The sequence below is a fragment of the Rissa tridactyla genome, chromosome 21, assembly GCF_028500815.1.
Source record: "Rissa tridactyla isolate bRisTri1 chromosome 21, bRisTri1.patW.cur.20221130, whole genome shotgun sequence".
Taxonomy (NCBI): Eukaryota; Metazoa; Chordata; class Aves; order Charadriiformes; family Laridae; genus Rissa; species Rissa tridactyla.
In genome coordinates, this window is record NC_071486.1 from 3,323,376 (window position 1) to 3,459,977 (window position 136,602).

The window sequence follows — 136,602 nt, forward strand, 5'->3', positions numbered from 1 at the left end:
CGTGCCTACAGATGACTATAAAAAAGGCCACAAACACTCTGCTTCAGCAGCGAATGGCCTGAGTCACCAATTGTCTTGGCTCACACACGTGCAGCAGGGTCCTGTGATCAGTGCTAATTGTGGCTGTTGCCAGCTCTGCTGATGGGGTTTATACAGACCCACCTCAGCGTCTGCATCCCTGCCGGGCCTCTTGCTGGCTGCGTGCACCGGGAAGCCAGGTCTGGAAGTGGGGAAGGGTGGAGAAGGGTCTGAGCACGACACCAGCAACCAGAGCCCCTCGTCAGCAGAGCAAAACACCCCCTTGGCTGCACACCTCATCTGCCTGGGATGAAAACAGCAACCTGCTGCTTGAACAGTGAGTGACAGAAGGCATCCCGCTCCCTCCCTTTTCACCCCTTATACAGGAGCACACAATTATCAAGTATTTAACCATTTGCCTGCTGAGGAGCTCTGAGCCAGCATACAACCTTAGGTACTGCACGTGCAGAAAGGGAAAACCAGGCAAGCCTTTCTAGGTTTTAAAACGGCCTGAAGGCAAGCGCGAAAGTAGCTATTACATGCTGTGCTGCTGGCTGCCCGGCCCGGCTATTAGCAGCACCGCAGGAGCAAGACCCCTTTGCCAGCCGCACAAAGCAGGCCGCTTGGAGCGTAGGCAGCAACCGAGCAAATGAATGGGAAAAGCCAGGCTACTCTCATCAGCTGTCTTTTATAAACACAGGGCAGGCCGTGAGACCACTGGGGGTGGCCCTCGCTGCTCCCCAGGCCCCGACCCCCGCCACTGCAGCGGCCTGGGCCTGCGCGGGCAGCAGCGGCCTGAGGGCCCGGCCTGGAAGTTCGGCCCGGCCTCACCGAAAGCACTCCCAGGAACGGGTGGGAGATGGATGGGGCGGCGCCTCGGGAGCCCCCCCAGCGCTGCTTTGCGGTGCTGCCCCCCGGGAGGAACCGCTGAGGGGCTGCGCCGTCCCCCTCTCGCCCCCGCCGCCATCTCCCTCCCGCCGGGCCCGCCCCGTACTGCGCACGCGCCGCCCGGCCTGACCCCTCTCGCCTGCCGTAGGTCACGTGATTCCCCCCGTGGCCGGCGCCGCCGGCAGCGATGGCGGCCACCAGGTACCGGCGGTTCCTGAAGCTCTGCGAGGAGTGGCCGGTGGAGGAGACCAAGCGGCAGCGGGACCTGGGCGTCTTCCTGCGGCAGCGAGTGGCCCAGGCCTTCCGCGAAGGGGAGAACACGCAGGTGAGGGCGGGGAGGGGGGAAGGTGGCACCCCCGCGGCGGCCGCGGCCTGCGAGGTGTGGGGGGGGCGAGGCGGGGCCTGGGCCGCGCAGGCGCCTCCTCCCTCACGGTAGTTTAACGGTCGGTGTGAGGAGGCTGTGGCGGTTTTTGGGCGTAAACCCTGGGATCTTGGTGCTGACGCGGGGTTTTTTTTCGGAGCTTTCGCGGTTACGGTTGAGAAGGTTGTGCCTGGGTGGCTCCGCTGTGAAACGGGCCTCCCTCGAGTCTCCTCAGGGCCCCCCGCAGTCTCCCTCCGTTCTCCTCAGGGCCCAGGACAGGCCTTTAAAACACAGGCCCCAGCAGCCATGCTGTGTTTCTCGCACAGGACAAGCTGCGGTGTATGCCACGTTCTTCCGCCATTTACACTGCGTGCTTTGGGGAGCGCTATTCCCGTGATTATGGAAGTGGGATACAAAGCACTGTGAATTTGTCAACAGCGTGCTGGAATCCAGTTAGTTAGTGTCTTTTGCTTACCGTGATGGTAGGATGATAGTGCAATGCAGTCTGTAGTGCATGTGCATTGTTAGGGTGTAGCGATTATAAAATTGGATTCCAGCTGCAGTTGTAATTGTGTTGGAGTTCAGGCTTTGGTGCTGAAATAAATCAAAGAAGCTAATGCTTGACTTGGGCTGCAGACCTTTACAGGCTTGGAGGTGGTGCTGTGGAATGGAAATGTACCCTTTCTTAGCATAAAAACACTGTTCCAGATATGCATTTTCTACTTCAAGGGGCCATTATAGGCACCTAATTCTATATTGGTCACCGGAATAGTCTGCAGCAGACATTTCGGAAAGTGCTTATTGCTTTTTTGTATGCTTAGGACAGCTGAATTTGCTGCACCAATTGGCTGCAAGACCCCAAAGCTGCCACTCATCTTGAAAATCTAAATTGATGCCTGCAGCACTGATGTCAATTTGTATGTATAAAGGCTTCATACGGCAAAGGGAAATGTACTGGCAGACAGCAGAAGGAATGTGAGAAAAGAACTAGAACCATAAAGGATACTTTATCAGTCTAATGTCTGTTTTATTCATGTGGAATAAGACTTGCTGATTTTATGGGGGGAAGATACTGTTTCTGCTACCCATTTAATAGCTATTTCTGCTATCACTACTAAAACACTAGCGGGGTCATTTGAAATGTGACTGCAGAATGTGTTAAGCTGAAGATCACCTGCAGTGTGATGGTGCTTACTCTTGACAGTCTGTCTGTCCCTATATCCTCTCTCCTGCAGCAGCCATTTCCTACTGAATAAGCAGAGCTTTTCCTTAGTTTTCCTAGTTTGCATAGAGGAGGCTGAACCTGTGCCAATGTCCCAAGGACAGATAAGCTGTGTCATTTTATCCTGACGTGTTTCTGTTGATACTATTCTTATCTGTGTATCCATTTTAATCATTTATGTTTGATGTCATCGAGCAGCAATGCAGAGTTCTGGTCGAGTTGGCCCCCATTGTAAAATAGAAAAACGAGATGACGTGCCATCACGCTGCTAAATAGATGTCCCTGCAAGGCAGATGCACCTGTCTGAGGCACCTAGCAGAGGTTTAGGTATTAGCAAAATCTTTCCAACTTACTCGACCAAAATAGAAATCCATTTACCCTTCACAAGCTGTTCAGTGTCTTTCATGTTGCTTTTGCCTAACCAATTATAAACTATTTTTAGCCAGCACCGGGATTTTCTAAATTCCGTCCTAGTGCATGATCCTATTTGATGCTTTAGAATAAAACAGACGGCAAAACTGGCCTGTGAGCAAGAAGTCTCACAGATTTCACAGCAGTGGCCAATAAACGTGAGAAGAAAACTGTCCAGCAATGATCTCATTAACTGTGTATTCACAGTTGATCTGTCAAATCTTTTCGAGCAGAGTTTAAGGTCCATTCTGGAAATCACATGCCTTGTTATTCTTGTAGGGCAAAGTGGTGAGAAGTGGAGGGGAAAGAAATTGATCTGCATTCTGGAGCGGCATATTAGGGGTCACCAGCATCCTTCATTGCACTGAGAAGTCACCTAAGCTGCTCCCTGACTGTCCTTCTCACTAGCCTTGAAATAAGGTGGTCTCATTTAAGGCTTGTGTGCTACTTTTATCCGTTTCCAGATCGCTGACCCGGAAACCTGTGACCGAATGTATGAGAGCTTAGTCAGAATCCACACCAACTACTACAAAAACAAGGTGAGCTTGGGCATTAGCCATCACCCCTCTTTTAGGGGGTGAGTCACCATCTACTGCAGTTGGGTGCCTCGTCCCAGCAGGGTTTCTGGGAACATCTAACGGACAAACGAGCAGTGAGGTGGATGCAGCACTACCTGGTGCCTTTGGTCACTCTGGGAAAGCTGCAGACACCTTGGCCTCTGGGACATGTCTGAACAATGCAGATGATAGTTCTTGGTATGAGCGAACAAAATTTTTAGAGTTTGACTGAAAATAAGCTCACTGTATGGTGACGTTTTTACCTTCTTTAATGCACTACAAGTAACATCTTTTTCTCTCTCTCCTTCTCTCACCTACTTGGTCATTTACGAAGTATCCACGCCTGAAAGACACAAGCTTCACCGGAGTGACAGTAGAAGATTGCAAGATGATACTAGCAACAGGTACTAATACTGTGCTTGATTTCAGAATAAGTCAGTGCAGGAGATAAAGTACATTCTCGTCTTTGTGGTCTTTCTGCAACATTTCTACTAAACACCAGTGACTAAAGGACAGAATGGTACTGCCAAGCAAGTGTATTAGGGTGTTTAATGAGGAGCACAGGAATAATTGAGGAGATCTTCACTAATCTATCAGGGCGAAAAGTCGATTGTATTTTGCACTGGGCAGGAACAGCAGAGGGTTTGCAAGGGCTCTTTGAGATCAGATAGTAGGAGCTACGTGAAAGGAATGCATGTTTGCTACATCATTCGAAAAATTCTCAGCTTCTGTTTCACCACAGTCAAATTCCCTTTAGTGTTTCTCCTTTTGTATTAGACTTTGAGAAAAAAGAGGGTACCATGATAGAGAAATACTCTCAGCCAGATCATTTATTAAGTGCCATGTAGGAAGCTAGTGCAGTTTGTTCTGCTCCAGTTCCTAACTTTGATTGCAGTGCGTGGAAACTGAATATTAGTTGTTAGCGATAAGGGACTCCCCGCACAATTGATTGGAAGGGAAAACAAACTGGCCTCAGGCCCTGAAATAGAAATTCATTAAGATGTAAAGTCAAAAAAGGAAAATATATGTAAGGCAAAGCTTTTATAAGAGGGCTTTCATTCCTTTGCTTTTCTGCTTTTCTTCCTCTTTCCCCATCTCTCTCTCTCTCCTTCTTTTGCAGACATTCTGAAACAGATGGAAGACATGAAAAAAGGGACATGGAAAAAACTGCGAGAAAAGTTTTATGCCAAGAAACCTGAGGAGGACTCAAAGTGATAGGCTAACTCCCAGATTCTCCACTGTATATATTCCTAAAGCACTGTATGTTGCCATGATGAATAAAACCATTTATTCCTCTTAGCAACAGCATTTTTGTTCAGACCTACACCTTACACCCTTCATTTTTAGTGCCCCCTCTTTTTTTCATGCAAATCTAGGACATAACACACCTGTGCTGAAATCAGTGTAGTGTAGAGGAAAGAACTTTGTGGTGTTAGACCAGATCCTTTGTGGTATGAAAAGTAGAACAACCAGGAGATGCACAGAGCAAGTGGGTGCAACCATGTTAGCTTTAAATTTGCTTGTGACGATAACAACGGTGATGATGTGAAAACGTAGCTATGCTTGTGTTTCTGTCTGTTGGCACTGGTAACGCTGAAATTGAGGGGGGGATAATTTTAATTGTCACATTTATTTTCCTTTTGAGAAGACACAGGAGAGGACTGAGGGTGACTGTTTACCATGGTGACAGTGGAGCAGTGTAAGAGTTTAACTGAGATTTCAATCAAGTGCTGCATCGGTGTGTTGCTGGTTGAGCTACCTATATGCACATTTCCCTCAGCGGGAAGAGGCGGTTCCGTATGGCTTGCTGCGTATCTGAGGGACAAAGATAGGTTGGTATATAGGGCCATAAGCAAATTTCAGGTATGATTAGTCCATTGCTGTGGCCTATTTTTATTCCTTTTTAAAGCTTTAATGCTTGCATCAGTGTCTATTCTGGGGAGGCAGAGGACCGTAGTTGGGGTGGCTACAGCACTGCTTGGCTTGGGAAGGATGAGTGTCTAGAGCACAGCTATGCCAGGACGCTGCTTGGCTCCCGGCAGCACCAACAGCTGCTCCTTTTTATGTATTTGAACAGTGTTTTCCTGGCAAGTAGTGAAAGAATTTGAAACTTTGCAGCAGGCTCTAATCCAAACCTTCAGAAAACAAGGCTGGTGTTCAAGGTAGTTTTCATGGTAGCGTTTTTCTTCAACTCCTGACTGGAGCATCGTACTATATTTTAATGTTTAGCAGCTGGAGCAGTGAGCATTGGGTTGTGGAGCACCTTGGGTCTTTGGATTGTTCAGTATTTCTATTTGTAACAACCCCATTACATACCGGAGTACACAGGAAGGGCACTTTCTTTACCATGTTTAAGTTTTTATTGTAACATGATTTTGTATTTAATTTAGTTAAGGCAATTTACATTTTAGTTCTTAAGTAACAACAATAACAAAAAAAAATTAATAATAAAACATTACACCAGAGATGAAACTAAAACACAGGACACCCCTTCACAGTGAACTCCTGTAAACCTGCAGTCTCCTACTCTACTGCCCAGATATCCTTGGTCCACAGAAGGCAAAAGACTAGTTCACACTAGTACAAGCTTGGATACTCATCCTCGTCTGGTGAGTTAAATTAACAAATCCACCTCCTTGAGTTTAGCTCCTCTTTCCTGCACCACAGTGATGAACGGAATTCTTTCAATGGAGAAGGATCAGCATGGGGCAGGTACGGTAAATACGATGGCTGGTTTGCAAAGATCCACATGTACTAGTGCCACTCTTGGAATAAGTTAAATACTGCAGCCCTACAGCTAGTTACACTACACCTGAGGCCACCAGAATGTAGTGCATGGAGATAAAGATACAACCCTCCACATTTGCAAAATAAAGAGTTATTGCAATGAGGAATAGAAGTCCTGTATAATTTATCTTCCTACAAGGGCGTTAGAGTAACGTGTGGGTCCAGGTATCGTGAGGAATCCTGGCCAGTCCCTGGTTCCGGAATTGCTTACAAGCGCTCTAGGGAAAATGTTGACTGTGAAGCTCTTCCGCGTGGTCTGTCTTTTCTCTGACAGTGACGTCCATGCGTGGAACCCAGGAATAAGCAGCCTCGTTAGCTGACACATATGTGTAGTCCCTCGGTGGGTGAAGCCGATGCTTCTTCTCCATCTTAGTGGTTCATGGTGTTCTGGACATCCACAAACCCCATCCTTTGTCTGCGCTTCCGTTGCTCTGTCATCTAGAGTTCAAACAAGGCCACGAGTGAGGTAGGAAACCAGGTCGCCTTTAAATTCACTAACATGCTCCCCACCGGTGTCTGACTGACCAGCCTGCTTTTAGCATCTGCCAGTCAACCCTGCGAGGTTGACTCTAGCTGATGAGGAAGTAAAGCATCGAAAAGCACTTGGCCCAAGTGGCCCAGACCCCCCAAAAAGAGCTGCAGGAGCCCTTTGCTTCGTGTCTGAAGTTGTGCTGGCCTGGGCTGGTTCTGCCTCCTGTTCCTTGGAACAGGTGTCTATTTTGGAAAGGACAGCGGGTTTCTATAGTCAGGCGTTCCTCAAGTGTTCCTATTTTTAAAAAATGTTAAGTACCTGTTCCTTCAGCTCATTCAGCTGGGAGGTGAGATGCGACACCAGCTTCATCGTGGTGTTGAGCTTGTCTTGAAGATTGCGGATCTCATTCTGCTCCCCTTCCCCTTCATTGCTGACCAGCGACATGGCTCGCATCCGGGGGAACCAGTCAAGGTTCTTATTCTGGAAAGGCGACCATGGAAAATGGGAGTTGGAGAGGGGGTGAGGAGGAGGGAAGAGACTGGTAGGATTTAACAGGACACCTGCTGCTGCTGCTTAGGGATTAAAGAAAGTCTCAAAGGCTCGTTTTGTCTGTATATTTGCGAGTTTTCAACAAATAGTCCATTTCCAGCTTTTTTTTTCCTTACAGCCTTCTGGGCTCAAGTTCAGAAGTTTTTCTTTTCTAAGTTTCCTTTCCCTCCCTTCTTGCCTTGAAATCACCTTGAAGTAAGTCCCACTCTCTACTCTTGGTTCTGCCCTTGGTTCAAACGCGCAGCACAAAACACCCAACAGACAACGTGCTGCTGGCTGAGACGGCGAAGTGGAAATAACCAGCTAAGAACGAACTAAGGCACAACAACGTTACTAAATATTTTCCAAAAGCTCCTTCTCAAAACTGGTTTTTTCTTTGGCGAGCCCCTTGTTCTCAGCTATTTCCCCGGGGCAGGCAGGTTGCAAGAGTGGAAGAGCTTCCCCGAGAGGACGCGTACCTTTATCATCTGCGCCACGTAACTCTCCGGCCCTGTGTAGTCTGTCTTGTTCTTCACTCGCACCAGCACTATGAAGTACAAGTAGTTCCACATGTTGTGCTCGTATTTAATATGCTCTTCAAAGGACACCGTCTTGTTGTCAAACTTGTCCCTTTCGAGTCCTGGGAAAGGCAGCGGAGAGCGGAGAAGGTGGAGGGAGGAGGCGAGGAGAAGGGAAGGAGCGAGCAAGCAAACACATGCGAAAGGAAGTACAGATAATTGCATCCTCTCCCAGGTGTGACTTTCAAAAAGTGCTTGTAATAATTAGTTGGCATTTAGCACACAACAAGCATCCCGAACAGGGGGAAAATAACCCAGTTGTGTGTTCAGGAGGCTTCTATTTGAAGAACTACTAGCTCTGCTCCCTGCCTATGTATCTAAAAGCATAAAATGCACCCAGTGGATCTTTTAAGAAAAAAGCAGTTAGGTTTATCAGGTTTTTCCTTTTTTTTTTTTTTGTGGTGGTTTTTTTTTTTTGGTTGCTTTCCGATGACTGAAAGCATTCCAGAACATTTTCTGTATTTTATTTCATTAGTAATATGGTGCTTTTTTTTTCCCCCCTCCCCAAGAACTCCACGGTGTGGCGTTCAGTGTAACGCCTCATTAGCGGAAAGCCAGGACCAATACAGATAATTTCCCCTCTCGGTTTGGGTCCTTGGTTAAGCCTCCTCACACTGCAGTGACCCATCAGTGAACAGATTTAAGTTTTTGCTGTGAACCAAATGAAAAGCAGAAACCAGCTGAAACCCCTCTCCCCCCCCTCAACCTAAAAAAGTTTTGGGGCAATTCCTCGACAGCGAGGTCCCAGCGCTCACCACAGATGAAACACGTCGTCTTCAGTATCTCTTCCTTCTTTTGCTTCTCGCTTCTCAGATCAGCAAAGGTGTCAATAATGACCCCAAAGATGAGGTTCAGGACGATAATGATGACAATGAAGAAGAAGAGGAGGTCATAGACAACCCGGGCGGGAAACAAGGACTCCTGTAATGGATGGAAGGGATAAACGTGGGTCTCTTGCACACCTCTCCCCGAGCCACGCTAACCGTGCTGCCTCGTTACACAGGCCATGGCTGAGGGGCCCAGGTGAGGAGGAATCAAGGGTGTGATGGGGAAAGCGAGGAGAAAAGCACTGGGGGAGAGTATGGGGGATAGAGCTGGAAGTGTCACAGTCTCCAGGGAGGGAGGGCAGCTGCGCAGCGGTAAACGCAGCGGGACTTGGCAGAAGAAAGGGGTCCCGCATGCTGCCCAAACTCACATCCTTCGACGGCTTCCGCAGAATGTCACCCACGCCCCCTCCGTTCCTCAGGCCGTGGTTCAGGACAGTGACGATGCACATGAGCAGCGTGTCGCAGGCGCGCTCCCACTGGTCAGCCTCTGTTTCTAGAGGGAAATAAAAGGGAAAACCCAGAGCATAGACAGGGAGGAAGTACCAGGGCATTCCAAAGAACCTAGAGCTGCGGGGATGACTCCTGCTGCAGTGGCAAATCCCCTGGGAGCAGATGCTCTTTGTGCATCTCCCAACCAGCAACTTCCCAGCAGCTCCTCCAGCTTGATTCCTGCTGTGGAGGTGTTTGGCTGAGCTCTCCCTGAAGCTCCCGCTTCCTTTGTGACTAAACTGAATCTACTTCAACATATTTTTTATGCCATGGTCAGTGCAAAATTTGCAGGCCTCTTGCCAGAAAGTGAGTTGTTTGTTTCCAGCTTTGAAAAGCTAGGATTTTTCTGAGCTCGCTGACAAACCAGGCAGCCAACCGACTGTGCTGCTCCCAGTCAACCTTTCTAATGAGCTCACTTACCTTCCAAGGCAGTGGGCACAGCAGAGCAGCTAATTTTGTCACTGCTGCATGACTCCATGAAGGTCTCCATGTTCCTTTGCATCCCCAAGGGGTCACCTGCAAGTAAAAGAGACCGCAGCCGTGCCAGAGCATCAGCTGGCTTTACTAAAGCTCTTCATTGCTGTCGCGGGTGCTTTTCAACTGCCTCTTCTTGTAGCTTTCAAGCTTCTTGAGAAAAAGTTTCTTTCTTCTCCTAGCTTTTTCTAGGCTTTGAAGCTTTTGCTTGAGTTTCAGTTAAGACTCTACAGTGCTAAAACTTCATTTGCCGCTCTCCACCCCCTGCCATCACTCCTAGCCCCAAAACCCTGCTCCCTGCAGCACAAGGTCCTTAAGTTGGCACAGGCAGCTGTCTTCTCTGCTAACCCCAACACCAGTGCCACCAGGAGTTTGTGCCACGGGTGTAAAACCCATGATGCACACAGAGACACACGGGTGGTTTTGCAGCCGGGGCTCATGCACTGGTCCAGCTGCATAAGGGGACCCAGCTCTGCCTGGCCCCTCTCTAGCCCGAGAACTGCAGCCAACGAGGGCAAGGGCTGACCAACCTTTGGCTTTGCTGTCCGGCAGCCGGTCCACCTCCAGGATGAAGTCATCCTTCAGGAACAGGAAGCCCACGATGGAGAAGAGGTAGACGAGGATGAGAGCCAGGAGGGCTGTCAGCAGGATGGAGCGCCCGTTCCGCGTCACGCTTTTGATGACATTGAACAAGGTCTCCTCACGGTAGATCAAGTCAAAGAGCTGAAAGGACACAGGAGCAAAGAAATGCTGGGGGGGGGGCGGGGAGTGCTTTTCTTGACAATGCCTGGCCTACCTATATCCCCTTTTATCCCGAGATCTTGGATCACTCAGCAGACCTTGACTAACTTTCACATAAAGCGTTTAAGTTTCCCAGCTCACTGTGGGGAAGCGGAGGAGAATGAAGTGACTTATGCACAGCAGGAGAGGCAGGAACAGGACACACGCACCCTGCCTCTGCCCTCACCAGCTCACGTTGTCTCCCAGCTGACCCAGATAAAGCACACGGTGGAGATTAGAAAGAGAGAGAGATAGCAAAAGACCAGGAGAGAGACAGTAATAGATACTGTCGGAAGGCAGAGAGATCAGCCTACGCGAAGATTAGAGCACAGCGAATTGTTCTCACTGCTGTTATCAATCAGCCCCTGGATGGTGTCACAAGAACCTTCCAGCTTCTAACAGGGCTGACAGGTTACTTCTGTGCCCCAAACATCTGCATTTATCGTACCAGGATGCTGTAGAAGAGTTCGTGCACAAAGAGTCCCAGGACGCTCGTCAGGATGTAGCCAACGTGGTAAAGAAACTCCACATCCATGATCATGGCCTTGTAGCCTCGGATGAAGGTCCCACGGTTGCCCACGAAGCTCACCACAAACACAATCTTGTTGGTCAGCTGGGGAACAACCAGAAATGGGAGGGAGTGGGGTTTGCTGCGCTTTATGAATGCGGAACAGCCTCCTGTGCTACGGGATGCCATGCTGCTCTTCCAGCACACGGAGAACTTACGTTGAGAGCTCCCAGTATATTGAGAGTGAGTCCAATCCCCAGGTAATAGATGGATCGCAAGATCAGTGCCACGAGGAGCGGTCTGACACCGTAGCGCTTGGTGAACAAGGCCATGATGGAGAAGCAGATCAGAATCCAGAAGAGCAGGGAGATCAGTGGGGAATCCAGCACTCCTGGGAAGAGGAGAGCCACAACAATTAAATGGCACGAGATGAAATCCATGCTGCCAATCGGACACCGTGCTGCTGTCCTGAAGAACTAACGTGCTGATTATCAGAGGGAAGAAAGAAAAATGACGCTTGACTGCAAAGACTAGTGTTGACCAAGATGGTTCTCAGTGATGCATTTTTCTGACATCTTTTATCTGATATCTCAAAACCACTGTAAATGACGGAGGCTTTGCCTGACAGCAGGTCCGTGCGCTGGCACCGCTTCCCCCGTTTTACAGGCAGGGAAAGCGCAGCCCAGGGAGAAGAGACTTTTCCCTAAGAAGGAAGCAGTAGGAGGGCTGGCGACCAAAATCGTGACTCAATCCCTTCCTTTGACCAGCCGCGAGGACTTGGGGCTTTAGGAGTCAAAAGGAGACTGAGGTTGGGGAGATTACAGGTAAGGGGACCAGTTCCCCTGCATACGAGGGTCCCCTTTTTCTTCCACCTCGAGGAGCAGCAGACGCCGGGCCACTTACCCATGGAAGTGGCTTCAACGTAGGGGTAGAAGAAAGCAATGATTATGTTGATGAAGACAGCCAGGTTGAAGGAAATGCTTCCCCAGAGAGTCATTCTGCGGGAGAACCAGTACATCAGCGGCATGCCTGGGGGGAGAGGAGGCAGACACACAAACTTCAGCCAACCTGCGGCCAACCGGGGAAGGCTTTGTCCTCCCAGACACCCGAAGGGTTGGGCTCGGTACAGCTAGTGGGCCCGGAGGGACCCTTGCCTCCCACTTCCTTCAAAACATTAATAAAAGCTCCCTGCTCATCTGCTGAAATAGCAGTGCAAGTTCAGAATGTTACTGCTCACGATTCTTGGCTTCTCGGCCCTTTGACCTGCTCTGGCACCTCGGAATCAGATCGGCTCCATCCTCCTCCTCACCTTCCTCCCCACCTCCCACCTCCCACAGCCTCGCGTCCTTCAAAACAACAGTATCTTTGTGTTTTCAGCGCTGGTGCTGGTCCCAGAGGAGACCCAGCCAGCAATTTCCCATCCATACTAGAAACTTGTTTCCTGCCGAATTCCTAAGATAGTTTTGACTGGATCGGCAAGTGTTTTCAGAGCTGCTACACTGCCCCTTAGCTGCATCGCAGTATTTATAATGTGACTCTCTACTGAGCTCCTGTTATTTTTAAGCCAGAATTTCCTTCCTGATGCAGCCCTGAAAGCACCTAAGCAGGTCTGCAGGGTGCGGAGAAATGAGTTTTATTTCCCACGTGTAGCTGCTAGACCCGGCTTAGGAGAAGGCAGCTGAAAGCAAAGGAAGAGAGGGCTTTCCAGGGGAAAACACCTGCAGGTGTAATCCCAGGGAATGGGCTGCAAGATGGATTTCAGACGGCTGAGCAACTGCACTAACGGGCATGGAGGAAATACATCCCTGGGATCGTGATGAACCTCCGCTATCTGCAAACTGCCGCGTGTGTTGTGCTCTACAGAGCAAGGGGCACAGGCTGCTCGGAGATCTCATCTCCAGGCTGCTGCCAGGAACCCTTTCAAAGCAGGGCTGCCCCCCGTTTTCACACCGGGGGCTACTGGAAGCGCCCGTGCTGGCCGGGGGGAGCCCGAAGGGAAGGTCTGCCTTGCTCTTACTGCGCAGTTTCTTCTGCCATTCCATCTCGTTGTGGAGGAAGGACGACTGGTCGAAGAAATCACTGACTTTGCTGCCCTGCTCGTCCTGCTCCGTGGTGGTGAAGAGCCGGTACTTGGTCTCCTTGGTGAGGAACTCGCAGATGCCGGGCACCGGGAAGATTATCTGCTCCATGCTCCGGTCCAGGCGCACAATCTGCAGGAAGCAGGGCCAAGGGGAGGGCGCCGTCAGATCCTGCCCCTGCCAGGCTTTGGTTTCCTCTTTCCTAGACCCAGCTGTGCCTTCCCCCCTCTCCCTCCCACTCCACCGGCATCCAAACATCACGGACCACTCGTCTATAACGCTACAAATGGCCCCAGCAACGGCAGCCCTGGCTGTGCTGGAGGAAAGCTGAGACTGCGCGAAGCCTTGCAAGGAGATCCGCGCTGGCGAGCGGGGACGGGGCTGCTGAAATGGGGCAAGAAAGGAAGGGTCTGGGGGGCAGCTCGTTCTCCCCATGGGCTCTGTGAACCCCTCCAGCTCTCTGCAGAGCAAAAGGCCCCTCTGCTTCTTGCCAGCGTAGGGATGGGACGGCTCCTAGTGCAAAATAACCAGCCGGAGCACACGTGGGATTCACCGGCCACGTGCCTACTGGCAACCCAAGAGCTTACGAGGTCTTGCCTCAATTTGGGAGGTGTGTTTCTCGTAATACGCCAGCGGATCCTCTTCTTCTTCCTGGACCGGGGCCGTCGACTTCAGCATCTGCGTCAGCTGCTTGTTGTTCAGGCTGAGCTGGGATGCGGGGAGAGGGGGAGAGGATGAGAGCGGCCTCAGCCAGGTCTAACTCTGCACTGACAACAGCGTTCCTCAAAGATCTACCAAAGCTGATGAGGTTTCAGGGAAAAGCAAATGAATTAAAGCTTCCTAAAGGGTTACGAGCCCTCCCTGAGGTGACAGACACTCGATTCCCTGCAATAATTACATCCAAATGCTGCTAATCCACAAATTACAAATCAATGCGCGTAAAACCCCAGGGAAATCATATTACTGCTGAATCTCGTTTGGGATCTAAGGCACATAGGCAAGACACGACAGCAAAGGACTCAGCCCTTCCTTTTCTGAAGGCAAGGGGAGAATGTGGGTACCGGCAGGACCCCATCAGGGCCACCAGCCTGTCCCTGCGGTGAGCTGGACATCACCCTACGGCTGAGCCTTCCTTGGGGAGCCCCGCAAGTACAGCTCTCCGCAGCGTGGTTATAAAAGCTGCAGATGCCTTTGGGCTTGTAGTTTGGGCTACGAGGGCACCAATAAGTCTTTCTTTCTTTAGTCCCCCTAGGAAACACCAAAACCCATCAAATCTTAAACAACGAAACCCAGGGTGGCTCAGCAAGGGTGGGAGACTCTTTGGAGTCTTCGGTCAGGGTGGCTTGAAGGGGCTCTGCCTCCCTTCCCGAGTCCCCTCCGTACCATGGACGAGATGCCCTCCTCCTCCTCCTCCTGGATTCGCTTCACCGGCTTCAGGAGCTGCTGCAGGGACTTGTTGTGTCGGGAGAGCTGGAAGAGGGACAGCGATAGCTGGGTGAGCCCCGGCTGGCGAGCAGCCACCGGCGCCCAGGGGAGCGGGATGGCAAGCCTTGGGGCGGCTTTTCACAGGAGCCAAAAGCACGTTTCCCAGCCATGCCTCCCCAGGGGGGCCAGCCTGGCTGGAGAAAATGTAAATAAATACAGAGGAAAATGTGCCCAGCACGGCACGGGGAGCCCAGCCTGGCAGGGACCCTGCTGTCACAGCTCAGTACCTGCAGTGCCAGTATATAAATGTTGTGGCCGACTTCCCGGGGGGAAACCTCGGCATTTTCACACTCCTCCTCCTGCAGATAGGCCTTCTTAATCACATCGACCTGGAAGGCAGCAGAGGGATAGTGAGCTTCTCCCCATCTCCTTGCCTCCTTTTCCTCCTCTGGCCACGAACGGCTGTGGGAAAACCGTTAAGTATGGATGCTTGTGCCAAAGACGGTGACCAGCAGTATGGAAGATGAGACGGTTATTGGATTGCAAACGAGAAACTGCATCAGGACCCATAGGCAGAAGAGCAATGGGCCAGGGGGAGAGGCTGGGGGCTCAGCAGGGCAAGGCTGGGGGTGTCTCACTGTCAGCCCTTACCAGTTCCTGCGGGCGGAGGCTGATGAGGATCCGCTCGGCGTTTTCGCTGTCGTGTCTGCTCTCCATGAGGGCCAAGAGGAGCTTGGAGGCATTGTCCTGGCGAGGAGAAGTCCTTGCTGAGGGGAGCAGTGCCTTGCCTCTGCCCAGGGCTTCGGAGTGGGCAGAACCTCCCTCGTGCCCGGGTCAGCTGTATCTCCCCCGTGCTAGAGGCATCTGAGCCCCACACGGTGGAGATGCACCAGCCCCATCCCACCAAGCCCACGTGCTCCCACACTCGAGGACCTGACACATGCACAGTCCCTGCTACAGCGGCCACCTCACCCCGCAGCACGCCCCATGGCCATGCCACTAAGCTGGAGCCCGTGGAGCGACGCACACATGCGTGCCCACCATCCCAGCCCGTCCCCCAGGCTCTGCCCACCTTCAGCTGCAGGACCAGGTCCATGCGGTACTTGCAGAGGGGGCTGATGTCGTTGAGGATGAGGGCTGTGATGATGTCGATCCCATTGGACTCGTGGGTCACGATGCAGCTCTGGGGGGCAGGGAGCAACGCAATGCGTTATCCCATGGATGCTGCCAGTCCCCCCCGGCTTCACCCTCCAACACGGCTCAGGTCTGAAACGGTGCCCTGCCTACAGCACTGACCCGGCCCCATTACCCCAGGAGCCCCAAACCCCCCGTATCCCTGGAAAGGGCGCCATTTGCACCACTATATTATTCAACCCTCGTTTGCATCACCATATTATCTAGCCAAGCAGTAGCTCATAACGCGTGCAGCACCCTGTGCACCCTGGCATCCTCTGCTGCCCGCGTTCTGCTCCTCTTCACACACCGAAACCAAAAGCTGACCCTGTCTCTGCTGCTTTCTAACTCATCCCCCGCCTCAAATCCTCCCTCGGGCATCCCTGCCCAGCGGTGAAACGCCCCAGTCCCGCCGGGAATGCCCCAGCCCTGCTGGGATCCCCACAGACCTGGTTCTCGTGGCAGGGCCCCTGGCAGTACTCGGTGAGGGTCTCCAGGGTCTGGGTGATGAGGGCCACGTTGTACTCGTTGATGTAGAGGCCCAGCAGCCCCAGCCCCCCCGTGGTGCTGCCGCACATGATGTCGAGGAACTGCAGCGTCTCGCACACCAGGTTGTAGTTGGTTTTGTTGTTCTGGCACCGGAGGAAGTTCTGTCGAGCAAAGGCTGCAGTTACGGGACTGAGCGGCATCGCTCTGATGGGGGTGTCAGTCCGGATCCCCCTCCCCACGCCCCCTCCAGCTGCAGTTCGATGGAGAATTGGGCTGTAACGGACAGACCTCCAAGCACAGCACTCAGTCCCAGGGACACAGTCGTGCCGTGAACTTCCACAGCACTAAGAAAAGTTACCCGTATGGGACGATGCATTTACAGATGGGGAAACTGAGGCACAGAGCAACCGGCGCAATGGCTTTTTGGACCAAACTGAAGCAGAGCCCAGCCGTCCCACCCCCCCCTCCTGTGGCCTCTGCCCTGGCCCCCGTCCCTGGCAGCCCCCGTAACCAACCTGCAGGTCCCGGTTGTGGTTCTCGCAGAGCAGCTGCAGGAATCGCAGGATAGGCTCCATGATCAGGACCGTCACCCCCATTTCGTTGTTCTGACCCTGCTCCCCGGTGTCATGGCCCTTCCGAAACCCTATGGCCATTGGGTATCGGGAAGGGGTGCCAGGCATCAGGAAGGTGTCTCCTCGTCCTAGAGGGCAATCCAACCTCGTTAGCATGGGACCGTCCAACAAGACGGACGTTGGCTCTACCAAGGGGACACGGCCCTGTACCTTTGGTACCAGGGTCAGGCTCGTCTTTGTCCTCACGAGGCTTGTTCCCGATGTCACTCATGTTCACAGACACCGTAGACTTGGTCTCCTGCTGTGCCTTCTTCATCCGGTCGTGCAAAACTTTGAAGAACTTCTCAGACTTCTTGTCGCTCGTCATGAGGTTGTAAAAGGATTTCTGAGAGGAAGGAGGGGCAAGTCTCCATCATGGGGTCCAAACTGCCTGCCCCTCTGATTTGGTGACCTCCAACACTCAAGACCTTGTCTGAGAAAACCTGGCGAGCAGGTTTATTTCCATGCTACAACCCCGGACATCACAGTCCTCTTGGATTTACAGGGGTGGATCATCCCCTGCCGCTGTGTTTTCTTTTACCCTAAACACAGGGTTAGGGACAGAGCAAGCAGTGCTTGCAGCAGCTCCAGGCCTGGAGCCCCACTGGGTTTTGCACGAACAATTAATTTGTTGGCTTCCCTGCGAAAAAGGATTCAAGATAACCCACGAGTCATTGCCCAAGACCTGCAGCCCTGAGCCATTTTAGCAATACCCGGCAGAGGGCATCAGCATTACTCCAGAAACAACCTACGACAACCTGCCCCTGTCGCAGCACCCAGCCTTCCAGCTCCATCCAGCCACTGAGCTGGAAAACTCAAAATCAGACAGATTTCTGCAGTTCCTCCCCTGGCTAGCAAACACATGCAACCAAACAGTATCTTGGCCAAGCCTGCTACCCAGGGGCCAACCCAGGATGGAGGACTGCCCTGCAACCACATCTTCCAAGTGCTGGGGCCATGACGCCGCACCCAGCAAACTGTGGGTGCCCAATTCCCCCGGGGCTGGCGCCCACCACGCAGCCGGGGCTCAGCACCTGGATCTCGGTGTTGCCTCCATCCAACAGCCGGATGGCAAGCAGGATGCTCTCTTGGAAGATCTTCTCATTCTTGGTGTTCATGATGAGGTCAGCCACCAACTTGGTGGCCCCTTCTCGGTCCAGCCGGCACTGGACAGCAGCAATAGCGGACCAGTCCTGGTCTTGGCCTGCATGAGAGGACACGGATGGACGTGATGCTGTGGTAGTGCAGGAGAATGAGTACAGATAAACCACTGCCAGGGGCATCTCAGTCATAGAATCACAGAATGGTTTAGGTTGGAAGGGACCTTAAAGATCATGTAGTTCCAACCCCCTTGCCATGGGCAGAGACACCTCCCACTAGCCCAGTCACATCCCTTCATCTCCCCAAATCCCTTACTCCTACGGAGGTGGGGGAATGGAGACCAGATCTGATCCCATCATGGCTCAGGAGCTGGGAATTCAAGGTGTGTGTGAGCAGCGCAGAGAGACAGGGAAGGCGCAGGAGCCGGGCACTCACCTCCCCCAGCAGCATCCACGATTTCCCCTTTGGAGCTGGACTTCTTGTTCTGCAGGTAATTGTTCAGGAGCATTTTCCGCAGCAGGTTGCCCTGCCAAGACAAATAAACGTCATGAGTCTCCCAACGCCAAGGCCAGTGCTAAAGCGGAACATGGCTGAGCACCCGTGGGCTGCGGCGGGGAGGGCACTGCCAGCCTGGGTGACAGGGGCTGCAGGGCTGGGGATGCGCCACGGGACCATGGTGCTCACCCTCTCGCCATATCTGTTCCTCTTCACCAGCATCTGCTGGAGCGTCCTCAGCACCTTGATGCACAGCTTCTCCTCTGTTTCCATGAGGTCCTTGGTGTGCTGCACCAGCCTGGCAGAGCAGAGCCACCGTCACACGGTTGAGAGGGACAAGGGGGTGCCCCGAGAGAACAGCCCCACCGCCCCTTCGCTCTGCAGGTGCACACCAGGATGCACAACCCACAGAGGCTGAAGGTCACCAGCCCTTCTCAGCACTCCCGGCAACCCCTGGGCAATCGCAAAGCATCCTCACTTGGACAGGAAACCTCCACTCTCGCATCGCTGAAACGCCTCCGTCCCCTCCATGAAGAGCAGCTCTGGCCGGTGGAGGACATCCACCAGGACAGACAGTTCAGCCTCCACCAGTGGTTTCAAGCGATCCTCCAGGGCGTTGATGATGTCCTACAAGTCATAGCACACACCTTTAGGGCCAATGCATGCCTAGGAGACACGAGCACGGGAGAGGGACCCCTGCAACGCCAGCACCTTCTTGATATCATGCACGGATCCATGCTACCGCTGCTTCCCTGCCCCGTACCTGCAGCTTCTCTATGATGTTCTTGTAGTCCCACTGGTTGGGGGTGGTGGAGACGCGAGGGAAGGTCCGCGTGGCCGTCTTGTAGCTGGACGTGTTCCTCTGCACGGTGCTGGTGGAGCTGCTGTTGAGCAGGGAGCTGACATGGGCATCCAGGTCCATGGGCAGCGCGATGGAGCGGCTCTTGGCTGCAGGAGACAGAGCCAGAGTTGGGGACAGCCATGACCCAGCCCACCCCATCGGCTGGGTCCTACCACACTGCCTTGGGCCAGACACCCCTTCACCGCCTCTTCATTTGCAGCAGAGAAGAGTTGGGTTAAATACAAGAGGAAACTCCTCCAGACTAGTGAGGGGTGGAGTATTTCCATCCATCCCTCCCCACTGCAGCACAACATTGCCCGCAGCCCCCCCAGCCACGCGTAGGATGGAAAGAGGCACCAGCTCCAGTTTTCGGTTGGGAAAGCCCAGCGTGGAGATGTTGTAAGCACCCTGCCTCGAATTACAAAGGGAAATCCCCACCCAGCGTCTAACCACAAGCAATCCTTTCCACAGGCTGACTCAGTGCTAACAACCCTTGTCCGGAGTCAGGCAGCCACAAGCAGGCTGAGGGCAAAGTCCTGGCCAGGGAAAACCACCATAAATGCTGGCTTTGTTTCCAGGCCCTTCACCAGCAGGGAACACGCCAGGGATCTCCCAACCAAGCCCAGGCTTCGGTTATCCCCATGCCACCCTGGGGTGGGTCATATCCGAGATGTAGCTCATAAAAAACACATCCCGGAGCCAAACCTCCCCATTCCCGGCCAGCAGCCTCTAGCCGGGGCGCCCTGCCAAGGCCCGCAGTAGGGACGGTGGCTCTCGCTCGCCGCCGGAGTGGAGGTAGCCGAGGGTGGCTGCATCCTCCTGGCCGGTGGGGGACAGAGCATCCCTCTGGCACAGCTCCTTACCGACCATGGCCAGTGTGCGGATGCAGGCTTCCACCGAGCTCTTGTGCTGCTGCTGCAGCCAGGGGCACTCCAGCAGCCTCATGGTGGACTGGAGAAGCTGCACCACAATGGTCTGGTGGGTCTGAAGGAGAGAGCAGGCAGGTATGTATCAGTGCAATGTGTGCCCAGACCTTGTCCCGGGGGGCTCGATGAGCTGCTTTCCTCCCCCAGCCATGGCCTGTCCATGCGGCACCTTATTACCTGCAGCGACGTGCTGTTCTCCGAGAAGGGGGAGCTGAAGAACGCGTTGATGGTGTCCAGCACCACCGTCAGCACATACTTCTCCAGCGTAGGGTCTGGCAGGCGTTTCTCTCGCTTCTTGCACATCTGCGAGGAGAAGGGACGATGCTGATGGCACCAGGGCAAGGTGAGCACACATCCTGGCTGGATGCTGCTGGCACACAGCGCTGCTGGGACCTTGCTAAGCTGAAGGCTGTGGCTGGTGACAGTTCCTGGGTCTACGCCAGACAGCCCTGATGGCTCCCCAGCCCCTAGCGTGGCAGCTACACAAGTCCCCATGGTGCCCATGCCCCATGTCTGGCTGCCCAGGCTTTGAAGGAGCCCCGGTGACACCAACCTGTCCCCATCCAATACGCCAGCCATTGCTGCTGTGTCCCTCCCACCCAACCCTTCCCACGCACTTGGGCCATGTCCAGGGTGAAGTTCTCGAAGAGAGTCCAGATGTGGTTGCTGGTGTAGATCTCCTTCATCTCCACCTCCGTGTCCACGTAGCAGTGGTTGACGAAGTTCACGTAGGCCATCTTCACCTGCCAGGGCGGGGGGGAAGGAGGCGGGGCAGAGGCACCATCAGGAGAAGGCAATCAGTGCAAAGCCACTGGCCCCCTCCTCACTGGGTGCCCCGTACCTCCGTGATGCAATCCTCATGTGTCACCACCCGCACCACGTCCTCCAAGGGCAGCAGGGATGTGCACTTGATCTCCGTGTAGACATTCTTGCCCTCGGCGCAGGCGGCCAGCAGGTCCACCAGTGAGATGTGGTACATCAGCGGGCTGTTCTCCTCCACCCCGTCCCTGGCCGCTGTCATCATCTCCAGAAGGGTGGCCAGTGAAGCCTTGTCATTGTAGAAAACCACCACATCGTCCCCGGCGTTGGTGAGCTGCAGGGAAGGGTCAGTGGTCACCGCTCCGAAGAACAATCGTCAGAAACCCCACAAGGCAGAGAAAGGGGTCCTCTGCAGCGGGGCGATGAGAGGCAGCAGCCAGTGAAGGATAAAAGGGCTATGCATTTACAGGAAAAATTAGGCATTTGCAGTGCAATCCAAAGATTCCATGGTTATTGGCTCTTGGACCTTGCATTAAGCTCCTGGAGATGTTTCCTACTCCAGGGAGAAGCCGGCATGGCCAGGAAGGCTCTTCCTCAAGGAAAAAGCCAACCATGCACCTCCCAGGAGCCATGCCTGCTATACCCCACACTCATGCCCCACAGGCTGTGGGGAGAGGCGCTCACCTCGGTCATGATCATGTCCTGGCACTTCTTGACGTACTTGCCCTCAGCCTTGATGATGGTGTGCAGGAAGTCGAGGTACTGCACATGGCGGCCGTGGGTGGCCACGCAGTGGATGAAGTGCTGCGGCACCGTCTCGTTGATCTCCGAGCAGAGCTGGTAGTTGTTGAGGAAGATGTGCTGCATCGTCTCAGCCTCCAGGAGCTGCGGGACCAGGGGAGCAGAGTGAGGCTGGGGGGCTGCGAGGAGCAGCCTCCTCTTCCTCTCCTGGGGTCTCCTGCTGCATTTTGTATCCCTTGCTCTCAGCCCCAGGAGCGGTACCAAAGTCTCTCCCTGTGCTGTTGCCTCCAACTACCCTTCAGTCCCCTCTCCTTACCCCGGGGGTCAGGAACAGGTTGAGGTGTTTGTGCAGCAGGGCCTGGTTTTCCTGGTTGCCAGCACAAAACTTCTGCAGGAACTGGTGGGTGAATTTCAGGATCTCCAGCATCTTGGCATCACCCTGAGGGAGGGTAGAGAAGAGAAACGCCCAGAGTTGGCCACCCCTCCTGTCCTGCCCATGCATGGGGGTGGTCCCCGCATCCCTGACCCCTTGCCCTGGGCACTTCAGGACTAGCCAGCTTCTGCCCACCCACCTTCTCATAAGGGATCTGCAGCAGATCCAGCATCACTTTGTGGGCATCCATGTTCTTCAGAAGCCGCTGCTGCTTCTTGCGCACTTGCTCTCCGACCCCACACATCTTATTCAGCCGCTCCAGGATCTGGGGAGAGAAGGACCATGGCAGAGGGGCACTGAGCCTGGGAGCCCATCAGGATGGCCACCAGCACTGGGGGCTTGCTTGCACTCCAGATGTGCCCTTCATAAACCCAGGTGCTCCTTGCATCGCTCGCAAATCTTGGCACCCCTCTCAGAATTCCTCCTCGCAGTGCCATGCGGGCAGCCCTTGCAGCCATCACCAACCCCCTCCCCTCCAGTTCTCCCAGTGCAAGGCTCACTCGCGAGCCCTGGGGATGTAACAGGGCTCCTCCTTGCACTGAGCTGGCAGGAACAAGCCCTGGCTTGGACATATTTCTTCTGAACCCCAGGAGAGCTTGGAAATCCCCCCCATGATTTCACCCTTTCCCTTCTTGCTGGTGCACCCAGGGGCCAGGATTCGGTCTCACTTACCCCCTTGACTATCTGATAGTTCTCGCTGCTCTTCTCTCCCGGCGCAATGACCTCTTCGTCGGCAGCATGCTGCAAGGGGACAGAAACAACACCAGGGTCCCACCGCACCTCTCCAAAGCCTGAGGAATAACTACCCCCCACAGGACTCTCCCTGACCCTCCTCTTCCAGGCAGAGGGGTGCATGGCCCATCGAGAGGCGTGAGGTGTTGGATTGAAGCGAGCGGCACCTCTGCCTCCCAATCCCCTCCCACCCCAGCTCCCACAGTCTCGCTCAGGGCTCTCACCTCTTTCTTCTCCTTCTTGTTCCCCTCCACCGTGCTCTCCCCTTTGCTGCTGCCCTTCTTGTCCACCCAGAGCTCTGATTTCTCCACCATAGTGCGGAGTTTGTCCAGCTCTGACTTGATCACCTTGTAATTCTCGACGTCCTGGGCTGAGATCAGGAGCTGAACCTGCAGCGACATTCCCAGGGGTTTCCAGGTTGGGGCACGAAACCCATTCCCCTCCTCTTCCAGATCTCCATCCCAAGGAAAGGGGCTGGGACCCATCCCATGTCCTGCACCCACAGCCAAGTGTCCCACCAGGGTTACCTGTTTGAAGGTGTGCAAGACCTCCTGCCTCTGGCTGAAGTGCTTGAAGAGGAGCTGCAGGGAGCCGGAGATGAGCGGCGGGTAGTCGTGCATCGTCAGGTGGATCAGCACCCGCAGAAACATCCTCCCTCCCTCGTCATCCACCTCTAACATGCTGCTCGTCTTCCTGAAGCCGAGACGAAAGCGCTTGGTGTTAGCAGCCACGTGGGAGCTTGCGTGCACTCAGTCACCCCTCGGGGCTGATGGGGACAGCTGCATTAGCCTTTAGAGCCTCATCTTCCTCGTCACCTGCAGCTTTCAGCCTCGGCAGCATGGACAGGAGAGGAAGAGCCCTATGGCCAGGCTAACTATGCACCGGAGGGGGTAGGGACTCACCCCACACCGAACATGGCTTCTGCATGCTCGCCGATCCGGTCCAGGTTCATGGCTGCGGCTGATGGGAGAGGAAAGGGACATGAAAAGGGACAGCCACCATGATCTGCATCGGCAGAAACCTGCAGGAACCAACCCAGCTCCCTGGCTGCTGCTCCGAGCATCCACGATGGACACAGAACACCTCATCCCATCTGCACAGACTCCAGTCCCCCCATGCTCCCTGCCAGCAGCGGGTGGAGAGCTGCTGGAGCTGTCACCTCCACCGCCTGCCTGTCCCCAGCCTGTGGGGTTTGCCGAGTTGAAGGTGTACCAGGAGCAAAGTGGAAGAGTTACTTGTGGAGTCAAAGGCTGGAGCCGTCCCATCAGCCGCACTGTCCTGCATAGGGTAGACTTCCACAAACTCCTTCTTGAAGACAGAAAGCAGGTAGGAGATCCTGTAGTCCAGCCGCACGTTCAGGATGAACTGGCAGCAGCAGCGAAGAAGAAAGCAAAAGTGAGTGTCCTTTTCATACCAGCTGTCTCTCTGCATCAGAAAACCATGTCTTCCCCACACCACCCCATCCCACAGGTCCCACCCACAGCTCCACAATGCTTCTCCCTCCCCACTGGCTCCAACCTGTAAGATCTCCAGGATCTTCAGCTTGGTCTCCATCACCACAATGTTCTCATTCTCGATGCTCCTCCCTCTGTCCACTTGCTCCGGGGCAGACCCGGCACTGAGGCTCGGAGGGCTGAAGATGGACTGTTTCCTGCTCAACACCATGGTGGACATCATCTGCCCAACGCCCTGGATTGATCTCCGCACGTTCTTCCCTACAGAGGCAGCCACAGTGGGCAGAGTTAGTGCAGATGGAAAGGGAGGTGGCAGAGGACCGATGGAAGGACCCACTTAGACTGGAAAATGCTGTAGACATCAATCAGAGAATGAGTAGGAGGGACTGGCCATTTCTCTGGCATGGCCAAGGGCTCAACGCCTCCTGCCTCCCAGTGCAGACCAGGCCAAAGCTTCCACGTCAGCAAAGCAGTGGCTTGTTTTCTTGCAGCCAAAACTGGACGGCACTGGGCAAACCATGGAAAACACCTTCCTGCAGGACCATGCCTGGTTATGGAGCAGGGACTCACCCGTCACCTCATCGTTGTAGACCGCCTGCATCATCAGCTGGGGGTTTTGGACGCAGTCGATGATGCCCAGCAGTGTCCGTGTCAGGCGTAGCAGCTCGCTGAAGCTGTAGAAGCCGAAGTAGATGAGGTTGTGGGCAAGGCTGACGACCTAGGGAAGGACAAGGCAACTCCAGACCTCGCCATGCTCAGGGCTGAGCAGGAGAAACAAACATAGGGAGAGGGATGCCAGCACAGCCACCCTCGACACAGATGCAGCAAAATCATGTTGCATCGTGCAATGTGCCAGTGACACCAGCAGGACTCGCACCTCGAAGGTGAGCTTGTTCTTCTCCTCATTGGCGAAGGGCACCGCCTCGCTCACCACGTTGTTGAGGTAGTCCTCCACGAACTCCATGGTGCTGGCGAACTTGTTCTTCTTGTCATCACGTGAGACGTTGAGGTTGGAGTCGTAGCTGTGAGGGGAGATGGTGGGGATGAGCTGGATGGCAGTGAGTCTCCTTGCATCCAGCCTGGAAGAAGCACTGTCCAGGCAGCTGCTGAGCTGGACAGGCATCTGTCCAGGCATCAGGGCCAGAAGTGAATCTCATGACTGTGATGGAGCCCACTTCCTTCTGAAGGCTGAGACCTATTGAAGTCACTCCAAAAATTCCCCCCTCACAGTCCCTGCTAAAGCCAAGCCAGTCCCTACACTGGATGGCATCTGCCATCCCACTTCCTGCCCCATCCTCAAAAGCCCCTGCAAGCCCCAACGTGTCTCACTCTTTGATTGTGATGGCTGTGGGGATCTCAGTCCAGAGCCGTGCAAACTTCACGGGCATCACCAGCTCCTGGGGGTCCCTGTCCACGTGCACGTGCAACATGAGGTGGCAGAAGGACGCCCGGAGATCGAAGGGCAGCATCTCATCTGCCATGCAGAGGAAGATCAGGTCCACACCCAGCTGCTGGGAGATCTCCTTGATGGCCAGGTACTGGCGATCCAGGCACATGCGGGCAAAGAGCTTCAGCTGGTACCTGCCCAGGGATGAGGGGGAGAGGGAGTGAGGCCATGCGACCCTTACACCCTCACCTGGAGGGAAGATGCCACGGGATCGTCACCTGTAGTAGCTGAGCACGTTCTCGTCATGGGCATTGCCAGCCCGGGCCTCCTGCGCCAGCTGCCGGATGCTTTTCTCATGGTGGTCATTGTTCTTGTCCGTCCAGGTGAGCCAGACCTCCTCCTCCGAGTACTCGATGCTCAGGTACTCGTGGGTCTGGGACATCTCCTTCACCGGCCTCAGCCTAGGACAGAAAAGGGGTACATCTGGAGATGCTCCTGCGGACAGGGAGCAGCTGGACCTTGAAGGGTGACGGGAGTTTCACCAGGGCACTGGGGCAGCTGGTGGAAGGCAGGGCCGGGCATCAGATCCCAAACGTGGACAACCTCTCCCCTTGGCTACTCACTCCGTTTTGATGAGGATGTCACTGTTCTTTGGGTCCAGCACACACTTGCAGATCAGCTCCTGGGTGACGGGGATGGCAATGTGGTTGGACACGCACAGGTCCGAGAGGTAGTCCAAAAACCTGCAGAGCAGAGACAGCTCGCTGTGAAAGGGAGGTCCATGGGGGCTCTCTCCACCCCTGGTCGAGGCACATCCCACCCATCACGCAGCACAAAGCCCTTTGGGACGAGGCCTTTCTGGACACGCACCGTGGCTCACGGTTCTTGCGCACCAGGCTGACGAAGGTCTCCACCTCCGTCTTCGTGATGTGCTTCTCCAGCAGCTTGCGGTTGTTGTGCAGCAGGGCCGTGATGGTGTCCTCAGCGAGGATGTCGTAGCCAATTTGGGACTGCATCATCCCGAACTGCTTGGCAATGTGCTCCTGGAGCAGGCAGAGAGGCGGTGAGCACACGGGGCTGCGTGTCGGGGTCTGGCAATGTCCCCCCTGCCCCACCGAGACCTCAGCAGCCCCCCAGAGCTTTGCAACAAGTGGTGGGATGGGGGCTCGCCCTGTCACCCCCCACACACCTGGTTCTTGCGATAGTCCTCCTGGGAGTGCCGGAGCACACGGTAGCACAGCCGAAACATGTACTGGTAGGGAGCGTTCTTCTGGTCCGACAGCTCTTCCAGCCGCACCAGGGGCCCTTCCCCACCCTTGTCCTTGAAGGGGGCTTTCAGGATCCCAAAGATCTGCCCAAAAGCAGAGGTGATAAGTGCTGTGTCCCCCTCCACACCATCACCCCCATGGCATGGCTGGACACCAGCTGTGCTTGCCAGGAGGGCTTGGTGCCCCACTGGGCCATGCGCTGGAGACCAGCTACACCTCCTCCATGGGGGCTTCCAGATCCCTGGTGTCCAGCATGGCTCTGGGCAGCACAGGACATGTCCGCAGGACCTCAGCCTTGCTTGGATGCAGGGCCCCATGGCCACTCACCTGCTTCAGGATGTTCTGCTCCCGCATCAGCTTCTGCCGCTCCCGGTTGGGCTTGGTCACCACGATGTCCAGCACATTCTGGCCATTGTTGGGGACGTCGCTGACGAAAAACACCAAGTCCTCCAGCAGCTGGATGACGAACCTGCAAAGGGGCATGGTTGGACTGTCCAGCCAGGGGGGCTGCTTGCCCACCTCACACAGCCCACCCCGACTCAGGTCCCTGCAATGATGCCAACGCATTTTGGAGGACCAACGAGACCATGTTCAGGGCTGCCAGGGAAGCTGCTGGCCAATCCTCCCCTCCTTATTAGATGTTAATGGCTGCCCTGAGGCAAGAGGTTTTACAGCCCCTATGGTTCCTCCGGAAACTATATGTGCCAGGGTAAATGCCAGGGGCCTTTGCTTGTGATTCACGCCAGGGATTTTGCGCTTAACGCCCCTGTCCCCTTAGTCACCCTCGCGGGACCAATGCGGGGCGGGCTGGCAGGGCGGAAGCAGCTCACTCTGTCCCATGGGGGATCTGTGTTTGCTCAGGAAGCACCAAGAACCCACCCACCTAAAAATAATACCGTGACTAACCCGGCTGCCCCTATCGTGGGGCCATCTCTCAGCCCCCTCGGATATTTTTCTAGCAGCAAAGGAGGGGCCGGAGCGGGGCTGCGGCGTTATCTGGTTTCCTCGCCAGACTCTTGGGAGAAGCAGGCGTGGATTTGGGTTGTGGGCAGGAAAGTAAGACAGCGCTGGCACCAAGACCCAGGCAGGGGCCCCATCCTGCAGCGATGCTGGAGAGCCCTTGGAGGAGCCCGGCACGGCCCCATCTCCCAAGGGAAATGACTTTTTACCTCCGGTCGTTCTGGCTGAGAAAACCTTCGTTCATCTTCTCCACCACGTTGGCCAGCATCGAGCTGGCGTCATTAGCAAAATCCAGGTCCCGGATCTCAGACACGGGCACGGAGACGATGGCAAAAGCTTCTTTGTCTTCTTTGGTGGGACACGTGCCCAGCTGGGAAGCAATGGGGAAGAAGCATCACACAGACAGGGCAATGCCAAGCATGTCCCCACCATCCGCCACCCATCCCGGGTGGGAAGTCAGAGATCCAGTTTGTACCCATCAGATGGGCTGGGGTGGGCTCTAGGTTACTGGGGTGGGCTCTAGGCTGGTGTCCAGCCACCCCCTTGGATCATCAGGGTATTTCAGTCCCTGGGTGCTGGGTGGGAAGGAACACGCTAAGAGCTACTGGGGCACAGGGGATAAATCCACGCACGGGAGGAGGGAGCGGCGCCGTACCATGAGGCGAATGGGCCTCTCCTCATCGATGTCAATGGGCACGTTGGTGCTCTGGATCCAGGTGTTGGTGCAGAGGTGGCGCAGCCTCACGTAGGAGTTCCTGCAAATGGCACAGTGTCCTGGTGAGCGACCCTCACGCGGACACGCCACCACCCTCCACATCCCCCGGCACAGCCCCCGATTGAGAACAGACTTGCCACAATTTCACACCGTGCAATTAAGCCTCCCTTCTTTATTTCAAACCCACCACGGCAGCGCATGCTCACGTACCGTGGGACGAAGGAGTCCGTCTTCTGCAGCGTGGTGGGGTCCAGCTCGAAGAGGGAGGCGATGTCATTGCCATGGGGCACGGCCACCAGCCGGTATTTGATCTTCTCCCCCGTGTTCCTGCGGCTGGCACGGCTGCTGCCCCCCTGCGCCGGGGAAAGCGGCTTTGAGCCCGGCATGGGGCAGCCGCCCCACCGAGCCCAGCGTCCCTGCACACACATGGCATCGGAGGAGACACGCAGCGGCTACGCTCAGAGCAGAAGCTTTTGCTCGGACGAGGGGCTGCAAGAGCACAAGCGCGGCGTGATGCACCTGAGCTACGAGGCCACCCCTGCGCCAAATCTCACCAACAGCAAAGAGGAAAAAACCCCTGAAAGTCCAAATCTCTCTTCTACCGGCACTTCCCCATGGCTTGGGGATCCAACATGCACCGGGACCCCTCCAACAGATTTCGGCAGGGTCCCCTCGCAAGCGGGACATAGGGATGCTACTCTAGAGTGCGGGATGCGGGGATGCTCTGCTGGGCAGCGGGACAGCCTACGGCCACAGCCGCGGCACCAAGCAGGACCCGGTGGCACGGCACGGGCACTGTCCCCACGGCAGGCTCTGTTTCGGGGCATTTCCCTGCTTTCAGGCAAAGTTTAAGAGACGGCGTGATTTCAGGCAGCGGCAGCAGCATTTCTGCTAGCAAGGCTGCACACAGCTCACCGTGGGCGCTGCTTTGGGCTCAGCCACGTCTCCTTTATAACTTGGGTTTTCCTGAAAAGTTAAAGAGGGAGATGAAAGACAGCTATCAGTCCTCCCGCTCGGTCCCTCCAAAAACCCTGTGCATGGGGTGTTATCTCTATTCCTGCCTTCCTCCATCGCATGGCGGAGAGAGGAAACCGGCCCAGGTGGGGCTGGAGGACGTGACCCGTACCCGAGGCGCGGGACGGGGTGAGCCCTGGGATGCAGCCCCGGGGCTCTGCGCTGCAGCAAGACGAGCTCTTGCTGTAAATCCCTCAAGGCCCCAGGCTGAGGTCTCAGTGAGCAACACAAGCCGGGCAGCGCCAGCCCGGGATCACTCTGCGATCTTCTTTCCTCTGCAGATGTCACCTGAGTGTCTTTCGGTTTAAAGCAACCATTTCAGAGCCCCAGTGTTTGCCGTTTTCCATCCCACAGTGGTGGAGGGTGCCCTGGGGGCTGCCTTTGGTTGTCTTCTCCAGCTAAAGAGCATCTTTGGCACATAGACGCCCCCCACACACACCCTGCGGTACATCCCTGCTCCCCGGCAGCAAGGCGTAACACTGTCTTTCTCTTGGTAGTGGCAGCTAATTAGTGTCATATAAACCACAATATCTAAGTGCGGAAACCTCTTTGTGCCTCTACCAGGAAGCCTTGAGCTGGCCTTAAATAAGAGCAAAAAAAAACCAAACCTGGCAGATGGTGTTTCCAGGCCCAGCTTTTGCCCACACCCTCCCCAGGTAAGGACAGCCCTGGGTGCTGCTGTGGACCAGAGGATGAGGATGGGCAAAACCTGATCGGGAGGAGTTAAACGCGGCAGGATGAATTATCTCCTGCTCCCATCTTACCAGGAGGTTATACCAGTACCGTTGCTTGGCCTGGAGCAAACAAATAAGAGGAAAAACCCGACCACCTCCTCCTGTCCCCCCCGGCCAGAAGAGGAGGGAGCAGGGAACAGCAATTTTGGCAAGCGAATGCCTGCACCATGGGGTGGGGGATTTCACGGGAGAAAGCATAGCCCTGCCAACAGGCAATGACGATGATGCTCACAGGCGCCAATGCCTCCTGCGAGCGAGGAGGAGCCGTGGAGGTCCAGGGCAGGATGGCTCCAAAAATGGGGCCAGGGACAATCTTGGGCATCGCTGCTCTGTCTAAGGTAGGTGGGCACTGCCTTTGCAAGGGATGGTACCAGCCTCTCGAGGGCAGGGCAGGTTCTGCATCCCTCTGCTCGCCCCCTTACCTCTGCTGCCAGGTAGTTGCCCGTGGCAAGGTGCTTGAAGCGGTACAAGCCGTTCCAGTGCCCGGCTCCCCCTCGGCATGGGTCGTGGTGGACCACCTGGAAGAAGCAGAGGAGAGCTCAGCCAGCAACGCGTGGGGCTATGGGGAACAGGGATGCTGTTCCTGCTCCCTCCCGGGCAAACACGCTGGTGATAAGAGCCCCGTCCTATCTCAAAGGTGGCCACGAGCTCAGAGAGACAGCCCATCCATCAGCAGCCAGCTCTCTCATGGAGCTCGAGCCTTGTACTGGCCTTCACCAGGGCAGTCAGGCTACCAGAGGTGGAAATGGATAGAAATAACCACTGCTTCTACCAACCCCGCTCCCCGCGAAAGTGCAGCAGCCCATGGAGGTACCCCGAAAGCTCATGGACACGAGCTCCATCCCCTCCCCGCTCACCTCCACCTCCCACAGGGCGTTGGAGCTGGTGGCCGAGGTAGCCGACTGCCTCAGGGTGGTGCGGAGGAAGACGTGCAGCTTGCCTTTGTACTCGTCGCAGGTGAGAAACTTCTCCTGCTCGGCGTGGAAGAGCCTCACCACGTCCCCCTGGAGCAGGACATGGTGGTGAGACCCAGGGACATGGCTCTCCTACAAGCCATGTATCTCCTCCTGTGACCCCCCCATCCTGCAAGGGGATAGGATGTCCCGTACGGGGTCCAGAGCAGAGCACAGCTCCCAGCCGTGGCACGGCAGGACCGCGGGAGACCAAGCATTGCAGGGCACCATCAGCTCCTCCAGTCCTACCTACCTGAGGCTGGGCTAAAACCTGCCTCTAGCAGCACAAATGCTCCTCCGAACCCAGGGAAGGGCACCTCGCATGGGCACGGGGCACCCCGCACTCCGCAATGCCATCATTCCGTTTACTAATTCAAGTCTCTTCTCTCTGCTTCCCCTCCCCGGGCTGTAAAATGGGTGCGAATCCCCCATTTTACACCCCTGGAGCAGGCAGAAGCTCCGCTCCCCAATGTGTTTAAGGCATCAATGCCCCGGGGAGGAGGATGCAGTGGATGCGGGAAGTCGGGGATAAGTGTGGCGCCCGGAGACGAGGGTCGGTAAGATCATAACAATCAATACCCATCCAGCTGCTTCCTGGAGGACCTCAGCCCCGAACAATAGCTCTGCAGGGAAAGTTCCTTTCCCAGGCAACAGCCAGCCCTGCTGCACGGCTAAACAGCCGAAAATTGTCCTCGCAGCTAGAAGCCACTGCTGGCACTACATATGCCTCCTATTGCCCTCAAAAGCCAATTCAATGCAATAAGGCGGAGGGTAATTTCATGCCCCCTCGGGTACCTGCTGCCAGGAGACACTAAAATACCCAACTCTAGCTTGCTGTTGAGTTCTCCAAGTGATGAATTCTCCTAGAAATTGAGGTCCTCAAGGCAGGATCTCTTTCCTCTGCCCTTGTCACACAGCCAAACGGCTGTTCACACGTCCTGCCCCCGCAGGGGAGCGGGGCTGGGTCCCCAGAGCCCACCGTGTCCCGGGCGGCCGGCGGCGGCCGAACCTCCTTCCTTACCCCTTTCAGCACTTCCTCCATGTGGTCGCGGAACTGCATGAAAAGGTTGATTTTCCAGCTGGTGTTACAATTGACTGAGTTCACCTAAGGAGCAAGAGCACACAGTCACGACCCCTGGGACAAGGAAAAAAAGGAAGAAAAAGGGAAAAAAAAAAACCCCAGGCAATCCCCAAAAGCCAGACCCCACGCAGGCAGCCCAGCCTCCCCGTACCTCCTTGCAGCCGGCGTTGTCAGCAAGCTCATAGTTGCTGGCGTGCAGCGGCTGCCCGGCGTTGACAGGGTTCAGGATGACTTTGTCTCCCACAACTACCTGGGGAGCAGACAGGGAGAGGGGAGAGGGAGGATGAGGCCGGGAGGCGAGCCCTGGCAGGCAGCACGCACGGTGCTTTCTGCACATCTTCGTCTGGGGACTTTTTGGCCCCCCGCTCACATTATCTCCATTGCTCCTCAGCTTCCAGAAGGGCTGGATGAAGAGCCAGGATCCTTCGTTGCCGGTGGCATCCAGCGTCACCCGCATGGCGTTTTTCTCGAGCAGGGCTGGTAGCCGCTTGTTCACCGTCAGGTACTTGTTGCTCTTCATGTGGAGGAGCTGGAAAGCCGAACACCGGGGTGAGCCGTGGTGGTGCAGCCCCTCGAGGTCCCCAGGGCTGATCATACCCAGAAGCGACCCCCACGAGCCCCTTCCCAGCCCAACTCGCCCGTGCTGGATCCGTGCATCTCCCCCAGAACCCATCGCCGAGTGTGGGAGGGGAGAGCGAGCACCCGTACCTGTATGACGCTGCCGTATTTCACCACGTCCCCATGTACTTTCTTGTTCTCCGTTTCATTCTGCTTCTGCTCCATCTGGGCCGCATGCTGAACACCAAAAGGAGAAGAGCTGGGTGTCGCAGCAGCCTCCTCACTCCCCAGGAGCAAGCCCCAGAGGGGCCACCTCCACAGCTATGGGGAGGATGGGACAGGCTGGGATGCAGCACCAGCATCCTTCTGTCCCCCCAGACAACATGGGCCAGACCTATATTATGGTCCTCAGACTCTGACAGCTCAGCCCAGGACCCCAGTGCAGCCCTGAGCTTTAAGCCAAGGAGTTAAAAATTTGGACAACGACAAAATGGCACTGAAATTCCTCAAAAGCCCCAGCAGGTCTTGTGGGGCAGCAGCAAAAAGGGGACTCGGTGCAGGGGCCAGGGGCTGGGGTGATGCACCCAACTCAGCTCCGCGGCAGCAGGGGGACACTGGGGGCTCCCGACAGTACGGAGACCGAAGAGCAAGAGGCGCCAGGCCGGCGGTGCCGTGCCCAGAGGCGGCTGCAGGTCCAGACGTGCGGATGCGGATGCGGCAGGATGGGTCCGTGCCGGCTGAGATGCCTCAAGAGCGAATCGCTCAGCACTGCTTGCAGCCCCTCTCTCCAAAACCACAGAGATTTTCCGCGCGGTGGCTCCGGCAGTTGGAGGAGTGATGTTGACATACATGGAGCAAGGCAGGAACTTGCTCCCGCAGCGGATCCGTCTGGGAATGGCGAGGGTGTGCAAACAGCCCCGGCGCCAGCCCGGGCAGTGCCAGCCCAATGTTCCCCCACAGCTTGGATAGGAAACAGTGGTGAGGGCTGGAGCTGGGAGAGCATCTGCCCTTTCCCATCCTGCTTTCACCCCCTTTTCACTTGAGGGCAGAGGAATTGGGAAACACAGCTGGAATCGCAGCTCCGCACTGGGAGGACGGGGCAGCCGGTCCATGAGTGCCCCAGCAGCCGGTGCCGGGGCTTTGAACGCGCCTGGCACACGTTGTGGCAGTGCAAACCCTTTGCTCTTTTGAATGTTGCCACCACTTTAGTTAAGTCTGCGTCCCCACGCAGCTCTGGGTGCCACCCGGGGACGTGAGCCCCGTGGTGGTGGGTGCTGCCATCAGCAAAACAAACCCGCTGCCAAGAAATCCCGCACTGATGCGGAGCTGGGAGTTTAACAACCACCCCATGGAGCAACACGGCTCCCCGCAATCGATCCGGCACTGTGGCGTGTCCTAAATCTGCATCCAGATCTGAGCTCCTCCCTTGCCGAAAGCCTGCGGGGCCGGGAGTGGGAATTGTCTGCCCCGAGCACCGAAGCCCACGGGGGCTGATGTTCCCAGCCTGTCCCGTGGATGGGACGGGGTCTGTCCCCAAGCCACGGTGGGACGGGGGGTCAGGGACACGCACAAGGGGGTGGGAGGCCCGGGAGGGTGCAGGGAAGATGGGGAGACACCAGCGGAGCAGGAGGAAAGCCTCCACGGCACGTCTGCGCTGCGCCTGGCTGCACCTACAATTAGTCAGCCCAGGAAACACCGAGCCTTAAACCCACTAAAAACAACAGTGGGAGAGCACAAGCTGGGAAAGGGCTTCTCCGCACGAGACCTGGGCCGCTTCTGCTTCAGGAAATTATCTCCGTGAGTTGGAAGATGTTTTCAGCCCGCGGGAGACACTGACAAATCGCAGCCTGGAGCCCGGTGTCCTGCCAGATTGACCAGGGGCTTTGCAGAGAGCTCCCTCCCAACGCTCGGCTCCGGACGCGCGGGAGCGTTTGCCAAAAGGGCAACACCGGGAGCAGCGGAAAGGAGCAAGGAAATGACAGAATCTCTTTAAGACAAATCTTAACCAAAGTGCAATCAATCAGGCTCAGAAATGAGTTTCTCTGTCCAGTCGTGGCCAGTACAGCTGTGGATGTTACACGTTACAGTCTAACGGAGGCGGGAAAATAGTGTTTCCACACACCAGCAACCGCGTACGGCTGGACATGGCGGGAGGCACCGACCCTGCCCCGGCATACCCGAATCGAGCCGGGACGCCCTGTCCTGACACCGCACCAGACCCCGCTCCCCCACGGCAGAACTGGGGGACCTGCGGGGATGGGCTTGAAGCCTGACGAGATGATTTAACGAATCCCTCCTGAGCTTCGGTTTTATGAATCATCCTCGGGGCCTCGCCAGCTGTCTGAGGCGATTATGCAATGTTTAACATGGGCCTTTTCCAAACCTCATGGAAGTCAACAGGAGCCTTTCTCTTCCACAGCCCTTTGGAGCAGGTCCGGGCTCTCTCCTCCGTGCCAGGCACCCCTGGGTGCCGGGGAAGGGGGGGTGTGCGGGGCTGGCAGAGCCCCTCTCCCTGCTCTGCCTTGGGCTCCTCTGCACAAGGAGCACCAGAAGGGCTGAGACAGCAAAGGCTGGGCATGGTGGGGAGGGTGGAAAGGCAAGCGGACATCACCTCTCGCCCCAAAAGCAGCAATGCAGCCCTACCTTCCCCTCCCCACCTGCTCAGCCCCCTGGATCCGTCTCTGCAGGTCTTCCCCGGGACATCTCCCTTGCACTGGGAGTGACAAAATCCCATGCGGCTCCTCGGTCGCTGCTGCATTCACCCTGTGCTGTCCCGGTGTGGGCCGTGCCTGGCCATGCCACGCTGCCCAGGGCTCCCCGCGGCGCTGAGGGCACACGTGCTGGCATGGCATGGCAGCTCCATCAGGAGAACGTGGCAGGATCCAAGGTTCAATTGCCTCTCACATCAGAGGCCAGATAAGAGCATCTCCTAAGAAGGGTAACCCAGGGTGCAGCACCCATCCCTGGGGACCAACCTTCAGTCCTGCAGGTGCCAGCGCAAAGCGCCTTACGGAGCTCCTACCTCAACCCCCTTATTAGACACCGTATGCCATGACTAATTAAGAGCTGAGGGCTACGGAAGCCGTTCCTCTAGAAAAGGTGTCTGTGGCTAACAGTCTGTGGTGAGAGGAGGGCAATGGGACAGGAGACAGCTGGGCAGAGGCACACCCTGAGGACAGCAAAACCCAGGCCAGCCTGCATGCAGGCTGTTTTCTGGGAAGCAAAACATACCAGCATGTGCACGATGAGAGGTTTGGGCATCATCACCCATCCAACCCATGGGGACCATCTGCCCCGGGGAGGACGGTCCCTCGCGCCCGCTCCCTGTCCCTCGCAGCCCCGCTCACCTGGAGTTTCTGCAGCAGCACCACGTCCGCGATCTTCTCCTTGTCCTGCTTGGTTTGCTTGGCCTTCCAGTACTGCTTCTGGGCAGAGTAGCGGTTCATGGGACACACTTTGAAGAGGCAATCTGGGAGGAAGAGAAAAGCAAGGCTGAGGCTGCAGCAGCCACATGGCCACCAGCCAGCAGGGCCAACGTCACTGAGGGGCTGGAGTGAGTGGTGCTCCGGGACACTGCTCCCGTCCCAGCAGCGTCACTGGGAGATGGTCCTCCTAACCCACAACAACCCTATCTGCTGCTGGGGGTCCAAGGGAGAGCTGGCTGGGACTGGTGAAGGGTCAGGTCACCTGGCATTAAGGGGTGGATTAGTTTCAAATCAGGGCAAATAATGAGCCCAGGAGCGTCTCCACTCCTTGGACTTGCGACTAGAAGTGTTCTCATTGGAAACGGCTGTGCAATTTGGGAAGAAGAAGTACTGATGAAGCCCAGCTGTACCGAACGAGGAGAAGATCCTGCCGGGAGGGAGAGCAGCTAGCAGGACATGGCCACCATGAGTCCGGGACATAAGCAGACATCTCCACACCTCTCTTGTCACCCTGCCCACCGGCCACCCCGCACCAGCAGGGCCGCAGGCGGCCGTGCCGTCGGGATCCGCTGGTTTTGCAAAGGGGCCGCTGTTCTCCCGTGACTGCTCGCGGGGAGCCGCAGTTACCAGCTGCTGGAAGCCACGAGCAAACCACTCCTAAAATCTGTATGTCAACAGCTGCATTTCAAGTCCTAAAAGAAACATTTTGGGGACCCGGAGGGCCCAGGTTTGCATCCCAGCTCCCCCAAACACTTGCAGCCCATCCGCGCTCTGCAGATTGCCCCAAAATGCCTGGTTTTCCCCAGGCTGCTGTGGCCGGGATGCGGGGGCGGGAAGTGCAGATGCCCAGGTCCAAGCTTTGGGAGCTGAAGCAGGAGAGCGGATGTCTGGAGACGAGGAGGCACTTACATCTCCCAAACCCTCGGTCAGGGCTGGAAGCTGTGTGGGGTGAGGGCAGGAAGGGCTCCGCAGCCCAGATCGCCCTAATTACGCCTGAAATAGCAGCCCAGAAACTTCAGGCACAAAAAAAGAAAAGAAAAAATAAAATAATTAAAAAAAAAAAAAAAATCACCTCCATCTCTGGCCCCAGTCCCGAGCGGCTGGCAAGCACGTATTTATTTACCTGGGAGTGACGAACAAACAAGCGCAGAGCACAGTTCTCACCGGCTCGGGCTGCTGGGAAGAGGCCAAGTTTCACATTTCGTTTTACAGGTCTATTTGCTAATGGCACATCCCGTGCCAAGGAGGCCGGTGACGCCAAGCTTTTAATCGGGGAGCGAGCGTAGCTGCTGCAATGCCCGGCTGCCTTCTCCCACTGCCTCCGAGCGGGGCTGCAGAAACACCGGGGCCACCTGCAGCACCTTAAATTGTTTTCATTAAATGGCTAATTAAGGTTGCAAAAGGAGCTGGTACAAAGTAGAAATTGGGGGGGGGGAGTTAAAAAACAAAACAACGTAGCTATTAGGAGACAGATGCCAATCAAACCCCTGGCTCCAAGCACGCCCTGACATCCCCGTCTCAGCGTTAAGCCCTGTTTTGCAAGGAGGGAAACTGATGCACGGAGTCATTTGCACACAGAACGTCTCCAGCAAAGCTTCTTTGGAAGCCGGGGATTTTGGCACCCGGGCCTAAGCACTGATGAGTTTTTGCAAGATGGCTGGTGGGCGGAAGAAAGAGGGAAGCCAAGGAAAGCTCCCACATCAGCAGGGCCCGGCGGGAGCGAGCCAGCACAGCGATGCTCGGTCGAGCGGCCGCGACCCAGCACGGCCACGGGGGTAAAACCCCCAGTGACCCCGGGTGGGAGAGGGGCATTTCAGGCAGCAGCACGGCCGGGGGTCTCACTGCCATCCCGGCGCCTGCCCAGCGCAGGATTGAAGCACTTTATTTGCTTTTTTTTCCTCCTGACGTGCCTGAATGCTGGGAAGAGCCTTGGGGGGGTGGGGGTGGGAAGAAACCGCAAAGAAAAGCAAATAACGGAGAGGTGCCAGGCGCCTCAAGGAGGGCTGAGCCCCGGTGCGACGTGGGCGTCCCTTGCCGCAGGGACAGGCTCCCGGGTGGCTTTTGGCATTTCTAAAAAACCCCATTTCTCCCTGACTCCGGGAGAAGGGTCCTGTTTTCCCACCAGGAAGCCGAACTGTGCCCCGGAGTGACCTGCATGCACCTCACCGCAGAGCAGGATAGGGCAGGGTCCGGCCACAGGATACAGGGACGGCAACAGCACATGAAAATCCTCTTAAGCCTCTTGCTGCTGCCGCAAGGAAACAGCAGCAGCCCGTTGTTTTTACCTCCCTCGCGGTGATAGCCATCGAGAAGGCAGACTGCTACTTTTCCGGCCATTAAAACAAGCGCCTGGATATCCTGATAGGGCTTTGCATGGAGCAAGGCTGAGTCTAGACCAGACCTTTGCCTGGAAAAAAGATTCAACACCCGCCCGTGGCCAGGCAGGGAGACGGTGTGGCTGCTGGGACAAGGCTTGCACTGGCCACTCCATGGCTGCTCCCAACTCTTCCCATTCAGCCCCAGGTGAAAGTCTGACGATGGCCGGGATGGCTCTGCGGGCTGGGAGGCTCTGGGGAGCTGTGGGATGGCTCGTTAATTAGCCCCATGTACAAATTAGTGGCACCAGCTCCCGCGGAGAGGCAGGTCGCTGCTTGGGTGGGACCCCCGTGGGGAAGGGTGCCCGCGCAGCACCCTGATGTGGGATGTTAAAGCCACCCTGAGAAAGATGCGGAGGCACAAAGCAGAGCAGGGAACCAGTATTTTAAATGACATTTTTTAAAGGGGACTTGAAATTAGAGTAGCTGGGATGGAAGGAAGGGCTGTCCTAAACCAAACCCCGACTCCAACAACACAGTCCCTGGGTTTGGGGCGTTTTCTCAGTGTACACTCAGCCCTATCGCCACATCCCAGCCCTATGCTCTGTGCACCGGCCACTCGAACCCTCGAGCCCAGAGACATCCCACTGCTCCCCGGGGGAGCCCCAAGGTCGCGGCCACCTCGCTGGCCAGCCCCAGGGCTCGCAAACCGGGGAAGTGGGAGGCACGATTTGCTTTTCCAGGCGGCCTGTCCTGGCTTCTCCGGAGCGTTTCCACAGGCCAGGAGCTGCCCCGGCTTCCACTGACTCATACCCTTTTCCGCCTGGACCTGGCCACGTTTGCCCGCTCCTGCCCGGGGCTGCCCCTCGCCCAAATGGGAAATAACGAGCGCAGCCCTGAGCGCCGGAGGAGACAACGCAGCCCAAAACGTGACAGCCGGGGACAGGTCGGGATTTACCGTCTCTCCCTAAACCCTGCCTGTCTCATAAATGGGCGACTTAATCCCCTGGCTCTCTCTGAGGTGCAGCCAAGCACAGCAGATGTAATTAGTGCTGAATGCTAACAGACTCGCCTTGAAATAGTTTGCCTGTTGCAACTGCCCCTGCGTCTGTCCCCTCCTGTCCCTGGCTCCTGGTGGGTAGCCATCCAGCTGCCTGGATGCCTAGGGATGCATTTGGGGATGGTCAGACCCACCTTTGCAAAGGGTGGTTCCCGGCCAGCCCTGCTCCTCAGGGCTGGGTGAGTGGTCCCCAGGACCATCCCACCGCGGAGGTGGTTCCAGTGAATGCATAAACCTGGAATAGGTTGCCCAGAGAAGTTGTGGCTGCCCCATCCCTGGAGGGGTTCAAGGCCAGGTTGGACGGGGCTTGTAGCGACCTGGTCTAGTGGTTGGTGTCCCTGCCCAGGGCAGGGGGTTGGAACTAGATGATCTTTAAGATCCCTTCCAACCCAAACCCTTCTATGCTTCTGTAAATGCCCCCAGAGGCAAACGCAGGAGGGTAGGTGGTTTGGCCAAGTCACAGAAACAAGCCTACAAAGGCTGTCCGAGATTCCTCCAGGCTCCTCTGCAAAGGACAAGCAGCATTTCCCAGCCCTGGGTGAGCTGAGGTGCCTGGGACCCTGGTCCCCGTCCCTGGCACGGATGCTCGGGGCCAGCATCGTCCCCAAGGCTGCTCACGGCCGTGATGGAGCCGCCCCAGTCTCACCTCGAAACTTCTTGGGCGGGTTGTCCAGGTCGCCGGCGGCCGGCTCCACCACGCACCGATCATCCACCAGCCTGTACAGGGACAAAAGCAGGAGCAGGGCGTCAGCAACAACGCGATGACAGCAGGGCCCGAGCGAGCGGAGCGGCTTCACCACAAACCACAGCGCTGCGCCAAAAGTCACCTGGCCCAAAGCGACAACATCAAAAGCTGCATCTCCTGTTTCCCACCCGTTTGCACTCTATAAATATTTTGCACGACAACGCTCGGCTCTTGGGGCAACCAGCCGCTCTTGGGTACTTGCTCCGAACACGCCGCCCCTGGTTCGCCACCACCCGCCATTTCTTTCACGTGCGTTTTTCATCCCCGTCCCTTGGGGCAGATAAAAATCAGCAGCGAAGAAACACGGTGCTTGCTGTCAGCCGTGCTCCTGGAGCCTTTGCTCAGCGACCCGTGCGGGAGGCTCCGATGCCTGTGTCCTGCCAGAGCGAATCCTGCCTTTCCCAGCTCCCGGCTGAGCCGAATCCACCCCTCCGGCACGGTGCACTTGTTGCCACGTTATTTCACTGTTAATCTGGCAAAAAGGTGATGAGTTCGACTTTTATGCAATGGTTCTCCTTCTCCGGCTGGGAGCTCACCCCGCTGGGACATGGAGGGTGTAACTGCTGCAGACGGAGGTGGCAGGGCCCCCCCAAACCCAGTGATTAATTATTATCTGATCAGAGGTGCTGGCTCTGCCCATCAGATGCGAAGGGCTGTGTGTCTCCTCCCTGCCCACCTCTTTGTTTTCCCAGTGTTGAGCAAAAATCCTGCGGGTTTGGCCCTGGGCGCTGAGGACCGATGTCAGGTCAGATGGGACGCTGCTTTTCAAAGTTACCGAGACCAGCGAAGTGTAACCTGGCGCAAGGTTCAGCTCAGCCCCCAAAGCATGGGGGGGGACGGACCAGCATCGCCCCAGGGGCTGGTGGCGCCGGGGGCCACCCGGAGCTCGTCTGCACGGGCCCCGCGAGGCTTTCAAGGGAACTCGGTGCTCCAGCGAGACAGGCTGTACCCGCTCGCCCGCTTTCTCCCAGCCCTTGGGAAGGGATGCAGTGAGAGAAACTGCGCTCCTGCCCCGGGCGAGGAAGTGGGAAGCATGTCCCCACCTGCGGAGGCTGGATTCAGGCAGCGAGTGGATGCAGGAATGCACCCACGACGCCACCCCGGGAGGGAGCATCCATCGCGGGGACAGCTCTGATCCTGGGACAGGAGGGAAGACGCAGCACGGAGAAACCAGGCACACATACGTGACATGGTGGCGAAGGGCACGGCGGGGCCCCCGCCGCCCCCTCCGCTCCCCAAAGGACTCTCGACCCCCCCCCCACCCCCCAACAAACCAAACAGCCAAAACACCGTGCGAGATGGACACGCTGCGCTGCAAAGAGTTGGCAAAAGCCACAAGATATCCCGTTCGCAGATCCAGCCTCCTTCCCCCAGCCCAGCCGCTCTCCGGAGGAGGGGAAAATTCCTTTCAATAGCTCGGCAGAGAGGAATTTGGCCTCGGCGCTGATGGATTGGGACCCCGGGAACCTCAGTGCTGCTGCGTCCTTGTCTGCGGGGCTCGGGACACCCAGCGCTGTCACTGTCCCCGCCACCAGCTTTAAAGCTCCCCGGGGGTGGGGGAGATTAACCTTAGATTTCAAATAGAGAGAGAGAAAAGCGACTTCTCTACCGCTTTTGGTGGCAGCAGAAGCTTAAAAACAATTAGCAAAGACCTAGAAGATGGTAAAAAAAAAAAAACCAACGCCAAACCCACGAGGTTTCAGAAAGCGCCCGGTGAGCTGTTTGCCGGACAGGGCGGCCTTGGCTTTGCAAACACTCCTGGTCGGCAGCTCAGGGGCTTTTCGGCTCCTGACCAGGGGCTGCCCAAATTCCATGGGCTGGATGCCTTTTCCATGGGCCCTGACAGCAGGGAAGGAGTTGGGCAGGTTCCCAAACTCCCGCGGGACACGGAGCCTCGGGAGGGCGGGGAAAGAGGTAAAAAGGGGAAAAACCCAGAGCGGAGCAGAAGCAGCCGCGGAGAGGGGCTGCACCATCGTCTCACCTCGCAGGAGATATGCAAAGCCCCGGCCCAGCCCCGGTGCCACTTGTAGGCGGTTTTAGTTTCTATTACTATTATTTTGACGGGGGACAGGGAGGAACAAACACTTTCGGTGCGCCTGGGAGCAAAGACCACTGAAGACCGAGCCCTGGCCGACGCACGGAGCAAAGCACCAACCCTCGGCACGTGCCCGGCTCCCCCCGGCGCCTACAAAAGCAGGGGGTTCGATTCATCTGTGCACTTTAAAAAACCAGAAATCCTCCCTCACCGTGGCTAGGGGTCTCCGAGGAAGCGCCTGACCTGCGTGGCCCGTTTTCGGTGTCGTAAGGGCGCGGGAGGCTCCCACCCACACCAGCTCTGCCCGCGGCAGTCGCCTGCCGCTTCCCCGTGCCCGGCATTAACCGGGCAGGATTAGAGACAGTGACCTGCCAGGCTGGAAGTCTTAATTAGTTAACGATCTCAAGGCAGTTTCAGCATCTTTAATCCCAGGATTACACACTCTGCAGGAATGCAAAGTGTTGTTATTATTAAACTGATACTCCAGACTAACGTTCTTCAGTTAAAAACTGCTGAAAATAAAAGGATTCTGACAGGGTGGACATGAGTCACCTGGGTGACTGCTGGGGCCAGGATGCGCTTCCACTAATAACCCGCATTAGCACGGCGGGATGGAATCATGGAATCACAGAATGGCCTGGGTTGGAAGGGACCTTTCACGTCATCGAGTCCAACCCTCAACCTGACCCTGAGAAAAGCCATCACTGAACCGTGTCTCTAAGCACTGCGTCTAACCGTATTCTAAATTCCTCCAGGGATGGTGCCTCAACCACTTCCCTGGGCAGCCTGTTCCGACGCTTAATAACCCTTTCAGTGTACAAATTTTTCCGAATGTCCAGTCTAAACCTCCCCTGGCGCAACTTGAGGCCGTTTCCTCTTGTCCTGTCGCCTGTTTTTTGGGAGCAAAGACCGACCCCTGTCTCTGGGGTGAGCAAAGCCCCAAGGGGTCTCTGAGCAAAGGCTCTGGGAGCGCGGCTGACACCAGGCACTCTGTTTCTTCACTGCCGATTTCTATCTGCTGCTCTTGGCCGCAGGGGACGGGATGGGGCAAAGCCGAGCTCCCTCTGCTATTAGAGCGGCGGGGACGCGCGGGCGCTCGGAGAGCAGCTTTCGTTTCCCAGGTGTTAATGAGAAAAGGGGGCTGTTGGCATCTGAGCACCTGGAGGAAGACCTATCAGGCTGGACGTGCTGATGTAAACTTCACCCTTTGCCTTTTCCAATCCCCTCCGGGGAGCACAAGGGGCCAGATCCTGCCCATGGATGATCCTGGCTCCCCGCAGCCCAGCGAAGCGCGGGCGAGCATCTGGTTAGTTTTAAGCCGTGCAAGTCACGGCAGTGGTTCCCAGTGGGGCTTTCGGCATGCTTTACAAATAAATAAATAAGTGAATAAAAATCGAGCACAAAGTGATTCCCTGGCCTGGGGCCAGCGCACTTGGCCTCGCGCGAGGCAGAGCCTTCGCCGGAGGTCAGGGGAAAAGCAGCTCGTCCAGCGCTGCGATCCGCAGCGGTCGGACACCCCGAGCCTCCCCGGGGACGGCGGCAGCTGGGGCTGACGTGGAGGCATCGCTCCTGCAGATGCCTCCTCCCAGAACCTGGGCTGGGGAGGAGGAGAGAGTCGTCCCTGGCCACGGTGCACCCCATGCCGAGGGGAGCTCCGGAACGCCGTGGTCCAGGGGTGCACGGGGAAGGAGCGCTCTGGGAGACGGGGAGCCCCAACCCAGGCAGGAGCACCCAGCCACAAAGCCCACGAACCCTTGGAGGTGAGGATGAGGCAGAAGAAGATGGGGAAGAGGAGGAGGAGGAAGAAGAGGAGGAGGAGAAGGAGAGCTCGCCATTGGGCACAGGGCTGGGTCAGCCCCTCTGGCTCAGGGTGCGAGATGGGCACCGAGCCCACAGGGAGGATCAAAAATAAAGTGAGCGAATGCAGGGAAGACAGAAAAATGCAGCTTTTCCTCCCGCTGCCCCAGTGCTGGGAGGAGGAAGCCGCTCTTGGCCTTGCGTGCTTCTCCTCCCTGCAGAGACGAGTTCATCCTGACCCGGCGGAGCTGGAGTTACCCTTTAACCAGCTGCGTTTCCCTGAGCTGCTCCACCCTGCAAATCCACCTGCAATCACAATTACAGCTATGAAAGGTGTTATTTCACCTGAAACAGCCAGCTGCCATTCGGGCAGGTTTGCCGCTGGCTCTTCCCCGCTGCAAGCCCACAGTGCCCGTCCCCAAGCCCCTGGCGGGTCCTGGCAGCCCCCCGGGGATGGCAGGGATGGGGCAGCACATCCCCCCACCAAGCGCAGGCGCCTGCACTGCATTTCTACTCCCTTCTTGCTCCGGCCATTTGGTGCTGGCTTATCAGGGACACCAGATACGATGGGGACACTCATGACAGCAGCGTCCAGGGCTCACAGCATCACCCCATCCATCACAACCCGAGGAGGAACGAAATCAAGGTCCCCCTGCTCCTTTCCCTGCTTGGCCACTGGTTTGCTTTGCCTGAGTGATCGCCACAGGGCACCCCACAACAGCGGCTGTTCCCCCCGTCCCAGCCCCGGTCCCAAAATTCCCTCTCCCCAAGCACAGATCTCCCAGGAGATACCAGCGATAGCCCCCAGGCAGCTCCCCGCAGCAGGGTGCCATGCCCTGGCAAAGCTGCTGCTCAGTGCCAACCCCACGTTCCTGACCCACGCGGTCCTTTTGTCCCAAACTGTCTCAAGCCGCCATCTCCTTGACACCTTTAATTGGCAGCAGCGCAGTCGGGCAGCCCCGCAGAGCCGTTCCCCATCTCCCAGACAGGAGTACCCTCAAAACAAGCCAAGAGGGAAGAACAAACCACCCTCGGGCCCCTGCATCTCACAAACTCCTCCTGGGCACCTCCCATGTCCCCAAAACCACTTGGGGCATCTCCGATACGCCCATCCCGTCCCCCCATCTCCCCACAGGGACCGTGTCGCTCCTGCGGGCAGCTCTCCCTCTGCCTTTCCATGGGACTTCTTAAGTAACCTCCTCCTTTTGGGCTGCCTTTAGCATTTTTGCTAGTTTGGGTATTCTGGCTCGGCGTTCCCCCACCTAGCCCAGCACTTGAGCACACAGGATTACTCCCCACCCTTCGGCGGGTTGTTTTTCCTTCTTAAGAGCAAACGCCCACTGCAGAGAGGGTGTGCGGGAGGAAGGCTTTGTGCCTGGGGGCCTTCGCTGGTGCGATTTGGGGGGGACTGGGAGCAGAGGAAGCTCAGCCGGGGGCTGCAGGGCTCCCTCCACCTCTGCCACCAACCCCCTCCATCATCTTCAGCAAGTTTCCTGTACAAAAGGAGGAGGAAAGCACTTCAAAAAATAAAATATAAAATAAAATAAATTGAGACTTAGTGTTAATAAGGGGCCTGAGTCTGCTTCCTTGCTGCTTTTTTAAGGCATCCCCCTGACCGTGGGACACCAGTGTGAAGAGGGAAGCCCGGTGCTGTGCGAGTGGCTGGTCCGGCCCCCAGGTACCCCCAGGTACCTCCATGCACCCGGGGCTCCAGGGAAAGCTGCTGCTTTCCTGGCAGAGCTGCCAAGAGCCTGGCAAGTTCCTGCAAACGATGGCACCCATCCCTCAGAAGGATGGCAAGAGCTACCAGCCCAGTCCTGGCCAAGACCCATCTCTTCCCATTTTCCCACAGCCCAGGGCAGGGCTTCCACCCTGTCACCGGCGCGGTGGGGCTGCCAGACCCGCTGCTTCTTGGCCAGACACCACCAGTGACAAAGCACTGGGATTAATGGGTTTAAGGCAAAGCAGAAGCTACAGCAGAGCCAGGCAGGAGGGAGCATCTCCACCGCACACCCCACTTCTTCCCCTGTGCTCTCCTCAGACCCGTTTCCCCTTCCTCAGCCTCTCTGGGCATTTTGGAAATGCAGCTGCAGAGATGCTCGGTGTAAGCGGCTCCAAACTCCGCTGCGCCTCCCACCAGCGCTGCATCCCGAGCAGAGACGGACAGAGCCCCGTGTCCCGCAGCACCACCTGTAAGCACCACCAGGTTGGTATTTAGTTGACATTCACATCTGCATCCCCCAGGACACCCCAGAGATGCCATCAGCGCTCTCGGGAGCAGCTCACTGCCCTGCTGGGACACTGGCGCCGGGATGTCACAGCACCGGCACATTGGGGTACATCCCTTAACGTGACACTTGTGACCTGGAGACACTCCACATCATTCCACCTAAACAGAGGATCCCTCTGCAGACCCTCAGTGATCCCACAGCCCAAACCAGTCCCTCTGGGAGGAAGGATGGAGGGAGCGCTTCCACCAGGGTGCTCAGCACCCAGCGTGGGGCTGGCAGAGCTGTTTGCCTTGCAAATGAGCTAAATAGGGTCCCAAGCTGTGGCAGGAGGGCTAGGGAGAAGCACTCTCGGTGAGTCACCCAGTCCCTTATCGCAGGAGTGATTTAAGGTGTGGTTGGGTCTCCCAGGTCGCCGGGCACAAGGGAAAACAATTTCAGAGGGCGGGAAACAACCCGGAAAAAGCAGAACGCGGGAAAGTGGGGCTGCCCAGTAAAAGCCGTGCTGGGGCCCAGGAAAAGAGGGTCTCCAAGCAAGCCCTGATTTTCAGATGCTTCTAAGTCTAGAGACACACCCTGCAAAAAGGGGGACCTGGGGTCCAGAGCTGCAAAGGGATTGGAGCTCCAAATCATCTAAACACCTCTTAATTCAGCTCCCGGTGAGCCGTTGGGACCTGCTGCGTGGGCTAATAACCGGTGTTGGGTCCCAGCAGAGCCTCCTCTGGACCTGATTTCACAGCCAAGGCTGCAGCCCCGGCCTCGGGACGGCTCTGGCATGGGGAGAGCAGGTCAGCTACCAGGACACCTCTCCAAAAAGGACCATGGGGATGTCCTCCCACCCATGGGCACAGACGGGCTGCATCCTGCATGTGCAGGACCTGCCCCCCAACACCGTGTAATTGCAGGGATAGGGATTTTGTGCTCGGATCTTGCACCCACGTGCACCCAGCAGCCCATTTCTGAACAGCATCCCGCAGCCGACCAGAGGAAGGCTTCGGTGGGCATTAACCCAGAGGCTGCTCGTGCCCAGCGGTGGGTGCGCGAACATGTGTAGGCGAAGGTATGTACGTCTCTGGTTATACATAGGCATGTGGGAGCAAGTGCATTCATCGCAGATTATAGAGCCGGGCAGTTCCTGCCCCAGGAATCCCATCCAAGTCAGCATTCCTGGCTGAGCTCAGCCTCTCCTACAAGCAGCATGGGGCAGGCATGCTGGCGCAGACCCATATCCACCCGCCGGGGGCTGTGGGCAAGTTTTGGGTCCCTGCTTCGGGGTAAGGAAAAAACCCACCCGTGCTCGGGGGCATCGGGCAGCCTTGCCAGAGCCCTCCCAGTGCCACAGGGGAAACGCACTGCTGGCAGGAACAAGCAGCCAGCGGATGGAGAAGGGCATCTCTGAAAGTCTTAGAATCATAGAATGGTTTGGGTTGGAAGGGACCTTAAAGATCATCTTGTTCCAACCCCCTGCCCTGGGCAGGGACACCTGGCTTTGGCCTGGCTTCATCCGGGTGCTGCTTTAGCACCGTTGGCTTGGACAGAAACAGCAGGGAGAAGGGACAGGTCCCCAGTCTCTCCACTCATCTCCCCAGGTCGGGCCGTGAGATCCCCTCGCCCATGCTGACACGTCCAGGGGGCTGCAAGGAGTCGGCTCAGCCTGGACCTGGCAGTGCCCTGCTCCCCCCAGCCCTGAGCAGCGCTTGGTGACCACGCGCACCCACGTGTTGGTGGCCCTGCAGTGATTCCCGCTGACCACCGGGCGTGTGGGACCCTGAGAGGGCACAGCGAGAGCCACCACTGCCTGCTCCAGGGGACGGCAGCCTCCAGCCACACCGGGCAGGGCTGGAAGCACTTACTCACCCCAGGAGGGTGAGCCATCCCGCTCAGCCACACACACAACCCCTTCCTAATCCCACCAACCCCTCTGGCTGCTTAAGCCCATTTCGTCTCCCCCAGCCCCAAATGGGAAGGAAACAGTTTTTGGCCATGGCTGCCGGAGAGGGTGTGCTGCAGGGTCCCTCCAGGGCCCCATCCTGCCCCCGGCAGCGACTGCAGGCACCCAGCCTCCCCTCCCCAGCACCTGCGCCCGTCCCTGCTGCAGCACCCGGACTTTCCAGCCCCTTTTCCCACCGGGATCGGTCTCAACACCACTCCCCTGTCCCGTCCCGGCTGCCCCCGGACCAGGCTGGCTGGTGAGCAGCCAGGGGAGCATCTCACTCACCCCAAAGTGCTGATGAAGCCATTGACGGAGCCCTCGGCGTACAGGGAGACGATGTCCCCGATGTGCAGGAAACTTGACATCTCATTCATGGTTGCCCTCGACCCGGCGCGGCCCCGTTCCTTCCTCAAATCACCTTCTCGTGTCGAAATCCACCATGGGGCGAGGACAGTTTGGGGGACCCCCTTCTCCGGGGGGGTGGTTTGAGCCCAACCCGGCTCCGGCTGGATCCGTGCGAGCAGCAACCGGGAGCGGGAGGGCAGCGAGAGCCCCAGGCACAACTTTTACATGTGCTGAGCAGGAAGGGAGCCAGGGAGGAGGAGGAGAAGGAGGAGGAGGAGGAGAAGGGGGGGGGGAATGAAGCTCAATTAGAGGTTTTGCATGAGATCTGTCCGTCTGTCCGTGTCTCCGTCTCGGCACAGCTTTCTACCTGCAGCCAATGGAGAGCGATCAGGAAGTCCTGCTCGAAAAAGCATGCAAATATTTTTGGCCTGGGAGGAGAACCGGAGCTGCCTGGGGAGGGGAAGGGAACGAGAAGGGGGGGGGGGGGGGGGGATGCCCAAAAAGAAGCCCCACCCCCCCGCTCCCCGCCTCCCGCCTCGGGGGGATCCGCCGCCCGCACCCGCGGGTCCCGGGGCCGCGCACCCCGTTGCCCCCGAGCGGACCCGCGGGTGGGGACACCGGATCCGCGCCCCCCCCCCCCCCCCCCAAACTGCCACCGCCCCCGGGGGGTCCCCCCGTCTCACCCTCCCACGGCCAGGCACCATCCCGGGGTGCTCGGCGCCTGCGCTCCGGGACGGAGCCCCCTAGCCGGTCCCCTCGGGGTCTCCCCCAACTTGCCCTCCTCCATTGGGAGCACACTTTTTGGGGAGCGATATGGGGTGGCGGGGTGTTCGCCCTGCACAGCGGGCCAGCAGCCAGGGGCTACACAGCCGCGCTCGGCCTCCCATCAGCTGAAGCGAGTGGCCGATGCAGCTGGGATGTGCCCGCTGCCCCAGCCCCCTGTGCCCTCCCGTAAGTGGGCAAGGGAAACTGAGGCACCCAGCTCCCACAACCAGCCTCTGCCCGCCCCCCCCCCCGCCCCCAAAGCCCCTCTCCTGCCACCCCAAGGCCCCCCAGCCCAGGTCCTGCTCTCGCCATTTGCTTCATCCCCCTCCTCGCTTTGCAAGCGGGACCAGACAGCAGGAGCCGCAGCTCTCTGCCCGTCCCCATTCCTGCGTCCCAAGACCTGACACCCCAAGACTTCCACACCCTTTGGCCAGCGCTTCCCCCAGCCCGGGGCAAGCACGGGGATCCTGCACCGCCTGGAGCAGGGAAAGCCCCGGCCGAGGACAAAGCAGATCTCGCTGGATTTTTCTGCCCCAGGCGAGCACTTGCGGCTTCCTGAAGCCCAGCTGCCTCCTGCCAGCCTGCCGCTCCCGAGCTGGTTCAGTTCATCCCCGCTTCGCCTCTCGCCACCTCTGTCCCCCTCCTGCCCCCACAGCATCGTCCAAACTCTCCCCCAGTTCAATGCACGAGCTTTCCCCCTGCACCCCCAAAACCAGGGCGATGCTCCAGCCGCTCTCCCCAGCCCCGTCCAGCTTGACGGTGCCGTAGGGTTCAGCCAGCGCCCAACACGGCTGCACCCAACCCACCCATCACCACCGGGAGCTGTGAGGAGTCCCCCCCACTGAAGCCCACCCGGTCCCTGCAGCCCACAAGGAGCCTTTCCGCAGCCAACCCAACACCGCAGGGCTGGGCAAGCAGCTCCGGGCTCCCGATATAACACCGGTGGAAAAGGACCACGTCCTCAGGGCATCTTCTGGACAGCACAAGTGCCCTAGTTCCACACTTTAATTAAAACTTGCCTGCTGTAAAAACAATATCAGAAAGGGAGGGGAAAAAAAAAAAAAGCATGATGCTTTTCTCATTTATTTCCCTCCTGTCCTCTTTTCTCACAAACAAACACACAGGTTTCAGGAATATAAACCTTGCCCTAAATAGTGAAATATTTTTTTTTCCACTAGGAAACGGACAGGTCCCCTGGCAGAAGAAAGGGAAAAAAATTAGTGCAATTCCTCCGGGGGAGATGCGAATTCAGGTCCATCAGGATTAGCTGCGTTTTCAGCACAGGACAAATTTAGAAGCCTTTATCTCAGGGCAACAGAGGGGGAAAAGAGAAGATCATAAGAAAAAAAAACTCGGTGCTGTTAAAAGCAAATGAAGGTTTCACAACAGGAGCTCAAAGAAAGCCCCCAAGGAATCAAAGACCAAAACTTTGTGCACTGATCAGCCACTTTGATGAAAGGCACAAGCAGCATCTCAGCCACGGGGCACCACGGCGTGCCCATGCCAGTGTCCACACCAGTCCCACCAGCCTCGCTGGGCACAGCTGGGCCAGGCGCCACCTCTCCCAGCCTGGCCCAAGCGGGGCTCCCCATGAACCCGTCCTCCCTCGTCCCCCAGGGACGGCTCGTGTTTGCAGAGCGCCAAGCAGTAAAATCATTTGAAAGCGCGAAAAAACCACATCGCACTAAACAAACAGGCGTCTGGCCTGGTTTCTCCCACCCAGGAGAACGGGGAGCAGCGAGACGGAGCCTCTCGACGTCTCCTTCCCACCCCATGGCAGGAGGCAGCCCTCTCCCTGCACTCGGGGTGGTGGACGCCGTCTGCAGCCTGTGCTCGGGGCTGAACATCCCAGCTCAGCTCCATCAAGGATGGGGAACCCAAAAGGTCTCAGGGGTGCACCCCTGCCTACCCTGCACCTTGGGGATGGTGACGCTACATCTCCAGGTCTCCAAATCCCCCTTGGACGGAGCTGGGATGGATGAAACCTTCCCCATTCTCCAGCCCTGGGAGGGCAACGCGCAGCTCCAGCTCCCTGTCTGTGACAGCTCTGTCCCTGTGGTGGGCACAAATAGGGACCCCCGGCATCTGCCACCCAGGGTTTGCCAGCACACAGTCAGCAGCACAGACAGGTGGCTTCTAGGAGAAAAAAATGCATTTCTCCCGTGTCTCATTCGCTCTCAGCTGCGCTCAACATAGCTATGAGCCGTCACGCTGCCCACCCTGCATGTCCTGACTCTGCACAGCGTCTCTGGGCTGCTCCCATCCCACAGGGACATTTTGTGCACGGGCTCAAACCCAAAAATACTGCGGGAGCTGCAAACGGGCTGCAGGTGAGCGAGCAACCATGGCCATGGGGATGCTCATGGGCACGTGCAGCAGGGCGGTCACCTCGCTGGGCCTGCACTCGCTCCCCCAGGCCCCGGGGAGATAGAGGAGTTAAAAATAAGAGCGTTTCCTTCCTTACCCCCTGCTTTAAGCCACGTGATAAATGAAAACTGGGAGTTTCTGCCTCCTGGAGAGGAAGCGGCTGTGGAGAGGCAGCCGGTGAGTCAGTCCAGCAGCAGCCATCCCCATCCCTAAGGCGCAGCCTGCATCTCTGGCGGGTCGGAGTCACATTCCTTTCACATGTTGAAATTGCTCCTTTTCAGGCAACCACTGGAAATGCAGGGCCACCTCCCTCCCCCCGGGCCCCCAGCCCCATCCACAGGATGCTCCTTTGGCAAAAGCTCCCCTCTACCTGCACGCCCTTCCCACGACAGCCCGTGGCAGCGAGCCCTCCCCGATGTGGGATGGTGTTGGCTTCCCAACCATGCCACAACCCTCCGACAGATCAGATGGAATCGTAGCCCCCCAGGGCGGGACAGGAGCCCAACTGGAGCTCAGCTTTGTCCAGATGCTTTGGGAGCAAATCTATCGCTGATGGAGGGGCTGATGAGCAGGGATGCTGGCTGCGGAGGCAGATGGGTTAGTGGTACCCGAGCAGCATCCCTGCGCTCTGCCAGGTCCCCATCTGGTTTTTGCATGGGTCTCCTCGAGCATCCAAAGTCAAGGCCGGGAACTCAAGGGTGAAGCCACTTGGAAGAAGAAAGTGAAAAATAACTGTAGCCGCCTTTGTTTGAGGAGGAGGAAGGGAGACACTCGGTCCCTTGTGCGCGAGAAGAGCGGGGAGCAGCAAGGCTCTGCTGACAGATGCACATAAGAGGGGGATTCTTCAGCCAGGAGGCGAGTCTGCCCCTCGTCTCGCTGGCTCTGGCTGCGCCCTGACCCTGCTGCTGCCCACGGATGCAACACAAAGGCTGTCCAGGCTCTGTATGGCGCCTTTCACGCTGCTGCACCATCCTCCCCCTCCAGCCACCCCACAGAGAGCAGTGGAGTTGGGCCAGGACCGACTCCAGGCTACAGCTATCAAGAAAAAAAAAAAAAAAAAAAAAAAAAAGGGAGGTGGTTTCAACCTTGTTTCTCATTTTGGGTGAGGATTTCAGAGCCCAGAGTGAAAAAAATCACTCCTTGCGTGCAGAAGGTGCTATGTGCATCCCCAGTGAGCAGCGTTAGACCCCGAATCTGCTTTGCTTGAGCTGCAAACCCAAACTACAAACCTGCCCTCCAGCAGCCCTTTGAAAGGCGACCCAAGGTCTGCCAGGGCAGGGCTGAAACCCCCTCGGGCGACTTCATTAACCGGCAGAGATGAGGGCCAGATCCCTCCTGCCTGTCCCATCTGTGCCTCCGCTCCCGCCTGGCCGTCTCCGGCTGTGGCTGTGCGAACGGTCTCCCGGGAACAGCCACGCTCCCCCAAAATAGCTCTCAGACTGGATGACTTTGGCCCACATCCTCAAAGGTATTGAGGCTCTGGGTTACCTCGGAGAACCTCAACCTCCGAACCCACAGGGGTGGCAGAAGATGGGAAGGAGAAGATGCCAGTGCAGACGTGGTCCTGCTCCGACTGACCCCCACCACGCGCGGGAGGATGCCCACGTGCTGGTCTCACCCCGACAAGACAGAAGAAGAGGATGCCATAGGAAAATAGGGCAAAATAGAGCAATTCCTCCAGTCTCATGCTTGCTCCTTGTCCACACGTCCAATTCCGTGGGTGGGCGCATCCCGCCCCGAGGATGGTCAGGGTGAGCAGCGGGAGCCGAGAGGAGGGGAAGGACCCCCCGCTCCCCTCCCTGAGAAGGGTTAAGCGACGCTTGCATCGAAGACACTTTGTACTTGGATTTAAAAATACAGCCAATGCCCCGGTGGCTCAGCTCCGTGCAAGTTGCAGGTATATTTCCACACTTGAGCCAATAACCTTCCCCGAGGGAAATTTAGGCTTTTTATGATTAAAAGGGGAAAAAATAATAGTGGGGAATTAAATATAGTACAGAACAAGAGAACAATTAGCAGTTGCTGTTAGCGACACCGGGCCAAGTTTGGGACAAACGCCGTGGTTGTCTGGAGAGCAGCAGGGCTGGGGACAGCCACCGGGTGACACGGGAATCGGCCGGGTGCTCGGGGCAGGGAGGGACTCTCGGTCCTTGGCAGATGGCCCTCGGGAGCCCGGACCTGGCACGACCCCGACCCCGGCACGACCCCGACCCCTGCGAGGAGCCTGCCGGCACCGGCCACACCTCACGGGCATGATTTTATTTTTATTTTTTTTTCTACCTTCACTTTATCAAAAGCAAATGGAAGCGTTTGCACAGGCTTGTAGCTTCCCTAATAAGCAAACACGGGTTAATTGTGGGGTGGAGCAGGGGCTGGGGTTGCCAGCCAGGATGGCAGCTGGCAGCAGGGACAAAACGGGCGAGGGATGAGCCCCATTCCCCGTCCTTTCTGGTGCATTACGACAAATTTTGCATTGCACAACCCTCCTCATCTCGGCTGGCCATCCGCTGCCCCGCATCTCGCTCATCGCCTGCCTGCAGCTACCACGCGAACTCCTCCAGTTGCACAACCGTTTTGCTCCAAATCGGCTGATTTGTTGCCCACTGCGGTCATGGCCATGTGAGAGCATCACCGACGCCTTTGCTGCCTCCTCGCCACGGGCACATGCTGATTTACAGCCCCAGCAAAACCTCCTGTTCTTTCCCCCAGCCCTCCTCGCTCCGGCACATCAGGGCAGGGACCCAGCCTAGGCTGCATCGCACGGTCCCCCATCGACGGGCAGATTTCCAAGAGCAGCCCGCAGCTCCAGAGCAACGCCGAGCCCTGCTGCAATCCCATCCCACCAGCGTGTCTCGGCCCCTGAAGAAATCCAGAGGGATCCACCGCGAACCGGGCTGCAGCACAGAGGAGCCGGCGGCACAACCTCTCCTTTCAATAGCTCTTGTGGAGATGGACTGCCGCGCCAAGCAGCATTTCCTCTGCCTCCGAGTGGACCACGCAGGCCCTCTTGCCTGGCTCGCGGTCAACACGCAGCGATGAATGAACAACACATCTTATCGGAGAGCGGACGGGAAACGCTCTACAGCCCGGGACGGGCACCGTGCCCACCTCCGCGCGCTGCTGGCGGCAGGATGGGCTCCGGCTCCATCCCGCCACCTCCAAGCAGGGGACGGGGATGCTCCGCCGGGCTGGTTTCGAACAACGTGCACTGCTGCACCCAGTCCAGCGCCTCCTGGGGTGGGTCGGGTCTGAAGGGCGCAGGGACACATGGGAATGTCACGGAGAGAAGAAGGGACAGAGCGCAGAGGAGCTGCCTTCCCACTACAGACCTGTCCTGCCCCAGCCTCCATTTTTCCCTGTAAAGTTTCATATAAAATGGCTGATCTGAGGATCTTCCCTCCTCCCCAGCTTTTTGAGACAAGTTAGTGCCAAGCAGCCTAATTACAGTCTTCGCTGAGATAACCACATGCTTTCCTGCTGAATGACAGGCTGGGTTACCGTGTGGCTCCGGGCCAGGACCAGCTGCCTCCCTGTCTAGGCCAGGCCACCGCCTCCGTCACACTGGTCACGTCCCCAAGGGATGGGGGTAGGGGACGACAATCAGATGCTGCTCCCCTGGTGCGTGCCAAGAGCGGGAGCGTGCAGGCAGCCCTGCGGGCAGGAGCTCGGCCACCGCAGCTCGCGCTTGCCCTCGGTTTCATGGGCTCCATTAATGTGACAATGAAAGGAAACGCGCTGCGAGTGCGGCCGGGCTGCTGCACACGTGTCACAGCCCCCACATCAAAGGGGATGCTCGGGGCGAGCTGGGGGATGTGGCTGTGCAGGCAGCCATGCACCTGGCAGCAGGGGGGGGGCGATCCCACGCCGTGCTGTACCCCCATCCCAGCGCTACAAGCCAGGAGCGCCCCGGGCACAGCCTGCCGTCACCTCGAATCGGGGACCGGCTGCAGCGCAGGACACTGGGAGAGCTTCTGTGCTCACAGCGCAAGGGCTGGCTCTGCCAGGGGGTCCCTGTGCTACTGGGGGGGTCAGAGCATCCCCACTGCAGGGGGGACATGGGGACACAGGTGCTCGATACAGGGAGATCCCACGCAGGGCTCAGGGCCCTTCGGCGTGGGGATCCCGGCCACGGGCACTGTGCGGGGAGGTGAGCGCAGGGAGCGGGGGCTCTGCTCGTGCCCCGACCTGGGGGGCTGCGTACGGGCAGAGCCAAACCCAGCCCAGGGCAGCAGCAAACCCACCGCAGGAGCCCAGGACAGGACCAGCTGCCAAGGCTGGGCATACATGGACACCCCCGGAGGTAGCCAGCACACAATTTACCAGCCCAGGCCACAAAAGACATTTTTGCTCTCATCCCAGGGGAGCTCTTGTGCCCCCTCCCTCCCCCTGCTCTCAGACTAGCAGGGGAGCAGCTTTCCAGGCTCACATCCCTCTTGCATGTGCCCCAAACGCAGCAAATCCCAGTTGCACCAGCTGCTCACCAAAGAGCCCCCCAAAGAGGACTCACGGAGCAGGACTCGCCATAGTCAGGCAACGCATCCCATCGGCCCCAGAGCTGCATCAGCCCAGGCTGCCAGAAGGAAATCCCTCCTCCAGCCCCATGGGAAATGTCCCCCCTGTGGGTCCCTCCCCTTTAAAGGCCCCCCACCCATCACTGCAATTAAAGGGCCGGGATGGGCTCACCTCCCCACACACACTTGGGTGTTGCTGCACCAACGAATTGGTCTCTCGGTTTCCTCCCACTTAAAATTTGCTCAGCAAAGAGAGAAAGGAAAGATGGGGTGTGCAGTAACGGTGCCCCATCGGACACGTTTCCACCCTCGGGGTGACGGGTGTCCCAGGTGAGGGGCATCCTCGCTCCCAAGCCCATCTGGTGGTGCTGGAGGGTGAGGAGAGGCTGGATTCACAGCCCAGAGGCTGGATTCACACGCCAGCAGCCAGCAGCTTTGCTTTGACAAACCCCCCGCAGCGGGTTCAAAAGCTGCTGGGGAGGAAACAGCCCCAACAGCACCAGGAGGGTTGATAATAACCAGCCTGAGATCTGATTTCAAGGCACCGGCCACATCCAGTTCTGAGAATAACACTTGCTGGGTGTGATGAAGGGAGCGCCGGGCTCGGCTTGGGCAGGAGAAAGTTGGCTCTTCCGCTGCTTCCAGCCCGGCACGGCCGCGTGCGTGGGTCCAGTCCCAGCTCCCGCAGCAGGATACGTGCAGAAGTGACGCTGGAAGACCCGGACATCCTCTGGTCCCGGAGATCGGCGCTCACCTCCTCGGGATGAGTCACGCTGCTGTGCCAGGGCGGTGCGTTAGGCAGCTTCCACCAGCACAGAGGAATGCATTGAACAAAGACCCAAAATCCCTGTTTGTTGTAGAGGGAAGAGTTAGTCATGCTTGTGCTCCTCGCTGCTGAGTCACCCAGCAGCCACGGAGCCTTGGGATAAGGGACTGGAGAGGGTGGGAGCGACTGTTTACTGACTTTACATGTAAATCAATCAGGAGGTTGTGACCACGCCGTAAACCAAGACAGTCACAAGCTGAGAGGGAAGAGGAATCGTTAGGCAGAGTTTACAGCTGTTAAAGAAAAGAAAAAAGGAACCGCAGAGGTATTTTTTTTGCAGGACCAGAGCTGGCTTTAAAAATTATAGGTAACATTATATTACATTTTATATACCACCAGCAGACCCGAAAGCTCTTTTATATGCTGCAGCAGACGCGGCTCCTTCCTGCCTGATTCAGAGCAGCAGCTGGGCCATGGTTTCTGAAGGCATCAGCATCTCGGCTGGGGAAAGGCAGCTGCGACTGGGCAGCTGATGGCTCGAAAACCCATCGAGGCTGTCCCCGGAGCAACGCTGCTTCGGTGCGGCTAACGAGGCAGGATGCCATCGCCTCGTTGGACCTTTAAACTGGGACACAAAGCACGTTCGTGCTGGTAAAGCGGAGTTTTCTTTATCATGGATACCAGCTCAACATCTAGCATTTAATTTTAACACCAAAGGCTCGAGTCTCCAATGACTAACGTTTCCTTTGATCGAAATCAAGGCTCTGGCGAGCAAAATGCCGCAACGCTGCTGGGAGGGAGCGTGAGCAGCACGCAGCGCCCGGCCCCGTGCAGGACACGCTTGCTGGAAATGCTGCCTTGGATTTCTGCGGTGGGGTCGGGCCATCCGTTGTCATTCCTCGTCCTGGCTTGGAGCATCTCTGGGCTCTGCCAGCAGCGTGACAGGCTTTTCCCAGGTCTCTGCTGCTTCGTCCCATTGCAGGAGCCCAAGGCATCCCTCCGGGAGGGCTATGGATCGGTGCAAACAGAAAATAGGGGTATCTCTAGCCTACGTCCACCAGGGGATTCGAATCATTCCTGACAGTAAAGCAGGAATTCTCCCTGCTCGTAAAAGTAGCCCTTGCTCCCGTTGCGGACGAGGCAGGAGAACCGCTCAGCCCGTGACATGAGAATTTCCTACCCACGGCTGTCTCGGCCGCTGGCCTCCGGAGCTTGAATCATTTCTCTCATTCGACACAGAAGTCGGAGGATTTCCTTGAAAATAGAGTCTTTGTTTGGCGACTATTTCTCCCGTCTGGTCTGGGGCTGTAAGCGCCCTTTGTTGATTAAATGACAATCTCTTTCTCAGCGGGCGCGATACCATCAGCAGAAGAGGGAGGACTTTTGAGGCCCGTCTGAATTGCCAGGGAAGGGTCCGTGCCTGTGCAGACGCCCTGCGCGGAGGAAGTGCTGTGGGTGTTAGAGAAACCAGTTTGTTTTTTTAAAAAAAAAATACCAGGCTACATCCTTAGCGGTTTCAAATTTGGGGCACAGGTTGTAGAGCTGTTCTGTGATTTTAGAGCACCTGAAATAATGGGATCTCAGGCTGGAGGCGATCTCCTAGAACCTCCCAGCCACCATCATAATACAAATGGGTCGTAATAAAAAATAAATTAGTGTGAGTCCACAGAAGCCAGCGGAGCTCTATCCCTTTCACAGGCTGAGGATCCAGATGAATATTTCATTTAAAATATTCTATTACATTGGCTCCTATCATTGTAATATCTGAGTGTCTCACATTTGTAATGCAACTTTACAACAGCTTTGTGAGACCTGGAAATCTCTGACTGAAAATGATTTTCAGGAACTGGCCATTTAGTCCGTGTCGGTGCGGCATCTTGCACAAAGCAGCCCACGAGCGGGGCTTCGTGGCGCTGCTGAAGATGCAGAAGCAGCAGAACAAGACCACGCATCTCAGGCCAAGGTTGAAGCGAAGCACGGGGCGACGCAAGAAAGTGGATTGTGCCTCCCAGTGCCGGCGTGGTCCCAGCGCTCCATCCATCTCCGCAGCTGGGACAGCTGCAGCAGTTCGAGCACTCCAGCGCCGGAGCGTCATCTTCTATCGGGACATGGGAAGACAACGAGGTTTGCGGAGGCTTTTCTGTCTCGCAGGGTTGGTGAGCAGCCTGGCTTGCTCTAGCACCACACCAGTGTTTGTAAACAGCCTTCTTAAAATACATCGAGCAGGATGTGGGAGCATCACGTGAACGCGCAGCTTCTTGTCAAGGCAACGGGCCCGACTCTGCCCTCGAAGGGCAGAGCAGAATAACTCACCCAGCTCATTTCCACCAGCCTGCCCCGGGCATCGCCAAGGACAGCTCAGCGTAGGCGTCTCTGCTTCCCACCTACACAGTGGGAACAGCACGGGGACAAGGACCGCGCTGACCAGGGATGCTTGGATGCTGTGGAAACGACTTGCTGCCTCTGCCAGACCTAATTTAGCAGACGACACCAGCTGCTTCCCAAAGAGGTGCACATAACCCTGAAACAAGCTGCTATGAAATGACTCAGCCAAGGCAAACCCTTCCTCCCAACACCTCCTCGTGCTGGTGTTTGACATATGACCTGGCAGAGGGAGATTGCTAATAATACCTACATCTTATATAGCACTTTTCTTCGGGAAATCTCAGAGGTTTTACACAGAAGTCAAGTCTATTTGGAGCTCAAGGCTTCTAAGGATGTGTCAAGGACAGAGAGTTTTGGTACCTGGGAAGGCAACATGGGAAGGGTCTATTGCCAGGACAGATCTACTAAACCAATCTCGCAAGAAAGTAATGATGGCTGTGGTTAATTTGCCATTGTTAGGGGCCAGAGTAAACACCCCAGAGGTGATCAGGGAGCTCATCTCTTTCACAGCCATGGTTTCAGGGTTAGCCAGCAGAGTTTAGGTGCTACAGCCCCATTTTGTGATGTGCGCCAGAGCGCGGCAGAAGCACGAGACGGCTGTGAGAGCAGCTCATGGCGTGCCAGGCCGGGAGCCCTGTTCTATCACAGGATGACCAAGCTCTGGCACTGCAGCCAAAGCAGGTGCCTGACCCTGGGGCAAGTCCGGGGAGGGAACCAGCGAGGCCTGACGCGCTGGGGACCGCTCAGAAATAGCCCTGAGCTGCGCAGAGGAACGCCTGGGGAGAGCTGGTGCGTACACTGCAGGCTTTGTCTCGGGCAGGTCGGCTGGGTGTGTGCTTCCTGGCATACAATTCCCAGATTAGCAGGAGCCGTGCTGCCAGCAGCTCCTCCAGCCCGGCCGTGAATGAGCCGCTGGGGCTGGGAACCGCTGCCGAGGTCAGTGGTTCAAGTGCCCGGTGCTGCCCAGCAGCTCAGGGCAGAGGCAGGGGATGGGACGAGGCGAGGATACGGGGATGGGGCACCTCCTCCCACGCACCCGAGGGAAAATGAAGGGGCAGGGGGCACTTCTCCACCCGACAGGCACAGGATCCTCTGGCCCCTCTCTGATACCTTTCTAAGAGGTTGGCTTTGCCTTTCAGGGGATGGAGAACGCCACTGGCCAAACCAATCTCTCCACTCCTTTCGCAGCGGGTGGGGAACAGAGGCAGAGACCTATCTCTTCTTACGCCAAAATTAATAAATAAAAACCTTAAAAGCCACAGAGAATAACTAATATGGAGAATATGAAAAAGCGGGAGGGTGGAAGGGTTGGGAAAGGAGAAAAAGTAATTCAAGACAGAACAGTTTAATAAGGGAAAGTGAATAATCAGAGGGAGAAGTGAGAACAATTTATTCACACTAAATGCTTAATCTAAAAAAAAAAAATAAATAATTCAAACCAAAGCCAGGCTGTGCCAGCCAGGGGAGTGAGACTCATGGGTCTTTCCCAAGCAATAGGAAAGGAGAAAGCAAAAAGGGAAACATGGTATATTCATTAAAGGGAAACGTGGGGGAGAGAAGAGGGCAAAGCTGGAGCCGAGGACCTCCTTAGGACAGGACTAAGCCTGGCGGGTACCAGGACGGGGGCCAGAGAAGAAGAGTCACTCTCTCCTCCGGGAGGGCTGCCGATGCAGGGTGGTCCATCAGGGGCTGCTCCCGACTTTTCCCTGGAGCTGGATCTAGGGAGGGAAAAGGATGGACCTCAGGGACTGAAGAGCCCAACACAGAGCGGCAGTGCCTCCCACCAGCCCTGCCGCCCTCTCCCACCGTCTGACGGGGCTCTCGGTGCTGTCCCAGGCCAAATAATGGGCTCTTCCCCTCTGTCACCTGCAGCCACTGGGCAGCGTGGGGCTCTGGGCACCTCTAGCACATCTCACCACGAGAGCTGAACCCATGCCGGCACGTTGCAACCATCAGCATGAAGCAAGGTGGCTCCAACACCCCACTGGCACCCGGCTGCTTGCACCCGTCCAGCCTCCAGTCCCGTTTACAGCCTCAGAGAAGCCGGACACCAGCAATTCCCCACCGAGTGCGGCTCCGGGAGCCACGCCAGGAATGCCCCTGCCTTTATCCGCCCGTGCGGACCGTGCTTATGAATCGGCGTCTGTTTGCAGACACCCCCTCAGAGGCTGAAAGGAGCCACTGTGCCGGGAACAGACCATGGCAGATGGGTTCAGATGGAGAAGCATCCCTGTTAAACCCCGGGTGCTTCCCTAAATGCTCAAAGTCTGCGCCTGCCCACACACTGCAGAGGGAGGCGGCTGCAGAGAAAGCCGAGCACGGAAGAAAGAAATAAAATAACCAAGCTAACAACCCAGTAAAACTCCTGGCCCGCATGGCGTGAGACAAAGAAACCGCCTCCACGCTCCGTTTTCCAAAGCTATTTGGGAGTTTCCCATCCCCCTGCTGCAGCTACTCAAGTCAAGACAACACATCTGGTCTCTGCAGGAGGGAGGAGATGGGGCGCTGTGAGGTGACCCCCACATACCCGGTGGGCAGCGAGGCCAGGCAGCCCCCCAGCACCTCCTCCCCACCTCCCAGGCGCGCTTTTCCTGTGCATGGAGCGAAGGAAGTTGCTTTTTCCTCTCTCCCGGGCTGTCCCTGCCTTCGGGAGGAGCGTGCTGCCGTTTGGGTGTCCTCGGCTCGCACCGGTGAGGAGTGAGAACCAGTGCGCGGATCTGCCGTCGCAGAGCCAGGCGTGGAAACTCCCCACCTTTCCCCCGCACGGGGACAGAGGGTTTCCGTAACCAGTCGTCCAGTACTGCCTGGCGCCCTTGGCAGCCCAGATTTCAGAGACATTTAGAAATACGGCACTCATTCACGAGGTGCTTTGGAGGGGAGGAGTTGGGATGCAACCCCTAGTATGAAAGGGGAAACTGAGGCAGGGAGTGCAGAGCCAGTCTTCTCAAAGGGGAGACTTAAAACTAGGCTAATTTAATAAATAACCTCACTGAAAGGTGCCTTTTTTTCCCCTAGAAACCACTAGCTCTTCTAAAATGAATTTATAGACCTGACACTATGCAATTTTAAGCGTACTGGCACAAGTGCCCTGCTCGAGGCCCCACAACGACTTAGTGAAGGAGGCAGAAATACAGCTGTGGCCGCAGAGCACCATGGTGGCAGGTGGTGCCGGGAGAGATGTGCCATCCTAGTGCACCGATGGCATTTTTCTCTTCTAGACTGACCTCAGACTTTTCCAGGGGCTCCTCCTCCACCTGCTCCCAGCTGTACCCAGCTTCTCCCAAAGCAGCCAAGGGTTCCTCCTGCTCTGTCTTCTGAAAACCTCGGGTAGAGAAAGAAATATGTCAGAGAGAGACATCCCGAAGGACTACGGCAAATTGGAATAACACTCTGAACGTGTTCACAGCCAGGAGCTGACCCCAGCCGCTGCCTGCTTGGCCTCTTCATCGCAGACCTGCAAGACCTTTTAAGCAGGTTGTCCCAAGCTTCTTGCCTGCAGAGAGCTCTGCTGCCACGCTTGAGCACTCTCGGTGCTGACTTGCCAAGGATCTGAGTCTTCTCAGGGTGCTCGCAGGAGCCCCCTGCTTCAGGACTCACACCCCCTGCTTCAGGACTCACACCCGGGAGTCAAGTGATGGGTTAGCCTTCTTACCCGATGAGGAAAAATCCCCAGGAGATCATGGCGTGCCTCCCCGAGGGAAGAGATGGGAGTTCCGTTATTTTGGAATATTTCAAATCTAATGGGAAAAGTTGGAGGGAATGGTCTGGACAGAACAATTCTGCGCTGGGGACAAAGGTGAAAAGGAGGAAGGTCTGGGAGTCCCTTCTCTCCCCCCTTGCTGGGAGGGATGACACTCAGCCCCCACAGAGATTTATCAGTCCTCCGATACATACACGCAGTCACAGGAACCCCCCCTCTCTTCCCACATTTGTACAGCAGATTATCAGAAGGTGTATTTATAAGTTATTTTGTCCTAAACAGATTATAGCTTGACAGCTCTTCCAATGCCTGAAAAACACAAGCTGGCTTATGCTGGCTTCTCTGGACACAGCAAACAGACGGTTTGATTAACATCCAACATGCTCCAATAGCTATTATAGGAACAAGGCCTGGATCTGTTGTGGGTTTTTTTAATCAATTTGATAAATCTGCTGCATGCGAGAAGCGCTTTGCCTGAAGCCTCTTATTCTCTCTTCATCCAGAGCCCAGAGACAGCACAGCCGTGATAAACTCAGCGTGGAGACACCCATGGTCTTGGCCCGGTGGCTGTGCTCTGCAGGGAGCTGGGGCATCACAGCTCTGACCTCGGCCCCCGGGCGCTTGGCACCGACACCATCCTCATCCTCCCACCCTGCCCCACTGGGAAAGGCGCCTTGCCTCCCCCAGCAACCCCAGAGGGAAGCAGGAGGAAACTCTGTGGATAAAACCTGATGAACAACAGGGGGTTTGGCTGTTCCTTTTCACAGTTGCAATTGCTCTCCGTACCGCAGCATCCCTGGAGAGCCATCACACCCCGCTGAGCTGGGTGCTGCGGACCCAGGTGAGCTGGACCAGCTCCCTCCTGCTGGGGACCAGCAGGGTGGCCCAGCTCCAGAGCAGCCTGGGGAGCAGAGAGCAACTTGCCCTTGGTCACATCCTCTGGACAGTTAAGCAATGCTTGGGGGAGCCAGAGTGAGCCATGGGCTCATGGTCGGATTGCGCAACCCACGGCCACCAGCGCTGCAGCAGCCTCGGGGCAGGGCTTGGAGTCCTGGTTTTGCCAAGGGTTTGCAGGAGGCGAATACGCCCACCCCTGCGTGGGGTCACCAGACCTGGATCACAGAATCACAGAATGGCGGGGGTCGGAAGGGACTGCTGGAGATCAGCTAGTCCAAACCCCTGCCAGAGCTGGGCCACCCAGAGCAGGTGGCACAGGAACGCGTCCAGGAGGGGTTCGAATGTCTCCAGAGAAAGGGACTCCACAGTCTCTCTAGGCAGCCTGTTGCAGGGCTCTGGCACCCTCAAAGGAAAGAAGTTTTTCCTTATGTTCAGATGGAATTTCCCACGTTCCAGTTTGTGCCCGTTGCCCCTTGTCCCTGGGCACCACTGAAAAGAGCCTGCCCCCATCCTCTTGCCACCTGCCCTTTAGGTATTGATCAACACCGACGAGATCCCCTCTCAGCCTTCTCCTCTCCAGGCTGAACAGCCCCAGGGCTCTGTATGTTGATGGAAAACCTCTTTGGCCCCTGCAGAGATGGTCCCTCGAGGCGCCCCATCCTCCTGTCCCCGCTGTCCCCCTGCTCCCCGCAGCCTGGACCCGGGTGGCCCCGCAGACACCCAGGGGTGTCCCTGTCCCCCGGCTGGGTTAGCCCGGCTCGGCTCAGCTCGGTTGGAAGTCGGAGAGTGCCACCTGGTGCTCCGAGGAAATGTCTGTCCCCGGCAGTTTGGCGCAGCTCTGCCGAAGGGCTGGGGGCTGCCAGCGGGGGGGTTCCGCTCCCAGCCTGGGCGGGGGGGAGCCCCGGAGCTCACCTCGCCAGGGGGGTTCGGAGCCCGGAGGGGCAGAGCCGGTGTTGCAGGTCTATTCGCCGCCGCGTTCAAAAGCGGCTCCTCTTCGCTTTCCAGCTCCATCAAGCTTCCCCGGGCACGAGGCTGCAAAGGGAAAAAAAGGAGAAAAAAAAAAAAAAAAAAAAAAGATGGTGTACAGAGACATTTTGTCAACTCTGACAACAGCTTGATCCTGAGGCAACGCTAATTTCAGGAGGCAATCTGGAAAATAAAACCAAATTCCCCCCAGTGCCAAGTTACCATAGAATCGTCAAGGTTGGAAGGGACCTTTCAGATCATCGAGTCCAACCATTAACGTAACACCGATAAAAACATCACCAAACCCTGTCCCTCAGCACTACGTCTACCCGTCTTTTAAATATGTCCAGGGATGGTGACTCAACCACTTCCCTGGGCAGCCTGTTCCAATGTCTGATAACTCTTTCTGTGAATAAATTTTTCCTAATATCCAGTCTAAACCTTGAGGCCAATTCCTCACGTCCTGTTGCCTGTTACTTGGGAGAAGAGACCAATCCCCCCTCACTACAACCTCCTTTCAGGGAGTTGTAGAGAGTGATAAGGTCTCCCCCGTCATCCAGAGACCTCAGAGTGCTTCATGCAACTGAGTAGATGTCTCCGGGCACAGATGGGAAACTGAGGCAAGCAGGGAAAAAGGTTGTCACAGGGTCACATAGGGAGGGAGTGACAAAACCCAGCAGACCTCTGGTCTCCAGGCTCCCACACCCTGACCGCTAACTTGGCTCCTGTCTCCTGCATTTTGTCAGGCAGTGGCCATATTGAAAAGAAATCTATTAAAACCCCAAGTTTTTAACAGCTTCAGGCAGCTCCCCAAGACTACTTTTAAAACACTGCCCTGGAGTTCCCCTTCACTGTCTGGAACAAAACATTGACCATTTCTCAAAGAGCTGATTTAATGCGCTGCACCATCCAGCAGAGAGGGGGCCTAATTTGCCTTGTATCTACATGCTGCACCATTCACACCCCACACCCACGCTCCGGCAGAACGGCTTTATTAAACCACCAACCCACCCGCCACCCCAGCTGCTTCCTGCAGCTCTACCAGGTCCTGCATCTTTTTCAGCGTCTCTCAGAGCCCTGAGCGAGCAGCTGGAGTCTCTGCTCTGCTGCAGATTTGTTGCTCTGCTACAAACCCGCCCTGTTTATTTTGCCTGGATTGGAGACACCCATCCTGCGCCATCCGTGGCCTCCTCTAGGCTTGCTTACACTGTCTTGGGGACAATCACCAGCATCCCTGACCTGACCCTCATCTCAGATGAAGACCCAGTCTGCAGGGTCATGCCTTGTTCTACTTTGGATCGACGTTTTAGGGAGATCGAGGAGCTATTACAACAGGATTGTCAGGGATGGCAAGATAATTTTGCACATACAGCTCGTTTCAGGGTGGGTGGGTAACAAGTTACCTCAATTAAACGACCATAGTCACAGCGTGGGTCTGTAAGAAGACCAGGAAGGGAATCCCAAAGGCCTGGCTCTGGCTACTATCCCTATTTCACTCCCATCCATCCCATCTCAGCAAATGTCCCAAAACCATGTGTTGCCCATCACTGACCTGCAGCATCTTGAGACCATTCCCTGCTCAGCTGGAACGGGCCATGGAGGTACAGAAGAACTTCAAAGACACCCCTGAAAGTCCACAGCCTCTGACACGGTAGTGCCAGGGCTCAGTTTTAGCATCCCCCATGCTGATCTAGCCCTATGCCTTTTCTAAGGCCTGAAGGCACTTAGATCTGCCTGCACGTAGGGCCTTCTCAGGCTTCTCCACCTTAGCCCCATGCTCCACGTCCTTCCACCAACCTCATGTGAAGTCTGTCGATGTTTGTTCATGCTGAAGAGCGTGTTCCACTGGGTCAGCTCTGCTGTCGGGGATCCTGCCCCCTCATCTGCTGTTTAAAACAAGCCCAGAGAAAACAGTGACTCCCCGGGGCCGGCACCTCCCTTCCTTCATGCTGTCCTTGCACAGCAATCAACCGTGGCCCCAGCGGCGTGTCTGAGAGAGCATATTGTGCCAGGTCCAGATCCTCTAGTACAGCAAAGCAAACGGACTTACTGCCAGGCATGTCAGGCATTGCATTCAGCAGTCAAGTGGCTGAAGTGCCCCAGCCCCTCACATCCCCTGGGCCATTTTCAGTGCCCTCTGCCCCGACCCTTGGGTACTCTCCCGGATTATGAGACTCCCTGGGCAATCCCCCTGGTTGGTCTTCTCCAAGACGCAGCTTTGATGCCAACACTTAGCCAGCAGACAGCGTGCAGCACTAGCCCCGGGGTTTGTACACAAAAGGCAGCACACGGGCTGGGAGAAGGGCTACCAGTCATTCCTCAGGATTTCTCCCACCAACCAGCTGCCCCAGGCAGCCCTCGAGTCCTCAGGGATGAGGGGGGATCTCCTTCACCGCTGAGCCATCCTCTCACCTTTCAGGAGCTGCTCTTTCTCACATTCGGCGTCAAAGTCCACAGAAAACATTGGCTCAGGGCTTGCACCACAGGTAACATCTTCACCATCAGCACCTGGACCTTGAAGGAGCCCATCCCTGGAGGCAAAGCACAGTCAGGTGTGTTCAAACGGAGCCCAGCAGCACCAGCGTTGTGATTCCTGACCCTCTAGCAGCAGCCCTAACACAACAGGATCTGGTTGCACCCCTGTCAGCAGCCTGGAGAGGCCAGAGACTGCAAAGGGCTGTAACTCAGGTTCCTGGTGGGTGCCACACTCCATACGGGGCCACCTGGGGACCTCTGGGGAGGTAAGAGCAGCGCAGGCAGCGGTGGGGATGGAGCCTGCCCGCTGTGGGTACAGGATGCCCCGAAGCTACACAGGTTCTGGAAGACAACTGTGGCCTTAGGAAACACTGGGCTCATTTCAATGTTTTAAGGAAGTAAAGGGAAAACTGGATTTTATAACACCCAAATGAGAAGCTCTTTATAAAACCCAAACGAGCAGCCTTCTGCAAAACACCGGCTGCTTGGGATCCGACAAGACCCGCAGCCAAGCGGGCTTCTCCCTGTCCCTCTGGGGCATCCATGTCTACGAGGACGTGGTCCCTTGATAGGGGCACGGGAGCGAGCCAGGCCTTTGGCCCCATGTCACCCCCCGCCCTAACGCTTACGTCTCCAGAGATTTGTCACCGAAAGCTTCTGGCACGGCCGTCCCCTCCTGGCTGGCCACCCCATGGTCTGCGTGTTGCTGGGCTGGGCTACTGGCAGGAGTGTCCACCACCTCACAAACCAGCTCCGTGTTGCTGGTGCTCCCCGTCAGGCAGCTCCCGCTCCTGCTGCTCCCCAGGGAGCCGGCCAGGCTGAGCCCCTGCAGCTCCCCCAGCAGCGGCTCCGTGCTCTCCCCCTCGGCCCCCTCCCAGGGCTCCCAGTATGGGCGCTGCTGGCCTGCCAGCCCCCAATGGCTGCTGCTGTCCCCAACGGCGCCCAGCTCTTCCCCCTCCACCCCGGGCTCCTGTGTCCCTCGCACGTTTCGCAGGAGCCCGAAGAAGCTGCGGAGGAGCTGGAGCAGGGAGGGACGGCGGGGAGCCCGGGTGGCCGGCAGGGCCTCCATCATGGCCGCGGGGGCAGCCGGTGCCTCAACGGCTCAGAACTGGATTTAAACCAAACAGTCCCCAACCGCCCGGAACCCGGAGACACCGAGACAGCGACAGGGGTCTGAAACAGGGCTGAGGGGGGACAAATAGCACCCGGGGGGGCGGAAATGGTGCCCGTGGGGCAAAGGGTGGAGAACCCAGGGCTGGAGGGGGGGATGCAGACCAAGCTCAGGCCAGAGCTGGGGGAGAAGAGGGGCCCCCAAAAAGCGAAGCCTTCCTTCCACCCACAGTGACTCATCCTTGCAGCATTCCTGCCTCTGCCACACTTTGGCCTAGCCCGGAAATTTCACGCAAGAACTCCTCCGGCAGCGCAGTTCCACGGGCAAAGAGAGTAAGATAAAAAATTACTGCTTCTGCCAGCCGCAGCGGAGCAAACAGCTTTTAAAAGCAACGTTTGCCATCGCAGTGCAATGCATTCATGACAATCATGGCAGGAACCGAAACAGCAGCAAACGGCAAGGACCTGTTTCTCCCTTGGCCACTCAGGCAGGTTTCCGAGGGTGTTTTCCTGGGATCCCAGGCTCAGGCAGGGGCATGATGTTCCCTGCAGTGTTCCTGCGCTCGACAGAGCCGTCGCTGCAGTAACACTCGCCTAAAGCTGCTTGGGCTGATGTCACGTATCCCTCAGACAACCCCTGGTAGGACTTCAGCTTTGCTCCTACCCTCGGAGTCTCTTCTGGCTGTCCCTGCCTTGGCTGTCCCTGCCCACCCTCGGCTCAGCTAGCCCACAAGCTGCTGGCTGCAAGAAGGGCTTTTTTTCCCCTCAAAAAAAACCACCCCGTCATCTAAAAGTGCCATGTCATCGTGACTGGTTGAAACCGAGATTCTCCCACCCTCCAGCTGCACCCTCCTGTTTCCTTTCCTCTGCCATCGCCGGGCTCGGGCGGCCAGCACTGGGCACGGCTCCCGCAAAGCACAACCTGCGAAGCACAACCCGCAGCCCTCCTCGCTGCAAAAAGGGGGTTTTCACATCAGCCCCTTGCTCTTGCTGGCACAAGGGGGCCGGGGGTGCACAGAGGAGAGCAGCCCCCTGTCCTCCAGCAGCAGATTTAGGCTGCATCAACCAATTGGTGAAACCACATCCTAAAACACTACGTGAATCCTGAAAGCAGAGGCTCCTTCTCTGCCACGAATCTCTTATTTACACTCGCAAATATACCTCTTTATTTATACCAGCAAATACACCTCTTTATTTACACCAGTAAAAGGGGATACCAGTGGAAGCGGGGAATGTTTCCCGATAGCATCAGCGATCCTAAAGCCAGTGCAGGAATTTTTTCCCTATTGCCTCAACATCTTAAAGCCACTGCAGTAGCTAAGCAGGCCATCTCCGCACCAGCAGAGCCACACGCAGGATTGAGACCACTCATCAAATGATCTCCTAAATACTTGCTTGCCACCCGCCATCATTTCCTGACGTCCATGTTGGCCATTCCCGTAACAGAGCTGGTACTTTCAAACTCATTTCCCTCTATCCCTGATATCTCCCCCCTCTTTAAGACTCTCCAGCAGCCAGCAGCGTGCCCAGGTGGCCAAGAAAGCCAATGGCATCCTGGCTTGTATTAGAAATAGTGTGACCAGCAGAAGGAGGGAGGTGATTGTCCCCCTGTACTCAGCACTGGTGAGGCCACACCTTGAGTATTGTGTCCAGTTTTGGGCACCTCAATACGAGAGAGATCTCGAGGTGCTGGAGCGAGTGCAGAGGAGGGCAACGAAGCTGGTGAAGGGCCTGGAGAATAAATCTGATGAGGAGCGACTGAAGGAGCTGGGACTGTTTAGTTTGAGGAAGAGGAGGCTGAGGGGAGACCTCATCACTCTACAACTACTTGAAAGGCCATTGTAGAGAGGTTGGTGCTGGTCTCTCCTCACAGGTAATTAGTGATAGAACAAGAGGGAACGGGCTCAAGCTGCAGCAGAGTAGGTTTAGGCTGGACATTGGGAAAAAATTCTTCACAGAAAGAGTGGTCAGACACCGGAATAGGCTGCCCAGGGAGGTGGAGGAGTCACCATCCCTGAATGTGTTTAAGACTCGTTTAGATGAGGTGTTGGGGGATATGGTGTAGGGGAGAACTTTGTAGAGTGGGGTTGATGGTTGGACTCGGTGATCCCAAGGGTCTTTTCCAACCCGAATGATTCTATGATTGATTCCCCACTGCCCACCCACAGCTCGGTCCCCACAAGCTCTTTGTTGTGGACACAGAGGAGTTGTCCAGTCCCCCTACTTATTTTCCACAACTTTTGCTGCTCGATGTGATTAGAAGCACCTGTGAATACCATACACCTGATGCTCACCTACCACCACCTTCCCAGCTGTTTTTCTACAGCTGTGCCACAGAGGTGCTGTGCAATGTATTTGAGGTGGAAGAGAAGTGGTTTGCAAAAAGGAAGGAGGATTTTAGATAAGAATTGCTTTTGCAGAAGCTCTCACCCATGCTGCCGCCCAATGAGGTAATACTCGGGGATGCTAAATCTGAAATGGTGGCGAGACTCAGGAACAGCCCAGATTGATGTAATGCGGTGGAGAGAAGCACAGGATTCACCCTGCAGCAGTCAGCACATCCCCATGTGCCTGTGCTGGTATTCAGCCTAAAACCCGGCCACCCGTCACACCGGCTGTGCACAAGAGCGGCCACCACCAGCACAGATGGGCAGGGGCACTGGGATAACCCAGAGGCAGGGAAATTCAGACCCAAACAGCCACCATTGCAGCATTCACCACCAAAACTCCCCCCAAAAGCTCAGTGCAGAATTAAGGGTCATGGTGAGACCTCGAGCCTCCCCCCAGGACCGGGAGTTTCTCTGTTGAGCGCACGCTGGGAGGAAGGCAGACCCCTTACTACCAGGCTGACGGTGACAGTCCCCAGTAGCTGATTCCTCATCTCCCTCTACTCCATGACTAGTCTTACCCCACCAAAAGCCAGGGCACATCTCTCCTGGCCCCTGGCCCCCGCAGTCACTGCAGGCATCCTTTGCTTCACCCTCCACAAACGTCCTGGTTTGAGGTAGAACAGAACCAAACCACGACAACAACTTGCTTTTCACTGGTGTTGATGCAGCTACCACCCTCAGAAAGGTCTGCCAAGGCCACGTCCCCAGCAGCCCCTGCCTCCAAGGGGAGAGGGCATCTCTGGAGCCAAAGCAGGGCCCTCTGCACCCGGGGGCCCATTTTCCCCAGAAAAGCTCAGCCAAGTAAGTCAAGGATTCAAAAAAATCTTTCTGTTCGGCTCTGGGGTAGGGAGCATCCCACAGGGCAACGTCGTTCCAGGGCATGAACAGTGCTCCTACCACTGGACAGACAGGTAATTTGATAATTAGCAGTCAGGCATTTATGCTGGCCCCAAACCTCTGCTTATCTGGCATTTTTCGGCACCAACAGTGAAGTCCCTGGCAGCCTCCCAAGGAGCAAGGAGAGGAAAAGCAGCCAGGGCAGCTTGCTGAGCTGAGAGCCACCTCCAGCGAAGAAGCTCTCTATCTTCTCTCCAGGGTGAATCACACCCTTTCCTCCAGCCACTGTGATTTTTTTCTAATCTCCGTGGATTTCAACTTTCCTAAATCACTTGGTGTGAACCACCTCTGCCACCAGTGACTCTTTTTTGCTGGTGGATCAACACAGAAGTTCCCTACTAGAAACTCCTGATATGCTCTAAGAATGACTTTCACAGGGCTCCTGGCCCTACCTGCTGGGGACCCCGACAGAGGGCGAACCGATCATGCCGTGGTGCTACAGCCTTAACAAAAAGGTCAGAAAATGGAGATGAGTGGCGTTCCTCAGGGGTCGGTATCGGGACTGCCTCTAACATCTTTGTCGGAGACATGGACAGTGGCATTGAGTGCACCCTCTGCAAGTTTGCTGGCGACACCAAGCCATGTGGCATGGTCGACATACTGGAGGGAAGGGATGCCATCCAGAGGGACCTGGACAGGCTGGAGAGGTGGGCTCATGCAAAGCTCATGAAGTTCAACAAGGCCAAGAGCAAGGTTCTGCACGTGGGTCGGGGCAATCCCAAGCACACATCCAGGCTGGGGGATGAAGGGATGGAGAGCAGCCCTGAGGAGAAGGATTTGGGGGTGCTGGTGGATGAGAAGCTCTACATGAGCTGGTAAGGTGCGCTGGCAGCCCAGAAACTCCCCGCAGCCTGGGCTGCATCCCCAGCAGCGTGGGCAGCAGGGCGAGGGGAGGGGATTCTGCCCCTCTGCTCTGCTCTGTGAGACCCCCCTGCAGTGCTGCCTCCAGCGCTGGGGCACCAACAGCAGAAGGACACGGAGCTGTTGGAGTGGGGCCAGAGGAGGCCCTGGAGATGCTGGGAGGGCTGGAGCCCCTCTGCTGTGGGGACAGGCTGAGAGAGCTGGGGGGGTTCAGCCTGGAGAAGAGAAGGCTCCGGGGAGACCTTCCAGCCCCTTCCAGTCCCTAAAGGGGCTCCAGGAAAGCTGGGGAGGGACTCGGGATCAGGGAGGGGAGCCATGGGATGAGGGGGAACAGTTTTACACTGCAAGAGAGGAGATTTAGATTGGATATTAGGAAGAAATTGTTTGCTGTGAGGGTGGTGAGCCCCTGGCCCAGGTTGCCCAGAGAAGCTGTGGCTGCCCCATCCCTGGAGGGGTTCAAGGCCAGGTTGGACGGGGCTTGGAGCAACCTGGGCTGGTGGGAGGTGTCCCTGCCCAGGGCAGGGGGTGGCACTGGGTCGGCCGTAAGGTCCCTTCCAACCTAAACCATTCTGTGATTCTATGAAATCGCTGGAGAATCCGGGGAGAAGCCAAAGAAAGACTCCTGGGGAATCGTGGTGAGCAGGGTGCCGGGATGGGATGGGACGTTCCGTCCCTGAAGCGCTGGGCTTGGCAGAGCAGCCCCAATTCTGCTCCCAGCAAAACCGCAGCCAGGCGATGCCCCAGCCTCACCCCCACCCCCGGCGCCCCCCGAGGAGCCCCGCTGCCCCCCGCCACCGCTACCCCCGGCCCCGCCGCGATGCTCGGCGCTGCGCAGAACCGCAGCCGCTTTCCCACGCTCCGGCCGGGGAAGGTGCCTCTAGAGGGAGCTGAGCCCTTCCCGGCCCCGCATCTATGGTCTGGGGTTGGGTTTCTTTTTTTTTTTTTTTTTTTTTTTTTTCTCTCTCTCTCTCTTCTTCTTTTCCCTCCTCCTCCCCGGCCCTGCTCGCTTCCTTCCCCCGCGCCGCGCTCCGGGGAGGAGGCAGGAAGGGAGGCGGCGGGGATGGAGCAGCTCCCCGCCGGGATGCGTTAGCTCCCCGGGACACCCCTGCTCCCCGCCGGGACGCGGTAAGTAGCAGGGGGACCCCCCCATCCCTCCCCCCTAGCCTCCCCCGAGCCGGGTTATCGCTATTCACCGGGCCCGGCCGGGCGGTGCCGCGGCTGCCGGGAGAGGGATGGACCGGGAGCCCCGGGGTGCCGGTGGGCTCCGGGGGACCCCGGGAAGGCGGGAGGGGTGGGCAGAGCCGCAGGGCCTCATCCTGCACCGCCCGGTGAACAAGGTTAAAGTACGCAAGGGTACCTCAGCCAGCAGCGCTCCGGTGTGTGCGGTAGCTGGGACCGGGCTGAAAGGTCTCGCTCCGAGCTGCTCGGTGCCCCAAAGAGGGGATATTGCCTCTTTTAATAATATTTCCTCCAAGTGGGATTTTTTTTCCTCCCACTTGCAAGGTGGCGGCGGTGACAGCCGCACCCGGCACCCCCCGTGCCCAGTTCAGGGTGGCCGGAGTTGTGTGAGCTGTCGGTGGGAAGCGTTGTGCCACGCTGAGGACCGGGGTGACATCCATGTCACCCCGCTCTGGGCTGTGACCTCAGCCGTGGGCACGGCACGTGTGGCTTTGCAGGCTCGCCTGCACGGCTTCCCGCCCAGCAGCCGGGAACCGCTGGGACGCGGAGCACAGGGCTGTGGGGGGGACCCTGGCTGCAATGCCTGTGGCTACTGCGGCTTGTGGGCCCGCTGGACCCTGGTACCGTGCTGGGTGGGTAGATGCCAAACTGGGCAAACTCACCTGTTTGCTCTTCCCGGGCAGGCTGGGAGGAGCCGGGCTGATCCCGCGCTGTCGGTGCAGGGATGGCAGCAGGGCACAGGGATCCTGGGGGATCTCTGTCCTGCAGGGAGTTAGCTGCCCTGTACGATGGAATGGCTCCCATGTGCGGGCCCAGGGCCAGACCTGTGAAATGCTCATCCCAGAGGATGCTCCGCTCATTTCCTGGAACAGGATCTTCGTAACATGTCGGAGGGTGACTTCAGAGCCCCATAACCAGGCTTGTTCATAGGGATTATGGCTGCTCCTGCAGATCCTCTCCCCTCCTGCAGCTTGCAGTTCTGCCTCGCTCTCTGGGCCCGTCCCACCGTCTTCCCTGCACCCAGCCGCTTTCCTGGGGAGAAAAGCTGGGAGAAGTGGTGAGCAGGTCATGAGGGCTCACAAGAAATGTATCAGAGATGTTTGAAGGAAAGGAGATGAGGGTGAACTGAGAAACAGGTGAGGCAAAGGTCTTTCTCCTTTTATTAGGGAAGGCTGGCAAGTTCCAGGAGGGCTGATTGTTTGCATGGCATGTGCTCATTAATAAAGATAAGACTCTTGTGCCACCTTGGAGGTGTTGCTAAATCCACATCCTATAGGTGCTGTCTGCTTCTTTTAACCCTTTGTGGGTCAAAAGAGCAAAAAGTCAGGGTGTGGCTGAATCTTATAGCAGCTGCTGAGAGCAAGGGGCTGCTCCCTGCAACCAGCTTCCCTCAAACCCTCCCTTGAGCCCTATCCCAAGTTCTGGAGAGCCTTCATTTTCTGCTGCCTTGGGCTGTCTTTAAGTATATGGGTGTCATGTCTTCCTTCACACCGCGCTCTTCTCATAAAAAGGGGGAATGGGGCAAATCAAAGGGGCACTGGGCTGGGAAGCAGGAGGAATGAGGGCAGCAGTGCTCTTGATCCTGGAGAGGATGGTCTGAGGCGCTTTGGCCGGCAGCAGAGCCTGGCAGTAAGACATCTTGGGCGTTCACTGGGTTTGCAGAAGTGGGAGCTGAGGGTCCTCCCCGGGGAGCAGGTTGCAGACCGGCAGCGTGCTGACGGGGACGTGGCTGCTGGTCCCAGATGTGCGTGTGCGCAAAAGGGCTGCGGTGTCCCGTGTTGCAAGAGAAGAAAGCGCTGCAAGAAACTATATCGAGAAGGAAACTGAAAATGAAAGTTCCTCTTAAATGACGGCCGCAGTCGCAGCCTGCCGCTTCCTAAGGGTTTGCCAGACAGTAAATGTGAAGAATCACGAGTCAGCTTCTTCTCGGACTCCTGCACTCACCAGCCATTCTTCGTCCTGAGCAGTCGGGTCTGCATCAGAAATCCCCTGTTACTCCTGGCTGAGGTCTGGGTCGGAGGCTGTGGGGTGATGTGAAACACAGCCGTTTGCACCTATAGACCAAACTGTAAAAGCTCCAGAGGCAGCTGAACTCTTTGGCTGGATGAGTCCCCATCTTCCCCAGCGCTTGGTGCATCCTTGGGTTGTAGCACTGCAGAGTACAGTAGGAATTTGCTTACCCACGAACTCCAGAGAGCTGCTGTGAGTCTTGCTTCCCTTTGAAAGGCACCGAGGCCTTCCTACACAGGGTAGGCTGGAGCTGGAGCCTTGCTCAGCGCCCGAGGAAGAACTGGGGATGGCAGCGGAGGAAGCACAGGAGGGTTTCTCCTGCAGAGGAGGGGATGGGGGCACGAGCATCTGCTCCAAACACTCCCTGAGCTGCCTCCATCATGTCCCAGAGCAGAGAAGAGCAAGGAGAGGAGCAGCTCTGGAGCCCAGATCTCTGCTGATCTGGGCAAGTGGGAGCCAGTTCTCCTCCCTGCTTTACCCTCGGTCCCAGCTGCTGATCCTCATCGTGTTTTCAGCTTTTCCTTGGATGGGGATGTTTGAGGTTGGGGAGGAAAAGGGAAATCCTGTCCTCAGAGGCGCGTAGGAAAAAACAGCATCTCCATCTGTGTGTCACTGCGGCTCGGGCTCACTGAATGCAGCTATGCAAATACACCATGGCTTTCTAAGCCGGGCTGATAAGCTTTGCATTTCCAGCCCCCCATCCCCACCTTGACTGCAGGCTGTACTTTACATTACCAGTTATGGTCTCAATTTATTTTTTCTACTGAATAGCCTTCAGTGTAAAGATATAAGCTTCGACCATGTGTTGCGCTTCTAATGCTGGCATAAGTGGTTATTTATCCATAACCAACGCTTTGCTTTTATTTTTGCCCGGGATACAATTTAAATTTCTGGCTGTGAGTGTGTCTTGATGAATTTAAACCTGGTGCAAATCAGAAACCCCACCAGTTTAGCCCTGCAGAAGCCTGGCCCGGGAACAAGTACTGGCATGCCAGCGGGAGGCCAGGAGCCGCAGAGATCTCTCTCTAACCCCGACGGTGGCTGCGTGGCCCCGCTTCCTTCTCTGCAAAAACCAGGGCTGAGGTCACTGCGACGAGCAGAGGGGTAAAGGAGCTGAGGACCGTGACGAGCCCTAAGGTTTAGGATCCCTGTGAAGTTCAGGGGCAGTAGGAGCCGCGCGTTTGGTTCTCAATTTTCTTACTCTGAGAGGAGCTCAGAATAAAGAACAGGGGAAACTATATACAGGGAAACAGAGTGCTCATCTCTTGTAGAAGTTGTGGAAAATAAGTAGGAGGTGCTTGCAAGGAGAAGTGGGCGCTGTGGCTGCAGGTCCGCGCGGGAGCCACAGCAGCTCGGCGCGGTCGCGGGTCGGTTTCCTCTTGCCACGCTCTGAACCCTCGTGGCCACAGCATTTTGGAGCCCCACGGCTCAGTTCCCAGCCACCTTCTCCGGGTGCAGCCAGGGAGTTGTCTGAGCCCTTTGTGCTGAGGTTTTTTTTTGCTTTCATCCCAGCGTGAAGCCACTGCAGATGCTGCCGTTGTCTGGGCTGGGTAAGAACCCAGCCCCTGGCACTTGCTGAGTGGGTCAGGGGACAGCTGGCTGGTTTCCAGTACAGGTGGTGAAGTCGGGTAGGGAGCTGGGTGACTTTCCTCCTCTGGCATATGACTGTCTGCAAACACGTCACCGAGAAGAGTCAGGAAGAGAGGAGAAATCTAGCTAAGGGACTTGGTGTGGCCAGGAATGGGGGAAAGGGAGGAGCCAGGTCGCTGGCAGAGATAAAAGCAGGCGGCATCGCTCCTCTGAGCGCTTGGCTCGGCCAAAGGGGCTTCCTAAGGCTGTCCTGGGAGGCGAGAGAGGGAGCAAGGGGTGGCGAGGCTCCAGTGTCCCTGCTGGCTGCTCATAACCCGGGTCACTTACTGCCTCTCGTCATTCCAGGTAAAGCTGATACTCCTGAGCATCTCTCTGCAATGGCCTCAGGGAACGACGGTGACCCACCAAGGGCCCACGGACGCCGGGGAAGCAATGGGCGCAGGCTGTCGCAAGAGCCCAACTCAGGTAAAAACCTTGCTGTGATATTCAGGGGAGGAAGCATTTTCAACCCTTTTTTTTAATTTTTATTTTTCCCCTGCTGCGTTTCTGTGAGAAGATGGTGGGTTTTCCATACCTCCAGGGCCCTTTGCAAGACTGGGGTAACAAATGAGCTCCGTAAAGGTATGCCGGATTGAACCGGGAGGGCGCACGCTCAATGCTTTTGGGAGATTCTTGGCATGGGGTTGGCGCGGTGGGCAGCAAAGGGGGCTCAAAAGGCATGGAAAAAATAATGTGCAGGGAGCTGCCGGACTGGGGTGTGCTGGCTGCTCTGTGCAGGTTGAGGTGGGCACAGGGCTCGGGGCAGATTCCCCTGGCTGGCTACGAGATGTACGGCTGGGGCCTGGTGTCGTTTGTTTCCCTTCCCTAAGAACAAGAGAATGAAAGATGCTCGATGTTTAAAACACAGAGAAACACCCCTTGGTGAGCAGCGCCTGGTCTCAGGCGGTTGGTTTCGGTCGCGTTGCGTCGGCTGCCGGATGAAATCAGGTCTCCGGTGGTGCCTTGACATAACAGCGGTGAAAAATTACGGCTCACGATCATTCGGAAGCGGTTCAGTCCGTTTCTCATGTGTGCCGAGCCCAGCAGACTGTGTAATTGCGTTTCACACTAATAGGTGAAACTGGGAACAGGGCCGAAAGGAACCTGGGAAAAACCTCAGCTCCTGTTTCATCCCAAAATGATAAAATGCCGCTGCACAGAAAGCTGTTAAAGGCAGGTGAGTTCTTAGCCTGTTTTGCAGGTGGACTTGTAAATAAGAGTGAGTCACTGCGACTCTGTCAATAATGGAGATTAGACGCTGTACCGAACTGTCTATGTGTGTGAGCTCAGATCCAGCTCAGAGCTGTTTTATTGGCCTGATAATGTTATTTAGGCTCTGGCATCGCCTGGGCTCCTCTCCGCCTCCGAGTACCATTTGTGCTAGATCTTGCATGAATACATTGGAAGAAAAAAATACCTTGTCCTTCCCTTACCAAAGTCTACAAGGTATGAAAATAAATAAATAAGAGCAGTTGTTTACATATGCTGATTTCCTGTTGAGGCCAATGAGATGCTGATGTGAAAACCAGCGAGAGGATCAGGCCCTGAACTCTAACCACACTGTTTTACAGTCATGCTTCCTGTACGCCTGCAAACACTTACGGGCAGTACCGGCATCCCTTCGCTTCCCAAAACTCGGGGGGGGGGGGGGTGGTCCATGTGGAATTTGGAGGTGGGATCTCTGCACGCCTCTTAGGGAGAAGCCTCATGGATTCCAGCGGAAGCAGAAACGTGCAGCTTCCACCAACACGAGCTGTGGGATTACGGGGCCGAAGAAGGCTTTTGTCAACAGGTATTAAGCCTGGTTTTCATTTAGGGCTCACTTGCTCTGTTTGTTTATCTTTGGACATGGTAGGGAGTGAAGAGATTTATCTGCTACTCAAGGGTTTGCTTGAGCATCGTTCTGAGTCCTTGTTCTACCAGCCCTTGCTTTGGGCACGGACAAGATGCTGCGGTGTCTGTCTAGGTCGGGTGGCCGCTTGCACTTGTGGTGTTTTTAGGGCATTGTAAATAAAGGCAGGAGCTTCATACTCTTGGCTGTACATGATGAAGAGGAGGAGCAACTTAGCTCATGCAAAGGGGAGCAAACGTTGCCGAAGGAGGAGGTGGGGGGCCCAGCACCAAGGGTGCTGAGCTGAGCTCAGAGAACAGGGCTCATACTTCAGAAAATTAACCTTGCCCTCCCTCAGTTCTCAGCTGTAGCAGCGGGGTGGCAGCGCCTCCCTGTTCAGACATGCCACCAGGGTACACACACAGCTACGGGAACGGTTCGGGTAATTCCATGGAGGCTCAGATCTGGGGCACAAGCCGTGGACGTGGCTGTCCTCACGCTTGCAGGTACCCATGCCAAATGCAGCTCAGCTCCCCTACGCTGCAGAGGGGCCAGTCTTCGGGATGCAAATATTGTTTGTGTGGTCACACTTTCCTCCTGTGTGGACGACGTTAGCTGGAATCCCAAAGCACTTTGTTGAGAAAGGTGATGTATCGCTGTATCTGCTCATTACTGAGAGGGAGAGAGACTTCCCGCCCGAGGTGTCGGGGTTGTGCATGGAGAGCCCAGCCACCCTGAATCACAGTGTCAGACTGGCCATGGTTCTCTTTCTCAGATTGCCTGGGCTGCCTCATCTCTCTGCGTGTGTTTAACACTCACGTAACATACCTAGAGAGGTGTCAGATTTGGGCCTTGGTTGTTTGTCTTAGCTCTGGACTTCACGTTGCATGTGAAGCGAGTCCTGAACGGATAAATCGTTGCTTAGGGATGGCAGTCATGCATCTGTGAGCATCTCCACGTCTTCATCGCCAAGACCGCCTGCAAAAGGAGTAGCAAAAAATGTGAGCTGCCTGTTTAAGCCTGCGTTCTCATACATTCTGCGGGGCAACCAAAACCACCTAAACATACTTTTCTCTTGTCTGGTGCCCACGCACTTCCTATCTCCAGCACAGACACAGAGTATTGGCCTTCCCGTTGAACAGCATCTCTCATCAATACGTGGCTTCAATTATTAAAAGAAAAAAAAAAAAGTCATCCTTCGGATGGCTGTACTGGGAAATAACTGGTATGGAATTGCCTCATGACTCCTTTGTTCTGGCCTGCAAAGGATGCCCCAAAAATCTTTTATGAAAAGCTTGATGGGGGCAAAGGGAGATGCATTGCCAGAGCTGAGATGCCCACCCACCTCGGGCACGCACAGAGCACTGGGACCAGCCTCCCTTTCCAGTTTGGTAAATTAGCAAATACAGGAGAGGTCTCAGCTTGGGCAGCAAAATACCAGCGCAAAACCTTGCTGTAGCCCCCGGCCCCTGCTGCAAGCCTGTAACTCTGGGTGTGTTGGTGGGACACCGTTGAACATAAGAATTAAAGCAGGTTTCTTGAGTCCAGTCCAGAATCTGGGCCAGAGAATCTCCCTTATTGACAGAAGAATTTCTGTCTTAAAACCCAGGGCCTTTGCCCCTTAGCTCTGCAGGGAGGCTGTTGGAGGATATTGCTCCTCTTTTGGCTGGGATGGCAGTTTTCCCTTTCCCCGTTTAGGAGCTCTGCCCTTGGGTGCAAGCTGTGCAGGATGATGCCAGCACGACACAGCGTCAGGTTGATGAGCCTTTGATGATCCTGGATCATCCACAAGGGGCTGCTTTCACCAGTGGAACCTAACCCAAATCCATTATCGCAGATACTGCTCATCCCACGCTTGAATTGCAACTACCACGAGTTAAGCTTCCCCTCGAGGCAGAACTCTCCGGAGACCGTTCTTGGTTCCCCGGAGCCGCCTTCTCCCTTCGGAGCCTGTTTCCAGGCTGGATATTTCCCCTCTGTGCAAACAGATGCACCTCTCAGTGTAGTTACCGCCTGTCTCCGGAGCTCGAAGGGGATGCTGCCAGGTTGCATCTGTCATTGTTACAGTCTGTAGCAGGGCTCTTTAGCTGTGACAAGGTCTGACGGATAACTTTGGGGAGACCCGCCAGTTTTTCCCCATAGCGCAGCTGCTCTGCGGGAGATGGGAACAGGGAGGAATCGAGGATCTTGCAGAGAAATGAGGATGTTGCGTGTTTGAGAATGGCTGGGGTCCGGTCAGTGTTGTCTACGGTGTGGATCCAGGCAAGAGGCTAGTGTTGGGGTAGGTCTGGTCTAGATGCTGAGGGTGACCTGGGGACCGAGGACGACAGCATCGCTGCTCCACGAAGCAGAAGCGGAGCAGGTCCTCCCTTGCAGCGTGGGGGTTCACAGCAGCTTGTGAGTCCCCCCAACACGGCCCCGACGATCCCACATGGAGCCCAAAGATCCCAGAGGAGCTCCAAACCGCTCTCCCCCTCTCCGCTGCTGGTACTGGGAGTCCACGAGGCAAATCTTCATCCAGATCCTCTTCCTTTGAGTGGGAGAGACCCAGAGATGGTCCGGGTGGGTTAGCACCTCAGGGAGGGGAAAAAGATGCATGTCCTCCTGCTCTTGTGTTACTAAAAATAGTGCCTGGGGTAATTAAAACCAGGGAATTTTTTGGTACGCTTATTTCCTCTTTTCTCCTCATGGTGTGTTTACCCGGCCTCTCACTGAAACTGTGAGTCAGTCGGTTTCGTTTTCTGGCTCTCGGTGGCACGGTCGCTGGCTGCCCCGGCTCCTCCATGAGCTGGGATCTGTTTACCGCCAAATAAACCCGTTCCTGCAAAACAAAAAACAATCCCCTGAAAACACAGCGACCGGGGCTCGTCGTCGTTCACCTTTATTTACCCAGCCCGAACTCAGTGTAACCCGAGTCTCTGCACGACAGGTCCTCTCCCTTCCCCGCACCCATCCGGGGCTGGGCCTGTCTCCCCGGAGCCGCACATGGGCCATGTCGATGTGACCATCTAGAAAAATGCTGTGACGAGTGGTGTGGCATGTTTGGGAGACTTGGATGCGGGGTTTTCCGGAGCAGTGTTGCCGGGACAGCTGTGGCCACCAGGCCAGGTCCTCACATCTCTGCCCTGGGACATTCTTGGAGCATCTCTGCATTGGAAACGCAATTTCCAGTGGCCAGAGAACAGCATCCACCACCATGGGGAGTGGATATACTGGGAAATGATTTTAGCTGGGTTGGCTGCAGTGAGCTGCGTTACTGCTAGAGAGTGTTGCTGGTGCAGATGTGCTGATCTGTGGTGGGTCACCATCAGTCCTTGCAGGACGATCACCTAAAGCCATGGGTCCGCAGGGTCCTGCGCTTCTGACATCCCCAAGTAGCTCATTTACCTGGGCTTTGCGCCTCGTTTCATGTCTGTGAAGCTCCACCCTGAACGGTGATACCCTGTCAAAGGGGCAGGGGCGCTGATCTGTCCGTACCATTTCTGTCCCCTACAAATTTTGCACCTTAGAAGAGAAACTGGAAAGAACTGTGTTACTGGGACCTCGGGGGTGGCTTAGCTGGGCTGCTGGGGACTGGTGCTCTAGCCCAGATTGCTTCAAGGCAGCTGAAACCGTGCTCTAATCAGAGACATCCCGTGACAGACCGGGTACTTTCCCCAGGAGCAATGCAGCGCATGTGATAAGGTATCGGTCACCATGGGACCCGTGGGACTGAAACGCCTCGCCGGGGGCTCCCTGCTCCTGAGGGGGCAGGTCCCGGCCGCGTCCAGACCCTTGCTCTTCCCTGAGGGGACGGGGGACACGCACGCAGGTCTGGAGCCGAGCAGGGACACGCTCGTCACGCTGGTTGTCCCTGACTCACTTCCTGCCCGCCCGGAGCCGGGTTGGTTTTCGCGCGCTGTCGGGGCCGGGTGACGTTACTGCCCGGGCACGTTCCCCTGCTGAACCCCGAATACCTGCCGTGCCGAGCCCTGCGTGTTTACGAGAGCAGGGGAAGGAAGTTGTGGCACCCAAAATCAGCCCCAGCTTCCCCCGGCGACAGCCTCCCGCTCACCGTGCGATGGGCTTATTGCTTCCATGGGGATTTGTGAGCAGGGGATTTGGGTGTCTGCTCCCACCCGGTGGCAATGGGTGTGCTGGAGCAGGCGTTCAGTTCAGACTTACCGCCTGGCTGTTTGTCTGCTTTCAAGTGCAGGACGGGGAGTCACCAATCCGGGTTACGGTTTATGAGTTATTCAAAAGCTCTTCTCCTCTGTCTTCCTGCCAGCAGCCCGTGCAGAAGCTGCAAACCCTGCCCTGCCGTTGCCGGGCTGACGGGTGTACGTGAGACCAGCAATGTGCGATTGAATCAACAAGGAATTATACTAAAATGACCAATTTAACTTTTGTTCACCACGTCATTGCCGATGCCATGCGAGGGCACGGCCGGCGGTGACACTGAAAACCAAGGTTGTTTGCTGAGGGTTGATGGGCAGCGCTAGATGGAGCTTTGCCTCCAGTTTGGGTTTGGATCTGAGATTCCTGAACTCGTTTGTGCTGAGCGATGCCCGCAGGGAGAGGGGCTGGTACGCAGAGCGCGCTGCCAAGCGCAGGCGCTTGAACATCTGGTTTGTGTTGTGACAGTCCTGTAGCTGTCTCTTGCCAGAAAGGGATTCAGAAGGTGAGCCTGTGCCCCCGGGAACAAAGCCTGGCTTCAAAATTAACTAATTTTTGTTGGATTCTTTTTGCTTTACTGCAAAAGGACAGTGTTAATACAGCACAAATTTGGGCTGAAAACGAAGGATGGTCTCTTTCCAACTTGGGAAAGGGGGAAGACGAGCTGCTCCCTTGACTTTTCTTCCTCTTGCCTCTCACAGAAGACCAGGTGGTGGAGGAGACAGAAGAGGTGTTTCGGAGCTATGCCTTCTACCGCTACCAACAGGAGAGAGAGGAGAGAGGGGACGAAGTGCCCATGGACCCAGAGATAGTGGAGATCGAGCAGCATCTGGGCAGGTAAAACTCTGATAGCCAACTGTATGCACCTCCCTCAACCCCATCCCGAGCCAGGCTCCATTACAGACCCACCCCTCGGTCCTGCTGACCTGTCCATAACGCCGTCTTCCCTCTCAGCAGCACTGGGAGCCGGGTGGGAAGGCGCCTGGCCATCATCGGTGATGACATTAACGAGCGGTACGACGCCGAGTTTCGCTACATGCTGAAATCCTTGCAGCCCACCAAGGAGAACGCCTATGAGTACTTCACCAAAATAGCCTCCAGGTAAGGCCACCGGCTCCCTCAGCGTGGGCTGGATGCCTTCTCCTGGAGAAGACCAGGGAAGGACAGGTCAGATGGGGTGCAATGCAGTTGGTTAAACCCTTGCCCCCTCCCCGGAGCAGCTGTCTCCACGGCTGTGCCCCAGCACACAGACCCTGTCCATCCAACCTTCACCCACCGTCCCTGGGTTGAGCTCCCAACAAGCTCACCGTGACGGTTCCTGTGTTTTCTGCCTGTCTGCTCTTCTTCCTGCACACTGTCTGGACCGTCTTCACCTGACGATCATCTCACAGTCCTTGCATGAGCTGACCGGGGTCAGAAAGTCTGGGGGACATGCCTGGGAAGCCAAGTGAATGTCCCAGCCCCCTTCCAGGGGTCCGACAAGCCCTGGACCAAGGCAGACCTGCCGCTGGTCCCACTGCTGCTTGCTTAGTAGCTGGGAAGTCCCCATGAGTCAGGCTTTCAGAGGCACAAAGCAAACGCAGCTGCAGGCTGTGGGGAAGGGCAAGTACTCGCTGCCCTTGGTGTGATCCATGAGGAACAGGATGGGACTAATGCAGGATGGGGGACGCTCCACGGGCTCGTGGAGCCTGCAGGTGATGCACGGCCAACTCAAAACACAGCAACAGGGTGAAGAGCGAAGGCAAACGCGTGGACTGCCCTGAGGTACAGGCTTGGATCGAGGTGGCCATCAAGGGGTTCAGTCCTCACCCCTGTCTGTCTGTAGGAAAACCAAGACATTATGCCCAGGGTCATGCAGAAGAGCTCTGGCAGGGCCAGGAGAGAAGCTGGGATTCCCAGGCTCCCATTGATCATCCAACCGTGCCTGGCTCCAGCACAGCCCCATCTGTCCCCACGCACCCTTCACTCGGTGTTTGTTGTCTAACTGCTTCTCTTCTGTCCTCTTCCTGCTCCCCTCTCCTTGGGAAGCCACGCTGCGCTGTTTTCACCGCTTTGCCAGCCTGAGGCGGTTAACGCGCCGCAAACAGGTAAATTAACCTCTGTCCTTCTCTTCGTGCTACCTGTTTCTCTGTTGGTCCTTCTTGGGCTCTAACTTCCCTCTCTCTCTGCCACCCGCATGGTGGCAGCTCCACGTCAAGGTTCTACAGAGAAGACGGTTCCCTCTGGCTGGGCACACAGGGACCACCAGGAACAGGGCACAAGATTAAAACGCATGGCCTGAGTCTACTCTTTTAATTTTTTCCTTTTTTTTTTTTTTTTTCCTTTTTACTTGCTCTGCTGGAAACCAGAAAAAAACCCACCTTCAAAAGCGAGTCTAGATAAATCAGTGGCAAACCTGCAGACAGTGATGCAGTTTGTGCCCACAGCAACCAAAACCTGGACGGGGAGCAGTAGGCATCGACCAGGCACATTTTGGAGCCCCCTCAGTCCTTGGGAGTATCAGTCTAAGGCAAGATCAGATCAGGTTTTGGTCTTGGAGGCATTTGTCTATGCAGGAAAAGGCAAAATCTTGTTCCAACATGCTTTATCCTTAGCTACATTTAAAGTTCCTTACCTCCAAGCACAAGCAAGGGATGCTTTGGGACAGGTGGGTGGTAGTTCTTGCTCCTGGCAGCACACATAGAGCTTGCTACAGCCTGATGGCTTCAACCACCACCAATTCCACCTTACCTTGTTCAATAACCTCGTCCATGAAAGCACAGGACCTCGGGGCACCTAATGTGGAGGACCAGTGCAGCATCCCCAGTCCTGCTCTCCTCGGGAGCCCATGGATGCAGAGACTAGGGAAGTCTCTGCCATGCAGTGATTTAACCAGACCATCGGCTTCGTTGCAGCTTGTTCGAGAGCGGCATTAACTGGGGCCGAGTGATTGCACTGCTGGGCTTTGGCTACCGCATGGCCATCTACGTCTACCAGCACGGCATCCCGGGTTTCCTCCGCCGCATCGCTCGCTACGTTGCCGAGTTCATGCTCCGGAACCGCATCGCCCAGTGGATCGCCCAGCAGGGAGGATGGGTGAGCCAGCGGGAGCACGGGGCCGTCCCGGGGGGATTTGGGGGTGAGGGGAGGCAAATGTGCTCCAACCAGTGGAAGGTGCAGCCTGGGGACAATGGCACTGCTGAGGCTGGTGGGGCCACCCGGCTGCAGGCAGAGCAGCAGCCCGGCCCAGGCAGATCTAACGTGCTCTGGTTATTCTCTGTTTCCCGTTAGGTGGCTGCACTCGATCTGGACAATGTTTACATGAAGTACATGCTGGTGGTGGTGGTCCTGGTCATGGTTGGGCATTTAGTGGTACGACGCTTCTTCAGGCCCTGACTGACATGGGGGCAGAGGCTGGGGGGGTCCGGCCAAGCTCTCTCTCAAATCTCTGCTGTGCATTGACGTCTCCCAAGAGAGGGGGGATTCAAGGAACCTCCGAGAGAGAGAGCAGCTTGGACCTGTGACCCTCCCGCTACAGAGGTACCACTCTGCCGTCTATGGAGACACCACCAGGGGCTATGGAGAGAAGCAGTTGGGGGTGGGAGGGGTTGGAAGGTTCAACTTTGCCTGTTTTATGCCTTGCTTAGCTGCTGAGGACAGACGCTGCTGTGACAGCCCTGGCATGCAGCAGTGAGGCAGGAGAACAGGCTCCTCTGGAGTCAAGAGTCTGGAGGAACAAATGCGTTGTTGTAATAACGCGTGTGCGTGCGCGCGCGCGTGTGTGTGTGTGTTGTCCCTCCCTGGGGCAAGTGCAGAGCTCCCCATTTGCTAATGGCTCTAGCCCAGGCCGTGCCTGCGTTTGAGGGAGGGATTGCAGCCTTGGTTGCTGCGATTGTTTGTAAGTCACTGAGGGGACAGGCCAGCGTCAGAAAGCCCATGTGGGGCTTGCTTTCACCTCCCCTCTGCTCCTGAGCCTTCTCTTCCCTTTTAACAAGCATCCTTACCCCTTTTGAAAGTAACATGTGACTATCTGTCACCTGGCCGTGGATGGTGACACCTGGCAGCGCTGGCAGGCGGCTTTTCCCTGCCGCAGCCCGAACCTGGGGACCTGCAGCTCTCCCGGGGCTGATGCGGGTGCTGGGGTGCAGTCTCACAGCCCTCCGTCAGCTCAAAGCCTGCGTGCCGGCAGACCTCGGGAGCACCAGCAGCTTTCCAAACAATAAAAAGCTGTGGGGTGAGCAGAGGTCGGCGTGGGCAACCTGCCTGCCCTCTCCCCGGTTTTGCTGGGGCTTCCGTTCAGCAGACTTGGATGCTGGCAAAGGAGCAGCCCAGGTGAGACCAGTTGGTCTCCCCTGCTCTCAGTGGCAGGCACTGGAGTCGCATCCCATCCATGCAACAGCCCTTTGCCTCCTGGGCTCAGCTGGGCAGGATGGTGCCCTGGAGAAGCCCAGGGCTGCAGTGGTTTAGAGCTGCCGGGACAGCAGGGGACAAACTCTTCTGGGCACGGTGTCTTTGGGAAGTGACTTCACCTTGTTCCGTTCATGACTTGAGCATGATCGTGGGGCAGGGAGGGAGGGAGGGAGGGAGGGAGGGAAGCAGGCTGCGCTCTCCCATCCCAAATCTTTCTGACTTTTGCAAAACAGGGGGAGAGTCCCAGCGTGGACCGCAGGGTTTAGCGTTTTACTCCATGACTCTGTAAGGCTTGAAACTGTGACTGGCCCTGTCTGAGCCAAACTCACCCTACTCCAGCATCACCCATCTCAGGTCAGCCAGCTCAGGGAGGGAGCCAGAGGGACCTCGGAGGTTGGGAATGAGTGGTGGTCCTATGTCTGGGCTCCTCTCCTAACACAGAGAGCGCCCTTCTGGGCTGGAGCCTGGGACAATGGGAACAGCAAGAAGCTGAGCCCTCCTGCCCCCTGGGGTCCTTCCACCATGGCTGGAGCAGGGAACTCCCCTGGTATTGGGCTGGGTGACAACTGACAGTGCTCTGACTCGTCTCTGTGGGACGGGGATCGCTAAAGCGGGGCAGAGCCCAGCTCGCCCGCAGCCCTGCCTGGTGTCACCCCCTGCAGCCACCACCGGCACAGCCCCCGGAGGGTCAGAGGTCTTGAGAGCAGCCCATCTGCCCCTCTGCGACAAAGGCATTCCCCACAGCCATCTGCCTAACCTGTTTTTAAAATCCTCCGGTGTTGCCTCCCCCTATCACCGATTCCTAGCTTAATTTTACCTTCGTAGAGATTTGTTCCCCTCAGTGCCTATCCCTTGCTGCAGTTTAAGCTCGATACTACACGTCCTGTCCCAGCTCAGAGACAGGACACCTTACATCCTTTCTCCTTGCAGCTGCAGAGGCTTAGCAGGACCAGCCGTAATTTTTATAACACTTGTGTCCCTCGTGTTCCTGCGTCTCCTAGCATAATAGCAAACCTTTCGGCTTATTTCCACAGCAGGGTCTTCCTGTGCTTATCATTTTGACCCTGACTGTTGCTGCAGTATCCCTTTCCCTGGTGGAGTGCCCCGGGCTGTGCTTAATAGAAAAGCATTAAAATATTTGCTGTAATATTCCTCTTCTATATAGCTCTGGTTTGGTTGCTTTACTTGTTTTATCTGTGCCGAGGGGCACAAAGTGCCAGGTTTTGGGGCCGTGCTGACTCTTTGAGCAGCTGAATGCCCACCTGAGGTCATTTGTCCCCTTACAGGTGTATTTCTTTGCATTTATCCACACGCAACTTCACTTACCATCGTGCCGCCTGTTCGCTGTCTTGACATCTCAAGACTCTTCTCCCATGTGAACCAGTCTAACCAATTTAGTAACGTCCGCAGTTTCCCAGCCCCATGCCTTACCTTCTTTTCTGGGTGAAAACACCACCAGATGGAGCCTTTTTGCCACGACGAAAATGAACTACTCATTGTTCTTTTCCTTTCCTCTTAATCGGCCACATTATTGACACGTCACTCTCCTCTAGGCTCGTTGTCTGGCTTGCTCATGTCTCCAGCAGGACTTTTTCCAGAGGGCCATGGAAAGAAAACAGTACATCAGCTTTTATCCACTACTTCACCAACACACTCCAAGAACTCTAACCAATTAGAGAGAACTTTTGCTTGTAGAAAAAGCCATGCTGCTCGTAATTTATTCTCATCTTCCAGACGAGGTGTTTCACCTTGCAAACCAAATTCAGCTGTAAGGCCAGCAGACTTTAACTAAAGAACATTTTTCAGCTTTACGGTAGACGATCAAGCCTTAGTAAAATCTGTGATACCAGGACAGAGAAGGGAACTTTTAAAATAGGTGCTGTAGCAAAGGAAAGTTTCCATTTTGTCTGTTTTCTCAGGGGATTCGCGGGAAGGATTGTCTCAGGATATGGTCTCGCTCTGCTCTGGCCTCTCTCAGCCTTCCTGGTACTGGTTTCTACGTGGAAAAAAAGCTTGAACTGGGAGGGCGAATGGGTGACTGGTCTGTAGTACTGTGTCCTGTCACTGGATGGCAACAGCCTTGCAGGCACAGCCACCGGGGCGCTGGCTCCGGGGGCAGAGAGGGGCTGAGCACCCACAGAAGGGGAAAAGCCACCTCTTTGTCCAGGCGACCTCGGTATCCATCAGCCATGGTCTGCACACCCAGAGCTGCGAGCGCTCTGCCCCACAGCAAAGGCTTGGTCACTGGTTTGTACTGGACTGCTGTTGGGGAAAGCGCGAGTGCTTTTGTGGGGGCAGGAGCAGGCTACAGCAGGGCTGGGTTTGCTCGGAGCAGACCAAGGTGAGGCGGGTTGTCCCTCCCCAGGAGCTGATGCTCTTCGTAGGGTTGGTGGCCCCTCTCTGGAGAGCCACGGCGGGTATCTACCTCGAAGCCCCACTCGGCAGAGTTTGGGCAGGGGGCCTGGACATGGTACCACCGGCCACCTCGACTATATGCAGAAGGCTTTTGCTCTGGGACTGGCAGTGCCAGGAGCCTTTTTTTTTTTTTTTTTTTTAAAAAAAAAGTACCTCTCTGCTCTAGAAAGTAAGAGCTCTAGAGAAAACTATATTCTTAGAATAACCCCAAACTTTCCGTACATTTCTGTAAATCACCCTCTTTATTCTGTAGGGATAAAACCCTGAGCAACTACAACTTTTTTTTAAAATCAGAGTGAACTTTGTTTAACCACCAACCCAGTCCCATATTGTAGCTTGTACAAAAGCAAGCCCATCTGATGCACTGAACAGCAGGTCCTCCCTGCTGCTACCTTCCTAGCCACCATGGTGCTACCGGGGATGACAGCCCCCAGGGCTTGGGCTTCTTCCCCTGCTAAGGGAAAGAGAGGTGGGAAGCCCTCAACGGGAAAACGAAGGCAGAAGTTGAGGAGAAGGCTGATCACAAAGAGAGGATTGTTCACTGAATCCTTTGGGTTGGAAGGAAAGGCTCACCCCCACTCAAAGCAAGGCTACCTAAAAATCACTGCGGGGTTTGGTGGAGAGCTGCTGGGCAAGCGTGCCGTTTTTCTCGCATCAGAGGGGGGATCGGCTCGCTCTGGTGCTTACAGCTTAGCTGCACCCACTGGTGCCAGCGCCTGCCTGGTCCGCTCTCCCCTAGACTGAGGAGGGAGAGGAACCAAGGAAAGGCTTGTGCTATTTCCCTTCTCCACCCAACCCCAAGGTCAACAGATGGGGTGGTTTCAGCATCGCGGTGCTCAATGAAAGCCGAGATGCACCCCAGAAGTAGCAGAGAGGGGTGCAGGCTGTCCAGGTACTGGTGCCAGTCCCCTGGGCTGGAGGAACCCTACGTGGATGTACGTTAGGGCTAATCGCAGCCCCGCTCGAGGCCACGAGCTCTGCTCCGTGGTTCCTTGTGCCTCTCCGCTGGCTCCCAACATACCAAGGGGTGCAGAGAGGAGAGAGGGGTTCCTTTTGGTGAGGATTTCTTTGCACGAGAGGCTGCCCCAGGAGAGGTGTGAAGGGAACGTAGCACATGGAGTAGTCCAGGCAGAAAACTCTTGGTTCAAGCAGAAGCACGCGTGTTTGGGAGAGCGGGCAGAGGAATTTCATTCAGAAGGTTATAACGGGTGCATAAAAGAGGGGTGAGAGGCTGAAGGCCGAGTCTCATTTACTGAGCCTCTTTGAGAGCAGTTTTTACTGCCACCCTCTCCCAGCCCTTTCCTTCTGGATGGAGGAATCTGCCTGAGCTATCGGTTCGCTTGTCAGAGGCGCCTCTCCCTTCTTGCCGTTCCTCATGCTGCGAGCCAATGCCCCAGCCATCCCTGCCAAACCTCAAGCACCGCAGGGTCCGGGCTGGCAGGGGCCAGCGCTCCCCAGAGAGACCAGTCCCTTCATGGTCAGACTGGTGGCAGCCTTCTGTGAAGCTCTGTGTGATGGGTTTTACATGTATACTTGAAGCCACACTATCACTGTCCATTCTGGTTCTTCCTTGCCTTTTTGCCCGGTATCAAGGCACACGGAGTTTCACACAGCTCCTTCCCCAGCTCCTTTCCCCATCCCTCCAGGAAGCCCCAGTCTCTCCCAGCACTGCAGGAAGGAGATGGGGTACATGATGGAGCAATAGAGCATGCTTTGCACTGACTCTGGAGGGGAGGGACTGGCAAACACCTTTTCTTTCCAGGGGGAGGAGGAGAGGAAGACCACAGGTGGTCCCAGCAGGGAGATGGGGAACAAGCTTTGTCTGCAGACCAGCTTTTCCCCAGTGCAGGCAAAGAGTTGCTTTTACCTAAAAAAAAAAAAACCCATTTCTTTCACAAATATTCTGTTTTAAAATGATGTAAAATATATGTATATGAAAATAAAAAATGGTACTTGCAATGCAAACTCCTTTCCTGGCTGTGTTGAGGGTTTTCTTCCAGAAGCTGTACTCCTTGGTGGGGTGCTTTGGGTTTCTCTTGGGTGCATTATAAGTTCCCCTGCACAAACTTGCACAAGCTGTTTGGTCTCAGTTGCCCCATTAGTTTAAGGATATCAGGCCTTCTTGCACTTTTTCTAGCCTGAAGAGCTAGAAAATAGGAGAGAAATCCACAGCAGAAGCTTGCTTTGCCATGCCTGAGAAATAGCGCCTTAGCAAACACCGCAGGGCTGAAGAAGAGCGGCTGCGGTAATCTGCTGTCTGATCAGCTGTTCAACCTGCCCGGAGTTAAGGATCTTATCTCTGATGTGTCTGCACCTCCCTAGCAGGAAACGATAAGGATAGGAAATTGCAAAGGAAAAAAAATCCATTACAGAGGAGTGTAACAGGGTTTTCAGCTGCCATAAAACACTCCAGCAAACGAAAGGGAAACGCGTGTTCTTATCAGAAACACCCTACGTGTACAAGATGGGGAGATGCTCTGGGATGACAGAGCACCTCCTGCTAGCCAACAGCTCCGGCTGACTGCACAGAGAGCTCACGTTGCTAACCAGAGCCAGGGGTGGCAAAAAGACGGGAAACTGGGGCTCCTGCAACAGCCGGCACCCTGGGCTGCCTCTCCCAAACGCCGGCCCAGATCCCCAGGCTACAGCACTTTCAGCTGCGCTTTTTTTTTTCCACACACCAAGACAGGACGCAACCTTATACCAAGCTGCCCTCCCTTTCCAGCACTGCTCACCATTGCTCAGAGACAAACCCCGCTGCTTACCTGGCTTCTCACCCCCGCAGGACCAGTCTGGATACCGGCTTCCCCCAACCATTCCTACTGGTGCTGCAGGGCTCCAGCCGCGTCTGTAATGGGTAAAGCAGCAGGTGATGGTGAGGGACAGGCTGCTTTAATACCACTGCCTGGGGTGTGACAGCTGGGACTGGGTGCCTTGTTAATGAGCTTGTCTCACTAATAGGCAGGGACAAACCCCACCTGTGCTAATGGCCCCCAAGCCACCCCCGCCTGCAGCTGCTTCTGCTGATGCTGTCCCACCTCCATCACTGGTCACCGCAGCTCTCGCTTTTGGGGCTGGGGGAACACCCCCTTGGAGCCCCAGTCTCTTGGTCACTGGTTGTGGTGGGGCAGGGGAGATGTTGTCTCCATGGGTCCTTGCTGATGGACGTGGAGCACCCTTCCAGTTCCCCTGTCCCCACCCTCGGCATACTGCTGCTGTTCTGGCTGAGGAAAGGAGGGGACGGGCAGCGCAGGGTTTGTGGTTACTGTAGGACTCTGCGGTGTAACAGGGGTGGCTTTACAACAGGGGTGGCTCTGCCTTGCCAGCCTGCAGAGCAGCGCGGCTGTCATCGCTCAGCCAGCTCTGCGACGAATCCAAGTGACTCCACAGCTCTCAGCCGCGGCTCTGTCCCATCCCACGTCATGGCAAACGCGTCTGTCGTTCCACCGGAGCAGTGACGGCTTCGTGCCATTACCCGTCACGCAGCCCGGGTGCCTGGATCTGCAGTCGGTGAAAGTGAGGGGGGAGAGGTGGCGGGCGGGATGCTCTGGGACCAGACGGTGCCGGAGGGTCTGAACCCAGGCCGTGCCCGTTTTCTGCAGAATTAATCCTGGGGAATGTGTACGGGAGAAGGAGAGGAGCTGAAGGCTCCGGTTATAAATTGCTGTAGAAGGAATGGGGGGCTCAGGCTTTCCACACAATGAGCCAGTAGCAGATTAAGCATCGGAATTTAAATAAATATTTACCCTCCGGTTCCCAGTCTCTATAAATAGCCGTATGACACAGTTGCCAGTTGGTACTTTGGGATCGCTGCAGTGAGATTCGAGTCCGAGGAGAACATTCCCGGTCCCACAATTTTCCCAGTTTCCACACAGCTGGCTGACCTGACACTGCACCCAAACCCCCGCTGCCGAGCTCTGTCCCTTGCGTCACCCGCTCCCTGGGCAAGTAAAGGTTAAATTTTAACACAAGATAAATGGCCCTAATTAAAGAGCCAGCTGCTCCTGTAATCCACTTTGTGTCCTGCCCCAAAACCAGATCAAGCTCCTAATTAAATTACCCAAAAAAAATTATAAAAATTAAGGCCACAATATTATTGAAGTATTTGCCTTTGGCCATTCAAATAGAATTGACCCTAAACCAGAACCCAAGATCTGGTAGCAATCTAAACCTTGATCTGGTATTTGAGACAAGTACCTTATCCCTAAAACTGGGTCAAACTCTGAACCACCCTGAATTTTGCGGAAATAAATGTTTTTCTAGCTAATTTCCAGGCTATGAAATGAGAGTGGGCAGGAGCTGGGAAATCACACTTTTTTTTTTTTTCTCGTCTTAATTTTTTCAATAAAAATCCTCCGCTCCCTGGCAGGTTTGCCTTCATTTGGCGTGTGTTTGAAGATTCGCAGCCCCTGGCTAAGATTCAGCACGCTGTCGTTGCAATGTCAGGGCCACGCGTCCTCCCAGGGGCTTGTTCCCATCCATTCATCTCACGCGTTGTTTCTATCGCTGATATCTGGGATTCCACATGGGACCTGGCGGCATTGGCGCAGACGAATTGAAGGAAGCAGACTTTGATCTCCCGGCTGAAAGGGGAACACGTGCAGCAATAAAACCCCGTGATTGACATGAACTGGCACCGGCACCTCCGACAGCAGGAGCGCCGCCGTGACAATAGCTTGCAGCAAACAGTTTGCTAAGCCGCTGTGTTTCTTCCATTCTGTGAATTGGCAGCCAGAGATGCGGATCCTTCTCCAATTTATTCCTTATTCCCAGATCTCCCCGACTTTCCCTGAACGATCGCCCTGAATGGTGGTGGTTTGGGTGGGTTCAAGAGAAGACGGGTCCATCTATCCGTTAGAGCACGGGGCGAGGTGAGCTCCTTCCAGCAGACGTGACCGTTGTGACACGGGTGAAGTTGAACTCTGCTTTCCTGGCAGTCACACGGCTTTCTGGATCAAAGCTGGAGTCCGTCCAGATATCAGGAGCTCTGGCGGAGCAATTTCACGTCTGCACTCAATATACCATTCAGACATACCCCTACCATCAGATGGCTGCGGGGAATGCTGCAGTAATTCAATGCCCTCGGACAGATCTGTGTTCTAAAGCAGGAACCTCTTCTGTTATGGTTAGAAGACCTGATTCAGCACAAAGCAAGCAATAAATTCAGTTTTCCACTTACACCGGTCATCGAAGGAGACCAAACCATAACCCTGTCTTTTTATACGAGTCGCATTTCTAACTCAGAGCTCCCTCTCCCCAAAGATGCCCTCACCTTTGCTTGAAGTGTGGCTCTGCCCAACAACGTGGTCACCAGAATAGCCAAGGGAAGCACCCTGGCCTTTACCATGTGCTGATTGTGCTCCTCTGGGGGGATTTACACCCAGGATTTAGGTTGGGGTTGTTCTACACTTACTCTGCAGAACCTGGACCAAAGGTCGGAATGCTGAAACTGGATGAGGTCTCGGTGGCTCGGGTGACACCCGCTTTGCACTCCAGGGCAGCACAAGACGTTTCACAGCCCTTTTTTCCCTGTGATCTTCTTGCAAAAATCCGCAGCTAAACAATGACAACACAGGCCGCGACCACGGCTCGGCTGCATTTCCTTAAAAATAAAGCAATCCCACCATCAAAGCACCAAGCAGCAAGGCTTTGCCAAGGCAGCTTTCTAAGAAAAAAATGAGTCATTTTTAGCCGCTGGCACACACGAGTGAGGGAAAGGCAGACCCATAAAGACAGCAAAATTCTGGCAATCTGGAGCTTGTTCAGACTGTGAGCCTTGCCTTTACAGCAACTCGTAGCTGCTCATTTTGTGATTTACTCCTGCTGCGTCCCCGTCCTCGTTACTCCCCGACGCAGGTGTTGTCAGGGGAGAACTGAGCACCATTCCCAGCAGAAGCGGGGAGCTCCATCCCTTCTGGACTTTGCAGCCAGCAACTCCTCTGCTGCTGGATGGAAAAAAACGTGCTCCCGCAGAGGATTCTGCTGTGGCAAGTTCGTGTGGACCATCGTGCCAAGGGTAAAGGCACCCCAGTGAGAACCACTCCACTTGCTGAGGAACTCACCTGAAAAGCCACCGGAGGACATCAGGAATGGGCGCCGCATTTCTCCTGGGACCCACTTGGTGGCCCTACCTGGAAGGTGCTCAGATGTGAAGCATCTGCTCTCCATCACATCCGGAGAGGGTGCTGCAAGAGGCAATGGTCACTTGACTCACACATCTCTACAACGGGGGGGGGGAAAGAAATTAAAAAAGACAGGCTTGTAAGGACTCACTCACAAAATAAGAATAACAGCAAGGTTAGAGCTGTTAACGCAAGAAAATGATGTGCACTTCAGGTCAAATAAATGAACCCCCCCCCCCACATTCGTCACATCTTCCAAATGTTGTGGTTTCTCTTCCTTTAATAAAACCTTGGCTTTCTGCGGAATCTTTACCTTTATTTTCCCTTTGCTAGGAATTCCCTCTGGCCCCTGTGTTTTTTCACCTTTTCATTTTCTATTTCTGCTACGACTGAAGGAACACAGAAGACAAGCGTAGTTTTTCTCCTAACAAAAACTTCTCCGAGCATTGTTTTGATGCATTTTGTCAGATTCTCAGCAAAACTACTTAGACCAAAAAAAAGCAGTCACTGAAATTTCCCCTGCTAGTAAAAAGGGCATTTCCGTTAAAAGAAACACAAAAAAACTTTTATATAAGTTTTTCAGACAATCTAATCTTGGCCTGAACTGGAAAAAGAGTCAATAAATGGCGATGTAGAGGTAACGTTTCTTCCCAGGTCATGTGGAAGCCTTGAATTAATAAATTAGGGTGGAAGACATCCCCACCCCCGCCCCCCCCCAAAGATCCAAGAAAATTGGTCCCTTTCTTCTTCATACTCACCAGCAATAAAAACATTGCAGGTTGATTAATGCCTTCCCTAATCGCAAGACGAGTCTTGTTCTCAGGTTTGTGCTTCCCCAGCCCTGGGCGAGCCAAGGGCTTGACGGACCCCCTCAGACTTGGAAGATCCCTTGGGAAGGAGCCTGCCCTCCTCTGGCTGCATTGGCGGGAGGGGAAGGCAGGTCCCAAATATCAGTGATGCTGGGAGGGCTGGAGCCCCTCTGCTGTGGGGACAGGCTGAGAGAGCTGGGGGGGTTCAGCCTGGAGAAGAGAAGGCTCCGGGGAGACCTTCCAGCCCCTTCCAGTCCCTAAAGGGGCTCCAGGAAAGCTGGGGAGGGACTTGGGATCAGGGAGGGGAGCCATGGGATGAGGGGGAAGGGTTTTACACTGAAAGAGGGGAGATTGAGATGAGATCTGGGGAAGAAATTGTTTGCTGTGAGGGCGGTGAGCCCCTGGCCCAGGTTGCCCAGAGAAGCTGTGGCTGCCCCATCCCTGGAGGGGTTCAAGGCCAGGTTGGACGGGGCTTGGAGCAACCTGGGCTGGTGGGAGGTGTCCCTGCCCAGGGCAGGGGGTGGCACTGGGTGATCTTTAAGGTCCCTTCCAACCCAAACCATTCTAGGATTCTATGAAATGCCAGGCAGGAGGCTGAGCTCGCCGGAGGGGTGCAGGAAAGGGTTACACCATCCTGCTCCAGGAATAAGAGGCATCCCGTCCTCTGGAGTTCACCATTCGATGCCTGTTGCTGGTGCTTGCCTTCCTTTCCCACTTCACTACCCGAACCCGCTGGGTGGGGAAATATCCGAGAACTTTTCTTACAGTTGCAAAAAAACCGCAGCTAAAGGTCCCGAGGTTACCTGCTGCTTTTTTAAGACCTCAGGGAGGCACGTGCTGCCCCCTCAGTTTCTGGCTTTCCTCTGAAAGAACCAGCACGAAAAACCTCTCCCCAGTTTTTTCGTGACTGGTGAACATCAGGCCCCGACTACAAAGCCTTTCCCGGCTGGAAATCTGCACCACTGTAATTTAGGGCACATCAGCACATGAAAGTGAACTTGATTTAAGTGAGAGCATCACTTGAAACTGCAATAGCCTTTCTCAATTAACTCTGCATGTAGGAAAGACCTTGAAACGCATTTTAAACTGCTATATTAAGGCATTATAAAATCCTTTGTGAACGCTATTATTCTGGCTCACTTTAAACCTGATCCCCCAATCTGACATTAATACAAGGGTTGTGACCACGACTTGGTAAAGCAGAAGCAGCTGAGTTGTGATAACAATAAACCTGCTGCAATATAACACCCTGCCAGTGACTTGGTACCATTTTGGGGTCTTTTTTTTGTTTGTTTTCCGAGGCAAGGGCTAAGTCCTCGGACAAAAACCCAGCACATCCCCAGGGACCATCCCGGCAGCGCCAGGAGCTCAGCATCCCGCCGGGCGCTGGGCAATATGAGGGGACAACATGGCACAGCAAGGTCAGGGGCACCAGAGCCACTTGTCCTCGTGGATCTGACTCCTGCGGGTCAAAATGAGCACTACCAGTGCTCCAGTAAAGCAGGTATTACTGGTCACGGTAGTTGAAGGCAAGATATTTTATGTCACATTAGTGCTGGGCTGGGTCTGTGCTTGCGGTTAATTAAAGAGGCTCAGCTAGAGAGCGGTAATTTGTTAAGCTGCATAACTTAATAGCTTGCAATCATCTGCCTATCCCCACGCTAAGCTGCTCCGAACACGAAAGAGAAGGCGCTGAACTGCGTCCGTTAAAATTTATTCTTTTGGCTACCGAGGTGCAACTTCTGCAGCAGATAAGACCCAACCATTGCCCCCACGGTTATCGCAGGCGGGCAGCTCCGTACGCCAGCCCTCCCCGGCTCCGCTGCTGACAAACGAGCGCTGCTATGAGAGGCTCCAAAATTCAAAATTTACCTGGAAATTCAGCCTGGCCACAAACAGAGCCCTGCGGGATGCGGAGAGCCCAGGCAGGGAGTGCGGGGAGAGCCCCGGGGCAGCAGCAGGGAGCTGGGGTGCGCCTGGTCCCCCCCGGGCAGAGGGAAATCAAAGGCTGAGCCCTGAAAAATTAAAGATCTTTTTCTGCTCTTCATTTCACGCGAGTTTGTTCCTGCCATAAGCTATAATGATCCGAGGCCTGGAGCCCCTCTGCTGTGGGGACAGGCTGAGAGAGCTGGGGGGGTTCAGCCTGGAGAAGAGAAGGCTCCGGGGAGACCTTCCAGCCCCTGCCAGTCCCTAAAGGGGCTCCAGGAAAGCTGGGGAGGGACTCGGGATCAGGGAGGGGAGCCATGGGACGAGGGGGAATGGCTCTAAACTGGAAGAGAGGAGATTTAGATGATAAGTTTGGAAGAAATTGTTTGCTGTGGGGGTGGTGAGCCCCTGGCCCAGGTTGCCCAGAGAAGCTGTGGCTGCCCCATCCCCGGAGGGGTTCAAGGCCAGGTTGGACGGGGCTTGGAGCAACCTGGGCTGGTGGGAGGTGTCCCTGCCCAGGGCAGGGGGTGGCACGGGGTGGGCTTTAAGGTTCCTTCCCACCCAAACCATTCTGTGATTCTATGAAACCAGCCAGGAGCGGGAAAGGAGCTTGTGCTGTACAGAAGGGCCAGTGGCCCTGTGCATCCAGGTACTGCAGCGTCCTGCAGGCACTATTTTTTAACACCCTGAAAAGTGGACTTTAATCCTAAGAAAGGCCTTTTTTAAAATTCCCTCTAGTGGAGAGAGGATGGAAATTCAGGCTACAAGGCTCAGCTCACCAAGCAATCCGCACCCGAGTTTTGAGGAGCCGTGAGCTCCTGCGCTGGCCCACTCGGGGCCACCTCACCCCCCGTGGGAAACAACCGAGCGACCAGCTGGAAATTCCTGTATCATTTCATGTTATCCGGAATTTTTATTTCAACATAACTGCAAACTTCTAAAAACAAGCTTTTATTCATTAGAAATAAACCTAGGGGATTTTATTTTCTTTTTTTTTTAATAGCTTTTAATACTGGAAAATGCAACGTTTTGCTCTGCAGTGCCGAGGCTGGCGGGTTTGAGTCGCTCAGAGGATGGCGATTGCCGTGCCGGTTCCTCCCCGGCCACCGCCGCGTCCTTGGTGGCAGCGGGGTGAGCACGCTGGCGCTCTCAGCACTGCCAGACAAACCAGGACGACTTTATTGCCGATGTAAATCAGAGAAGCTCCGCTGGCTTCCGAGGAACATTGCAGATTTATGCCAGGAGCTGACCCGGCATCTCTATTTTCAAAACTAGGGCAGATTGAAATATGCTGTTTTTCAATAATATATTCAGGTTAACAGGGCTTTTATATTTGGGCAATTAATCTTGCAGAGACTGAGAACCTCTTGGGACAACGTGCAAAGGTTGCTAAGAAGAGGAAAACAAACAGAGTTGTGTAACTCGGTTCTCCCATGTCTTTTCTTTCATAAAAACACATCGCAGTGGTCCGAAGCCCAGCAGCTATGTAACTTGAATAATCAGAGGCATACCAAGACGTAGTATAGAGACGACGTTACTAAGAGGTAGTACTACCTCATCTGGTATTACTGTAAAATGATTCAAACCAGAAATACAGAGATAGAAATCTGTGGTAACAGAGGAAAACCAATATTGTGCTGGAGAAAGTCTTTCTGTTTCGTTGCAAGGCTGGTCCCTGCTGTGGGGTGGGCTCATGTACAGAGGGGCAGCCCAGGGGCATCCCACACTCTTCTCTCGGTCTCTCCATCCACATATATATTATCCCATTTTTCCAGGTACCTCCCTGGCTTTACTTATCCCTCTCTTGGCTCTAAGGCTCCAGTAGGACTGATTATAGGACTTTTAGGCCCGCAATTGCCTTTGCTATTTTTTTGCCTCTTTGCATTTGCCGTTCCCCACTCACGCAGCATCATCCCCGGCTTCGCAGATTTACCGAGATCTTTGTGATTTGACCCTTAGTTTTTAATTCTCCCAACTTATTAGACCCTTAGATTTTAATTCTTCCAACTTATTAGACCCTTAGTTTTTGATCCTTCCAACTTATCAGACTCTAAAATAGCCTGGGAATACAATGCCTACATGCCAAGCAAACCAGCAATCATGGGTTTGGGTTCAAGCCCAGGGAAGGAAATACTACCAGCTAAAAACCCTGGGACTACCTGCTTTCTGACCAGGTTGCCAAAGCCGGGTGAAGGCAACAGGACCCAGCAATCGGCATGATGACCGCTTCTGCAGAGAAATGGGGCTGACGACGATGGAAACCATTCCGTCACGTATCGGCAGCTGCATCGTTGCCCGACAGAAGTTTCCACTCGCAAATAACCCCAGACTCCAAAAGGAGATGCAGGTGGCCACCGCTTGATTAATGTGTGCTGCATCCGTTACTCCGAAGTGGCAATTACACTGTACAAACCCACCGCTGCAAGAGCAGTGCGTTGATTTATGCTAGCTGAAAATCTGCCCCTTTGCACCATTTTTTTTTTCTTTCTTTCTCCTCCCACAAAACCATCATTTCCTTCTGAGCCCAATAAAACCGAAGATCTCGTCGGTTCCATGTTACAACAGTAATACCGCATTCTGCTAGGAACCAGCAATTCTGCCTCTGGCCATGAAATTCAGGTAATGACCCATAACTGAAGTAAATTAGTGTTTAATTTCCCATCCCTTGCAGACAGCTTACTAATGGAAATTGATTTCTAGCTTTTTTCTTTTTCATTTAACGTGCTTGTGTAACGTCTTTATTTTAGATTTGAGTGGTTTCTGGTGAATTTTAGCCAAAAGGTTGGCATACAGGTGACCGCCGAAAGCACTCGGTGAATCATAGAATCATAGAATGCTTCGGGTTGGAAGGGACCTTAAAGATCATCCAGTTCCAACCCCCCGCCCTGGGCAGGGACACCTCCCACTAGACCTGGCTGCTCAGAGCCCCATCCAGCCTGGCCTTAAAAACTTCCAGGGATGGGGCTTCCACCACCTCTCTGGGCAACCTGTTCCAGTGTCTCCCCACCCTCATGGTGAAGAACTTCTTCCTAACGTCCAGTCTGAATCGTCCCATCTCTAGTTTTAGTCCATTCCCTCTAGTCCTACCATTGCCCGACATCCTAAAAAGTCCCTCCCCAGCTTTCCTGTAGCCCCCCTTAAGATACTGGTAGGCCACTATAAGGTCTCCTCAGAGCCTTCTTTTCTCCAGACTGAACAACCCCAACTCTCTCAGTCTGTCCTCACAGGAGGTGCTCCAGCCCTCGGATCATCCTCGTGGCCCTTCTCTGGACACGTTCCTGCACGTCCATATCTCTCTTGTAGTAGGGGCTCCAGAACTGGACGCAGTACTCCAGGTGGGGTCTCACGAGAGTGGCGTAGAGGGGGAGAATCACCTCCCTTGATCTGCTGGCCACACTTCTCCTGATGCAGCCCAGGGTACGATTTGCTTTCTGGGCTGCTAGTGCACACTGACGGCTCATGTGGAGCCTCTCGTCCACCAACACCCCCAAGGCCTTTTCTTCAGGGCTGCTCTCAAGCCAGTCGCTGCCCAACCCATATCGGTGCTTGGGATTGCCCCGACCCAGATGGAGGACCCTGCACTTGGTCTTGTTGAACTTCATGAGGTTGGCATGGGCCCAGCTCTCCAGCCTGTCAACCAGTGCTGTGTTAAATGGTGCCTGGGTACCGGCAGGGCAGGGACACCCTCGCGGGCACAGCGGGCTCCTCTTGTCCCACACAACACCCACAGACACGCTTTGGGATGGATCCCCAGGTGGAGAAACCCAGCAGAGCTCCCAGCCACGCCACACGCCGAACTCCTGCTGTTACGGACCTGATCCCTTACGCACAAGCTCTTATATATTTATACTTTTGCATGCCCGATGCACTCCCAGCCCCATCAAAGGCTGCTTCCCTGTCCCGTGCGGCCACCCGCTGACCCCTAGGTGAGATGCTGGTCCTCAGACTCAGCTGAGAGCCGCAGATGTCCCATCCCGGTGGTGCCTGGAGCCAGAAGCCGGTCCTGCCCTCCCCGGGGCTGTTCAGCCACCGCCAAGTCCCCCAATTCCTGCGAACGTGGGCTCTCTTCTGTAATCTGATCCAGCCACCGGCGCACGCACGCACACCCACCCACACACCCTTTTTTTCTGCTATTTAGGTAAAACTCAGCCAACCACTTCTTCATTGTAGAGCAGCACCGGCCTCAGAGAGAGAAGCTGGCCTTGGATGTCCAGCCCTTTTTCTTTGCAAGGGAGAGAAAGGCAGGAAGAGACGGTAAGGTTTTTACAGCTCCTACCCCATTAACTTACAGCAGCTGTGAGACAAAATAAGGGTTTATAACAGCGTTGTGTTATTTTCAACCCTCAGTTACTTCTGCGGTCTATCAGGTTCGCCTGGCAGCTACAAAGGAGTTGGGAGGAGGGAAAAATCTACTTTTCCCATTTTACTTTTCTGAAGTGCTACGGAGGAACCAGAACTCAGCTGGTGCCGCTTTATACTTTAAAAGCAGGACTAACGGCTATTATTTTTCTCAGTGTTCGGTAGAGTTTCTGGTTCCGTAGACACTTTAATAGAGCTATAAATTGTCTGGTAAAGGAATTGTTAGTTAGAGATGGTGCCTGGGGTATTTGTTCCTTATTGATGTGTAAATTGGCTTGTACTTGCTGGCGTGCGTTTCCAAAGATGAATGCTTTGTAGCACGATGATAATCATAACAATTAGCATAGGATATAGCAAAGCGTTAATTGCGAATTAAAATCCCAAGCAGAGATGGCTGTGAAGATCAGCCCTCTCCTCGTGCTCCCCGTTTCTCTGCCCAGTGCTCAGACATTTCCCCGGGCGAGGGAATTTTCTGTGCCCGCTTCTGTCTTCTGGCATTGCTGAGACCAAACTTTCCTGAGTGCGTTTTGCGTCGATGCTGACGACAGCACAAAACCGCTCCGCTCCTGGCGAGTCCTCCGTGTTATCCCTGACGAATGCTAATTTGGGGTTCATTCCTTATTCCTAGAAATTAATTAATTCCTAATTCCTTAATTCCATAACCAAAATGGACACAGACGGAAGGCAGGAGGAGAGCAAACAGGCAGGGTCAGAGCATAATGGCAGGTGAAGATACGGGACAGAGAATGAAATGCTGGATGTTGTCCTTATCCCACTGTCCAGTGTGGGAACGTAATGTAGTTATTAACATAAAGGGTCCTTTCTTTTATGCAAGAGGCAGACCATGAGCAAATTAAGAAACTGCTCCTGTGCCTCAGCCTACCTGCTTACAGAGGAGAGAATCCACCGCTGCCTGCCAGGGCTGCAGGGAGGATTAAACAAGGCTCATTGAGGGCTTAAAATGCGCTGTGAGGGTGTTATCATAGAATCACAGAACGGTTCGGGTCAGAAGGGACCTTAAAGCCCACCCAGTGGCACCCCCTGCCCTGGGCAGGGACACCTCCCACCAGCCCAGGTTGCTCCAACCCCCTTCCAACCTGGCCTTGAACCCCTCCGGGGATGGGGCAGCCACGGCTTCTCCAGGGTTGTCTTGTCACAGACCTCATTGGAAATACAAATCCTTGGTGAAAAATTAGAAGTTAGTCAGAATGGACGGGGGTTTCTGGGCATGATCTGCCTGGGTTTTCGTATTCAGAACGGCATGGAGAGGAGAGATAATGTTCTCTGGGATGCGCAGCCCCCGTGAACATCCATTACAGTTTGATGCTCTCTGACTGGGGCATCCGGAGGAGGAATGATAAAAGTAACTGCAGCCTTGTCTTCTCAGAGCATAACCACCTTAGCTGAACCCTGCCACACGAATGTTGTAAGAAGCCATGAAATAGCAGCGGGGAGCCACTTTGCTGGGGAGATCAAGGGGAAAAATGTAGCCATGACAGAAATAATTACTCTTATTTCAGAGATCGGGAGATGGGCAGAGGGCAGTCAGCAGCCAAGCTGGATGCAATATTAAATACTTGCCTTCTGCCTTAGAGACTAAAGTGGAATATGGGCAATTAGACAAAAAGCTTGGAAGATCAAAGCAGGAAAAAATGTCCTTTTACAGTGATAATCAACTATTGTTTTTAACTTACTGCAGGCAAGAGGCTACTTCAAGCCACCAAGGAAGGATGTGGGCTTATACCGTTGGTTTTACTGTCCTGCCTCATGTGGGAGGTTTCCTTGGCTGGTTCATGAATCGCAAAGAAATACCTGTTTGGTATGAGAAGCTGAAAAAACCTTCATGGTGTCCCTCCCGCAAAATATTCCCTGTTGCTTGGACTGTCCTGTACACTGGCATGGGGTAAGATCCGCATCCCGCTCCCTCTCTCGTCTTGCTGTTTCTGATACAGGGAAGAACAGACATTTCACACTCTTCCATTTGCTTTTGGGATATCCCTTGCCCCCCGCATCAGCAGGACATGCCGGGTGCGCTTATTCCCAGCAGATGAAGTACAGCCTGAGCCAAATCCTGGGCTGGGTCCCTCCGATTCACGCCGCAGGCAATGCTTTTGGCCAGGGATGCAGCCTGGCTCGGCTTCAGAAAGAGACACTAAAAGCAGCCTCTGCCCCGGGGAAATGGCGTGAGCCGCAGCGGTGTGACACGGGCGATGGGCTTGGGACCCCACGGGACGGGGAGGCAGCAGTCCTGCAAACACCGCTGTCCCCCACGTGGGTGTGAAACCATCTTGCACGAGAAGAGTTTGTATGAGGGGTTTTGCTCGCTGCAAAACACTCACGTGTGTTTCCCTCCTGACAGCTACGCCTCCTACCTGATATGGAACGACCTGGGTGGCTGCAGCGGCAAAGCCGTCGTCCCGCTCGGCCTCTACGGGGCTCAGCTGGCCTTAAACTGGGCTTGGTCTCCCTTCTTCTTCGGGGCCCGTAACTTGAAGCTGGTAACGTGTCCCGCCACCCATTCATCTGCTGGAGGCTTGTTTGCAGGTCTCCCTGCCACGGGTTTTGGGGCTGTTTGGAGGTTTTCTAACTAGCCTTTTGCAATCGTAAGGAGAGCTGCAGGAAGAGCTTTAGCTCAGATACGGTTCCCGCTGCACCTGGTTCCAGACAATGGTATCAGCCCCTTCCACCCCTCACTCTGCTCCTGCCGCGCCGATAGCCAGCCCCACCAGCGTAGGGCGGGCGATCGGGGACTCAATGGTCCGGCTGCTGCATCTCTGAGTTAAGGATCCGGGGTTAGAGATAAGCCCTTCTGGGAGTCACACCCAGCACAGTTAGCGTCCCTGGGGGGCACATGAGCTGTGCGTGGCTTATCGAGCGATACAATGCCCTGTGCACGGCAGAGCCTGGGAGGAGGCTGCGCGCGAAGGCATGGCACGGCCGCCCTGGGCTCGTGCTGCGTTCAGAAAGCACTTACCTCAGGTGCCACGGGCCAGGGGGGACGGAGACACAGCCTGGGATTTGTGTTTCCACCTGAATTTTGTCACTCTGTGGATGAAAGGTACATTTAGAAAGTTTGTTAAGTGATACTAGCCATGGGTACGAACATAAGCACGTTTCTGATCTGCCTGGATAGGCATTACCAGCCGAAGGGGACACTGATCGTCATAAAGAGTGTATTAATGTCTGGAACTTGATAATGAACCAAAATAATCAATACCGGCCTTGGCTGCCGGTGTGATACATTCAGATCTCACTGATTTCAGTTCAGAGCCAAGGTCCTGGGGTTTAGGATCACTCTTAGGTGACTTTTCAGTGCGAAATCTCCCCAATTCCGCCTTTGGTGGGATGGTTTATAGTCGTGCCGGGGAAGACGGCTGCGTGTTCCCAAGCGCGAGCACCCGGGTCATTGTCTTCTCTCTGCTCCAGGCGCTGATTGACATCCTGTGCTTGGACGGCCTGGCGATAGGCACCGTGTGCTCCTGGTACCGCATTAACAAGGTGGCAGCGCTGCTGCTGGTGCCCTACCTGGGCTGGTTGGCCATGGCTACTTGTCTCACCATCCGCATCTGGAAGGACAACCCTGAGCAAAAACCAGGAAAGAGCGAATAAGAGCAGGACGGCAATGAAGGCATTTTGTGAAACTAAGCTATGCTGATGTGAACCAAGATCTCATAATTTGGGGGTATCGTTTTTGGGACGGGCGTGAGAACACGCCTCCTCCTCCTCCCACCTTCATCATGGTTGTGTAAAAGAAAGGTTTGCCCCGTGCTCCTGTGCGGTCCTTTAAAGTAACTGTGCATCCTTAACCTGGGAACTATTTTCTCCGGCACTGTTGAGGTTTGGGGGCTACAGCTGTACGGTGACCTTAACGTTATCAGGTCAAATTCCAATAGGCAAATTAGGATCTCGTGATACCAGGCTGCTTCAGAGTAGCAATCGTGGATACCTCTAGAGCCGCTACCGTTCCCCCAGAGAGCAGAACTTGTTCACACACGTGGTAAATCCCATCTCCTCGTCTGGGACCAAACAAAAATGCCCTTCACTCGTGCACACCAATTTTTAAGAACATACTTATTTTTTTGCTATCTGTGCTCTTGCTTCATTTTCATGTATCACCTGGTTTGTGCTTTGTACCATTAACTTTTTATCTGCCAGCTACTGAGCAAGCAGTAATCTGTCTTGTTCTGCTAGTGAAAGGAGACCGGGCACTTCGACTTCTATTTGTGGAGTATCACACTTGTTGAGTTTCATGCTCCAAGATAAAGCAGCAATGATTAGAATGCGAATGCTTCTCCCAAGAGGAAATTTCTCTCTTCCGCCTCTGCCTGCTATTCCCCATCAGTGAAAAACTATCATCAGTGCCTTTGAAGAAAATACTTAAAATGTTTTTTGGTTTTTTGGGGTTTTTTTTGTTTTAAGTACAGAAACACAAGAGCCTTTGTAAAATTTAAGAATGGCCTTGAAGGTTGTAATTCCATGATTGGCAAAACCCCCCATGCCAACTCTGTCAGGTGCAGCTTAGGTATCTCATCCCGGAGCCTTTCCATTCCGGAACAGCACTGATCAGGACAGGTTAAAACACAAGTAGTTCTAGAGAAATGGGACCAAGCCATGGCTGAATCGGACACCAAATGTGCATAGACTAACCCTTGTCCATCGTTCATCCTGTCTTTGTCTTTGATAAATCTGAACCTTAGATTTTGGTGTCTACAGAGAATATTTACGATTATTTTTTAATTGATAGAAGCAATGTATGTGAAGAAAAGTGGTAGGTGGATCTTCTTCCTGGCAGCTGACTGTAGATCAAGGTGCGTGGGTACACATGCAAAGGGTGGGGGGAGGAGGGCTTAGCTGAGGATGTAAAATAAATTGTATTTGCTTTTAATAAAAACAAGCCACTTTTGTTTGGAGAATAAATAAATCCAAGCTTTTCTTGTTTTGCTGGTTTGGCACTAGGTTTGCAGAAGCTCAGGGGATCCTGTCTGGAATCCGTGGCTTGTGCTGTGGCTCCAAAGGGAAGGGGATCGGCAGCCAGACCTACTCCGGGGTGTGTGTTAGGAACAAATGGGCTGTGGGGGCTTCCAGCCTAAAGGTCCCAAAGGTTCCTTCAGCCGGGGCCCCTGCGCAGTGGGGACCCACTCACCTGCGGATCCCCATGATGGGGCCCTCCATTGTACTTCACCCACAGCTTCAAGGTCAGAAGCTAATCCTTGGGTTCGGGGTCCTTCCCGAGCCACGTCAAACCTGATTTTTAGAGATGCTGAATGTCGCCGGGTCCGGCTCGTGCAAACGGCAGAGCTGGGTGCTCAGCACGACTGAACGCCGGGGCCGAGAGAAACAAACACCCGTAGGTGAGAGCAGTTGAAATTTGAAGTGCCTGTTCAAACTTTGGTCGTAGATCTTGTTCTGGCACGTGGGGCCCATCCGTTATTTTTCCCTTCGAGCTTCTGAACACCTTTGCACAGGACTGCTGCTGCCAGCGTATTGCTGTCATCTCCCGAGCGAGAGCTGCGTAAGAACAGGCCTTTGAATAGATGTGGCTGTAACCAGGGGCAGGACTATAAAGCACGAGCACTGCAAGCGGCACTAGAAAGATCATAAGCTACTTGAAAAAAAAAAAAAAATCCTATATATTTCAGGGCTTTGTATAACGGTATGTTACCACTGAGCTTATTTACAGTAACGCCTCGTCTGTGTCTTCCAGAAAGCCACATGCCAAAGGACAGGAAGACATAAATTATTTCTTCAAAAAAAAAAAAAAAAAAAGCTAATATCTGGGCTGGAGATTCAATTCAGTGGAGTTAAGAATGATTTAGGGCGCCTGAATGTCATTATGCCTGTCCTTTCCCAGTTAGCATGGCAAAGTCACCGGGAATAGCAACGAGCAGAGACACCTAGTGAGGCCAGGAGGGATAAAGCAAGTCTTTACAGGGATCTCTGCCTGTGCGAAGGGGAAAAGTATTATTTAAATCACATTTAAATGGGTAAGTGACTCCAGATCTTGTTCGAATCTGCAACGTTTTAATTAAATTTCCAATATGTGTATATATTTGGATACATATTCCATCAGCTGTCATAAATTAGTCCTCTTTCCCCTTCCTATAATTTTTTTTTCTGCAGGCAAAGGAAAATCTAGAATTAAGAGTAACAGATTTTTTTGATCTTTTCACGTTTTCCCTCCCCGTTTCCCCAAGCTGCCTTGTTCTTGCCTTCATTTCAGTTCCTCTTCCTTCCAGTCCACCTATAAATGCACCAACAGCTTTGCTTTGCCACTTGCGTTTTCTTGCAGGCAGCAAAACCAGCAAACGTTGCTACAGGTAACACACAGAATAGCTTGAAATCAATTGTCGAAGTTAAATTCAGCAAAGCAGCCTCCTGTATTAATATTTAAAGCACCATTTGGTACGTTCGCTATTTAAACAGATACACTAAACCCCCTTCGCATAAAAATAACTTTAATGACATTTCAAAGTCAGCCATCTAGAAAAACGGCTTAGTTATATCGTGCAGCGCGGACCAAAATCAGCCCCTGGGAAGCTGGAGGGTCCCCGGTTCCCATCGGTGCCGCGGGACAGGGCTCTTGCCCCTGGTCACGCAACGGCTGGAAGCAGCATGTGGATGCGCAGCCCTTGCCCGGAGCCGGCCCTGCGTTACAAACAGAGCAAAGGGAAGAGGAAAGAAAAATAATAAAAAAAAACCAAACCAAGATGGTAGAAATCCAAAGCACGGTTAGGAACGTGGCTTGCTAAAATCAGTGAAATTTTGCCTCCGAGCGAGAGAGCTCTCCTCCCTGCTCCCCATCTTCCCGAGGGACCCTTTTTCCCGGGGGATGCAGAAGGAGCCCTGGGAAGTTTTGTTCCTGCCAGCGTTAACCAGCGACAGCCAGGCTGGATCGCCCTGGGGGGCACGCAAGGTGTTTGTCCACCCCCCCCCCCAGATCAGCTGACGGAACGGATCCCAGGTCCCACCTGGGAACATTCATAACCCACGACGGGACATGTCACGCTCCACATGATTCCAGCAGTGACTCAGACAAAGGCCGAGCGTTCGTGACAGCTCTCGCGGGGTCGTGGCATTTAGAGAGAAGGGCCACCCCTCAGATCACCATGTCTAATGATGATCCCTCTCTTCAGACTTCAGCCAGTCTTTCCAGAAAGCCATATTTGATATTAAACTGATCGTTACACTTGATCTTGGCCCAAAGGGCACATCCCCCAGCTGCTGGATACACAATATTTGTGCGTAAACAAAATCTTTCTGCCTTTCAGTCCAGGCTCTTTTCCTAAGCCTCGTCTCATTCAATAATTTACCAGCTGTTCCAGAAAACGCTCCGGCTTCAGTAGCGAGGAACTTTAATTGATTTGCTGTTGTCTGGAGCTATGTCAAAACATAGAGTCAAATGCTAGAGGAGATTTGCCGCTGTGCGCATGTAAACTTCAGAGAGCCGACTACGGGCCAGCAGCTCTCCCCCCCACCGCCCCTTCGTTAGCAGAATATAAATTCCTGTGGCTTTGAGCACCTGCAGCACGGCGGGGGCTGACCTTCCCCTTGAACTGCTCCCGGTAAAACTGCAGCAGGAACCCAGCAGGAGGGAGGTGGCGCTGCTTGGAGCTGTCGTGAACTTCCCGTTGGGCTTTGAATCCACGGGACAGCTTGCCAACAGAACAGACGCCTCCCCGGCTCTGTGGCAGCGTGGCAAGGGGTGCGTGAGAGTTGGGGACCAGGGAGCAGATAAGGCTCCCGGAAGGGAGAGCGTCGCTTATCTCCGCCTGCGCCACGGCTCACATCGGCTCTGGCGCGGTTTCCCGGGGTGCTGCCACCCCGCACAGAGGGACACGGGCACCCTCCAGGACAAACCCTGCAGCGGCCGACACCGGTGTTCCCTGCCCTTTCTTTTAGATCTTGGCATTGAGGTCCTGCAGCGGGAGGAGAGGGACAGGTGAGAGCCCCCGGGGGCCAAGGGAAGGAAAGCTGCCTCTGCACATCACTGTCAGCGTGTTTATTTATTTATCACGTAACGGTAGTTACAGCTGGAAAAAGCAGGAGGGGGATTGCTGCCAGACAATGTATCTAGGGAGACGTTTTGTTAGTGCCACCAGCTGTCCCCTTGGAATAGAGAGCACGGCTGAGCCATGACTCACGCAGCCGGTGTCTTATTTCACTCTCACATCTATCCAAAAATGTTCCTCCAGCCCGAGAATGCAATAAAAGCCTCCTTTTCCTGGCAAGGACTTTTGCAGCCAGGTCTCTTCTCCTGACCCTTTGTGATCGGGAAAACAGTAACGGCATTTTAACTTCAGGACGGTAACTCCTGCTGCAATTAGAGGAAGGGCAGACAGCCCGCCTGGGAGACAGGTCAGGGGAATGCAGTGCTCTCGGTGTGAGATACTTATTTAAGATGGGGAAAATGTTGTCAAATTGTTCAGAGATGCCTCTAAAGTCAGTGGAGAAACTCTTGTGGACTTGGATGGACGCAGGATCAGACCTTCATATCCAATATTCCAGCAAAGCCAGAAACCTTCTCCCAGAACGGGTTGTTGCCTTAGCTTTGCCTTGTTAGCAGGCGCCTTTGCTGGTGGCGTTTGCGTGCAGGCAGGTCTTCAAATCTTACCACAGGTTTGGTGGCTCTGAGGTTCTACTCCTCCCCATCGCTTCATCTGGCTCTGCTCAGGCATTTCGGCCTCGATGCCCCGACACACCAAAGCCAGACCTTTTAAAACAGAGGGAGACAGGCCGCCAGATGTTGCGGGACACATCTGTCACGGGATGGTGGAGAGCGGCTTTGGGCAGGAGAGCACAGCTTGGGCTCGTGCCACCGAGACGGAGCCAGCTCAGTGGCCGATCCCGCAGCCGCGGTGCAGGGTTGTGGTGGCCCCGTTGGTGTTTCCCCCGTACGAGGTGCAGCTGCTGGAAAGGATTATCTCCGGGGGGGGGAGTCTGCACCCAGCGTGCGGGGTGCGAGGAGAGGCCACGGGGCTCTGCTGGAAACCAGCACGGCTCAGCCCTTGCCATGGGAAGAGGGAGTGGGGAGAGGGAACGGGCTGATTCTCATTCTCCCGGCACAAGAGCAGATCCCTTGTGGCTCTTCGGCGGCTGAGCAGCGATTCCGCTGTGCAGGGCTCTCCGAGCAGAACTAAATTAATAGACAACTAAATAAACCATTAAATGAGCAGGGAGAGGGGCAGGGTGGAGGGAAGCCTCAATAAAAATGCTGGTTGGCAAGCGCAAAGATTTTAGTCAACCCGAGTGCCATCGGGAGGTCCCTACGGGAGGCTAGCCGCATCTCTGGCACCTCTGGGCACCCGTGCCCCGGCTCCGACTCTGAACTAGCTGACGGAAAAAACCGTTCCATCACTGGCTTCAGTCATTAGGCCCATGCGCTGACACAGGCGCGCACCGCGGGGGAGCGGGGGTCACTCAAAACCAACCAAACAAAACCGATCAAAGCTTCCATTCCTATGGCTTTAACGCAAAATGTCAGATTGACAGCCGCTCGGAGGCGGCCCTTTATATTTTTGGCGCAGGCAGACGCTGCAGGGGGGTGGCTCATGAGTATTTAGTGCACTGCCCTAGATGGAGCTGCAAAGCAGCTGGGGAATAGAGGTAGAGACTCGGTGCCGCATTCCCGAGATTAGATTAGAGCTCAGCCCTGAGCCCTGCCGAGGGGCCAGGCCAGCGAAAGCTACAGGCCGCAGGAAAGATGGGACCCGAGCCACCAAGAGCTTCCAAAAATAAAGAAAAGTGGGTCAGGGGGACTGAAGAGGGGCTGGAACGCTTCTTTAAAGTATAAGGGTAAGAAGGAAACAAGCTGTCAGTCATTAAGAGAGGATTCCCATCCCCAAAAACACCGCCTGAAATGTCAAAGGTGAGAGTAATTGGGCAGGGGAGCTGGAATTTGAGCATAGTTACCATGCAAGAGGAAAAACACTACACCTGCCTGCCAGGAAAGTATTTTAAGCTTAAAAATAAATAAAATTCTGCACCATGAAAATGAAAGATACGTGTTCCACGGATAGGATGTCTTGGAGCTTGTCAAACCCTTGATTGCGCTGTTGTCACAATACTCTCTGTGCCAGCTGTGTCAGTCATCAAATAAACAACTTCTCATCACTAGCAAACAGTGTGGGAGCAAAAGCGGGGGGGCTCTGTCCCCAGAACAACTGCGTTTCTGTGACGTTACTAATGAAACGCTACAAAGGATATTGGAGCACAGAAAGGCAGGCTGTTGTTAGCAAGGGGGCTTGAAAGAGTAGCCAGAATGAATTATCTATGAGAATATATTATTTATTATCTATGATAATAAATTATCTTCCCAATGGCATAAATTTATTTCACTTTGCATCAGTGCAGACCTCTCTAAAGTCTCTAAAGAGCTGACTACAACAGTATCACAGAGACCGAGTTTGGCCTGAAAGCAGGTATTCACACCGATTTGATGTCTACAGAATACAGTTTATCCTCCTCAAACTAAGAGCAGGTTTTCCACTAAGTACAGACTGAATGCTCAATCAAATATAGCTTTAATATTTCGTATTTATCCAAATCTTGATGGCCGTGGGTTACGAACGAAGTGCAGAACCCAAGATACTGGAGATTGGATTTCCAATACGCCTTGGCTAAAACGCGAGTTCTGCACAGCCGTGCGTTTTCCGTTCACTGCCAGCCTCGTGGCACAGCAGGATTAGTCTCCGCGAAAAATCCTACTCAGGTTTTCATTAGGCTTGGCTCACACGGGATTTATACAAACTTTAAATGGTTTAAGTTTAGAGTGAGAAACTGGAAGAATTTCACATAATCCTGGAGGCAGCGGGGGGAGACAATCCCCTGAACCCAAACATACAAAACTCTTTTTAGAGCTCATGTGAAAGCGACATCACCCTCGAGCATCCCTCTCAGTTACCACAGCCTCTTCAGGAAATCTGCTTGATACAGAGCCCAGCAAACCAAACATCCCAAACTCGTGTCAATAAAATCTTTATAGTCCTTCTCGTTTCTCTTTGCATGAAAGGCGGACTCCACACCCACGCTCGTTCGGGCGAATCCCAATTAAGTACCTTACCAGGATGCCTCTGGTACTCCGTCCTCGGCACACCGCTGACACCAGTCCTGGTTATTAGCGCAGAACCGCACACACCTCGCCTCTCCTCACACCTCCACGATTCTTTGGCCCCAGTGCAGTCGCCCGTTCAACATCTGCGTCCTCTGCGGTGGCAAAACTGATAGAAACAAAGAATTACCACAGGAGCCACTAAGGCCAGCAGTTTTCAACTGCTCACTCTTACCTAGCTACGTTATCGCTCCCAGCATGCTGGGTGTATTGCCAACATTCAGAAAACAGAGAGGAAAGAATACAAAATGACGGGCAGATGCTCAGCACGTGCACTTGGAATTGCCCTGCACCAGAAACCCTGCCCCGCTGGGAATTATAAAACTGACTTTAAAATATCTGGGAGAAGGTTCTGGCTCGCATTTACACCAGTACGATCTGACACCAACTTCAAGAAGGAAGATGTCACCCTGTTCAGCTCCTGGTTTCGTTGTCCCTGCATGGACATCCAACAGGGTGGAAGGAAAGGCAGGTCTCCTGCTCCCCTCAGCACTCCTGCCTTGATGCTCCAGGTGGCCCGTGAGGCCAAATCCACCAACAGTGGGGATTTTTCCGCAAACCAGCTGGGGACTGCCCCTTTTCCCTCTTGCCTGAGCCGAAACAGCGGTCCTTCAAGGTCAGCAATGTAATAACCTGGCAAAAGAGGGTAGATGGAGAAGCTGCCAGCTCTGTATCTTGCCAGCTATCTGTCAGGCTAATGGATAAATAGATACTTATGCTTCCAGGATTTTCCATCCATCGCTTAACCCGCCCACAGCGAAGTCGTCACTTAATTTTAAATTAAAAGGGGAGCAAGAGGGATTGTTAAAAAGACCTAGAGAAAGGAAGGGAAGGAGGCGACATCTGAGAGCCCTGGGTCAATCCTACCCCATCCAGTCTCTATCCTTGCTGCTTTGTTCCATATTTAGCTCCTGACAACTGTGCCTAGCGCAGGAACTCCCAGCTCTTTTTCCCTCCTCCCGCTTCTGCCTCCTCTCCCTTAGAGCTCTCAGAAATTGCTCTTTCTTTTTCCCAGCGGCCATAACTTAATACCCCTGTACCCGAGAAGATGGCAGAAAAGCAGGAGGAGCCCAGCAACACCCAGAACGGTGAACCTGAGAACGCAGAAGAGGGCGAGGAAAAAAAGAAGAAGAAGTTGAAGCGGGAAGACCTGCCACCGTTTGAAATTGTGACCGGGTAAGAGGTTTAGATATAAACACGCGGGTGCGAGAGTGTGAAGTGGGGATGCTCAAAGGTCTCTGTCTTAGCTCTTACGTTGGGTAATTAAAGCCAGCATCTTCAGCCAGTGCACTTCTGAGTACTCCTAAACAATGTAAGTATGGCTTGCATTACTGTGGGATTTTGTTAAGTTCTGGCGAGTTTTACAGAGGACGGTTTCACAGCAGGCAGGCCGGCAAAGCTGTTTGTTTTATAGAAGAAGGTCTGTTTCTATAGCCTTGACTGATTCCCTTGCAGCGAAGTAGTCCCACCGACTGCCATGGATCACTTGCCTGATGATACCGGGAGGGAAGGTATCGGCCCTTGATGAGCACTGAATATCGATTTCTCGGTGCGATCAATGGCTCTTGTCTGAAAGTTTCTCTATCTGTGGGTTAGGAAAAATACCCCTGCTACGGCTGATTTGCTTTATAGACCTAAGGGATAGTTTTTTTTCGAGAGAGCTAAAAGTCCACATTTTCAAGGGCTCCACGCCCACAGCTGGAAACAGACTTTGAAAAAAGCCCAACTCGCAGAAAGGCACCAAAACAATAGGCAGTTTTCAAGACAGCAAAGCAGCAAGCAGCTCCTTTTGCTCCAGTGAGCCTGGCCTTTGGAAAAGGCAGATACAACAGAGATCTACGAGGAAGCTGAACTCTGCCAGGCATAACTGACAGCTGCAACTAGAAAAAAAACCAAACCTCTACAATCTGCTATCTCTAAGCATTTCAAAACGCTCATTGCGGTAGTAGCAAGATGCCCTGTGTCACTCTTCCCTCTGGTCACCAAGGCAGCGTTCCCGGCGCGTAAACCAAAACCATGATTTCTTCCAGCTGCTTGAATGTAAAGCGCAGGCCAGACTCTAAAATCCCACTTGGAACCCTTCTGCCTGTGACGTGGTCACTGGTAAGAAAGATTTTTAAAAAAAAAAAAAAAAAAAAGTGGAAAAAAAAATTGGCTGGAATTTCTGAAAACAACGCATGAGGCCGGACAGCACCTATGTCTGATCTCACACAATTGGGTCACATTCCTGCACAAGGGTGGAAAAAAAACAAACACATTTTCTTCTTAAAGTGTGTCTGCTCTGACAAATCCCTTGTGGGGTGGGGCTGCTCACAGCCTTTGGTCTCTGTCGAACGCAATCACAGCAGTAACACACCTCTGCTAGAGCAGTGACTTAAGGAAAGCACAACCCTCTGCTACGAACGGAGCTAAGACACCAAAAATTGTTTATCTAAGCCGTTGGATTAACGACACACATGGGGACAACTTCTAGACACTTGAGACATGTACTAAAATGAATCTCAGTGAGGAAATGAGATTTTTCAGCCTTAGAACGCTCACCTTGCACTTAGAAATCCTAAGGAATTAGACAGCATCCTCAAACCTTGCTAACCCCAGTGACCTGGATAGGAACTGGTGTGCTAATCATGGATGAAAAATACTTTCTTACTGTCATCCTGCAATTAAATTATTTGTTGAAATGACAAGGGTGTTGCAGAATTTGACAGAACTTTCCACTCTGGAAAGGCGGCAGGAAGAACGCGAGGGATGAGGTTTGAGGCGTTGAGAAAATCCCCAAAGATCACCGTTTAATTATGATCTTCAGCGAAGCAGGAGAGTAAAGATTGCACATTTTACCTTCCCCCCCGTACACCGCGGGTGAGCTGCGTGATGTTTTCACTGGATGAGCTCTAAGGCGTGCAGTTCCAGCAGCACGGCTCGCTCCTCGGCCTCGTGGGGTTTAGTTTCCCTATTGTTACCCCTCTCCGCGAGCACATGTCTCAGAACCACGGAGCAGTTAGAGCTGGAAGCGGGTAACACTTTTCTAGGGATGAGTTAAACTCTGCGCTATGGCATCTACGTGTGTTAAGCTGGTACCAGCTGAGTCTCACATTCTCTACCCTGATACCAAGCAAGACAGGGGGTTTAAGTTTCTGAAATGAAAGTACTCAGACATTCGGTGAGGGCTCACGGAGCTGTCGGTATGTATTTGTACCGTCCTCATCACCATACTATTTGGAAAGTGCTTATAAATATCTGGTGAATTCCTGTAGAAATCACGCCCAAGTCTCCTCTCATTATTAGTTTATTACTAATATCCTGGCTATTAAAGGTGAGACTAAGGAAGTAAAGCAGAAATGCTAAAGGAGCCTGAAAGAGGTACAGAAATATCCAGCCATTTTTACTTTCATTTTAAGAAATACGCTGTGAGTTTAGACTGCGCCTCGGCCTGGTATGACCGCTGGATTTTTCTAACTATACACAAATTTTCAGCCAATGAAGCCAGTTATGTGAATTATGAGAAACCCCGTAACCGCAACTGTGGAAGCACTTACATTCAATTACACTGCATTTCAGTTTTAGCCCTTGGATTAGGGGCATCTATGACCCACAGCCAAGTTTTCAAGCTGTTGCTTATAGCTCTAAGGAGTCTGGCTTACCAGAAAAATACTGAGAACCTAATCACTCTGTTTAAGAATATTAACCCCCTTTTTGTCAACATTTGGCTCAACACAGTCCTGGATAAATATAAGCCCCATCTGTGTACATTTCATGACATTTAAGTAGACACATTTATTTACACTTTCCTCAGGGTGTAAATGAGGCTCCTTCTAGCAGCGATAAATCCTTGGTTCCTCTTGCAGTTGATCAATACGGGCTTTCTGTAACCAATGAGCCCAGCAGGAACGTGTTTATTTGTGAAGAGTTTTCAAAGAACAAGCAAAAGGACACTGTTTTATTGGCTCAAATAACCGAAGAGCATAGTATAATCGTCATTGAACAGATATTTAAATCTAAAGAATACGTCCTACTAGTTTAGAGTATGCTTGAGATAATCCCACGTTTTCATTCTCTCCGTAGAAGTTCTCATTCTCTTCCCCTACCCAGCACGCAGGAGTGCCGGGGTCACGCTGGGCGGCTGTGTTCCTCCAGCCCACCTTAGCTCAGCAAGCCTAAAAGCACATCTTCTGTTCCGTCCGGTACCATTCTTACAGAGTGAGGTTTCTGCCTCAAAATTTCAACCTTTTTCATCTTAATATGATCCAAGAGATGAAAAACACTTTGCTACCCAGGGCAAACGCCTCGCTAAATTAGGTTTGAGGCATTTAGAAAATCCCTAAAGATCACCATTTAATGGTGATCTTCAGAGAAGTAGGAGAATGAAGATTTCAACTTCTACCTTCCATACACCACAAGTGAGCTGTGTGACCACCTGCAGCCTAGTGTTGGAGCAGGTGATTATTCAGAGCATTGTGACAGTTCAGGGCCTGTAAAAATTTTTAAAAGAACTTCCCACGTACATAAAACTTACCTCCAAGTCTTACACTGAATACGATGGCTTTACTGGAGAGGGAAATGGTAAGAGAATGTCACTAATCGCAAGAAAAAACAAAAGCAGAAAAGCAATTAGCCTAGTCACTGAAATATCTGATATTTGTATAATTTAAGAGATTGCAAAGTCATGTGCAAGACGACATGATTTTTATGTTTAACATTTATAGCAGTACAGCTCCCAGTGTAAGAAAATAGGAGAATGGAACTCACATCTCCTATGTTTTGTTAGCATTATCATTCCCTGATGTTGGAACAAAAAAAAAATAAATATGGGTAAAATAGACATAATATTAACATTTGTACACCACGTGTCATTGGAACATGGATAAACAGGATTGCCAAGAATTGGTCACTTACAGAGAAACAGCCTGCTCAAACATAGACTTGAGTTTCCAAAGAACTTGGCTTAGCTTGTAGAAGCTGACACAGCGATTTCAGGGATGTATTTTGATGATCAATTGTTTGCAAAGAGTTTTAATCCACCCAAATAAGCAATACAATCATGATACTTCCCTTTGCAATAAGTTATGAGGGTCATCTGCCCAGATGCTATAACTCACAGGTGAGGTTACACAGCATACGACGTTTAAATACGTATGCAGTCTTACAGAACACGTGGTTTCTTCTTGCCCATTCTTTCACTGCTGAATCACTTGCTGCGGGGTTTTCCAGTTACTCCCAGGACAGGGGCTGCCTTGCCCAAATCCCCGCTGCCTGCAAGAGTCACATAGCGAGGGCTCAGCTAAACCCTGTCAGGACAAAAGTTTACAGTCCACGCTTGTGCTGAAATGTCCCCCCTGCTCTGGTTTACCCGGGATTAAGCAGATTCTCGCTAATGAGCACACACAGCTCATTGGTTGCCTTACGTATCCACGATCAGCAAATTTTCCAAGCTGTCAGCCAACTGCTTACAGACTGGGAAAATGCCCTTAGCTTTGTTTATATTCTTTATCGGAAACTTATTAATTAAGTTGATGCACATTCCATGTTGCTAGGAGGGCAGATTTAGGTGAACATCCCAGATAATCTTAGACAGAGGCCGAGATGAAAGCAATAAGATCCGTCTAGAAGGCCTGACTAAATACACCTCTGAGTCAATACATCCTGGAACAGATCACTGCAGCTCACCGAAACACGCAGACCCCATCTCATCACTGATGTAACCGCCTTGCGGTCAAGAGATGTAAATCAGGAATGAGCTTCCATGTGACTCTGGTGTGCTACGCTTAAATACATGATGATGTTATTTTAAAACAACTTATTGCAGCCTTACAAGCTTAGCTCTGAAACAAGGCAATGGGCGGCTTATGTCAGACCCAACATAGCTGGACTTTAAAGAAATCATTAATTAAAGAATCATTAAGTCATTAACCAAAGAATCATTCATTACCTAGGATATAAAGCAGGAAAAACGCTATTCTCAGAAGGATGGGGGGGTGGGGGTGCCTCAAAGAGCAAGAGAAAGGAGTTTGGGGAATAAGAGGCGCTGTGCTAAATTAGAGACTGGTAACGCTCTTTAATAAAATCAGTGAAAGTCTTGCAATTCGGCTTAAAGAAACTGAGACTCACTCTAACAGGTAACTTTGGGTCATCTAACATAAGGGAGGTCAAAACGCCAAAAAAAGGATGTTAATGTGGTCTTTCTGGGTAGCTTAGAAGTTGTGCAAGCTTCTCTTATCTAGGCTTGGGAACCAGAGAACCATGCACTAAATCATACCAAAGCAGCATGATTTATTCGCTCCTTAATCAAAATAAAAATCTGTATCCACACTACTGCTCCTCATCCCTCATTAATACACTGCCAGCTAAAACAGTAATATCATGGAAAGCTCCCAAACAGGCTTTTCTATTGTTTAAATCCTGTCTTGCACAGATCTCATCTAAGCAGAATTGAACAATGTAAGGGTTTAATTATACTGTTTAAGAAGCAGCCGAAAACCTGCTTCTATACCATTTCTAAAGCCAAACTTGTACTCTGTACTTCCACTGTCACAAATCAATGATACGTGAAGAGAATTACGGTGGTCCCTGACTGACAGCAACAGTAGATATTCCCAGTGTAGATGCAATTTTATGAACAAAACTGTTTTGACTTGCACATCCTGTTGCATTTGGAAGAGTAATGATCTTCCTCTCACAGTACAAAATACAACTGCGCCAACCTAACGGCATCAGCTCTCACACCATTTGGCTGGTACAGTACACTGATATTCCAAGTGAAGTTGTTCATCTGTAAAATCACACTGTTGGGGAATCCAAAACAGAAGTGGGAACTATAACTCCAGGCCTTTTACTGCGAATCTGTGTAGCAGGACCAAACGGACTCTAGATACTACTGTAGTATCATAAAAAATTAAACGGAGAGGGTGCTCTCTTACGTTTTAACTTTCTCAAAAGCCAAAAATGCCACAGGCCTTTGGCAGCAAGAAAATTCCTGGCTGCGTTAAGAGAAGTATGGAATATGCACATACTGAAGAGAAACTTCTGAAGCTTTGTGAGTGGAATTAAACATTTATGGAAAATTGTATTTCGACTTCTAAAATAACACCAAAGAAGCTTGACAACAGCTATCATTTACTCTGAGTTACGTATTTAGACAGCACGCTATTTCCAATTCTTTTCTAAGCAAAAAGCCATTTGCTTACAGTACGTAATGTAATATTTGCAGCCAGGTATTATGTACAGAGCTCTTAAGTGCCTGCTCCCTGGTCTTTCTGCTCAGACGTTCCTGTTTCAATCCCTCTCACTGGCACAGAATATCGTGCTATTTGGGGCTCTTCATGCAGTTCTAGCAAAGCCCTATCCATAACACTCTATGGGAAGACACCCACTAATTTTAAAAGGCATCGGATCCAACTCTTCACAAACAGCCCTTACTCCTGACCTGCAACCATCCCACATTTTCAGTGGCCCACACCGGCACTTCCCACTGACAGCGAAGTGACAGCACATCCGCTCGTCCTTCCCACATTACTAAGCCAGCGTAACATCCTGATTTTGATTCTCTTCACTCTTTTCCATACCACTCGCTTCCGCTCTCCCTGGAGACATCCTGTGAGATGCTGCATCACAAATTGTTCTTCCCTCTCAGCAGCACGACGCTTCGCCACTTACTCCTGCAGCCTCGTTGCTCTCCCCAATTAAAATTTCCAAGAGTCTGAGAATCTCTCCTGACCTTTGCTCAGTGTACCCCCTGGAGGGGCCTGACATTATAATCTGACTATAGATGAGACAGGGATGAATAAGACACTTACTGTTTTACAAAGATTCAGTATTGCCTCACTGGGAATATCAAGGTTATAGGTCCACCTAAAGCTCAGATGAGAGGAGTACAACATGCCAGAAGATTACTGGCGTGTGATAAATGAAACGTTGTGTTACTACTTTTCATTATTTCACTTGGGCTACTCTGCACAGTCTTCACTCACATCCTTTGTAGCATTTAGCAGGCGACAAGGCATGTTGTCAGCAATATCTTTTCCATCTTTCCACCTAACACCCTTCAAGTAGCAGTTCTTGCACTGATGCATGTGCTCCACAGTAGGCGCTACTGGGAGCCATCAGGAAAGCCGGGTACTCCATTAGAAAGGAACAGGCACTATGAGACAACGCAGCTTTCCTTTTTCACCTCTTCAATCAGCAATACATAAAAGCTATACACCGTGTTTTAAGGGACTCATTTTAACTTCCCTAAATAACAAGGGACTGCCTTGTTTGGGGGAGAGAGGGCTGCAAACACATTACTCACTGCGATGATTCACTTTGGGTTATGCTCATTTAGAAACTCAGAATGGAAGAGGTGCACAACAAATTTAAAAAAAATAAAAATCTGAAGTTTATCAGTAGTATCCACAAGACAGCTATCACGTTTCAGTGGGGAATACACTTTTTCACAGCAAAGTTAGATTTGATCTCAGATATTTTATTAAACCAAAGTCACAACCTAATCCTACCGAATATTAGTATTCAACTGATACTGGAAGAGTAAAACTAGAACACGTTAGAACTGCAACTAGTCAGTCCCGCTTGCCTCTACTCAGAGGAAATCCAGACTGCAACAGCACTGGGGGTAAAACATTACTGAGCAACGCCAGAGTTACCATCCTAACAATTTAGGACAACAGATCGCAAGACCACCCTGAAAGAACTATGTTAGTGGCCTAGAAAACAGTGTAACAGTTCAGTCTATGGGTGAATTAAGACTGGGAAAATGCCAATTGCTGTCCTTGCTTACCAACAGTAAATATCAGTCTCAAGAAACACATTTCAGAAGCAAGCTGCTCTTCAAGTACCTCAATGCAGATACCAGAATTTCCCAGCACAAGTTTGTTAAAATTAAGTGAGAAAGACTAGGTAGCAAGAACAGGCCTGGAAGCCTCACCACACAGCAAAACTAGTGGAATATCTTCTAATTTTTAATGTATTTTTATCCTCCTATTGAAAGGCATCTCCTTTTAATCCATGGAGAAATACAGCCATCATAGATGTAGCGACTTGTCCAAGATCACACACAGGAACTAAACCCTGTATATACATATATATATATATATATATATACACACCCCCCTTTATTGTCTGCCTCTGAGATGCTTCTCTCCTCTCCACTCTCTATAGGGAGCGCCTCCCAGCCATATTTTTCAAATTCCAGTTCAGGAACGTGGAATACAGCTCAGGCAGGAACAAAACCTTCCTGTGTTATGTTCTCGAGACCCAAGGCAAAGAGTCAGTGACTTCTCGGGGTTACCTGGAAGACGAGCACGCGGCTGCCCATGCAGAAATGGCTTTCTTCAACACAATTTTACCAAAGTGTGAATCAAGCCTCCGCTACAACATCACCTGGTACGTCTCCTCCAGTCCCTGCGTGACCTGTGCGGATCGGATAACCGAGACTCTAAAGAAGAATAAGAACCTGCGGCTGACAATCATGGTAGGGCGCCTCTTCATGTGGGAAGAGCCAGAAATGCAGGCTGCCCTGAAAAAAATGAAGTCAGCTGGCTGCAAGCTGAGGATTATGAAGCCTCAAGACTTTGAGTATGTCTGGCAGAACTTTGTGGAACAGGAGGAAGGAGAAGAAGCAAAGGCTTTTGTGCCATGGGAGGACATTCAAGAGAACTTCCAATATTATGAGGAAAAGTTGGCTGAGATTTTGCACTGAAGCTCACGTGAGTGAGGGTTTCCACTTGGTCACCTATCTACCCATATTAGTATTATAGACTCCTCCTTTTTTTTCAGGTTGTTAAAGGTGTAACCCAGAGCCAATTTCACTTCCTGATACTCTCACATGTACCTGGCTGGGTTTGCCTGTACCTGAATATTGAAAATAATCCTAGGTAGCGCCCTACCCCTCCAAGGGTAGTAACACCACAATGGCCTCCTCCACAGCAGACACCTAACAGATCCAGAGCTTTTTTCCATCTCTTCAGAGTAAACATCTCCAGAAATAAAGAGTCAAACGGTACTAGGCTCACTACGTACAAAAATATCTCATTGTTCCCCACATGCACGATAGTCAGGAGACATGTGGAAACAGTGGAGGAACGTAGAGAAAAGGTTCTACTTCACAAAGTCTAGCCCTTTAGAAAAAAGAAGTAACAACCAGTAAAGGAAATCAGTTATCAATGCAGAATTCCCCCCCCCCTTTTTTTTTTTTTGAAGAGGTACCCAAGAGTCACCTATTTAAGCCATAAAACATGAAAGCATTTCAAACTTCTAACATGTCTCTTTTTTTTCTTCTCCAGGATCAATTCAGAAAAGATCTATGGAGAGAGATGCGACAGACTCGGACATCTGGGATACTCCTGCTTTCCAAAGCTTTGATTCCAGAAGGATGGAATACCAACTTCTGGAAGACTCAGCCCTGATGGACTACAAATACATATACAACACAGATCTGTGGTGTTTGGGAATGTTTTGGTTTATTTTATTCCTTCCTCCCCACCCCAAACAAACCCCTGTTGCCTCTGCTGATAGGAAAAGAGAAGGCAAGGTACAGTGTGGTTAAAGCCTTGAGTGAGAAGGACTGCAGCGGACCTACAGGAAAGACTGGGAAAGCTTTACAAGACCTTAGAACAAAGCTGACAATTAGATAAATACATTTAGAAACTACATACTTCATTACAGTTTAAAAGAAAGGTATTTAAGATAAAAAAAAAGTTTTTCTTCCTCTGTCCTCAATATTCAGAGCTGTGATTTAAATTAGGGCTAATTGGTCTGTTCTAAATTACGATGGAACGCCAAGTACTTGATTTCAAATACCTTCTCCCCTTGTTCAATGATGTTTGTGATATAAAACTGAGAAAAGTAAAATAAAATTGGAAGTCACTGCAAAAACACAGAGCACTGTTTATTCCTTCTTCTCTATTTGCAAGGGGTCCTAAATTCAATCTGACAAGTGAGACATCCTGGGACAGCCACATATGAAATATTTCATAGAGGAAGCGCAGCACGATGAGAAAGGAGAATTACTATATGCTAAAAAAATTTCAAGAGTACACAAAAGTGTGGGAGACAGTGAGTATGGGCATATCACTTTCCATATAAAACAAGGCACAGACCAAATAAGGGTCACAGGGACCCTCATCAGCTAAAAAATGGAGTCAGATAAGGTTCATTCTTCCAATGAGTTCTTCACCTTGGTTTCTCCTGCACTGTCACAAACTGGAACGGCACTAGATACACACACATCAAACCTCTGACTACACCCGTCTCTTACCTCAGTCAACTGCACTAAATCCTGGCATAAATATTCAAGGCAGAAAAAGCAAGCTGCAATTAAGACAACCTTTGTGGAGCCACTGTGGATTTCATCTCTTTGCCACTAGATTTAAAAGACACATATAAATAGGCATAAGGTCTAAATCAATGAGCAGTCTCGATGTCCACTCTTGGTCAGCTCAATACTCAAGTTCCTATTTCTCTTACTGAGTTTATTTTTTTCCCCTCTATTTGTGTATTTAGTTACAGGAATTATCCATCAAAAACAAGTTTACAAAGGATGGTCAACAAACATGGAGAGTAATAATATGAAGCTCTTAAAGACACAAACAGGATTTGTAGATTTGCATCAGCAAAGAAACCATACAATATAGATTAACCCACAACTCTAAGAACAGAAAACGCTCCACCCATTCAATTCATAGTGAAAACCAATTAGGAATCCCATATTATGCAACAAATTTCTCCACTGTTACGTCTTAGGTTTATTCAACCTGTCTGGTGTTTTTCTGGGCCTTCAGTATGAGAGAAATCAGAAAGATGTGTTATTGGGGGGGGGGGGTACACGACACCAAACATAAAGGAAATGCAGAGCGTATGATAATTCTTCAGAAATGGAACCAAGCTTTCAAAACTCAAGTGTTTACCAATGATCTGATGAACTAATTTGCTTTTGCTATTATTGGTGACATCAAACACCAACCTACATGCAACAGCTCAACCACAAATGCAGTAAAAAAAGAAATGTGAAAAACAAACCTTAAACTCCATACTATAATGTTTTCCAGCACAACACTTATTCATGTGTGGATTCTCAGAAAAGTGAGTTGTGCAAACTATACCAATTATATAAAATGCACCCACAAGGTGTCTTTACACACCTCCAGCATTCCCCTTCAAACCCCAGTTTCCCACCAGAACACAGCCGCAACACAGACAGACATCGGCAGGCTTTTCAAAAGGACAGTGCTCTGATCTGACAGCAGAGTACTGAAGAGCTATTTATTTAATGTTGGTAGCATGATTCTTAGTGAGTACAATCTCATAACAAAAAATTCTATTTGTGGCCAGAAGGTAGAAATTAGATTTTTAATCCTGTAACGAACAGAGTAAATAAACTGTATGCCATCGCAAAACTCTAACAAAAAAGTGACAGGGCTCCACAGCTCATCATTATCAACCGTTAACTACAAACCAACAAAGACCTAAGCAACAGACAGCTCCGGTTTCACTCTGCACAGGAACTGTCAGCTCTAAGTAGAGGCTGTAGTGCAGGCAGGTGCTCCGTGGAGGACCAGTGACATCTGGCGGCTTGCTGAGACAGACTGGGAACTCCCTGAGGGTTACCACAACACCCCTGCCTTCTTCACAGGCTCCCTGAACACAACATCCCAAATTAGCTGCTCTGGAGCTTTTTTTTTTTTTGTTATTAAAAGCCACTGCCACTGATAACACAAGAGTGAGCTACGCTCAGACAAAGAATGTGCTCAGCATGCAGTTTCCCCCCTCATCAGTTAACAGGTTTCCACTCCTGAAAGTGAGGGAAATGGAGCTCTCTTTAAACTCTTTTGCTCACAGACTGTAAACTGTGATCTTTATATCTGTGTCTTCAAACACTTGGTCAAGTATTGCTGAAACTTTATTCCAATCCAGGCCGTCAAGTCCACATCCAATCCTGGAAAATAAGACATCAGAACAGCTGTAATGGCCTCTTCTGGGGTACGCTATGAACGGTTAGCCCCTCAAGCAGCTACAGTTTTACATGGCACTAATGCAGCTCACCATAAAACAACATAATGCAGTTAAAATAAGCAAACAACCAAGCCTGTATGTTTTGCTATCGTTTAAACACACTGTGAAATGCAAATTTCATTTGCACAGTTGAACAGAAGTGGATACTTGAAATCTTATTTCATGGCAGGGGATCACCTCTCAAACATCCTCCTATGCAAAAAACATTCAAGTATTTCCACCGCAGTAACTAATTTTCTTACCTAGGCATGGAAATGTCAGTAACTCCATTGTTTAGACAGTGAGCTTTCATGGCTTCTAAGCTCTTTCGCATACTGTCATATGTCGGTTTGTGAGAAACTTTCTTCTTCGTTATCTAAGCGTAAATGTAGAAAGGTCAGTTGTGCCTGCAAAATTTTCTTTTTAGCAACCACATTTCACTACATTCACACTCCACAGCCAGACTTGCTGCCATGAAGGGAAAATGATTTGGAAAAAGAACTATATTTCACACCTTAAAATAGTGTAATTTAGCAGCTAGTTCTTTGAATTTAAAGTTACATATACATACATGAGAGCGTGGCCTCTCCTTAAGTAGCAAAATTTGAGTAATACATCTCACACCTCTTATTTAGAAGAAACTCAAAACTCCCCACAACTATTAAAGCCCTCATCATCATATCTAACAGAGTTTAGTTACGGGAGAATGCCCGAGTAATGTCCCACTCTTACCAGGTAGTAAATATAGCGGTCCTCTCTCTGGAGAACTGCCACCTCCCCAGTCTTCTTTTCTAAAGTGAAGAAATTAAGAAGGTATTTTTAAAGCAGTTACATTCCACTACATAATTCCCCCTACACCCCAAGTAGCTTGGAATACCCTTACTGCCGCAAATCAAGGTTTTCCCTTCAGCTCCTGCATGTCCACCCCACGTGATTCACTCACGTTGATCCAACAGCTCTTGTACGCCTCCAAACTTTTTCTTAAAAAGAACAGCTATGCCTGCACCCATGCGACAGTCCTCGCTGATGCAATGAGCCAACGCATCCGTCTGGGGACATGAGAAAAGGTCCCCCTTAACACACTTGATCTGGAAAACACCACAAAAAGAAGGATAAATAAAAGTAAGCTGAGTGCCGGCTCAGATCAGACAATACTCAGGTAACAGGAATCTGGCAAGCCTGTACAGCAAAGAGTGTAAGGGACTGAGTTCAAGATGCAGTTCACAAGTGAATTGGCATGAATTACTAACCCAATATACAGACAACTATCTTTCTATAACGTCAGTTATGAGTAACGCATGCCAGTTTAGCAGTTAATTTTAGAAAATCAACACTTAAAATTATGTAGTAGAAAGCACAACTAGATTAGTGCACATCTTCAGCACATTATCGGCGTGTTCGTGTCAGATATCCCCAGACACTCAATTAAGCAGATAAGCTCTGTGCTGGTGTACAGTATCTGCATCACTAACATAAAAGCACAAGAAATTTAGCAGTTTTGGCCACCTTGCTCCAAAAAGCTACACGGCACAGCCAGCTGCCACATTACTAGGGGCAATATGAAGGTCTCTTTACAGAGACACACATCAAGCAGTAGCCCAGGTAACCCAGTCTTTACGCACTCTCTCCTCCTGATCCTTGGAGAAGTGGGTGGCCATGGTAACATGGGCTATGGTGAAGACTCCTCCAGCTGAAAAGATAACAGAGAGAAAAACAAGAGTTATTAGGAACCTCAAACTAGGTAATAAGCTTGTATGACAGAAGATGCAAGACTGAGCCTGCTTCCTCTATGGGACAGCTAAAAACAGTAAGACACGCCTCAAAACAGAAAAGGAAGAGGCTAGTTACTCCAAATAGTGCGCTGCAAGCTTTCCAGCTGCAGCCCCACAGCTCCAACCCAAGAGATGCAAGGAGGCCCCAGTCCAGGGTCACCACACAACTAGCACCCACAGGCCTTCCATCCTCCTCCGAGCCACCCCTGCCCCTTCAGGAAACCCTTCAGCAGGCCACACCCGCGGGCACGGCGCGAAGAACGATCCACCGAGCCGGGGCTTGAGCCGCGAAGAACCTCGCCAGCGCTCCCCACATCCGCTACCCCAGCCCTTCCTCCGCTCCGCCACCGCGGCCTTATCGCCACGCCAAAATGGCGGCCGCCGCCCGCCTCTCTAGGCGGGCTGGAGGACCGCCCTCTCTATGATACTCGCCGAGAACATTCCGCAGGACGCCCCCGGCGCATGCGCACGATCCGGCGGAGGGAGGGGGCGGAGCCTCACCCGGCGCTTGCGCAGTGCTGGCGGCGGCGACCCGCGGCGGCGCGCGCACGGCCCGTGGCGCAGGCGCAGTAGGCGCGGGCGGGCGGGGGGCGGGGGGGCGGGGCCCGGCGCGCAGGGCCGCGAGGAGGGAGGGGGCGGGGCCAGGCGGGGCGCGGGGCCGCCCTGCGCCTGCGCCGCCCGTGCCCGCCCCCTCCCCTCGCCTTTGTTCGGGGTTGGGCGCCATTTTGCGCGGCGGCTGAGTGGAGGCGCTGATTGGGTTTCGGGGGCCGGTGGCGGAGCCAATCAGCGCGGGACCCGAACCGGGGGAGCGAGGCACGGTGAGCGCGAGCAGCCAATATGGAGCCCCCGAGCGCCGGCCCCAGCGCCGGGATTGGCGGGGCCGAGTGACCAGTCAGGAGGCCGCTCGTAGGGCCGCGGCCGGCCGGGCGCCGGGGGAGGCCAGGGGACGGGGCCCGGCTCCGCCAGGGGCGGTGGTGTTGGTGGGGAGCCCCGGGAGGAGAGGGCCCTGGGCCGGGATACGGGAGATGGCGGGGCGGTGGTGGAGGTGAAGGCGCGGCCGCGGGCCGGGCCGCTGAGGGGAGGCGCGCGGTGGGGCCGGTCTCCCCCGGTGGGGCCGGTGCCGTGCGGGGCCACTGGGACGGGAGCCGGCAGGGCCCCGCCCTTCCACCGGGCGGGCGGGGGGAGCGGAGCGGAGCGGGCGAGCCTCCCCGCCGGCCCCACTGTGACAGATGGGCCGCGGGCAACCCGGGCCGCCCCTCCTCCTTCCCCCCTTCTCCTCCTCCTCCCCGCCTTGCCCGGGGGAGGCGGGGGGGAAGGCGGCGAGTGTGCGCCGAGGGCAGGTCGCTGCCCCCCCTTCCTCTTCCCCGCGGCTGCCGGTGAAGCGGGTGTGCAGGGTCCCCCCACCCTGCCTCCCCTGAACGCACCTGGGCGCCAAATGCCGCCAGCCACGTGCTCCTCTGTGAGGAGAAACTGCCCTTTCTGCCCGTTTTTTTCCCCCCTTTGCTTTGTCCTCGCTGAGCTGCAGGCATCGCCTCTGTCCGAGCACATCGTCCTCTGCCCGCCGAGAACATCCCCGGTGTGAGGCATTCGGCAATAAAATGAAAACGTCCCTGGGCGAACGCCCTGACTCACAAGTTTGATAAGGAGGTCGGAAACAAAATCTGGGTAGCGCATCTTTTATTCTGCCGAGCAGTGGGAGTTGTGACTGTGGCCTTATTGTCCCTCTCTGGGTTGCTGTTTAGTTAAATCCTGTCCTTGGCTTGGCGTGGTTGTTCTGTCCTCCGCTGGTGTCCTTCGAGGACAAGGATCGTGTGGGTGGACTGACAGGGTCTGCCCTAGAAACTTCTGCCGATTTAGTAACCTTCTTCCAGGGCGCAACACGTTTTAAAATGATGCTTTCACGCTGGCTCAAGTCCTAGCACAGTTTGTCATGCTAGTTTGTTCTTATCATAGCTTATTTGCCAAGAGAACTGTTGTTGATGCAGCTCCTATGGCTTCGTTTGTATGTATATGAATATATGCCGATAGAACGAGAACACAAAGTCATTTTCAGCGCAGACAAGGGCCTGGTGAGGAGGAGCCGAGTGGTGAGATCAGCGGTGGGAGGAGCGTGCCATTGAAGCAGATAACTGATTTTTAAAATTTAACTTTGATACAGTAACGCTGGTGCTCTGTGTTTTCATGAAGGGAATGAAATAATCCCTGGGAGGACTATGATCCAGCACATGTAAAATCTTTTGTTTGTAACTTTGGCTAGCCACAGCTAATGAAGAGAGTTAGGATTACAATGCTGCTAATATTTTAAGTAAACAAGACAGGGGCTTGATGCGGGGGTCTGTGAAGAAGCATTCCCAAGTTAGAGCTATGCCTGCACTTGATTATTGGTTGTGGTGTTAAGGAAGCCAGAGAACTCTTGGCAAATATGGTTTACTGGTATCCTGTGCTTGCTATTGAAATACTTCCCTGAAGAATGAAATGCAGGAGCTGTTTTCTGACAGGTCCCATGGGCGTTTAGGGCAGAAATTAAGTATACGGTGCAAAATTGAAATAAGAACCTTGGTAGACAGCATCATCTTCAGAAATAATGTTTATCTTCTTTTATTCTGTCAGGCTGTGAAAAACTTACTAAATGGGCCAAGGAGAGAGAGAAAATTGCAGTAAAATGTAGTGCCTTTCAGTGCTGTGACACAGATATCTGTGATCTCCAGGGTTAGTGTCACTACATCCTTAATCCAAACGAAAGAGCTGATAGGGACTAAGGAGGTTCTTACATTATTATGGCTGAGTATTGTGCCGCCTGTAACGAGCATCCTTCTGGTCTGTCATGACAGGTTAATAGTTTATTTTTGTAGGTAAGCAACAACTGGTGATAACTTGCAAGAGAACAACGAAATGTAAAATCATTCTGTGTTTTCCTAGGTCACGGTGAGGAATAAGTTGATGCAAAAAATGAAGTGTTCTTAAGATAAATGCAAGACACTGAAGTACAAAGGATGTTTTAAAGTTAAAGAGCAGGCAGTGTGAGAAGTGTCATTACAGTAGTAACCACAGCAACAGTTACAGTTAGTTTAAGTTGTGAATAAATTTTGTGTGCATTTCTTTGAAAACTGAAGGGGCCTGTTTTTTTGTTGCTTTAGACTTCAAAGATTAAAGTTACAGGCTGCTTTTTCACTAATGTAGCAGGTTCTTGTTCAGTCATAGCATAAATCAAATACCTCATTAAAAGCAATAGTAAGAATTCTTCCCTTGTTGATCAACTGAGAAGAGATGTGAGGGAGAAGGAGGTAATGGAACTAAGTCTTTTATTTCAACAGTGTGTTCTTCATAGGTGTAGGCAAGTGTCCAAGAAATGAGAGGCAGTAAAAGGATGGAAGCACTGAGAAGTCTGCTGGCTGTTCTCAAATTTATGAAAGTAGGAAGAGAAGAAAGAGATATGAGGAGGGAGCGCTACATAGTCAGGGTAGGAGAGACAGTTTCACTAAGCGTTGTTGAATTCTTGAAATGTAGTTTGATTTTTTTATACCTAAACTTTGTATCTTGTGAATTTTTTTTATTGATAACACGCCTGTCCTCCACCAATGTGCAGCGTAGGCAACTGTCTATAGCCCAGAATACACAGGCTGGAGGGGTAAAACAGGAAGATAAACAGGTTCATAGCTGCTATCTGATTCACTGAAGACAATGACAGAATTGAGATACTTTCTGCTTCTCAGTCAAGTTACATGTTCTTGAAATTACAATTCTAATTTTGTCACTCAATGAAAGTAAGGTGACATTATGAAAGAGGTAGGTCCTTGATTAAACAGCGGTTCTTACTGTGTAATCGTGACCTCAATGTCAGCAGATGGTTTGCTTTTCCGCTACTGTATGATAATTCTAATCTTCAAACCTTGGGACAATAATCACATGGTGGTTTTTTTTTTTTAACTTGTCTTGCCAGATACACAGACCGAGGTGTGCCTTTTACTGTCTTGGAACTGAAGCGCTATGGAGCAGTACACAGCGAATAGTAACAGTTCCACAGAGCAGATCGTTGTGCAGGCTGGACAGATTCAGCAGCAGGTATGGAAGGCGATAGTGGGTGAGCTGGCATCGCCAGTGCCGAGTTACAAATCTGTTTGTACTTCTTAGTTTCACAGAACCAGCAAGACGCCTCTCGATACGGTCTGGATATGTGTTTACCTGACTTGACTTGAAGTCAGAGGAAATATGTTTTAAAAAGCCCCACAAACTTATTATTAAATTCTTAACATTGCAGGTATACAAGTTAACCACATTTCAGTGTAGCGGGGAGTTTGCAAACTAGTAGTGACATCCTCGCTGAAAATGGAGGAATCAGAATCTTAATCCAAACGGTCACACAAGGAACAATGTAGATTACCCCCAAAATTGAAATAGGTTTTGTTCAAGCCCATAGAGGCTTTCTCCAGCTTTCTCAAAAGAAGTATTTATTGAGATATTTTGTTTTAGAACTACAGATGGATCAAAATGAATACACAGTACAGGAATTGCAAGAAAGCATGTAGCTTGTGATGAATTAACCCATTCTAGAAAGAAGTTTCTAGTTCTGTTATAGTGTGCAGATGAGTAGGGCTGGTTTTTTCTTGAGGGCTTATAGATTTTTGCTGTGGTTAAGCTTCACCCATTCAGGTATAGTGATGCATTTTCAGATGAGCTGTGCTGCTGTTAAATTTTTGTTGCATCTTATGTTTATTCTATTTAAAGGCAAGAGGAGTTTCTTAGTTTGTCATGCAAATAAATGAGCCGCTGGATTGTATTTTCAGTGAGATACGCTTCGCTTTCTCATCAGCCTGTTTGTTTGACAGCAGGGACCAGCTTCTTCCACTGGAGTTGACTTTTTCAGTGAGGTTGTACTTGACCTTAAAACATGATCTATTAAGAATTACCAAATATACCTGCTTCCAGCAGATAACCAAAGATACATTTGGTTTTATTGTCACCTCGTAGGTAAATGGGAGGTAAAAACATAACTTGGCTTGTTACATTTTTAGTACATGCACAGCCTGTGCTGTATTTGACATGAAACGTTTTTCTAAAATAATTTAACAGGCCTGTTGTATGCAGCTTTTAATAGAGAGATGTCCTTCATCTCCCAAATGCGAACATAGTTAACACAGGTTATTTTGGGACTCTCACTAAAGAGGCTAAAGATAGAAAAGGCTTTTGGATTTCACTGCTCTTGCAGCCTCTCAAGATTGTCCTTCAAGGTCAGTGGTGGGAAGCCCTTGATGTGGGGGTGACACAGATGAAGCTTAGACTGTGGTCATCTGTGCTGCTGCTCTGTGCAGAATTTATGGCCTTTATTGTAACTAACAAGTGACAAAAATCTGGAACCCCTTCACAGTAAGAAACCTTGGCAGTGAAGGGAAACATTAAGCAAAAAGGTAGCAGTCTAAAACGCTGAAGCTGAGATTTTAAATTCTGCAAAATAATCTCTCCTGTTCTTTGTAAATTATTTTTGCTTGGCATATTGAAGCCTGTCAGTATCCCATGCAGTTTTGTTGGTATGCCGTTCTTAGGTTTGCTAAACGTATTCACAGTCCTTATGTTCCAAGAGCAGTGTGTATGAAGTTTAAATTCACCCTCTTCCAGCAAAGTGTCGTTGTCTCTTGTCAGACCTGTGCATTTCCGTGTTTCAAGCTATTCCTGTTCCTATTCCCAGCAGCAGGGTGGTGTCACTGCTGTCCAGTTGCAGACTGAGGCCCAGGTGGCATCCGCCTCAGGCCAGCAAGTCCAGACCCTCCAGGTAGTGGTGATCTCTCTAATTGTGTTTGTGAGCACTGCATGACTCTCACCATCGCCACATATCTAATGCTGTGTTTTTTCCAGGGTTTGAAATAGGAACAGGAAAATTTGTCAACAGTAGTATCTCTGCTTTATGCTAGTTGTAGGGTTTTCCATGAAGAGCATGGGGTTATAGCTTTCCATTGGATCTCGGGTGCATGCCGGAAACCCTGATGCATTCATGAATTCCTGCTGCTGCAATTCTGAAAGTGAATAGTGGTTGAAATGAGATTTAAAAGGAAAAACCACCAAGATCAGGAAGTAACAGTCAAGAGATATAACCCAAAGTAGTTTCAAGGAGATTAGATTTCTGATATCCACTGTGAGTAGTTCTCTGTTTTCACTACGTGAAAGACATAGAAGTGGTGGATGACCTACCAGCTTGAAGAGTGAAACTTCTTGTCTGTGATTAAAAAGGGCACCTGGGGACAATATTGGCTTCTGTGGGACTGAGAGATACGATTTCTTATTTACGTGTGAACAACTCAGGGAAACCCAGGACAAGTAGGTATCCTAACAGTGAATACATCCCAGATTGGAAAGAAATGCAAGGTTATTTCAAACCCTGATTTATTTCAATGTGAAGTATTTTCTGTCTTGTAAACTTCATTTCGTTAGCTCATGTAGGAGGCTTTTAAAGGAGTTGATAAATCCTGGATGGCTGTAGCAGTTTAGTAGTTCACTGAGTGGTTTGGTTTTGTTTGTTTTTTTAATTCTTCGGAGGAGGAGAGTTCCAAGAGGCTAGAATGGTCTTGCCAGGTGTAAAGTTGAACACAGCATTTTTTATGTTCAGAGTTAAAATATGAAAAGCTGACTGACTTGAATTGCTTGGGTCACTATGGCCTCCTGGTCATCACCATGTGTCCTTCCCCCGCTTTTCTTTTTCTTTTTTTTTTTTTTTGCTTGCTCTAATACATTAACAAGAATCCTGGAATGTATAATTTTTCTTTCTGCTTATTGGATATTGTACTGCCGACTGTGCTTCTCTGTGGCTGACATGAGCATGTTTATATCTCTCTCTGTTGTAATTCAAAAGTACTACGGAATTTTGTTAGGGACTTGTATGCAATAGTTACAAGGTTGAGAAACAGAACAGTGTCGCAAGGGTATCAGGTGACGTGTAAAGTCACAGTATTCTATGCAGGGCATTGATCACTGGGGTACAACTGTGCTTGTTTCTGTGGATGTGTTAGCATATAATTCACTAAGGTATTTGAACTATGCAAAGAAGCATTTTTTAGGTAGTTCAGTATGTGCTGAAAATCTGTGCTGCTCTTCAGCCTGGTTATCGCATATTCTTGAAATTTACAGG

At 53.6% G+C, this 136,602-nt stretch overlaps 8 protein-coding genes and 1 long non-coding RNA gene across 33 annotated transcripts in view; 5 read left to right on the plus strand and 4 right to left on the minus strand.

Moving 5' to 3' along the window:
* Positions 1-1,054: 1,054 nt before the first annotated feature.
* On the plus strand, positions 1,055-4,756 carry LOC128900200 (ubiquinol-cytochrome-c reductase complex assembly factor 2). The gene is made up of 4 exons (XM_054181023.1): positions 1,055-1,231; positions 3,365-3,439; positions 3,792-3,861; positions 4,578-4,756. Exons 1-4 carry the CDS (start codon positions 1,094-1,096, stop codon positions 4,670-4,672), a joined length of 378 nt encoding a protein of 125 aa, XP_054036998.1. The 5' UTR covers positions 1,055-1,093; the 3' UTR covers positions 4,673-4,756.
* A 1,038-nt stretch (positions 4,757-5,794) lies between these two features.
* On the minus strand, positions 5,795-49,097 carry ITPR3 (inositol 1,4,5-trisphosphate receptor type 3). The gene is made up of 58 exons (XM_054181016.1): positions 48,652-49,097; positions 40,275-40,345; positions 36,176-36,297; positions 32,979-33,065; positions 32,641-32,799; positions 32,422-32,520; positions 32,211-32,294; positions 31,094-31,240; positions 30,659-30,754; positions 29,404-29,454; positions 28,699-28,841; positions 28,429-28,528; positions 27,983-28,143; positions 27,141-27,282; positions 26,735-26,896; positions 26,416-26,588; positions 26,169-26,288; positions 25,824-26,006; positions 25,488-25,739; positions 25,036-25,180; positions 24,729-24,876; positions 24,223-24,419; positions 23,940-24,069; positions 23,607-23,664; positions 23,232-23,397; positions 22,929-23,093; positions 22,645-22,713; positions 22,112-22,237; positions 21,856-21,978; positions 21,483-21,683; positions 20,881-21,132; positions 20,657-20,782; positions 20,217-20,342; positions 19,977-20,097; positions 19,036-19,220; positions 18,751-18,899; positions 18,462-18,570; positions 18,213-18,303; positions 17,711-17,880; positions 16,848-17,022; positions 16,581-16,765; positions 16,026-16,226; positions 15,476-15,586; positions 15,055-15,150; positions 14,691-14,792; positions 14,362-14,448; positions 13,576-13,686; positions 12,918-13,110; positions 11,804-11,929; positions 11,119-11,291; positions 10,841-11,005; positions 10,143-10,335; positions 9,559-9,654; positions 9,018-9,142; positions 8,578-8,743; positions 7,724-7,884; positions 7,035-7,196; positions 5,795-6,682 (listed from the first exon to the last, which is right to left on the minus strand). Exons 1-58 carry the CDS (start codon positions 48,738-48,740, stop codon positions 6,614-6,616), a joined length of 7,995 nt encoding a protein of 2,664 aa, XP_054036991.1. The 5' UTR covers positions 48,741-49,097; the 3' UTR covers positions 5,795-6,613.
* An 11,781-nt stretch (positions 49,098-60,878) lies between these two features.
* LOC128900458 (uncharacterized) lies at positions 60,879-68,615 on the minus strand. Its single transcript, XM_054181601.1, has 6 exons — positions 68,173-68,615; positions 67,481-67,599; positions 66,866-66,954; positions 65,015-65,134; positions 62,730-62,827; positions 60,879-61,223 (listed from the first exon to the last, which is right to left on the minus strand). The coding sequence occupies exons 1-6, from the start codon at positions 68,613-68,615 to the stop codon at positions 61,040-61,042; spliced, it is 1,053 nt and encodes a 350-aa protein (XP_054037576.1). The 3' UTR covers positions 60,879-61,039.
* A 5,184-nt stretch (positions 68,616-73,799) lies between these two features.
* Positions 73,800-92,368, plus strand: BAK1 (BCL2 antagonist/killer 1). 2 transcript variants are annotated; one of them, XM_054181379.1, is made up of 6 exons: positions 73,800-73,926; positions 77,926-78,045; positions 84,307-84,442; positions 84,560-84,706; positions 86,500-86,680; positions 86,876-92,368. In XM_054181379.1, the coding sequence occupies exons 2-6, from the start codon at positions 77,958-77,960 to the stop codon at positions 86,978-86,980; spliced, it is 657 nt and encodes a 218-aa protein (XP_054037354.1). In that variant the 5' UTR covers positions 73,800-73,926; positions 77,926-77,957; the 3' UTR covers positions 86,981-92,368. The 2 variants fall into 2 exon arrangements, with proteins under 2 accessions (XP_054037354.1, XP_054037355.1); XM_054181380.1 differs by having other exon boundaries at positions 84,563-84,706.
* An 11,017-nt stretch (positions 92,369-103,385) lies between these two features.
* TSPO2 (translocator protein 2) lies at positions 103,386-107,380 on the plus strand. The gene is made up of 4 exons (XM_054181224.1): positions 103,386-103,520; positions 105,325-105,528; positions 105,985-106,123; positions 107,052-107,380. The coding sequence occupies exons 2-4, from the start codon at positions 105,356-105,358 to the stop codon at positions 107,232-107,234; spliced, it is 495 nt and encodes a 164-aa protein (XP_054037199.1). The 5' UTR covers positions 103,386-103,520; positions 105,325-105,355; the 3' UTR covers positions 107,235-107,380.
* Positions 107,381-110,105: 2,725 nt separating this feature from the next.
* Positions 110,106-115,359, minus strand: LOC128900282 (uncharacterized). Of its 3 annotated transcripts, none has more exons than XR_008463270.1 (4): positions 115,122-115,359; positions 114,685-114,841; positions 111,145-112,335; positions 110,106-110,270 (listed from the first exon to the last, which is right to left on the minus strand). It is a non-coding gene; the product is annotated as an uncharacterized LOC128900282 (long non-coding RNA). The 3 variants fall into 3 exon arrangements; XR_008463271.1 differs by having other exon boundaries at positions 110,936-112,335; XR_008463269.1 differs by having other exon boundaries at positions 110,594-112,335.
* Positions 115,360-115,522: 163 nt separating this feature from the next.
* APOBEC2 (apolipoprotein B mRNA editing enzyme catalytic subunit 2) lies at positions 115,523-125,598 on the plus strand. Its single transcript, XM_054181219.1, has 3 exons — positions 115,523-115,908; positions 123,883-124,430; positions 125,007-125,598. Exons 1-2 carry the CDS (start codon positions 115,781-115,783, stop codon positions 124,421-124,423), a joined length of 669 nt encoding a protein of 222 aa, XP_054037194.1. The 5' UTR covers positions 115,523-115,780; the 3' UTR covers positions 124,424-124,430; positions 125,007-125,598.
* Positions 125,599-126,934: 1,336 nt separating this feature from the next.
* Positions 126,935-129,886, minus strand: OARD1 (O-acyl-ADP-ribose deacylase 1). Of its 4 annotated transcripts, none has more exons than XM_054181220.1 (6): positions 129,726-129,886; positions 129,336-129,403; positions 128,657-128,801; positions 128,446-128,504; positions 127,977-128,089; positions 126,935-127,657 (listed from the first exon to the last, which is right to left on the minus strand). In XM_054181220.1, exons 1-6 carry the CDS (start codon positions 129,799-129,801, stop codon positions 127,555-127,557), a joined length of 564 nt encoding a protein of 187 aa, XP_054037195.1. In that variant the 5' UTR covers positions 129,802-129,886; the 3' UTR covers positions 126,935-127,554. The 4 variants fall into 4 exon arrangements, with proteins under 4 accessions (XP_054037195.1, XP_054037198.1, XP_054037196.1 ...); XM_054181223.1 differs by having other exon boundaries at positions 129,664-129,877; XM_054181221.1 differs by having other exon boundaries at positions 129,562-129,805.
* Positions 129,887-130,117: 231 nt separating this feature from the next.
* Positions 130,118-136,602, plus strand: part of NFYA (nuclear transcription factor Y subunit alpha) — a 13,557-nt gene continuing 7,072 nt past the window's right edge. The window contains exons 1-3 of one of the 19 annotated variants that reach the window (XM_054181253.1): positions 130,118-130,303; positions 133,426-133,547; positions 135,169-135,255. In XM_054181253.1, the coding sequence (XP_054037228.1) occupies positions 133,473-133,547; positions 135,169-135,255 (162 nt within the window). In that variant the 5' untranslated portion in view covers positions 130,118-130,303; positions 133,426-133,472. Of the gene's footprint in view, positions 130,304-130,332; positions 131,151-133,425; positions 133,548-135,168; positions 135,256-136,602 lie in introns of those variants that run through there. The other 18 variants (XM_054181246.1, XM_054181250.1, XM_054181249.1 and 15 more) reach the window with 18 other exon arrangements.

Excerpts from the sequence above, each read along its gene's own strand:
- APOBEC2 (XM_054181219.1), top strand. The coding sequence starts at position 115,781 with ATGGCAGAAAAGCAGGAGGAGCCCAGCAACACCCAGAACGGTGAACCT. Across the intron at positions 115,909-123,882 it reads CCGTTTGAAATTGTGACCGG|GGAGCGCCTCCCAGCCATAT; the intron begins GTAAGAGGTTTA and ends CACTCTCTATAG.
- ITPR3 (XM_054181016.1), bottom strand. The coding sequence starts at position 48,740 with ATGAATGAGATGTCAAGTTTCCTGCACATCGGGGACATCGTCTCCCTG. Across the intron at positions 40,346-48,651 it reads GGCTTCATCAGCACTTTGGG|GCTGGTGGATGATCGGTGCG; the intron begins GTGAGTGAGATG and ends GTCCCTGTACAG. Across the intron at positions 31,241-32,210 it reads TGGAGGAAGTGCTGAAAGGG|GGGGACGTGGTGAGGCTCTT; the intron begins GTAAGGAAGGAG and ends GTCCTGCTCCAG.
- OARD1 (XM_054181220.1), bottom strand. The coding sequence starts at position 129,801 with ATGTGGGGAGCGCTGGCGAGGTTCTTCGCGGCTCAAGCCCCGGCTCGG. Across the intron at positions 128,802-129,335 it reads CCAAGGATCAGGAGGAGAGA|ATCAAGTGTGTTAAGGGGGA; the intron begins GTGCGTAAAGAC and ends GGTGTTTTCCAG. Across the intron at positions 127,658-127,976 it reads ACTGACATTTCCATGCCTAG|GATTGGATGTGGACTTGACG; the intron begins GTAAGAAAATTA and ends CTTATTTTCCAG.
- LOC128900458 (XM_054181601.1), bottom strand. The coding sequence starts at position 68,615 with ATGATGGAGGCCCTGCCGGCCACCCGGGCTCCCCGCCGTCCCTCCCTG. Across the intron at positions 62,828-65,014 it reads CTCCGAACCCCCCTGGCGAG|GTTTTCAGAAGACAGAGCAG; the intron begins GTGAGCTCCGGG and ends TCTCTACCCGAG. Across the intron at positions 61,224-62,729 it reads AGCCCCTGGAAAAGTCTGAG|ATCCAGCTCCAGGGAAAAGT; the intron begins GTCAGTCTAGAA and ends TTCCCTCCCTAG.
- BAK1 (XM_054181379.1), top strand. The coding sequence starts at position 77,958 with ATGGCCTCAGGGAACGACGGTGACCCACCAAGGGCCCACGGACGCCGG. Across the intron at positions 78,046-84,306 it reads GTCGCAAGAGCCCAACTCAG|AAGACCAGGTGGTGGAGGAG; the intron begins GTAAAAACCTTG and ends TGCCTCTCACAG. Across the intron at positions 84,443-84,559 it reads ATCGAGCAGCATCTGGGCAG|CAGCACTGGGAGCCGGGTGG; the intron begins GTAAAACTCTGA and ends CTTCCCTCTCAG.
- LOC128900200 (XM_054181023.1), top strand. The coding sequence starts at position 1,094 with ATGGCGGCCACCAGGTACCGGCGGTTCCTGAAGCTCTGCGAGGAGTGG. Across the intron at positions 1,232-3,364 it reads GCGAAGGGGAGAACACGCAG|ATCGCTGACCCGGAAACCTG; the intron begins GTGAGGGCGGGG and ends ATCCGTTTCCAG. Across the intron at positions 3,862-4,577 it reads CAAGATGATACTAGCAACAG|ACATTCTGAAACAGATGGAA; the intron begins GTACTAATACTG and ends CTTCTTTTGCAG.
- TSPO2 (XM_054181224.1), top strand. The coding sequence starts at position 105,356 with ATGTGGGCTTATACCGTTGGTTTTACTGTCCTGCCTCATGTGGGAGGT. Across the intron at positions 105,529-105,984 it reads GTCCTGTACACTGGCATGGG|CTACGCCTCCTACCTGATAT; the intron begins GTAAGATCCGCA and ends CCCTCCTGACAG. Across the intron at positions 106,124-107,051 it reads GGGCCCGTAACTTGAAGCTG|GCGCTGATTGACATCCTGTG; the intron begins GTAACGTGTCCC and ends TCTCTGCTCCAG.